Genomic DNA, 144,179 nt, shown 5'->3' on the forward strand with positions numbered 1-144,179 from the left:
AAATAAGCAAGAAAATGCAAAACTACCATAATAAAAGTATGGAGAAAATGCTTGAAATGTTTTAAACTCCACTATAGTGATGGACACTCTCTCTGATGTTCTGATTGTGGTTCTAGATGATTTTTAGGTTTTGGTCCTAAAAATCTTAGGTGTTTTGTATTTGCTTTTGGATTTTACGATTCTGGTAGGTTCTGATCTCAAACACATGGGTTTGCCCAACTCTAATGGTTACCCATTTTTCTTTCATGTAATGCTGCTTGAAATCCTACAGTTCACATATAATTATAACTATTTCTTATTTCTGTTCATCACGTGACATAGTGTAAAATATCATATTCCTTAGTTCAAAAGAATGGTTCTTTAGTTACATATTTTGACCAAAAGATAAGCCTACCTCTCCAAAACAATGCCTAATGATGCAATTGTCAGTGTAGAATTATAACATATCAGAAAACTTGCATATGATGTATTCCACCATCTTTTATGAACCCAATTCATATTATTTAAAAAACAGTTTGTTACTATGACAAAGTTACATGAAAACTCCAAGTACACAATCAGAATACAGACAGGCAATGAATGCATTGTTGAAAGGTTAGACCTGGGCTATTAGGAGGGACGAAGATAGCTTGGTTGAGGCGGGGGATGGAACCCTCAATTCCTGGGGCTTAGTAACTAAGTTATTTGAAAGTTTAAACTACGGTGGCGGCATCCATTTTGTTAAAAGTTTTCAAGTGGTTTGTTGGTTACAGTACATGTGGAAGTGGTTGTTGCCTGCTGAACTCACGGTTGTGTGGAGTTTTTTGGGGGGGAATACAGTATTTATGCCATGGAGAAGACATCCAGTAAAGCAGGCATGCGCTGGAGTCTTATTATTTATTGCATTTTATGCTATTGACAATAAAGCTGCAGCCTTTATTTTTTCCACATTCATGTGCCTTTTGTTTTATTGAGTCTTTGAACTATTGGGTCCAGGAAATAAAGTGGCACCCCCGTGCCTCATTACCAATTCACAATTGCCCTGAAAATCCCATTTACCTTTTCGTTGGTGCTTTAACTATAATAATTAAAATTCAATTTTTATGTTTGAATTATTTTATGGGTGTATTTGTTTTGCTTAAAATTACATTGCATACATATATAAAATATTTATGGTTGAGATAATCCTACAAATAGAAACATATTTTTACAATTTAGTTGCTGCATAAGTTTTCGTATTGCTCATACATTGTAGTGTTATTGGGTTAGAGTCCTGTACAGCTAGCTCCCCCTTGTGGTTACTTGATCTGTCCTCATATTGTTTATACTGTATGTACATATACTTAAACAGTATCTATTCTCATCTCTCTACACATTTACATGTATACAGATGTAGTGATGGAATTAGGTTAAATATATTTGTGTAGACAAGATGAATATATTCTATACATTCACGTAACTCAGTCCTCGTTTCCTACTCAATATGCTGTTAAAAAGGCCTTCTCTGTGCTGGAAAAGGATCAGCTCAGTTTAAAAAAAAATGGGACCAAAATCTCCTCCAGCATGGAAAAGATACCTTCCTCACACCATATTGAAAAGGGGTCTATTTATCTAAAACCACCAACTTCATTTTTTACACCAATATATCTCTCGACTGCTATAGTGTAGTATTTTCTGTAAAAAATTAACTTAGTCAAATCTACTGTTTGAAACTCACAATGTGTCTTGAGCCTCCAGAGAGATCCAGGGCAGGATCAAAGTTGTGATATCTTCATGCCTCCTCCAAGACAAAACACCTTAATCTATCTTAATATCAAATACATGTGCTTAAATAATGAATATGTGCTCACATTGATCATTTCACTCCTTTGAAGCTGTAAATGAAATAATGTTATCGGCGTCTTCACTTCTGGTTCCTCCGGAGTCTATGACACTTCCAGTGATTGGTAACTCACTACTAGCCTCTTACTACAAAGAACCCTGTGCATTTTAAAGTGGTCTCACCGGTTGCTCTGATCCCAACATTGCTGACAACAGCTAGAAATCTTTCAGCCTTTTACATTTATAAGCATAAAACCACAATATTATAGAAATCATGAATCAATGTTCTAAGTTTTCTATTTACATGCCAATGTATATCAGCAATGCTGTACAACATGAGGTTAGATATAGCGATATCCAACGTTATTTGTAACACATGCATAATTCATCCTTCATGGTTAATAAAATAAATAAAGCAAAAGCATTTTTTAGGGCTATACAGGGCTGTGTGTTTCAGAAGATTTGAGAAGCTTTGCAATTAGGTTTCTTATATAGGGTCACACGATACATCTTTAAAATGAGGGTTTCTTACTGTATGACTCGATACATAACCCTCTAACCTTAAACAATAGATTTTCTTTTAAAGAGGCAATCCAAGCAATACGTTTAATAAAAATAAAAAATAGGATTGAGTCGTCGGACCTGAACCCTATTAATTTCACCTATGGTGACCCCCTGCTTCCCGAGATACTTACCTCCATTGGGGGTTTCAGTAGCAGCTCCGTTTGTGCTAGCAGGGGTTCTTATAATGGGGGCTTCAAAGCTCTTGCATCCTGAGGGCCAATAGGAAGCCGTGACATCAGCCCTTACAGATTTCTATTGGCCTGCGTGACCAGGACCTTAAGACAGCACTGGGAATCAGGGGGGTCCACAGAGCTGAAATGAATAGGGTTCAGCTCCGGAGACCCCTTGTTTCAATCCTATTATAAAAAAAAAATAATGCTGTGGTTGGACTACTCCTTTACGTGAGTTAGAACAAAACAACAGAAGAACACTTTTAACAATTTAGCAGAATATATCTTAATTGCACCAAATGAGTACACATACAAAGTAACAACCCCTCTACCATTTGTAATATGCTTTATAATTTCTGGTACAGATGTAGCGGCCGTTATTCGAACATGTTACGCGTTGTATACCTCGGAATACCCATGTCATGGCGCGTGATTTCTTCCAACCATACCGCCTTAAGACGCGTGTTGACTCGTGTTTTTATCGAGTGCAGAAAATGGCATTTCAGTGTTGTTGTTTTTAAACACAGTAGCAAAGTACTGTACACATTACAATTAATTCATTTCTGCCACGGATACGCGAAGAATTGCACCCAAAGAAATCAGAATCCATGAAATTCAAACAAATCAACCGCGGTAAACACAGGTGTGCCTGGTGTGATTGGCGGCGTGAATGCCGCATGGAATACAGCAGAGCACACGAAAACGGCTCCGTGAAATGTTCGAATAATGTCCGCTGCATCTGTATGGTTGCCACCTTTGTAAGTGTAAGCCAGGAGGTCTAAACATTAAAAGTACAATGCTAATTATTACAGAATATATAACATCTCATTAGAGAGGTTAGTTAGGGGCTCATATCTAATTCAGCAAAGAATAAAGCAGCAAGTCAGAAAGGGAAAACTGATCAAAGGTACCCAGCAGATTTTATCCCAATTAAATAGGAAACAGAAAGAAACTTTTTAGGTCAATCAATATTTCTCCAAAACAGAAAATTACAGGAGGTGGAAAATAAAGGCAACATATAAGAAACATAAATGGCACATTCTAAGGGGAAAGAGGACTGTAAGTGTTTTCTCAGGATTATACACCTTTTCTCATTATTTTTAAAAGTTCAATAGGATTAAAACTGGTCACATTTCTGAAAATTAGAGAAGACAAGTCTAGAAAAGGCAAGGTCATAACTGCGGAGCACTTTCAATCTTGTGTTTTCTTTTAGACTAAATGTGGCAGTTGCCCAAATGTTGTGGATTTACCCATGAAAGGTGCTTTTGGTTAAAAGTTTAGTCTGCTAAAGCTATGTTCAGGTTGTTAAAAGCCACGTTTGCCTGGTTGCTTTATTCTAAAGAGTGTTCTCATTCAATCTTTTCTATCAGCAGGACAAAATGAAAGCTGATGCAATAACACTGTGTTCATTTCCATCTCTTATAAAACAATAGTTCAGATTATTTAATCTTTGTTTTATGTGGAAGAAAACAAGCATTACTTTTTGTATGAGCAAAAACTATAAATAACACATAAATCACATACAGTATGGTGTTTTCCCCAGGATCCTTTCGGCAGGAGTAATTCAAAAGTGATCCACGATATTGTGCCCGAATCAGTGATATCTGCCATTGACTTTAATGGCTGGTATTTGCCGATTTGTGATAATGCGGATCACACTTTGATGACGCCAAACCACTGTATTATCTAATCAGAAACAATAATCATACTATCAATATACATAGTTTTATGATCCAGCTTTGTAATTTTAAAAAGGCACTGTGGATAATTTGAAATACATCTGGATAAAGGTGATTATTTATCCGTGCCTACAGTATAATATACAGAATGCTACCGATCGGTCCACTATTTTAATGCCATGCAGATGAATATGAAAATATGAATTAATGGGGGATAAATCTTAAAGGTGAAATTGACCTTCAAATGCAAAAGTGACCACATTTGTGTCATTTTATAATTGTATATTTGGATAGCTCTTTTATAGCCAATTTATGGAGTTTGTGTCAAAATGATGTTATTGTGTTAATGAAAACTCTTGAAATGTGATGCCAATGTGTTTGATACATGAACACAATACTAAAATTGGACCAGTAAGTTTAATTTTTGCAGAAACAACACATGTCCTGGTACAGACTGTAAGCCCATTTATATCAACATGGCAATGAATATATGCAACTAATGAATAATCTGATTCTCATGCAAAAAGATACAAAACCAACAGGCTTTAGTGAATTCAGACAACTCATATACAGTATGGGATCAACAGTTTTTAATTGGAAACATATGATTTTAGAATTTATAGATGATCCAATAAAAAGTGCCAAAGAGGATTTACTTGACACATTTTATAATGGGGTTTATGTAAATCTATATATTTTTTTCACATTGTGCAGTATTACTAGCCTGCATCCATGTCATCATCAAACTTTTGTCCATTCCTTGAATTGTAACTTTAGTCCCAGTGCATGCTTATTTTCCTGTATCTCTATGGAACATTGTGACTTGGAAAGCCAGATCTGGATTAAAGTTTCATGATTATGGAGCCAGGTTACATATTTTGTCTCAATAAAATCAATGCGGTAATTGCTGACTTACATCAATCTTGATAACAGATTTGTACCAAATAAAAGAAATGTGATTGTCACGGGAGACCAGGCATTTACACTTTTATACCGGAATAATAACACTGAGCAAAATGAGTGGATGAAATAAATTGCAGTTTATTCACTTAAAATTGGCAAACACACAGTGAAACACAAAATACATGAGAAAGACACACTTACTGGGGGTCTGCGCTACAAAACTAGACTTTCCTAGTTGAAATAGAATGTAAACTAAAGTTGACCGGGACTTCGCACGAAATGTCCTGAAACTCAAAATTGGCTTGAAGTTCCTGATGCTACTGCTCTCTTTCTTCCGGAGGTGCTGAAATCCCTTGACTGGGAGTTAGTTCCAAACGTCCTGGAACTATTTTCGGCTTGCAATCCGAGTCGCGACCGCTACGTTCAATTCTCAGAACTTGGCCGCAAAAAGTGGGACTGCCTTGAAATTTATGAAGCCGGCTCGCTTCTATTTCTCCGAGAGCATCTTTTGGTCATTTCAAATTTGCCGCTGATGTTCTGGTGCTTAGAATCTGCTCTCCGTTTGAGGCTGAGGGTTTCTTATAGTATTTCAGAGTTCATTCATGAAATACTTCAGCCAATCCGAGTGTGTGAAATTTCCTACCAGCCAGAGCAATGCCAGTCTTCTGAAGCCAGGCAAACAGATCTTCTGCAGCAGCCAAGGGCATGCGCAAGCTTGCCACCTCAACTTGGTATGCAGAAGCCACCCACTGGTTTAGGCGCCTCACAGTCTGGGGAAGGCCGAGGACTTCCATTCATCCCAGGACGTAGGTGCTCAAGCCAAAACCTCCTGCCCACATGTTCTTCACACCTCTGTCATCCTCTGTGGCTTTCATGGCCGATGTCTGGGTAGATAGTGGCACAAGCTGGTATCCCAGTTACTCACCCAGAACATTGGTCCGCAAAGACCCAGCTCATTATACCGTACACAACCATATATGTACTTTAAAAATACTGTTTAATAAACCATACATTTTAAACTTTTCTAAGTCTTCTGGGTATGAGGAATAGAATAAGAAGTTTGCACTTTATTCCTTACTAGCCATATTCCCCACACACTATAACTAGACTTAGACTTCAAAAATCCTCACAAACTTATCTATGGTTGGAGCACCCCCAGTGCCCCTATTCCGGGTTCTGGGTGATCTGGGCATTAACTGGGCATCCCCCCTTAACCTAGGGACCCCTTTAACATTCCAGGGACACCCCAAATCATTATGCCACATTTACCTTTCTGGTCTGTGCTGAAGCAGGGAATCCTAGCGGTGAGTCACACAAGCATTTTTAAGGGGAGATTTTGACGGAGCAATGTGCCTATATGTTTCTGAGATTCCATCCCGATTCCCGGGTACATTTTTGGTGTATCCAGCAACTCTGGACCCCGACTAGCTAGGCACAATCTGACACCACTTTCTCTATAAACCCCCCCTTTGAAAAACTCATAGCCTAGCAATCTCTGTTTGCTGGCACTCCTGGAAAGGTAAAACACATACATTCTTTTTTGTCGCATAATTGCTCACAATGCATATACAATCACTGGGCTCAAGATCAGACACTCCCAAACCCCAATACAAGGATCAGAGCTAACCAAATGGGCTTAACTTTATTAGTGAGCCTGGTTACCCCTTCACCATCACAGTGATTAACAATATTCTTGCAGTACATTTTAATATCATGGACTAAGAAATCATTACTACACTGTGAGATGTATGTATGCGGGGTTATTCAAGTAACATTGTAGTTTTATTAATTATCGTTTTTTTCTAGGGAAAATATGTTTTTGTCTGTTTCCAAATATAATGAAACATTACAATCATGTTATAAGGTTGTAAGGTTGCCAACAGAAAGAAAGACAAATTCCTAGATTCACCAAATTTTGTTAAACATGAGTGATTATCACTACCGTAAACAACTAACAGTTATGCGTTAAAATGTAAGAAGGATCACTGTATTCACGAATAATTATTTATTTTTAAATGGGTTGAGAGAAGAAAAATATGTTAAATATACTGTAAATAACTTAAGCAATAAAATAAGTGTGAATGCATATAAATCTGCATTAATCAACACAAAAGCAGCAAAACAATATATGCTATTATTAACCCCTTGGTAAGCCTAATTGGCTACCTAGTAGTGGGCAACCCATGCCACCAAGTTCTACAAAGGGGTTAGTATATACCTAGCACTATAATACCAATACACTACCAATACCCCTTGCATACCAAAGAGGCTAGTAAGACATTGCTAGCAATTCCCTACTAATTTATATTGCAAACAAGGGGTTAACCCCGCTTTATTTCAATATACAATAAGGGATCATTAAGCCCATGCATTCCAATTGAGCTACCTAGCCACTCTTGGAGAGAGTCTTGTTATCCTCACTGGCACTCAGGGGGTTAATGGCCGCTTAATGTATATTGAAATGTACATTAATATAACGTTAAATATGTTATGCTTTAACAAGTTGTTTAAATCTTTTTTTAATGTCATTGTATTACCCATTATAGGTTTGTTAGTCTTAGCTTGCTTATGTCTATAGTAGTGGTCAATATAGACATAGACAAGATAGACCCAACCTCAGTCTGGGGTAGGCGATAATGAATTGTAGTTATCTTTTGACAGAAATCAAATATCTCCAGGTATCGGAGTTTAGTGAATGGCATGTTAAATGTTCATGAATAAATGAATGATCCATTACATTCTATTTCTGTGTTAAAAAGGCAGAATCTTCTCACTGCTCACACCTGTATCCCCCTCCACTTGGCTTCCTTTAAAAGCAGACCACTTCCACTTCCTGGTTGCTAGCTCAATGTGCCTTGTGCACAAAAAGAAGCACACCTAACATACAGTACCTAGGAGACATGCTAATAGCTGGATTAGCTACAGGTGTGGGCAGTAGAGCTCAAAACTTTTTTTTGTGACAGTGGGGCTACCCAGCAGCTGGTTTAGTACAGTGCTAGAGCTGATTCACTGAATAGTAAAGGTTGTAGGCTCTGATCCTGTCGTGCCTAACACATGTACCCCTTCATCACAAGGTGCCTTAGGCTGGTCAATATAGGTTTTGTGAATCATTTAAATATACTTTGCATATTTGTGACGGTGAGGGGGTAATAAAGGTATTATGCCCGGCTGGTTACCTCTGAGCCCTATTTCAGGTTTTAAAGTGTCAGCTCTTCAACCTGTGTACTGTGGCTGCAATTAATAATTGTATGACCATAAAGATGTTATGTGTATTTTACCTTTCAAGGAGTGCTAACCAGTGGTGATTCTCGGGCTATGAGTTTCAGGAGGGACTTTGCAGTACAAGTGTTGTCAGAATGTGTCTACAGTAGGTAGAAGAGGTCCAGAGTTCCTGGCCACCCCAAAAATGTATCCGGGTATCAGGTAAGATTCCCGGGGACATACAGTATAGACACATCACTCTGGTCAAAATCCTCCCTTGAAAACAGTTATGCGACTCACCGGCAGGTTTCCCTGTCTCAGCACAGACCAGAAAGGTAAAAGGGGGCATAGGGATCTGTGTATCCTGGGTACAGTCAAGGGTCCCTAGGTTGGAAAGGGTTCCCAATATATGGCCAGGTATCCCAGAATCAGTATAGAGGTTCCGGAGGGGTTTCTCCAACTGTATATTAAGTTGCGAGAGGTTTTATGAAACCCAAGTCATAGCTTCAGTAAAGGAAAGAGATACAGCCCTGGGAGTGTGCCTAAGCATTTTTTGGTTCTAAAGAAAATGAGGATTCCTTAAGGGAAGGAGCTACAGCACTGAGATTGAAGCTAAGCATTTTTTTGTTCCACTGTGGGACTTAAAAGAAAAATGGGAAATATTTTTTGTTTCATAAAATGTTTAATAGCCAACATGGCTATAACGTTTTACAGTCTTAATCAGATTTACAGTGTATGAGGGATATGGCTAGTGGGAATAAAAGCATATAGTCCCATTCTACCCCTCATGGCCCAAAAGACTTAGACAAGGTAAAAGTGTAAAAGTATATTTTTATTAAACTGAGATGTTTGTAAATGTATTATACTTATAAGGTGGGACTTTTAAAGATGGTACTCTGAGGGGGGCCAGTGGGCTTCCAATTTGTGGTGCCACTGAGTCTGCCCAAGATCCATACTTCAAAGCCATAGATGCTGCCAGAGGTGTTAAAGCCATTTGGGCAGGATGGTTAGGTGGAGTACCCACGTCCGGGAAACAATGCCGGCCATCGCGGCTAGCATTTGCCTTCCTAGACTTGGAAGTACCTAGCCCAGTGGGTGGCTTCTGAATAACAAGTGGCTAAGGTGGCAAACTCGCGCATGCCCTCGTTACATTCAGAAGAACTGCTTGCCCGGCATTGGAAGACTGGCAGCCCTTGGCTTGGCTGGTTGTAAAGTTCCCAGGCTCGGATTGGTTGTAGTATTTCATGAATGAAATTGGAAATACAGTACTAGAAGAAACCCAGCAGCCAATCCGGACCTCAGATTCACACAGATTATACGCGCCAAGACAGCAGCGGCAAATTTGAACTCACCAAAAGATGCTCTTAGATAAATAGACGCGAGACGGCTTCAGAAATTTCAAGGCACAAATTTTTTTAAGTCCCACTTTTTTGGGGCCAAGTTCCAAAAAGGGAACACAGCGGTTGCGGCTGGTACTACATGCCGAAAAGAGTACCCTGACGTTTGGTACTATCTCCCGGTCAAGGGATTTTGGCATCTCCAGGAGAGATACAGCGGTAGCGTCAGGAACCTCATGCCAATTTGAGTTCCAGGACTTTTCAGGCTATGTCCTGGTTAATCTAAAGACTTTGTTTCATGCTCTATTTCAACTAGGAAAGTTTAGTTTTGTAGCCCAGACCCCAGTAAGCGTGTTTTCTTCTGAATATTGTAATCCATTGTGTGTGTGTGTATGTCTGTTTCTAAGGAATAAATAGCCATTTGTTTTACTTCTTGGTTTTGCTCAGTGATAGGAGCACGGTATAATGGTGTAAATCACTGTTCTCCCATGACAGTATTAGGCTGAGTCCATGGTGACTCCAGCCGTGTTGAGACGCGCTGAAGCTGAGGTAAAGCGGATGCTTTCCCTGGCCTTAGTTCGCGCGCCGTCCGGGGGCGTGTCGGGAGGCGGGCAAGTGACGTCACGGAGCTGGTTCATCCTCATTGGGCGAACCGCTCACGTGACCGGCCCTGCGCTCCCGTGAGCGCCGAAACAAATTTTTTTTTTAAGTGGTACGCCCCCGCACGTCTGTGGAAGCATGCGCAAGCCCCTGCTAAAGCCACTCTCATTGTGGCTGCAGGAGCTCACTGACAAGCGTCAGTGCGCCTCAGCGCCTAAGCGTTGACCATGGACTCAGCCTTACATTAGCATATCTCCCAGGGTACCTACTGTAAGAGGTGCTCTTTTTTGAGCACAGGTGCCTCTCCATATGTTATGTGGAGGGAGGTTTGATATAGTATTTAGGACTCATGCAGAATTGGTAATCCCTCTACCCCCCTCACATCTCTAATATTTGGCAGTACTGTAGCTGAATTTGAAACATGAATTAAGCAGACATATATAATTACAACTTGACTAACATGGCTACAACAATGTTATTTAAGCTTCAATTGACATATTTCCCTCCCTTGTACTGGACATATGAAAGCAAAGTTCATGTATACATGTTAGATAGAAACAAAGAGTGAACTGCGCTCTAATAATCATGAATAAGTGCTTAATGGTGAATACTAAGTGATATACAATTGTAATAAATATAATGGTAAACCTGTTACTTTAAGGGTGAGGATATGCTGCTGGATTCGTGGAATGGCTCCACAGACCAAAACTAGAGAAATAACGACAAAAGAAACAGCGCAGAAAACCTCATAGTGTAGTATATAAAAAATTATATTGTGATAAAACAGGTGAGTATTGCACGTACATCAGTTTAAAATTTACTAGCAGTACATGTGTATGGACATGTTACCAAACAGCAACAGATGGTGGGTAACGATCACCGGATGGAATCTCCTCTCCTCTCACGTCTCCCGTGGGTACTCTCTGCACCGCTCGACTCGCCCAGATGGAAGGCAACTGCCTTACGGCGTGGACACAGCAACCAGATGGACTTCAGCTGTCCTACGGCGTACTCACAGCATCTGTTGCGAAGAAGCAGGCTCTCTATCCCTGGCTCTAAGGCGTCTATCAGCATCCACAGCATCCACTTTGAGCGCGCGTCAATGACGTCATCAAGTGGTGCTGGTAGCTATGCAGTCTCGGCCGGCCAGAGGAGCAGCGGGTGTGACGGAGATAAAACCGAATGGCAGATGGGGTAAATCCACAGCGGGTAGTGCTAGGAATGCGCCCTCTTTTATCCTGATAAAGAGGGCTCATTCCTAGCACTACCCGCTGTGGATTTACCCCATCTGCCATTCGGTTTTATCTCCGTTACACCCGCTGCTCCTCTGGCCGGCCGAGACTGCATAGCTACCAGCACCACTTGATGACGTCATTGACGCGCGCTCAAAGTGGATGCCGTGGATGCTGATAGACGCCTTAGAGCCAGGGAGAGAGAGCCTGCTTCTTCGCAACAGATGCTGTGAGTACGCCGTAGGACAGCTGAAGTCCATCTGGTTGCTGTGTCCACGCCGTAAGGCAGTTGCCTTCCATCTGGGCGAGTCGAGCGGTGCAGAGAGTACCCACGGGAGACGTGAGAGGAGAGGAGATTCCATCCGGTGATCGTTACCCACCATCTGTTGCTGTTTGGTAACATGTCCATATACATTTACTGCTAGTAAATTTTAAACTGATGTACGTGCAATACTCACCTGTTTTATCACAATATAATTTTTTATATACTACACTATGAGGTTTTCTGCGCTGTTTCTTTTGTCGTTATACATGTTAGATGAATTATGTATCCTTCACATAGGAGTTAGTATGAAGCAGCAAGCTATGAAAAACATCAGACATCCTTTCAGTTCAACTTTTTATTTAAGAAGTGCTAAAGTACTGGACATTCAGTACATCATATTTCCTTACCAAAATTATTGACAAATGTACAAAACTTAAACATTTTCTTACATCCTCTTCTTAGTCTTTTGTAATGCTGCATTTGTTTGGCTAGGTTATTAAAGTATGTAAACATTCCTTGGGTTGAACTGACATAGACTAGGAAAGCCCTCTAATCTACAGCACAGTATGTATTCATTAAATTATGTATTTGGCTTTCATTTATAGCATCTAATATTTGCATTTGGCACATGGAAATGACACATACAGTGCAAACAGATACAATGTCGTCTGTTTTCATTCTGAGAAGTGCCACGGTGATATAGCAGAGATGAAAACATTTACATTATCTAGTAAGAGAAACGAGTTAGTGTTAATATGCCCGACCCATGACTAATAAATATAGTTTTGACTACAGGAATCTGTGATCCTCTTTGTTTAGTTACCAAACTTGTTCAACGGTGGGGAAATAGAAATATTCTAAACTTTATTGTTTTTAGCTTTACAGTGGAACACATTTCTGAAGTGCATGTATAATTTATTAAGACAAATATATTTCTCTTTAGTTTACCGCAATTCCATTTCTGTGTTTTGAAGAATCTTTTGACAAAGATGTAGAGATGTCAATGCTGTATAAAAATATATGTCATATTACTCTGGGACTTAATTTTTATAACTAAGTCCTTAAAACCCAGAAAACAGATTTTTTTTCTTCAGACTATCAACATAATCAATACCATTTTTACACATGTAAATAATCTTTTTTTGACCAAATAAAGCTGATCCAGAGCAAGCTTCTTTACCCTTACATTTCCATCCATGCCTGGTGCCATAACCATTTTTAAGTCATTCTATACTGTTTCTTCAGTGAAATATCTAATGAAAATGGATCCAGATGGGGTGGGGCTCCATGCCCTGCATAAAAATACGCCATTCTCCTTTCTGTTATCACAAAGATTCATCACCGTCCTTAGCACCGTACATTTCTGCAAGTTTTTTAAACCGAGGACCCCAGTCAATAAGGTAGTCATAGCTCTGGTCTGAGTTTGTACTGAATGATTGTAAGGAACTCAGTGACTGAGCCACCGATCCCTCTCCTTCAAACATGTATGTTTGGAGGGAGTCAAAAGGAGGAGAACAGACATCTGCATCTGCTTCGTACAGCTTGGCTAACATGTAATTGTGAACATTGTTGTCCATCATACATGTCTGAGGCACATAACGGGATAGGCTCTCAATTTCAGGCTGCATGTCTTGCCTAGTCTTCCCCAAATGAGCTTCCCGGGGGTTCCACATAGCTGCAATGTCAAAAGCCTCAGTATCTTCTTCTCCTCCTCCTTCGTCATCATACCTGACAATGTTTTCGTGAACATTGTCCTCTTCATCAATGGTGTATGGTTGCTTTCTTTGTCTCCTCATGGATAAAATAAGCAGGACCAGTACTACAGAAAGGCAAAAAAAAATAATAATAATCATTTGGTTTTATTTAATTATGTATCAACTGTAGCAAAATCAAAAAAGCTAGCAATGCTCAAAGCCTAATTCAAAACTTTTCAGTACAGAATCATAACCATGGGCAATTTACAAAACAAATTTGTTACATTAAAACTATATGGCTAATGCGTTATATTTACAATATTTCAGTATAGTAATTTTTAGGGTTCACCTCATTTTAAGTTACAGTTTAAACTAGGTAAAATATGATATGTTTTTATTGTTTGCCATTTGGATATACTGGAGTTTTAATGATCAAATGTGACTTCTCTTTCTTGATCTGTGTTAGGATTCAGTGATTGATATCTATTTGCAGCAGTTTTATGGTATTGTATTGTATTGTATTGTATTGTATGTCTTTATTTATATAGCGCCATTAATGTACATAGCGCTTCACAGTAGTAATACATGTGGTAATCGAATAAATAACAGATAATATAAATAACAGATCATGGGAATAAGTGCTTTAGACAAACATAACATTAAGGAAGAGGAGTCCCTGCCCCGAGGAGCTTACAATCTAATTGGTAGGTAGGGAGAACGTACAGAGACAGTAGGAGGGAGTTCTGGTAAGTGCGTCTGCAGGGGGCCAAGCTTTATGTATCATGTGTTCAGAATGTTCACAGTGCTATTCGTATGCTTCTTTAAGCAAATGTGTCTTAAGGTGGGTCTTAAAGGTGGATAGAGAGGGTGCTAGTCGGGTACTGAGGGGAAGGGCATTCCAGAGGTGTGGGGCAGTCAGTGAAAAAGGTTTAAGGCGGGAGAGGGCTTTAGATAAAAAGGGGGTAGAAAGAAGACATCCTTGAGCAGAACGCAAGAGTCGGGGTGGTGCATAGCGAGAAATTAGGGCTGAGATGTAAGGAGGGGCAGAAGAGTGTAAAGCTTTAAAGGTGAGGAGAAGAATGGAGTGTGAGATGCGGGATTTGATTGGAAGCCAGGAGAGGGATTTCAGGAGGGGAGATGCTGAGACAGATCTAGGAAAGAGTAGAGTGATTCTGGCAGCAGCATTTAGGATAGATTGTAGGGGAGACAGGTGAGAGGCAGGAAGGCCGGACAGCAGGAGGTTACAGTAATCAAAGATATTGTGGGTCATATTTACTAAGCAGTGCTCACATAGATCTGAAGAAGCAGTCACGGTGACTTAAAAAATACTTTACAAAAATCTCAGCATATATACTGCAGCTAAGAAGGTTGCAGAGAAAAATAAAAGGATGTATTAAAGCAGCCCCATTTTATATGAAGCATATCTATAGAGGATATCTGAGAATAAAATTACCAGCTGACAACTACAGCACTTTACATGCATGTACAAAAGGATTAGAGACCGCTAATGCTACTTTATTATACAGCAGCTGTCACTGTGTTTTAATAAGACCCAGAAACGCCATTAAATGAACATGAACTATAAAGCTACTTCGCAGCTTGGTTTCTAGTGCTGGTGAAATATACATTATGTGTGTGTGGGTATGTGTGTGTGGGGAAAGTGTCTGTGTGTGTGTGTGATTGTGTGTGTGTGATGGTGTGCATGTGTGTGGAGGGGGAGGGCAGGGAGTGTGTGTGTGGGGGGCGTGGGGGTGGGGTGGGGAGTGTGTGTGTGTGTGTGGGGGGGGGAGTATTCATAAGCTCTTATAAAAGCACTGATTATCTCCTAGTAGAGATGTGTGAATGTCTTGGAAAAGAAGTTTGCAAAATGATATTCACATTTTCTGTAAAGGTCACACTGCTTGAAAATGAATACTATTTTACCAGAATGTCCCTAATAAGGCTAGAATTAGACCCAGATTCACAAAATTCCATTAGGCTATTTAATCCAGAGCTTGAAGATAGCACTTTTGAAACAGAGTGGTGCCAATTTAGCAGCCAATTGATTAATATACCTTCATTAGATTAACCTATAATCCATGAAATATTTGTTGTGAACACATCTGAGCTATCTAGGAATTATTTGGCATATTTAGGTGTAGCAGGGTACCCATGGCTACTATTCTACCCAATGGGCTGGCAGTAAACCCTGGTATTCACAGGCTTGCCAGTAATTGGTATGGGCTTTTCCCCTTCACCTTTGGTACTGCACTTGAGTGACAGCAGGGGGTGGTACATGCTGTTGTAGCTGGGACAACGGGGTGATTGACTTCTAGCTTTACTTAAGGGCAGGACCGCCCTAAATTTGGAGGTGTTCCTTCCCTCTGAGGAAGACAGGTCCCACATCTGGGAGCCTGAGATTTGGGCCTACCCATGTGCTCTTCCCTGCAGGGAGGAGTGAGTGTGATCATACCTCTGCCTCCGCTAGGGAGGTGGGGAAGAGCTAGGATGGCTGGGGGTGCCCTTGGCCTGTAGTAGCGGTCCAGGGACCATCTCCAGTGATAGCTGCGAGTAAAGAGACTGTAACCGGCTGAAGACTGCTGAGTAGCTGTGTATTACTGCAAATATTGTAGTAATAAACCATTCCTGTTTGCAATATATCTCAGGCCTGGTGTTTGATCTAACAGGGGGGAGAGTACAAGTTCTACTGTGGGAGATCATCTCCATACTGTAGTGCCGACGAGTATTCTAAAACAAATCTGGGGCAATCACCAACAAGACCAAGGTATATGCTGGGTACATTGGTGAAAAAATAAGTGTAAATAGCGCTCGTACAAACAATATACAGTGATTACAATATAAAATCTGTGATACAGAGTTGGTAAGGTAGTCCTTGAGCTGCCTGAAAGGTTGATCTCCCAACCAGATATGAAGTCTGTGTGGATAAACCTCCTATGGCGCTGAGGAAAGAATGGACGTGGATTCTTGTGCAAAAGTTCTTTTCTTGAGCTGAAAACCTCAGAAAAGGAAGACAAAAAAAGGCAAAAAACACTGCAATAGTGTATTACCCAGGGACATGCTATAGTATATAAAATGAGAGCATTTATTTAATAAAACAATTTGTATAACAATGAATATGAAACAATTAATAAAACAGTTGATCAATCAGATTAGAAGTGTAAAACTTCCAAGCGCTTGTGCTTAAGGAAGATATGCTGCTCCGCCGTGGTAAAATTGAAATCCTACTCACCGGACATGAGTAGGACATGTGCAAGGGTTTAGGGTCTTTATCTTCAGAAGACACCGCTCGCCGTGGGTTGCGTCCGTCTGTTGATGCGGGGGGACCGCCTACAATACTCGTGGACTCTAAACCCTTGCACATGTCCTACTCATGTCCGGTGAGTAGGATTTCAATTTTACCACGGCGGAGCAGCATATCTTCCTTAAGCACAAGCGCTTGGAAGTTTTACACTTCTAATCTGATTGATCAACTGTTTTATTAATTGTTTCATATTCATTGTTATACAAATTGTTTTATTAAATAAATGCTCTCATTTTATATACTATAGCATGTCCCTGGGTAATACACTATTGCAGTGTATTTTGCCTTTTTTTGTCTTCCTTTTTTGAGGTTTTCAGCTCAAGAAAAGAACTTTTGCACAAGAATCCACGTCCATTCTTTCCTCAGCGCCATAGGAGGTTTATCCACATATGCTGGGTACATGCTGGGTACATGCTACAACATTTCAGTGAGATTTCTGCAGACAGACTAATGGCCCATCGGATTAACAGCGGGGGTCCCTGGCAGTCCCATTCAAACTGAATGGGACTGCCAGGGACCCCTGCTGTGTTAATCCGATGGGCCATTAGTCTCTGCATAAATGTCACTGAAATGTTGCAGCATGTACCCAGCATGTACCTGGATCTTGTTGGTGATAGCCCCAGATTTTCCAAGGCAATTTTAAGGCAAGTTTTAGAAACTCGTCGGCGCACCTGTACATCCCTGGAGCCTATGGCAGATGGAGGCGCTGCACTGCTAAGTACTATCTGGGGTATGGACCCCAGAAGCCTGACCGTGTGTCCCAAAGTCATCGCAGACGACTCAGTCCTCTTGTTACCAGCAGGTATGCACCACATACACCATGTAGTGGCCCCTATCTGCGATTGGCGGGGGGGGGGGACACACCGTTACATAGGTAAGCTAATTTCTTAGGTATGTCAGGTGTGTTCACAGGTATCTCACACAATGAATATAGCGTAATCTCTCTTTTTTTTTCTCTACACAAAAAAGGGCTATTATTACTGTACCCCCTTGAGAAAGGTCCTATTCCAGGATCGAAACGTTGGATTGGGTGACTTATCTTTTCTATTCAGATGCCCAATACAGTTTTTCATGATTACTGAACTGAGTGCAGTCTTTCTTTACCGGACGAGAGAATGGTAATGTTGTTTTTCTATTATTTGAGACAAGCACCTGTCTATATGAACCTGTACATTGAGTGCAAGCGGTGATGTTTGTTTATATATATATATATATATATATATATATATATATATATATATATATATATATATATATATAACTAAATTAAAATAATTTAATCTTGTATTACAAAAAAGGTTTTAAATGTACAAGAAATCATTTTTATAGTTACCTAATAAGACAAAAATGCACGCAAGAATAGCAATAAGTGCTCCTCTGCTGAGGCTTATGGGTAATGTGTATGGCTCAGCACTGCAGGACATTATATCACCATCGTCATCACAGCTACACACTTGGACAGTCAGTGTACCGGTGCTGCTTAGCATTGGTCGCCCATTATCAGCAATCAGGATAGGGAGGTAAAAAGTGCTCTGTTCATGCTGTCTGAAACCAGATCTTCTGGTTAAAATCCAAGCTGTGTTATCTAGAGAGAAGGATACACACACACACACACAAAATATATTTAAAAATACATGTTTAATATAGTGTGTTGGAAGGAAAAATAGAAGCAATTATTTTAATATTTGTTTTTAAAAAGCTCTCAGGAGTACATACTGTACACATATCTCACATAGGCTTGTACAATCCTGTTCCTACAGTACAGTGTGTATCTAAACCTAAAGATAATTTAGATCCTGTGGATGTGGTCATGCACATTTTTAAATTAACCTCCCTATGCAGTATTGAGAGAAGTGACGTGACACAGTTGACAATGCATCAACCTTCATTCATGCGATGCCTTAAATTCTTACTATATTGAATGTGGATCTACAGTAGGTATGTCACATTTTTTCTTTCTGTATTCTTTCTTTTAAGAGGAATATTCTTAACACTTGTACAGTAAAGAAAGTTCTAAATAATTAATTTGCATAACCAGTCAACTCACACAAGTACAGTTGTTTCACTTTATGGACTCGTTAGTTTGAACATAGATGTTAATTATGAAGCAAGTCATAAGCAACAAACCATATGCACAATAATGTTATAAAGAGTGATAAAAACCATCATGGTCCAACTTACAGCAGAGACAGTAAACACTTGTGTCCCATATGCTAAAATACATGCATTTAAACTGCAGACATTCAGGGGTTGGGCAAGGATATGCAAAAACAAGGAATGTTACATTTCAAACTTTGAACATTTTAAGGCAGTAATCCCTCATTTTGGGGCAGGAGATTTTTTATCCTACATAAACTGAGGGGATCCACAAAAATGTTTTTATGGTTCCCCAAAATTGTTGTCATTTTTTTTGTACTAGCTTTGACACAAAAATAGTACAAATGTGGCCTACAGAGAGCCTTTCTATGTGTTGTCGAGCCAAGCCCTGACCCCAACGATTGCTCGTCGCTCCTGAAGCAAGCAGGGAGAACTGCTGCTTTAAAGACTGCTCCTAAACCTTTAAAATCCTGCTTTAAACAGCCTGTGCAGCAAAGTATTGGACATTGGTCATTGGTTTGGCATCGGTTTATCTTTTTTTTAGTATTATTTGAAAGCAGCGTTTGTGTAGGGCTTATTTTTTTTGATTAGAGACAAAAACCTTTAGGCATTGTAAGCATTTAGGAGTTTATTCATTAAACTGCAATAGTGAGAATCACATACAGATCATCGGGATCTATTGTCTCCAACACCACGCAAACTGCGTGACCGCAGCTGTCAGGCAACCGGAGGATTATCACCGGGGAAGGCAGGGGAGGTCTGAAGCAGAAGCATGGACCACCTGGAGCGATATCGCAGCAGCACTATCTCTGGAGCTGCGGCTTTTTGCTATTTCTTCTGGGGCTCCTGAGAGTGCGTCCAACTGCATCTCTACTTTCACATACTGTGATCATTTTCGATAGCAATGACAACTTTCTATCTAACTTTACTTGGCAGCCTTTCCACTTCCTTTGGGGATGTTTGTACTTCTACTAAATATATCATAGATACATTTGGAAATGGAAAAGCTTTCTGTCCATTGGGATGTAGGCAGGTCCCCCTCTTACCTCCTGGTCTGCAGGAGGGGGCCAGCTGCGGGAGCGCTTAGGTGCTGCCGGTGTGACATGCGGATCCTGTGGGGGGCTGTGGGCGGTCAGGGGGCCACCAGGTCGCCAGAGCTCTGTGGCGGATGCCGGTGCAGGGTGCCGCCGTCTTTAAATGCTCGCGCATGCTCGCAAGTAGCGGTGCACATGTGCAGAGAGCCCTGAAGTCACAGCGGTCACTGTGGATGTTGCGCATGCGCAGTGGATGCGGTGCGCATGCGCAGGGGGTAACAGTTGCAGTGGCCATATGAGGCTATGCAAGGAACTACGTATCCCAGTCTCAGGGAGATACAGGAGCACATGGGCTATTCCAGCCAATAGAGTTGCCAGCTTCATGGAGAAGATAGATACATTTTGGCGCGGTTGGGACATCACCAGTCAGAGCAGGGACTGCAAGGGAGTAGGTAGAGTCTGGGTGCAAGTGGCTCCCAGACTAGGTTAGATAACCCACCCCAGGTCCCAGCTAGGCCCCTGACCCTGTCAGCTTGTTGTGGGAAGGCCCCAAAAAGGGGCGCTGCGCGTAGCTTCATAGTGACAGGTGCAGCATCAGTAAGCGATGCCACGCGGTATGCTTGGCCTGCGGTCTAGGATCAGTTGTGTTGCAAGTTGTGAATATCAGAGACTCTAAAGGTGAGACCCTCCAGTGGGAGTTCTCCCCACGCGTGGATTGGACGTACGCGGAGCAGAAGGATTCTTAGACGCCTCACATCGTGGGATCAGACGGATCCTTTTGTTTAAAGTCAGCAGTACTTGGGTACAGGAGTGCCCAGGGAGGTAAACGTGCACCAACGGACCACAGGGGTAGCGCTACTCCCTACACTTGTGTGGGTCGGACACTGGGGAAGGACACCAGAGTATTGGTGCCACCGCACCCTAAGTACGTTGGGGAGATATTCCCTATATTATTATTATTGTTATTGTGTTGTATGGTGGTACGGTTATACTATGTTATAGTGTGTGCATTTAGTAAATATATATATATATATATATACTGTGTTCGACAAACCTATACATTTGCTCGCCCCGGGCGAGTGGATATAACATCGTGGCGAGCTCCTATTGGCCCAAGCAGCACACGTTTGGTACTAGGTGGCGAGTAGATTTTTTTGTGTGGCGAGTAGATTTGGTGATTTGTCGACCACTGTATATATATATATATTTCGGTGTGTATTTACTGACTATTGGTTCCTGTGAGGGTGTCACGGTTGTGCTCGCCACAAACCTGGGTCGGACCGCGTGGCTGAGGTGGGGTTGTAAAAGCACCGACCTTAGACCGCGCAGGCGGATCCGGATTGCGCAGTTCATAGTCGTACGTAGCAGGGTCAGGACTGGTGAAGGCAGCATCGTCAGTGGACAAGCCAGGGTCAGGATCGGAGACATCATTGTTCAAGCAGGAGTTCGGCAACAGGTAGTCAGGAGTACCCCGCTTCAGCTTAGGAGCACGGGAGTGGCCTCTGCGCGTGCGGCGACCATGGCCCATGGTACTGGTCTCAGGAAAGGATAGGCAGACCAGAGTGGGCTCACCGCCTGGCTGCACTGGTAAACCAGTGCTTCAGCGCAAGAGTCCTGAGTGGGCTGGTGAATCCTCCACTTCAGTGCAGGAACCAGGACACGGCCTCTGCAATAGAGAATGAGCAGCAGACCCCAGGAACCAGGGAGCTTAAGAAACACTGGGGAAACCTCCGCTTCAGCACAGGAGACAGGAACAGACCGCTGCGTGACAATAGCAGCCGGTCTCAGGAAACAAGGAGCTGAAGTCAACAAGGAGAGTACTCCGCTTCAGCACAGGAGACAGGAACAGACCGCTGCGTGACAATAGCAGCCGGTCTCAGGAAACAAGGAACTGAAGTCAACAAGGAGAGTACTCCGCTTCAGCACAGGAGACAGGAACAGACCGCTGCGTAACAATAGCAGCCGGTCTCAGGAAACAAGAATAACAAGCCAGGGGCTTGTGGCAGAACAGTTGGTGACATCCAGGAAGGACTATGCTCAGCAGGGAGCATTGTGGGAAGGCAGTACTTAAAGGTCAGTGAACCAATAGCAGAAGGGGCGTGTGACAGTATTGCTTTAGTGAGTGAATCCAGGCTGCAGTAAATATCAGGGGAAGTGTTCCAGGACTGCACAAGTCTGTAAGGCAAGGCAAACAGTAAACTGAGAAGTGGATTCCTTTCAGAGGGGTATTCCTGCTGTGCTAGGATCCCTCACAGGTGGAGGCGCTGTCATCCAAGAAACGAGACCACCCCAGGCTCCCAGTCCCAGCGGCAGAGACTTTGGCCTCCTGTAAGCCATGCAGGTAACGGCAGTACAGGTAGTTTCCCTTAGTCATGGGGAAAAGGGGCTACAGTGTTATAAATACAACTGTGTATATAGTTGTTTTTATGCCTATTTTGCACCATTTGCTTCAGTACATGATTTAAAGGGGTGGTTCTAAGAAGAGTTAGGGGAGGGATAGTCAGTATGATATTGTATTAATGGTAGACAGGCTAAGGATCATTAAGTCCCTCCAACCCCCCACCTGTTCACATGTAAATTGATTCCATCACTCATCATATAAATAAACGTGAGCAGATGGAGTGGACTTAATGTCCCATAGAATGCAGTGTATACCCCATATATAATATTACACTGACTATCTGCTCCCCTAATTCTTCCTACAACCATCCCCTCAAATTGTGCACTGAAGCAAACAATTGACCAAGCAGCACTGGTTCGTGAAGTGTGTGAATTGAACCCATCAATCATACATTTGAACACGCTCCAAGAAGCAGTGCTGCGTGGTCAATTGTTTGCTTTGGTGCATTATTTGAGGGGGAGTTTGTAAGATGACCCTAGAGAGCTGCATCAAATATTAGAAACAATATTGACATGTTTCATACATTGGTCACCTATGCTAATATTTGCATTTGGTCCATTTTATTGAGTCATTTTGATGCTACAGAAGAATGTAATGTTGCCTTTTATTTCCATATATCTTACTATTAATAGTGCATCCTAGTTACTCAATATCAGTATTAAACATGTTTATTTTTTATAGTACTCGTAAAATTCAAGTAATGCATAATCAACAGAGGATCTGAGTATTATGACTTAAATTAGATTACCTTGGTTGTCCCTTAGAGTGAAGTTTGGGTTATTAGCTGTCTCAGGAGCCAAGCTGTAATATATGTGTTGACCCTCTTGTGGATCATCTTGATCTATTGCACTTACAGTCTGAATGAGCTAAAAAAAAAAGACAACAAACAATCTTAATATTACCAGAGTTGAAAGAATGCAGGATATCTCTTCAAATCCTTACTGTGGAAAATTCTGAAACATGTTAAAGTATAAAAAGAAAGAGGGACATAGAAAAGAGCTATGGGCCAATTCAAAAGCAGACGACACCAAAGCAGAATTGAGGGTTTCGTGGATAAAATACCATCAATTGACTAATTTTTAATGGAAACATTCATAATCTCCCTGTACATGTTGAAGTTGCCAATCAAGGTCACTAGACTGGATTTTCTGAGCACAAGTGATAGCTTTTCCCTGTCATATGCTGTAGGTTTTTCTCCTAATAAGGCAAAGCTAAAAATGCCCAGTTCCCAATCTCTTATTGGTGCTTATTTTGTTGAATGTGTTTGTTAAACTTTTGTAAAAAGTTGTGAATTTTACACATACAACATTTAAAAAAAATATCAGCTAGCATATTTTTTCTTACACTATAAACTAAATAAATAGCCTTCAATAAAATGTTTTGTGACATTCAAAAGCCTTCAAAAAGCTTTAGGGGAATTATTGCACAGTCAACCACATCTCTAATGTTAATTTTTTAAAATAACAAGAATCAAAATTATAGGTCTCATTACATGAATATACATTGATATAGACATAGTTATTTCTTAATCATATCTCTTTATGGGATCACAATATTGATTTAACACATTTTTCTAGATCAGAATATTATGTGTCCAGTGATTTTATTCTCCACAAGATACTGTATGATAAGATCCTGTCAGTAACTGAAACCCAGACCGGTTAAAATTAGGACACCACAGCCATGATTTTTGGTAACGCTGCCTAAATCTCCCTTCCCCTCTGAAATGTAAGCATTACAGCATGAAAATGTACCACATGTTGATACACTTCAATTGTTTTGTATCCAATGTAAAAAACGAATCCACAATATTAAAACTACATTTTTAATTTGCTGAATGTGCAAGTGCTCTATCTTCATGTATGATATCTGAAAAGAAAATCACAGTGAGATATAGTAAAGTTGCATTAGTGTAAAATTATAATTTTCCACATCATAAAAATAAGTAATATACAGATCTAAAATCGGTGGCATACCAATTTAAGAAGTTTATTAAATGTATATAATGATAGATATTTGTGCATCTGCAAGTTTTCCAACATTTATTTTTTTAACATTTTGGTCATATTATAATTTACGGTCCAGAGAGATTCAGTCTCATTGAACAAATGGTGGAGTTTGTAAATGCATTTCAAATGACATTTATACACCCGAATACAAAAAAACATTCAGTATTCAAAATGCTTACCTGTCCAGCTTTAGCATTTTCACACATGAAGGTTTCATAGAATTTGGTGAACATTGGTGCATTGTCATTAACATCTAAAACTTTTACCATAACAGGCACACTTCCAATCTTCGTTGGATTATCTGAAAGGAGATAAAATAAGTTGTCACCTTTATATTTATTTGACTATAAAGATCACATGCTAAATAGTACATGTTAAATGAACAATGCCACCAATAATTAATCCTGAAATCTGATTAAAAACAATTAATTATGGTTTACAGTCACCATTTGGAATATACTGTGCACTTTGAAAACGAAAGTTATAAAACATGCATAAAAATGAAACAGTATTTTTAATTGGGGAAGACTTTGTGTGTGTGTGTGTGTCTGTGTATGGACAGGAGTAGTCTGTGAGGGTATGTGGGCTATTGAGTGTGTATGTGGCGATGTTTGTGAGTGTGCATGAGGGTTTGCATGACAGCATATTTCAATTGATGGCATGTATATTTTCTGTTAAAATATGATTATTTAAAAAAGAAAACAGAGCAGAAGGTTTATGTTGTTGGAACTGGGACTGCGCTGACTGTTTTGGCAGAAATTGAGCTGAAACTGTTCACTATCACACCGAAATGATTGCAGGTAAGCATGTTTTATATGTATATGTGTGCACTGAACACGCTCCCTGCTGGCTAAATGGTGCACCTGCGGCTGTATTGGGATTGTGTGTACACTCCCAGGGGTATGGGAGGGTTTCAGGGGGGAGGGGTCCCAAATTGGTACTTTAGTCCCAATTATGCTATTATTCCAGCTCTGCTAACCTCTAAACTTGGTTAAATAAGGTTCAACTTGCAAGCCAACTTTCTATATTTTGCACTCATTTCTATCAAATGTTCCACTAGGAAATCTTATGCTGACTTTCTTTATAACAAGAATTGAGCAACAATTCCTGTCATTCCCAACTTCATTTTTCCTTAGTGTTTACAACTTTGTTAGTTATTGCATTGAGATTCCTCTAGCCATGCATCTATCAAACAGATCTTCCAGCCTATGTCAACTATTTCCCACTTTAGAGAGGATGCCTCTGTACTGCTCTTCACCTTTAATTCGTCATACTGTACTTTACCCACTTCCATCACAACTATTCAGATAAAGGAGATATGGTTTAGAAATGATTAGATATCTTTGTAGAATGGGAAGATATTCAGGGATATTCCAAGTGAGTTACGCATAGGAATGGCGTTGACCTAGCGGGACATCTGATTTGCAGTACTGGGGTCAGAAAGGATTTGTTTTTCTCATATGAGATGTAATTGGCAAATGTTTTATTGTGATTTTTGATGTGATTTCCTTTTTGATACATAGAACTACAAATATAGTATGAACATCTCACCCAATTACAGTAGAATTCAACAAAAGTTGAACTAGATAGACATATGTATTGTTTCAACGTAATCTAATATGTAACTATGTGCTCAAATGTATCTCACCTACATTTGTCATTTTGTCATTAATTTTACATTTATGTCTATGCCCTAGCACCTCAAAACACTCTTACCTATTATTATTCTATTTTCCTCATCCAATGTGCTTTCAAGTTCTATGACACATTAAGGGCTATGTTTCCTAAGAGGTAGAGATGGACAAATTCTTCACCAACATTTGAATTCGCCACAAATATGGCATTTATTTGTGTATTCAAAGTGTGAATATTCACAGATTGATTTGGGTAGTTATACAAATATGAGTCATTTGCATATCTGATTAGCATATTTCTCAAGCATCTTAGGTTTGCTCATTTGGTGTGTTGTTTGAAGGTGTATTTATATAGCACGTGGGACGCCAATATTAATAAAAACATACTACTAACATTTTTATTAAGAGGTAAGGTGTCTTATGGCTTATCACCACTTAGTAAATATAGCCCTGGATATTCCGTTTTCTCAGTTTCAGCACTCGCTTTCCATTTGTACAATTCATTATTATTCTGCACATTTTTTTCATTTATGGCTGCACAGAGCTACGTTCTTAGCAACATACTGTATCAGAAAAAATATGCTGAATGTTTCCCAAATATTGTCTCAAATAAATGTATATGCAAATCAACCAATAGACTTTGCTCTAACACGTCTCAAATTTCTCAACATTTTTTAGATCATTTTCACAATGTGAACTGGGACAGCTTTGCACATCTCTTTTCGGGACAAGAATTCCCTTTTACCAATATTTTGCTTTTAGCATTTTTTTCTTATGTTGAGTCTTCCATCAATTTATAGTATTGGAACTATATGTTGCACAGTGAAGTAGTATAATTTGTATCCATGCACTTACTGCAAATTGATATGAATGTAAGAATACAATATAGTAATAGTATTCATGCTAATATTCCTGATTTGATCATCATTATGCAGGAATGTACAATGAATTACCGCATGAAAACTTGCACATATTTATCTAAAATAATCCAATGACATAATGTCCAATAATACACAACAGGACCAAATAATAAAAAAAAAGGTTTAAAGTTGTTCAAATGGTTAAAGAATGGGATTGTGAGAACAGCGCAACCTTTAGCTTGAACAGCCATGAAATTAATTTTTGCAAAGGCCACAAGCTCTCAAAAAACATTGTGCTTGTTTATAGTAAGAAAATGAAGCTGGGAGACATAATACATTACAGAAGCAGTGTGGTTGTTTTAAACTTATCCATTTCTTATTCTCTACTTACTGTACTATATACCGTACGTATGTGATAAAAAATACCTGTGACACCTTCAGAGTTTACACATTCACAAATATCTGTTAACTATCAATATGCTAGCTAAAAATGATTCAGTATTTATTGTGAAATACTGGGTAAAAAATACAGTAGATAGACAAACGGACTAGAGATAAAAAAAAAAATAGAACCCCAATAATGAGAGCACTCAAACCACTTTCAATAAATGAGATAGGCTAAGAAGCCACCAGTGAATCCCCTTTTGATGAATGTATCATCCCCTATAACAGTGGTCTCAATGGTATTCTATAGGATTAGAGACCTTCCGCACTTGGACTCTAATAAAGTGGGAGGATGAAGCACAGGAATTACATAACATAATGACACAAGTCCTGGAGGACTGGTCATGAAATTTATATACACCTGAAACACATTGCGACAGTTTTTGTACCTGATTATCAAGCAACACCCCATACCCAAAAATTAATATACTTATGGGTTATGAGACAAGATATGGATACTGTGAGATACTAATTTTCCATAGAGCTATCTAGACCAGTTATATTTCCTCAAAGCATACGCTTTTAACCGAGTACCAGGGTGAATAGCCTCACAGGGGCACTCTGTTCTGCCGATCTTCAATATCTTAATTCACAAGCATTAAAAGGCTTCTTCATTGCATACAAGGGATCTTGTCCCTTTTAAACCCCAACTTTTTATATGTTGGAGCACAGCTCCTGAATAAAACAATTTTATATGTGCTCATCATTCCACAATTAACCCTTCGTTATGTAATTAATTTGCTTCATCCTCCCACTCTATTAGAGTCCATGTGCGGAAGGTCTCTAATCCTATAGAATACCATTGAGACCACTATTATAGGGGATGATACATTCATCAAAAGGGGATTCACTGGTGGCTACTTATCCTATCTCATTTATTGAAAGTGGTTTGAGTGCTCTCATTATTGGGGGGGGGGTCCTCTCTAGTCGTTGGTGCTACAATCTGGGACAAATGTAATGCACAATCACTTCTTGTCGCTGTTGCGAGGGGCCCTCCTGTCTCATTCCCCCCCCCCCTCTCTCCCTGAGTATAAAAAAAGAGCTAGATTAGTTTAACAGTTTCTTAGCTGTAAATTTTAAAGGTACAGATGCAACGGCCGTTATTCGAACACATCACACGTTGTATACCTTGGAATACCGATGTCATGGCGCGTGATTTCTTCCAACCTTACCACCTTAAGACGCGAGTGCAGGAGAGTGCAGAAAATGGCATTTTAGAGTTCTGGTTTTTAAACACCTGAAATCGACACAGTAGCACAGTAGCACAGTACTGAACACATTGCAATTCATTCATTTAATTGCACACAAAGAAACAGAATCCATGAAATTCAAACAAAGTAACCGCGATACACACGGGTGCCTGGGGCAATTGGCCGCGTTAATGCCGCGTGGAGTACAGCAGCGCACACGAAAACGGCACTGTGATTTGTTCGAATAACATCTGCTGCATCTGTAAGCTCTCAATTGGTAAATAATATCGATACTGGCTACATTAATATGCAAAAAGAAAATAACTTTCTCTGAGCTTGTAGTGTAAACTAAAAAATGAATGATGCTCTTCCTTTGGAAGAATGAACGTGAAACAAATGTGAAAACAAACAACAAAATGTTATGTACAGTAAGCAAAGGTATTTTTATATTTAAACTGAGGCATCACTTTCATGTTTATTAAAAGGATTCTATTAACATGTTTTTGTTTTGCTCTGGTATTTTCTGTGAAAAAAAAACATTAGTGAATAGTTTGTAAAAATCAGTAAGAGGCTTAAATCTTTCCACATAAAAATAAGAATAGAACAGTTAATTAAGAACTCAAGATATTGCACAGCTGGCAGTTTCAATAGTGTCCTCAGACATTTGAAATAGGAAGAGTTTAAACAAATACTGTAAGTATTGAAAACACAGTAGTTGTATTTTTTATATTCAAAGTAACATGTGAACTATATTGTTTTTATATTAATAACATTTTCCCAGAAAAATCTATATATATAAGACTGAAATAATGTTTGTGTGTGTATTTGTGCCCCCTGTGATTGGCCGGGTGGTGGGCTGATGTCTCTACAGGGTGTGACAGTCACACCACCCAAACCCAGCCGTCGCGCCTAACAACCCGCCGCCCCTCACACCCTCCAACACGAGCGGCACGCCGCCTCACCTCAACCCGCCGGCCCTCACACCCTACACGCTCCCGCCTCACATTGCCGCCGGCTCCCACCTAACCACCCACCCACCCACTGCTTCCCACCCACCATGTTACTGCCAACCCAGTCACTGCATCCCACCCACCCACAAATCCAGTCACTGTCAGTCACTGCCTCCCACCCACCCAGTCACTGCCTCCCACCTACCCAGTCACTGCCTAACACCCACCCAGTCACTGCCTAACACCCACCCAGTCACTGCCACCCACCCACCCAGTGACTGACAAGTGTCACTACCACCCACCCAGTCACTGCCAAAGTCACTGCCTCGCACCCACCCAGTCACTGCCTCGCACCCACCCTGTCACTGCCTCACAAGTCAAGGGGGGAATGGAGCTGTGAAGGGGGAGGGGGGGCAAGCTGGGAAAGGGGGGAATCGGACATGTGAACGCCGGGGGGGTGGGGGGAGGGGGAACGCAGCTGTGAAGAGGAGGAGCGGAGAGAGAGGGGGAGCAGGAAAATTTAATCCTGGGCAATACCGGGTATATCAGCTAGTGTATTTATATTTAGAAAATATCAAACGTTACGTAACATGCTAGCGATAAGACAGTGCAAGTAACACAACGTTGTTACCAGAGTGTGTCTCCCCCCCCCCACACAAAAAAAGTAGCTTTACTCATTCTACTGCCCAAGTTAATATTTATAATGACAACATCAAACATAGAATGAAAGGGAACAGATTGTGACATTGCCTTTAACCAGTGATGCACACACACACACACACACACTTTCCTTTATTTTCCCCCCGAAAAAGCACCTTTACTCGCACTACTTGCCAGTTTAGAAAATGCAGACAAACGCCTATTACTAATCTATGATAATTCTTTTCTTTTTGAATGGCCATTAAACACGTTTGTATTATTTCCTCATATAAACATTTTGTATTATTAATCTATATTTCTCACTTACTCATCTCCATAGCTAAAATAGTGATGTTATGCCAAGACACTTCTTCTCTGTCCAAAGGCCTAGCTGTCATCAATGCTCCTGTGGTAATGTCAACATAAAAATATCTCCCAGGATCACTGCTTCTGTCAATGGAATACCTGCAAACAATATAGGAAAACACTCATGTCAAATCTAGGAAAGTAAAGTATACAATCTGATGGTTACCTACACGTACTGTAGGCTCTTCTTTGACACCAATGACAGCAGAGCACAGTATGTAAGATATTCTAACAACCGTTGCCTCAGGTTCACAGCTTTAGTTTTGAGCTCTTCTTTTCGTGGATTAATTCATATTGTATTATTCAACAATAACAGAGAGGTGTAAAGTGGCAGATATTTATGAAAAGGCACACAACACTCGTGTAAGCTCAAAACCCAGACCACACACACCATACTGTATATATTCAGTCAAAAAGGTGTGCAACTGGGTTTGTGAAATGTATTAACAAAAGAGAGAAAACCCCAATGCTGCATCCAACATGACTAATCATATAGTTAAATACTTATCTGTTCTTCTCTCATACAGTAAATGAGGGTCACTTAGTTAAATTCTTTGTCCAAAACATTTGTAAGCTTGCAGACATCATGAAGATGTGACCTCTTTTTCTAAAAGTCTTAACACTATCTCTGCAAACATTTTCTTTGCCTCTCTAAAGAGGAAGAAGTCTTAATAGACTGGCCATTCACAGCTGTATGCCGAAAAAATATAAAAAAGGGGGCACAACTTGACGTGGTCTGCAAGCTTAAAAAAGCTTTGGCCAAAGAATTTAACTACAGTCAGTGACCCTCACGTATGAGAAGATAAACATATAAGTATTTAACTATATTATTTATCATGTTGGATATAGCATTGGGTCTCTCTGTGTTTTACATTAGGAAAAGGCCAAAGTATTAAAAGTCAGATTTGTTTTTTGTGATTGCCTCCTGTGTACAGATTGGCCAGTAAAATAAAGCCATGCATGGCTTTACATAAAACTGAGATTTGAAAAAAGGAAGTAGTTTAAACAGGAGTAATTGAATGGTAATAAGTACAGACGAGACACAGAGTATTCTAAAGCTTGCCTTAAACTAGCCCGGTTACATGCTGGGTACATGCTGGGTGTAACCTGGCTAGTTTAAGGCAAGTTTAAGGCATTTCTGCATTGACTAATGACCCATAGGATTAACACAGCAGGTTTGAATGGGACTGCCAGGGACCCCCGCTGTTAATCTGATGGGCCATTAATCAATGCAGAAATGCTGGGTCTAGTTTAAGGCAAATTTAAGGCATGTATCCAGCATGTACCTGGGTGTACCTGGGTCTTTTTGGCGATTGCCACTGGTTTGTGTTAGAATAACCGTGGTCACTACAGTATTATGCAGAGGTAAACTTTAGAAATATGTGAATGTCTCTCAGTTTCCTCCACAAACATTTCTGCAAATTAATTTAAATTCTGCTATTAGCAAAAGAATGTGTAAAGGTTGTATGCAAAACATGTTCACCATTTTATCAAGTGTACGCAACTATGAGCATAATACATGCTGTCAGAACCAGATCAGCATCTATTTCTGTTTGTAGAGACATTGTAACAGGTAGTGCTGACCCATGTTAGCCTGTCCATGTCTGCTGCTTGCACATGGAAGCGTTGAGTTAAAAGAACTGTTGTTAAGTTTCCCATCAATCCTCTTTTCTCCTCCCCCAGTCCTCATAATGAAGTGGGTAATTGTGCACTCGGTAGAATAGCCAAGACCCAACATGGCCTGGCTGGGAGCAGGCAACCTTGTACACTTAAAGGGTTTATCAGGGTCATCCTCCTTACCTTCACTGTGTTAAGTCTGTGTCTGTGCTCTACCTATCATATTGGCAATAAATCATTTTGAGCTTATTTTGCTGAAGAGGACACTTTTTTCACAAGAGTTTACATTTAATAATGTGTTTTAAAAGCTTGTCAGTTTTGTGCAAGAGTAAAATACAAGTAAACAGTCTTGCTTCTTTCTCCTGGAGAAAAAACATATAACCCTGATTAAAAATCTGAAATAGATATACATTACTAGCACGCTTTAAAGGGAAAACTTGGCAAAGTAGATTAAATAAATACATGAAGAAAATTAATTCATTGAAGTAGTGTCAAGACAGAGTTATTGAATAGGTTTGCCACGTGGTTATTTTTGTAGTTACTGTGTATTTTTGTAGATCCTTTGCACAGACACCATGCATATAATTAAGTAATAATCCCCTCAGAACAGGGCATTACTGGCCAATAATGCCCTGGCTGGGATAAAGTCCCTCGGCTTCGCCTCGGGCCTTCAACTCTTCCAGCCAGGGCATTATTGGCCAGTAATGCCCTGTTCTGAGGCGATTATTACTATTATAAGTTAAATGTAGGCTTATTTAATAAATAATAGACACTTTTGTATAGTTAAATAGATTTTTTTATTAAAATAAAATGGTAAATATATGAAACCACCTCTATATACGCTTACATTGCTGATATTTATATTATCCACACACTGCCGGCCGCTATGTGTATACACACACACCCCCCCCCCACACACACCCACACTGGAGCTCTATACACACACACACACACACACACACACACACACACACACACACACACACACACACACTAGCTCTATACACACACACATCAGCTCTATACACACACACACACACACACACACACACACTAGCTCTATACACACACACATCAGCTCTATACACACACACATCAGCTCTACACACATACACAAACTGCTGCTACACATACAACAGCACAACACACACACACACACACACACACACACACACACACACACACACACACACACACACACACACACACACACACTAGCTCTATACACACACACATCAGCTCTACACACATACACAAACTGCTGCTACACATACAACAGCACAACACACACACACACACACACACACACACACACACACACACTGGAGCTCTATACACACACAGTAGCTCTATACACTCACACACATCAGCTCTACACACACACACAAACTGCTGCTACACATACAACAGCACAACACACACACACACACACACATTGCAGCCACAATAAAAAATGCAGCCACTTACTAAACTTTGCACTCTCTCCCCACCCAACTCTACACACAACACAGCACCTACACACACACACACACACACACACACACACACACACACACACACACACACACACACACACACACACACACACACACGGAACCTCTATACACAACACAGCACCTCTACACACACAATATACACACACACAACACTGCACCTCTATATACAGCACCTATTCACACAACACAGCACCTCTACACACAACACAGCACCTCTGCACACACACACAAACTTCTGCTACACACACATGCTACACCCATGCTACACCCATAAACACACACACACCGGAGCTCTATACACACACAGCACCTCTACACAGATATAAAACAACACACACACACAAACACACACACACACACACACACACACACACACACACACACACACACACACACACACACACACTGCTACTGATACACTCACACACAAACTGCAGCCACAAACAAACTGCAGACAGCCACTTACTTCTTTGCAGTCTCCCTCCCTCCCCTCCCCTCTCCCTCCTCTCCCCCCTCCCACAATTCAACTGAATCTGCTCAGAAAATCTCAGTCAGCTAGTGAGGGGGAGGAGTCAACACGTGGCTGATTCGTCCTGACCAATCCCCTGCCCTTTCTCAGAGCTGTTACTTCATTCGGACGAATCCCCTGCCCTGTCTCAGCTGTTCTGAAAGCTGATTGGCTGGAAATAAACACATTGAAAACTACACATTGCAAGCTGCTTAAATTCCGGGCATTACTGATTGGATAATGCCCGGAATTTTAACCAGAGAGAAGGGTTTTCAATAATGCCTGGAATTTTACTGCTTTAGCCTATAATAATCCATATTTCAGAGTACATGAATTTATTCTGGTGCTTGCAAATGTTTTGAGATACTGTGTTTTGGGATGAGAGTGGATTTATTTGCCTTTGGCTTCTAAAAATGCTTTTTTGTACTGTTTCTGATTAGAAACTTGCCGGGGCATGATTATAATTTGTGTAGCTTATACAAGTCTTTCACTTTTGAGGGTTACTTACATCCCATACACAAGCTGCTGCTTTGAGATGCACTGTGTGAGAATGTGACAATGGTTTTATCAATGTTAACATTAAACAATCCTTCTTATGCTGTCTGCAATGGATTTTTGGTTTCCTAAGCTAACATGAGATGCCATTTACTCTCAAACATCAAAATAGTACAAACGCACCTGAACTGGGCACTGTTTTTTTTTTTAGACATCTCGAGTAGATTTGACCTTCAGTGTTTAATTTGCTAGGAATTTCGTACTGTATTTTTATCAACACATTCTCATTTTTTTGACATGTGAAAGTCAGCGTTCAGTGCTTAGATTAGTAGCGTTATGTTATGTCAATCACTAATGGCAAGCAACACAGGCATTACCTTTGTTCTGAATTCTCTACATTTTTAATTAATAATCAGACTTTTAATTTATGTTGTTTCTCCTGTGCTAGTCATCGGGCAATATGTATAGTATGCTTGAGCCAAATATTAGTTGTATTTCTCAGTGTAGGAATTCAGTCAAAGTCTGAGAACATGAGGATCTAAAAGTTCTCATGTATTAAACTGTACTTTAGTCAGTTATCTTTTGCATGCCCTACTTTTTCCTGTTTAATAAAAAAATGTACCTTTAATCCGAAAGTAGTGACTGAACTGCATACTCATTTAGTGTACTGTAAAATCTATGTTTTTTTGGCATATCTTAAATCTGTCTTGGTGTTCAATAAAGCCCTTTAATATAAGCTGCAAAGCATTAATTTCCACAAAGTATCCCCTCTGTTTTTGACCTTTTATTTGACTATGTGTGATGGTGAGGAGGTAACCAGGCTCTCAAATAAAGGTTAAGCCCGTTTAGTTACCTCTGATCCATGTTTTGGCGTTCAAGAGTGTCAGCTCTTGAGCCTAACTGTTGTACTTGCATAAACTGTAAATGTGCGACTATAAAGGATTTGTGTGTTTTTGCCTTTCCAGGGATGCCGGTAAGCAGGGATTGCTAGGGTATGAGTTTCAAGGGAGTTTTTTGCGGAGAAAGTGTTGTCAGCATGTGTCTAGGTAGTCAGGGTCCAGAGTTACTGGATACCCCAAAAATGTAAACACATAAGGAGACAAAGAGTCCTCCTGAAAGATTCTCATTAACTGCACAGCAAAGCTAGGAATAATCTGCAGGGTTTAAATACCCACTATATGAGTAACTTAATTGGCTGTAAAGGTACAGGTAAGCAATCGCTCCCAGCACTGTGGGAGGGCAATTGCCACTAAAAGCCAAATGGCAAAAATAATAAATATTTTATTAATAAACCAAAGTGGCGCATAATACATAACACATACTCAAAACTATCATAAAAACAATTTAAACATATATATATATATAACGGGTGACAACCAGTACAGGGATAATCAGTGGATAAATCCGAAATAATCTTAATATAGATCCCTGAACCAGGTGAGTTGATCGTGATAAATGGGACAAAGTCAGTAAATTGATGTCAGAATTCAAATGCCAATCACGTCTCTTTAACTCAGGGTGGAGTGCAATGCAATATAAGCAGACCTATGCTATAAGGCAAACCATCAGGTCAGAGTTCTCATCGGTGTGCTCAAAGATAAATTTCAGAGCAGATACAAACAGCATACAATACACTGCGCCCAGTATATAAATATAGCAAGTGCAGTAAGCAACCAATGACTACCACCGCATAAGGAACGATCTCACCCGTTACTTCCTCCTCCACGACGTCAACGCGATGATGTCATGCCGATGTACGTTTCACGCATAGGGGGCTGGCACTTTCTCAAGGTGGGAGGTGATAGACAGAGTAGCGCTACCCTCTTATATACTCCCATGCTGTGCGATCCTTAAAGGTACCTCTACCTCTCAAGTAAAGTGGTAGACAGCTCAGTCAACCTCATAAGTACAGTAATTAAATAAATAAATAAAACGGGGGATGTAGAGACTGTGTCTTAATTCATTGGTTATTCCTAGGCTCTGGATAAATACAATCGATGACCAAATTAGACTGTGAGAACTCAACTATTCAACCGGTAGATGCACTATGGATAGTTTTGAGTATGTGTTATGTATTATGCGCCGCTTTGGTTTATTAATAAAATATTTCTTATTTTTGCCATTTGGCTTTTAGTGGCAATTGCCCTCCCACCGTGCTGGGAGCGATTGCTTACCTGTACCTTTACAGCCAATTAAGTTACTCATATAGTGGGTATTTAAACCCTGCAGATTATTCCTAGCTTTGCTGTGCAGTTAATGAGGATCTTTAAGGAGGACTCTTTGTCTCCCTATGTGTTTATGTTTGTCTGCATTATCCTCTTTGCACCAGCAGGAACTACACTGTACTTTATGATTACACCTATATTGTTGTGAGCGGTATCTCACAAGTTATATATATACCTCAAAAATGTACCTGAGAATCATGCTTGATTCCCGTATACATATAGGCACATTGTCCCGGCAATATCTCCCCTTGAAAACGCTTGCACGGCTCACTGCTAGGGTTCCCTGCTTCTGCACATCCCAGAAAGGTAAATGGTGGAAAGGGATAACAAGTGTCCCTGTAACTATAAGGGGTCCCTAGGTTATGGGGAATACCCAGTTACTGCCCAGGTCACCCAGAACCTATATAGGGGTTCATGGGTTTTCCAACCTTAGATAAGGTTGTGAGGGGATTTTTAGTCCATTATAGTCCAAGTCTATTCTATAGTGTGTGGGGAATATAGGCTAAGAAAATAAAGTGCAGCTTTAGATTCTATTCCCCATACCCAGAAACTTAGGATATATAAACTATATTTTATTAACAACTGTTTAATAGTGTATGTACTGTTGTGCACGGTACTTTGAGCTGGGACTTTCAGAACCAATGTTCTAACAGGCCACCGGGCTACCAAATTGGAACGTATATGGTTCTCAGGAGGATGAATTAATGCAACTATGTTGTACAGCTAGATGGAGAGACAGGTAGAAATAGGATTTATCATATTAATATGCTTAAGGAATATTTTCAACTGTGTGGCTGTAGTGATGGCTATCTGTAGCCCACCGATGGGGGACCCAGCGAGCAATGCCCTCCTATGGGAATCTAGGCAGGGGGCACAGTAGAGCAGGTAGAGATAGGGTCCCAGCTCAGCGCACAGCAGAGAGTGCAGGCAAAGGCTATGCTAGAGCAGCATAGGGTCTTTTCACGGATAAGCCAGGAAGGACACACATCACTGACCATCCAGTGCACACTGGTGATCAGAGACCTCTGCATAAGCATGCCTATTGGGTATCTGCATAGGTGAAAGGGAGTACAGAGAGGGAAGTGGAGAAGATGCTGGCCCTAGGGATAATTGTACCCTCTCAGAGCCCTTGGGCTTGTCCGGTAGCCTTAGTGCCTAAGAAGGACAGAACCACTTGGTTCTGTGTGGACTACCGGCAGCTCAATGCTCAGACAGTGTAAAATGCTTATCCAATGCCCCGCATGGATGAGCTCTTAGAAGAGCTTGCAGGGACAAGGTGTCTGACAAGTACGGATTTGTCAAAGATTACTGGCAAATACCTCTGACCCGGGAAGCTAGGGAGAAGTCAGCATTTATCACTCCAAGTGGCCTATATTAGTTTTCAGTTACTGTATGCCATTTGATATGAAAAATGCCCCGGCTACCTTCAACGCTTGGTCAAAAGGTTACTGGAAGGGATGCAGGGTTACGCAAGGGCATACCTGGATGTTATTGCTGTGTTCAGTAATACATGGGAAACTCACTCAGTTCAAGTAGCAGCAGTGCTAAACAGGGTTAGGGAAGCAGGACTGACACTGAAACCTGAAAAGTGTCTAGTGGGTATGGCAGAAGTGTTGTACTCAGGGCACAGAATGGGTGGTGGGCACCTGAAGCCAGCACCAGCTAAGGTGTAGTCTATAGTTCAGTGGCCAGTTCCCATGACCAAGAAACAGGTTATAGCTTTTTTGGGCACCGCTGGTTACTATAGGAAGTTTGTTCCCCAGTATAGTGCAATTGCTAAACCCCTGACTTACTTGACTCAGAAACGACTCTGGGATCTGGTAGCCTGGCCTCCTGCCTGTGAACAATTGTTTCAGGGATTGAAGACCGCACTGGCTAGTGCTCCTATCCTGGCTGCACCTGATTACACAAATAGTTTCCTTGTGTAGACCAATGCCTCTGACTATGGTATCAGTGCTGTACTCAGCCAGCTGGGCAAGGAAGGGGTAAACACCCCATTATGCACCTGAGTAGGAAACTGCTACCCAGGGAAGTGGCTTATGCCACAATTGAGAAGGAATGCCTGGCCATAGTATGGGCTTTGAAGAGCTCACAGCCCTATTTCTATGTCAGGACATTTACTGTGATTACTGATCACAACCCATTAAGTTGGCTACAGAGGGTGTCGGGGGAAAATGGCAAGCTACCTCTTTGAGTCTTGCCCTGCAAGAATTTGACATTACCATCCAGCATAAGAAAGGCAGTGAACATGGTAATGTATATGGACTCTCCTGACAGGACAACCCTAGCGAGCCAAAAGCCTCAAGAATTGCCAGGCTTGCAGAGCCACTGGACTAGGTGACTGCCACAGAGTCTTCATCTTAAGGGGGGGAGGGGGAGATGATGAGGAGGTATCCAGGCTCTTAAATAAAGGTTAAGCCAGTTTGGTTACCTCTGATCCATGTTTTGGGGTTCAAGAGTGTCAGCACTTGAGCCTAACTGCTGTACTTGCATAAACTGTAAATGTTGACAATAAAGAATTTTTGTGTTTTTGCATTTCGAGGGATGCCAGCAAGCAGGGATTGCCATTGACACCAGGTAGCCATCTACTCATATGGTTTATTGTACAGTCACTGTGCATACTATGATTACCAATGTGGTGTTAATTCACCTTATTGGTATTTATCTCTAGTTCTATCTTTGACAGGAATTGATCTGTCCTCTGCAATGATAATTTGGACATCAGGGTCAGTAGAGAACAAGGATATAGGGTACCTTCCCGGTCCCTGTTTCCCTTGCCTGTTTCTCTAACCCTCAGACTTTCCTAGCATGACCGTAGCATACTTTGAAGCCTCTGCCCAGCTCCACGAAGTATGGGCGAACCTTGCCAATAGGTGGGATGCATTGTTCCCAAGCAGGGATTGGCTGCACATTATGCCGATAGGACTTTGGTGCTTTTAAAAGTCCGTGCAGCCAATCGGGCATGTTCCATCATGTAAGGAGAATCATCTAAGATACATCGTACGGTATAAAAACTATTTCATCGTAACTAAGATTTGTACCCTGCTTCAACATTTCGTTAGATCTAAGGATTTGCGAACGAATCCTGCAAGGGCAGAACGAAAAGATCACCTTCGGCGGAGTAAGAGTGGTTGCAGGCAGCGTCACTAGCCAAAGAGTGTTTCGCGACTCTATTCTCCCACCAACCCTGCTCCTGGGAATTGGTGCCTAGAGACTTTATTTTGGTGAAGTTCATTCCGGAAACATTGTATTTTGTTTTTGCCCCTTTCCAGTAAGTGTTTATTCGTGTTATTTTGTATATCAAGCCTTGTGTGATTCTCGTGTTAATAAATCACAATTTATTTTATCTCACGTTTTGCTAAATCAAAGGATCCGGGTATTTTTGTGTTAAAAGCATTGGTCTCCCGTGACAATGATCCAGTACCATGGTCATTGAATATTAAGCAGTTGTAATCCCCATCCTATTGTATGGAGATGAGACATGGACCTCTTAAGTCGCTAGAGAAGTACCATCAATGCTTCCTGTGGAAGATCCATTGCTTGCAGTTGGAATACAGACACTCCAACATTAGGGCCCTCTTGCAAGCAAATACCACGAACATCAATGATCATCTGACATTAATTTAGCTGTCTGGCTACATCATACAGATGACTGATTCCAGAATCTTGAAACAAGTGTTATTCTTCCAGCTTAGTCATGGTGTACACTCAAGAGGAGGGCAAAGGAAGGACGGCTTCAAGGATGTTCTGAAAGTCAACATGAAAAACTGCAACACAGACACATAAAGAATATTGTCCAGAACTGCCCCAGGGGGAGGAAAGGTCTACTGCAAGGATCTCAGCACATTGGAACCCTTTGACAACAACAGCAAGGGGAAAAGAAGGTGCAAATAAATAGTGTATCACTGACAGCCCAGGAACACCCATTCGGTAACAATTTGCCCAGTCTGTGTCAGAGTTTGTTGAACCCAGATTGGCCTCATTAGCCTCCATCACACCCACGATAAAGACAAACATGAAAGACTCATCTTCAACTGTGAAGAATTGCTAAAGAAAAATAATTTTCTACCCTTGAAGTTGATCTTCCTTCAAAGCTCTCTATCCCATCAAAATCTATCCATTGGATAAATAATACAAATCCATTAGGTGATGCCAAACAAACTGGAGTTTATTATTGTCACGCTGTGCCCACCACAAACTAGACGAGACCCTCGGTACTGAGGTGGGAATAGAGTAAACACCACCGACAGGCACGGGAATCTGATCTGGAGTGTGCGTAGTTGCTCGCTCCGGGTCAGGAGCAGGGAGGGTAGAGGAGTAGTGAATACTTGCCGAGTTGAGGGTAAGGAAGTACGGAACATTGGAGGTACTAGTCGCTGGGGTCGGTGCTGGAGAAGGTAGAATAGTCGAGGTCCGAGAGCCGAGTTCAGGTTGGAGAGTTGGGGAGGGTCGAGGATAGCCAAGGTCGGGGTTCCAGAGAGGCGGTGGTCCAAAGGCAAGCCAAGGTCGGTACACGGGAGATCAAACAAGACAAGGCAGGATATCTTGGAGACAAGAGAGGTAAGCACAGGAACAGGAAGCTTATGCTCAGCCAATGTGCCAGTGGCACTGCTGAGCCTAAAATAGGTAAGACAGCCCAATAGGAGCAAGAGGCGGAACCGGGGCATGTTCGTGCGGAGCCAGTGATAGGCTATGGTAAGGAAGCCAGGTGAGAGTGCTGAGGCAATCAGTGCCTGTTGCCACGGAGCTTGGGTGCGTGGCGTGCGCGTCATGTGCGTGCGCCGTGCACAGGGAGTGTGCCCCATGATCCGGAGGTGGGAACTCCCACTGTTACCCCAGCCCACATGCGACCGCCCGAGGACGCCATCCGGCGGGAGGAGGAGCCACGCGCATGCGTGGAAGAAACGGGAGTGCGCGTGGGAGCGCGCGAGTGCTGGGCTCCATCAGCGGCCATAAGGGCAGGTAGGGGAGTAGTGCACCTGCGTGTGAAGGTGCGTGGCACCTGGAGCTGAGGATGAAGGATCTGGGAAACGGGTACTCTGAAATGCAAGGTTTGAGGAGAGATACATGGAAGACCGAGGGAATCTTCATCGCGGGTGGAAGTTGAAGGCGGAAAGCTACCGGATTGATCTTCTCCACAATGGGATAGGGCCCCAGGTATCTGGGTGCTAGCTTGAGGGTAGGCACTTTGAGTCGAATGTTCTTCGATGAAAGCCATACCTTGTCCCCAGGTTTAAATTCAGGAGTCCCACGGCGGTGGCGATCGGCCTGATGTTTCTGTCTAGAGATGGCCGTCTTAAGGTTCTCCTGGATTCCTCTCCAGGATCTTTGTAAGGACAAGATCCGTTCATCAGCCGCTGGAACATCGGAGGGTGAGGTGTCGATAGGGAGTCGGGATGGATGGGACCCAAAGTTGATGAAGAATGGTGAATTTTGAGTGGATTCATTCCGTAGGGAATTGTGAGCGAATTCAGCCCAGGGCAGGAGGTCCACCCAATCGTCCTGTGTATCCGCAATGAAACAGCGTAATTACTGCTCCAGCGTCTGGTTGGTTCTCCCCATCTGCCCATTAGAATGTGGGTGATACCTGGAGGAAAAATGAAGGGAGATGGTAAAACGCACGCCAGAATTTGGAAATAAATTGGGGACCCCAATCAGACACGATGGTTAATGGAACACCATGAAGGCGAAAGACCTCTTGGACAAAAATATCAGCAAGGGAAGAAGAGTTCGGTAAACCTTTGAGAGGAAAAAAGTGAGATTGCTTCGAAAATCGGTCGATGATTACAAGAATGGTATTCATACCGTTGGAGACGGGTAACTCTACAATAAAGTCCATAGCCAAATGGTTCCATGGGCGATCGGGAATGGGAAGGGGGTGTAGAAATCCTTGGGGTCTGTTACAGGGTGTCTTGTTGCGGGAACAAGTCAGACAAGCCTTGACGAATTCTTCAACATCTGAATTAATCCTTGGCCACCAAAACGTTCGAGTAATAAGGTCGGCTGTCCACTTGGCCCCTGGGTGTCCGGCGGATCTAACAGAGTGACCCCATTCCAGAATCCTCCTGCGGAAGCGAGGTGCATCGAAGAGGCGACCATCAGGAATCTCTAGACCCTCCGGGATGTTGGCCTGATCTTCAAGAATTTTATCCAGCACGTTGAAGGTATTAGCAGCAAGAATACATTTAGCAGGAAGGATGGTCTCCAGTTTAACCTCTGGCTTATCCTCGATACTGAACTGGCGGGAAAGTGCGTCGGCCTTCAAATTTTTAGATCCTGGTATAAACGAAATTATATAATTAAAGCGGGGGAAAAAAAGTGACCATCTAGCTTGACTTGCTCCAGACCAGTTGATGAGACGGAAATTGGGATGGAAATATGGGCGTTTTAAGTAAGTACAGTATACAGTACGTCACCCATGCCCTCTTTTTTTTATGTTAGGCTTCCTCCTAATACAGTATCATACTGTACTGTATGTCCAGCATTTTGTGGCTCTAACATTTTTCCTTGTCATTACAGAGCGTATCCTATGATAAGGGAAGCCAATAAAATAAAAAGAGTGGACCAGGAACAGGTATGGATTGAAAGTGGCGAGACTTTCAATGATGTCATGTTTACAGACGAGACAACTGTAGCGCTTGAGAGGTTTGCCCGTTTTGGATTCTACAAAAAAGGACGCCTATCTCTGATGTCGCGTCCCAAGCACCCAGGGAAGATGCATGTGTGGGGTGCCATCTCTAGACAAGGACCAGGATGCATCGTTATCTTTGAGGGTAAAATAATGCACAAATCCACATGCTGTGGCCTTACGCACTGGACAGCTGTACTGTATTCAGTATTTTGTTCCCTAATGTTACATTTTTTTCCTTGTTTCCAGAAATCATGAATAAAGCGTTCTTCCAAGATCACATAATTACACATGTTGTTGAATACATAAAGAATGATTTCCCATCTGGTCACTGATTCTTCCAGGACAATGATCCGAAACACACAGCGTCGACGGCTCACATTCTTGCCAGCGGTATCAACTGGGTTAAGACGCCAGCGGAGTAAGTTGGGTAACCTTTTCTCATTGTTCTACATAGTTTACTGTATATCTCCTTACGTAATTCACCTTTTTTCTCCCCTCCTACTGTATTACAAATCACCAGATTTTAATCCCATCGAAATGGTATGGCATGAGTTGAAGGATTATATCAGAAAAGTGTGGAAACCGTCCAAAAAGGAAGAATTGGAAAAGGGGATACTGAATTTCTGGAACAATATATTCACCGTAGCCAGATGTAATAAATATATTGATCATATTGTGACTGTGTTGCCTATTGTTCTACTTCTGGTTTGGAGTTGGAAGGGAGCGATCCACCTGTGTACACCTCATGTGAGTGAAAAACGTGAAAAAGCACTGATGCAATATGTGATCTTAAAATTGGGGGCTGCCTATTGTTCTACAACATAATGGCAAGGCCTCGGGAAAGTAATAAGGCACAGGTAAGTATGATATAGGTAAGTATGGCCCTAAAAATAACCATGTCTGCATTTATTGTTTCTTTTCATTTTCAGAACTGCCACAAGCAAGGAAGGGTGGGGGTGTGTGTAAGATAATAGTACGGTGTTCATGTACAAACCAGCCTGTATCTTACACAAACTCCCCCTCTCCCACCTCTCCCACCTCTCTTACTGTATAGAAATTCGTGTTTGCCAAAAAAAATGTATTTAAAAAAATCTTTTGAAATACTGTATTTTCAGAGCTGCAGCTCCCTCTCTCCCCATCTCGGAATGCCATAACGAAGAGAACGACAAGTGCTACTGTATTGTATTTTTGTACTGTATTATGCATTAAAAAATTAAATCTATTTTTTAAACCCCTCTTGCAGACCTGAAATTCTTATGAACAGTTCAACAAACAATACATTGCACTTCACATTAGTTTATGAAAAAATATATATAAAAACAAAAAATGCTTTATAAAAATTATTATAATTTTTATTGTTTAATCAATCATTTCTGTTAATAATGCTATAAAATGCTGTAGAAAAATACTTTTTTCCTGCATTAAGGATTATCCAACATGTCTTCTGCCCAGCTCATGATAATCACTCAACAGTACATTTACGTTAATGGCTCTGTTGGAGGGCTCTGTTGTTGTGTTGTTGATAAGCTTTGAACTTCAAGTTGACTTGTTTTGTTACAGTACTGTACAATAGCAGTTTTAGAAGGGCTTTCTTAGCTAGGACTGTATCTCACACAACATGTTAATCTTATTACTAGTGGTAATCTTATTAACAGCTCTGTGGGGGGGGTGTTGTGTTGTTGATAAGCGGTGAACTCCAAGATGACTTGGCACAGCACAATAGAAAAGCTTTGAAGGGCTTATGGCGCGCATGCGTGGCATGGTTTGTCAGAGGTGTTGATAAGAGGTTGAAATCCTTAAGCCGTGTGTGTGCGGGGGGTGGGGGGATAAGGTGCGAGCTGTGCGAGCTGTGCTAGCTGTATGAAGTTCCAAGTTGTAGTTCAAAGACATAATCTCAACAGGTCATCATAATGTTTTGCTCCCCACACCCCCAAATAAAAAAATCCAGTACTACAGTATGCCACCCACCTCTGAAAGAACGTACACGACTAGTGTGGAATTAAAAAGCAACAGTACTGTTTGATTCTCATAATATCCATAATTGCTACAGTATGTAAGCCCATGGTGATAACCCCCAAAATATATACTGCATTTGTAAAACTTGAATCTCAGAATATCCATACTTGCTATGCAAGCCATGGCGATAACCAAAAAAAATAAAAAATACACGGCATACAGTACAGTATATATTTTTAAAACTTGAACTAACTTACAAATGAATGCACATTAATAATGAAGAAGGTCCCAGGTCCCAACCAAAGAGAATTACACGCAGGCGCAGAACGGTGAGAGCAGGCTCGGGAAGATTAATGCAACCACAAAGCAAAGCATTTGAAAATGGATGCTTTGTCAGAGGTGTTGATAAGAGGTTGAAATCCTTTAGCCGTGTGTGTGCAGGGGGGGGAGGGGGTGCGAGCTGTGCTAGCTGAATGAAGTTCCAAGCTGTAGTTCAAAGACATATTCTCAACAGGTCATCTTAATGTTTTGCTCCCCACACCCCCAAATAAAAAAACCCATAGCTGCTTTGCTGTTCGCACTCGAGTGTACTGTATAAAGCCGCTGGACTATTTGCACTAAAGTGGAAATAAAATGAAAATAAAATAAAAAATAAAAAAAACATCTGAAAAAAACAAAACATCTGAGGCAAGAATCAAACCCTGGTTCACTCTGTTAATGGGCTGCAGCATTATGAATCAGCTATACAGTAATACCTGCTGACGGGATGACCGGATTTGCGAACATGTTACTGTAATACAGCACATGTTTTTTTCTTTAATCATACAGTATCTGCTGGCACCCACCCCTCAAAAAAAAATCACTTCGTACAGTAAAGTATCAAAACATACAGTATAATGGTTGGTTGGAAAGGCATTTAGAATTTTTTTTTATAAGCAGTTCACCTTAACCAAGGAAAGTCATGTAGAAAACAATAAGCGTGAAGTCTATTATTAATTATTTGATTCTACTGGACTACAGTATCGCAGACATGAATGAAATGTGACAGCTTACAGTAGAAGGGCTTTGGAATTTGCGCATGCGTGGCAGGCAGCTCAGCGATTTCAGCCAACATGTTAATCGTGACATAGAATTGCTATTGGATTTTGATGAACAACTCGCGATTGCCCACTTGAGTTTCTCGACGGTATTGCAGAACACGCTAAAATGCCATTTTATAATCCGGACAAAACGATAATCAAACTGCGTGTTTAACTCGGCACGATTAGATCAAATTGCGCGGCATCCAATGGGTATTTCCGATCTACACACCGCGTGAAGTGTTCGAATAACGGCCGCTGCATCAGTAGCAAAGAGCAAGTGATGTATTCTGCATTAGCATAATTTACAGACTACATTGAGTATGTAATATTGTAAATTGGCTCAATTTGTAACTACAAATGTTAATAAGACAGGAATAATCAATGAATGCACCAAGTGGTAGCATACCACTTTGATTACCAAATACCAAAATTCAGTTGAAGCACTTACTCACTAAATATTGAATATTTTTCTATTTGTATTATGCTAAACAGCGATACAAAACTCTTGGTAATGTTAGATTACCTGAGGATTTCACCTGAAAGGTATGAAACACATGTTCACATATATGTCCATAACTTATTACCATTTTTTCCTATAACACAATGACTACATCTGTAACCAAACCAACGAGAGTATTCATGACTATGATAACCTGCCTGACTGAGTTGTTGGTGACATCGGGGTCCTTGGCAGAAACAATCTGTATTGTGGTCCCAATGTCCACATCTTCCGAAACTTCTACAAAATAAAAACTGGACTCAAACACTGGAGGTTCATCAACATCTTCCACGCTAATGTGCACAGATGTGGTATCACGAAAGGGACCGAGATTCAGAAAGCGTACTTCTAAGTGCGGATTTGCACCCTCAATTTTCAACGTGTAGCTTTTCTTGCTCTCAAAACTTAATGGCTGAAAAGAATAAATCAGAGAAATGCATAGTTACAAGGGTTTGGTTTACATTGTACGATATCTTTCAACATTTCCAATCTAAAATATGTTCTTTTGTAGATTAAAACAATATTTATGTATATTAAAATAATAAGTAATATATAATATAACTGTTACAGATGAAACATTATATGTTTACTGCCATTCAAGTCAGTGTCAGTTAACCTGTGATTTTTGTTCCCTCAATGTGATTTAGTAAGCTGCTAGTTGACAGAAATTGTCTTATAGTTGTGACCAGTATAAAAGGCTTTAGAACATTACTCACTGGTGACTAAAGTGACCCAGTTAAACTTTCACAGCTTGTGTTTGGGAAAAGTAAAATGTTATGTACTGTACCTTTCTCAGGCCTTTTTAAATACGTTATATATTTACTGTTCAAAACATGGCTTTTCTATTTTTCATATATTAATATGAAATTTACGTAATTTTCAGATTTAATTTTTGTTAATTAATCCTGGGTGCATTTTTGTCTATACAGCAGGCTTAGCAATAGTGCTCATTGTAGGACAATATCTGCAAAGACGACCTGAATACTATCATGCATAAAAAACGGTATTGAAGGAACAGAGCATAATGTTGCTCTTGTACAAATCCTTAGTAACACTACATCCAAATATGGAGCAAAGAATTGGATACGTCTCCTTCAAAAGGCATTCGGGAACTGGATAGATATGTTTACTAATTATAACTGTATTGGTCAATACAATTAACTTTCAATGGAACTTTTCATCCCAAAGATAACACAAATGACACAGGGACATCCTATTATGATTTCACTAGCAGCAAAGGAAAGGGTTCTTTACAGTAAGGACAATTAATATGTGGAATTTACGTTCCATGGAGACTGTGGTGGCAGGAACATTTTGTATATTTATATATATATATATATATATATATATATATATACACTGTATATAAAACTGTATATATATATATATATATATATAAATGTAGATGAATCTGTACCGTGTTAGCCGAGCTTAACAATGAAAAACGAATAGACGAAACCGTTCTGTGGCTAACTAAATGCTTTTATTTGTGCGAGCTTTTGAGATACACTGATCTCTTCTTCCGGTGGTGTTACAATGAATAAAGCAAGAGCGTTTTTTACTTAAAAACAGTGGATTTTGGAAACTCCAAAGGAAAATAATGTACTGTATACTGTAGGCATATAACAATTGTATTTATCCAGAGTAGATTTTACCCCTGTGTTTTCACGAAAACATTAGGTTTTAGTTGAGCAAAGCAAGAACACAATATATATTATATGTGTACAGCTCAACCCCCTTATAACGCTGTGCTTGGGGTCCAACGAGTCACATCGCGCTATAAGCGGATCGCATTAGAAATAATGCACAATTGTATGCATTGTACAATAAAGTATTTAAGATACCAATAATCGAATTGTAAAGTACTCATAAATATAAAAATTGGGAGCCATGCTTGCATCGCGTTATAAGCGGATTCGCATTGTAACGGATCGCGTTATAACGGTGTTGAGCTGTATTTACAGTATATACTGTATAAGTCCATTTTTTTTTTAAAGGGGGAAAGTATTACTGCATTGTATATAAGACCCTATAACTTTGTCTATTGATATAAAGGTAACTACACCTTTGCCATTTTATTGTTTGTTGACTAAAATAGGCTAATATATTATCGTAAGAAATGTGTATTAGGGTGCTCAAGCAATTAGATCCTGCACGTCATTTGTACATAAACAGTGCACTCCATAATGAGGTAAATCCATAAAGACATATACATGTGCATCCAATCCTTAGAAGTTACTAGCAATAAGACAAATATCCCCTAAGGTTCAGAGAAGATGGGGTGTCCCACACTAATCAATAACCTCATCGTGGTGTCCATAACATTCTTATTCAGGATGGTACTCACTTTTCATGAATATAATATATATTATCAGCTGTGAGGTAACATCTTAAAATAAATAATACTTATTTTACATTTACTGTACATTGTGTGCACCAGCAATTTTCCATCTGCCATGTCTAAGGCAGCTTCTTCTAAGTATAATTAGCATTTATGGATCTTCAAGCGCCAATTAAAAAAAACTGCATGGGTTTTATTGGTTTATAAATAATCTAAGCTCTCTTTTATGACTGGTTATGGTACACTAGGGGGAAAAAAAGTGAAGAGTGAAATGCAAATATTGATCAAATCACTCAAACTGCAGAGCAATTAAACCACAAAGTTTCTTTAAACAGATAAATGGCAGTCTGAAAGATTTCATATGGGAAATGACATGTTTATGTCACTTTCTAATTACACTAAACCCTGGATCTTAGTTCTACTTATTGCTAGCAGAACTTTCTATTTACTCTACATGTGAATGTAGAAAGTAGGATGTGTTATAGCATACTATAAATAGCATATAAACTAGCATTCAAAAGTTTTACAAATGTGACCAGATAATATAATATTAAGGGCATCATGCAGAGAGCAGCGAATTTAAAAATTGGAGAGTTTAATAAAAAGTAGCTTTTTTGGAGAGTTTTATTCTCCATATGCAGAAATGTGCGAATTCTGCAATGTTTGGCATTAATGCGTGTGGCGAGTTAGAATTGGAGAGATGCGCGCTGCAGAAATGTGTTAAAAAAAAATCGCGCATTTTTTTTCCCCTTTCCTATAGGCGGCGAGCTCCATGTAATTGCCAACTTTTCTTGGCGAGGCAAATACTAGCAAATCGCGCCATTTTCTTGGCGCGAACAGCCGCTAGATGCCGTTCGCGGCTCTCTGCATTAGGATATTTTTAAAACTGGCGAGATGTAGGTTCTCGCCAGCCGCGCGGCTAGATTTTGAAAACGAAAAAAAAAAATGGCGCGTTTTCCGTAACTCGCCATTTTCGGCAGTTTTCTGCGCGAATTTCCCCAAAAAATGGCGAGATTTGAAATAGCGCTGCTCTCTGCATGAGGCCCTAAGGCTGAAGAATGGTTGCGTTTTTGACTATTTCTACCACAATTGTTTGTTTTTTTAGCATGTTCTTGTATAGCGCTGCTAGTTTTACGTAGCGCTTTACAGAGACATTTTGCAGGCACAAGTCCCTGCCCTGTGGAGCTTACAATCTATGTTTTTGGTACCTGAGGCACAGGGAGATAAAGTGACTTGCCCAAATGTCACAAGGAGCCGACATTGGGAATTGAACCAGGTTAACCTGCTTCAAACTCTGTGCCAGTCAATGTCTTTACTCACTGAGCCGCTCCTTCTCCCTTTTATGTGTACATTGCATAATAAAATTAGCACGGGCATGACCTTTGTTGTCCAACAAGCTAAAATTATAAAAACATGCTCCTTGCTTTCTTAAAGTAACACAGTGATATATTTTTTGAATGATAGAATGATATTGTATATTTAGTGAGGTTTTGCAGGGAAAGAGGTGATTGAACCTCAATATATATATATATATATATATATATATATATATATATATATATATATATATATATATATATATATATATATATATATATATCCGCACACTACACAGGAGGGAGGGATGGGCTCTGCTCACATTCCAAGGTGCACTATTTTTGAGTAAACCCCTTGCCTGCTTTATTCAATGTAACATCGCCGGAAGAAGAGATCACTGTATCTCAAAAGCTAGCACAAGTAAAAGCATTTCGTTAGCCACAGAACGGTATTGTCTATTCATTTTTGATTATTAAAGCTCGGCTAACACGGTACTGATACCTCTACATATATATATAAAAAAAATTTTTAAACTACAACTAATAATTAATTTTAAATAAAGAAATGTGACAGGAAAAGTTCTGTCCTCTTCCATTTAGAAAGCTGGTGAAGCATGATTAGGCGGTTCTAACCCCTCCCTCCACAGCTCACAAGGGTGACTAATTCTATGTAACGGGTATTCCCTGTGAATACAGACGCTATTAATGCTGTATTTACGTGTGTGGCCCTCAGGAGCCCAAGGCCTCGGCCATGCTCCCTGCTGGCGTGCTGAGGCGCAGGGAAAGCGGGTGCTTTCCCTGGCCTTGCGGTTGCTTACCGCACGCGCTATCAGCGGGCCGTCAGTGGGCGGGCCGGGGGCGGGCGCGTCACTGGCCGGGGGCCGGCCAGTGACTTCATGGAGCTGGTTTGCCCTCATTTGGCGAACCGCTCACGTGACCGGCCTGTCGCGCCGGCAAGCGGGGAAATTTTAAATTCCCCTAAGACCTGCGCTTCCGCAAGCGCCCGGAAGCGCAGGTGAGCCCCAACTAAAGCCGCTCTAATTGCGGCTGTAGGGGCTCAGTGCTGAGCGGGAGCGTGCCTCAGCACGCTTCCGCCAGCAAGCGGTAAACATGGCCGAGGCCTAAGCCTCTGCATGGAGAGCCTGGGGCACATATATATATCACAACATCTCGTGGTGCAATGCCTCCACCTGAGAGGGATCCCGACGGAGCGGGAGGAGTCCCTCACAGGACACAACACAATAATAGTCACTGGTATAAACAGAACGATCTTTACTGAACACATGCACATATGCATACTTATACTCTATATGGATCTTAACAATACTCGCTGTCGTTGAGAGTATTGTCCTTCCCAACCACCGTGTACCCCCACACCGTGTCCAAGTGTACTATACAGGGCCCTTGGCCACTCTACCACGTAAGTGTCCCCAAGTGATACCACCGCCCTTTAGGCATGATTTTTGCGTTGCTGTACAGTGTTGGTGCACTTGTAGAATGATACCTGCCCGGGACACCGGGCTCAGGTTCCGCAGACTACAACAGGGATTCCGTCCGGTCCTACGTCGTCCTCCATGAATTCCGGCGTGGATAATATCACCGTAAGTCTCTGTGTCTTTGGTGGCATTCTGAGCCCAGAACCCACCTTGCAGGGCTGCGCTGCGTAGCACTGTGTAACTGACTACCAAACAGATAATGGGGCAGAGTCTCTATCTAGGGCCTGTCCCTATAGCACAACAAGCTGGTAATATGGCTCAGGACCTCACTGGGGCCTAGGGGGCTGCTGGCCTAATGCAGTGGGTCACAGACCCCTGCACTCACCTCCTACCCCTACCCCTAGCTCTTCCTGGTCCTGACTCCTAGCGTGGGCTCAGCGAGCGAAATGTATCCATATCTTTGTGCAGGGGGATCGGGCCACACCATTGGCTCTTTGGCATCATGTGTGGTATGCCCCTAGGTGTCATGGGGCTTGTAGTCCCCTACGGATCCTCCTGTGCTGAATTTCACCTCGCGCGCCTCACTGCGCATGCGCACGCCTCGCGCATGCGCAACTGAAAGAAAATGGCGGCGGCCGACGGAAGAAGCCACCGGAGCCTCCGCCGAGCCGTTCCCACCTCCCTTGAAAGCGCAACTGTGCGTGAAGGTGAGGGAACAGAGGGGCACCTGGGGAACCCATGCCACATTCTCCCCCTGGTGAAATGCCAACGGCTCCACTTGGGCCGATACCACTTGAACAACTATATACATGAGTTATATAATAAAAATGCATATCAAGTTTATGCATATCAACTTAACGCATAAAATTGCTTTAAACGATGTTGCACAATTCTGTGAGCATTACAATTACTGATTTTATTTTGCTGCGAGACCACTGCTGAGCCTCATAGTGGGGTGCCCCAATTTGATCATAGGTTACCCGGTTTGGAGGGTACCTAACTCTTTGGCACCTTCAGAGCTGTTCTTCAGCAACTCCCTCTGGGGAGTAATAAGTACAGTCCTGAGGCTCAGCCTCTTCCCTTGAGGGGAGAAATATCTCTGAACAGTCTCTGTTTGGCATAAAGCACAGGCTTTGTGGATCCAAAGGCTTGCCCGAGGAAGCCACCTTAGTAGCCGTTGACCTACGGAGCTCTTTACCCGTAGCTGCTCTGGGAGATGCCCCTTCAGTGGGAGAGTCCCTTTGAGAGGGCCTTTCCATAGGATCCTCAGGAGTTTCAGCGTTTGTATGATTATGTACAGTCTCTTGACCAATCTCTGACGAATCTGGCTCACCGTTCAGCGGTGTGGCCAGTATATCTACTTCCTCGTCTCCCACTTGTGGAATGGGGAGAAGATGATTACGATGCCAGACCTTTACCCGACCTTCAGTGTCTTTGATGCGATAGACCGGGAGGCCAGGCATCTGTGACTCTACCTCATATATACCATCTCTCCAACGGTCAGCCAATTTATGTTTCCCTGGGACTCCCAGATTGCAAAGCAACACAGCGTCCCCTGGAGAAGCTCCCGATATTTTACCTTATGGTCGTATCGTCCTCTCAGCCTGTTGGTAAGCCTGTTGCAAACTGTCCTTAAGTCTTTGCACATATTTGAAATGGGTAGCATTGTGTATCCCATCCGTCGAGACTCAAAGACGTACATCCACTGGCAGTCTCGCCTCTCGTCCAAACATAAGGAAGTATGGGGAGAATCCAGTTGACTCGTGGTGTGTACAATTGTATGCGTGGACCAGGCCCTCCATGTGTTGACTCCATACAGTCTTCTGAGCACCCTTTAGAGTTCCAAGCTTGTCCAATAAGGTCCGAATCAATCGTTCTGGCAAAGAGTCTCCTTCGGGATGGTAAGGAGTCGTCTGTGATTTAGCAAAGTTCAGCATTTTGAGCAATTCCCGGATCAGAGTGCTCTCAAAATCTCGACCTTGGTCTGAGTGAAGTCGGTTCGGAAGACCGTAGTGGACAAAATACTTCTCCCATATTATTTTTGTTACTGTGATGGCTTTCTGGTCTTTTGTGGGGAAGGCGTGAGCATACCGGGTGTAATGGTCCGTGACCAGCACGTTGCATATTCCTCGGCTATTGGGCTCAATGCACAGAAAGTCCATAAACACAAGGTCCATTGGGCCAGAACTCTTCAGATGGCCCATGGGCGCTGCTCTGGAGGCAGTGTCTTGCGTTGTATAAACCGAGAACAACAGCAACAGTGGTGTTCTATGGCTTCTCACACCTTGGGCCAGAAAAAGCGGTCTCGGACCAACCCAAATGTCTTCTCCACACCGAGATGTCCATGTTCATCATGTAGGGACTTTAACACTATGTACTGCAAGTTCCTAGGTAGAACTAGTTGTCGTCTATCCGGGTGGTTGTGGTATTGCACCACCCGATTGAGTAAGCAGTTATTGATTTCAAATTTGTCTGACTCCCACATGAGAAGAGCCAACAAGTCCCTGGGAGCATACTTCAGGAGTGCTGGGTTCTTCTTTTCAATGGCTTGCCTAATAATACTAATTACGGGATCTCGTATTTGGTAGTCTACCAGATCTTTCCACCGTATTACTTTGTCGTGAGTTATGTTCATCCCCTTTGGATTGCAGTAGGCGGCTGGGATAGCATGCGACTGGCATCCTAAGGAATCTGCAACCCGTAGTTCTGAGAAGGCCACTTGATCGTTGATGATGGCGGCGGTGCTACACATAGCTCGCATCCCTGGTCCTGGGATTTCTTCGCACTCATAATCATCTGGAGTAGCACTTAGTCCTGGTCGTCAGGATAGCGCGTCAACTCCGACGTTCAAGGCCCCGGCTTGTACTTGTCACACTTGCCTCTGATCCGCGCGGAGACCGACTCAGGGAAGCACCACGGGGCAGAGTCATGCGCCCACGCACTGCCAGGGCAGTGCAGGCGCAGCGGCATGATGGCGGAGCTCAGCGAGACGCATCGCGCACGCGCACGGGTTGCTCGGCAACCAGGAAGCAGGAGAACGTGAGGGAGCTGCTGGAGCCTCCCACAGGCGGAGACTTGCTGAGTAAACCGCATGACGTCATCACGTCGCGACGCGCATCGCGCACGCGCGCGGGTTGCCCGGCAACCAGACCTAGCATCAGGAAAGCCTAATTGCAAGCTGTTTTTGATCAGTGTCTCTCTGACACCATTGGTGGACCAGTACACACCCCTGCAAGGTAATTGGACCCTTCCCACATATATACCTGCTTCTGCCTGTCCTTCATTGCTGAGCATAAACTCCTGTTTATGCATTGTGCTCACCGCTGCTGTCTAGTTTTGTCTTGTACTTTGTCTGACCTGTTTGACCCTGCCTGTTACTTGGATTTCTATACTCTCCAGCACTTTGACCCCGGCTTCGTTACTCGACTACTCTACCTTCTATTACCCAGGACCTTGACTACGAAACTCTACCTACCCGGACTCTCCAACCCTGGAACACGGCAAGTACCCTGACTACCCTGACCTCTCCAACCCTACGACGTGGTACGACTAGGACTACGCATTCCGGACAGGACTGCGTGGTTGTGGGTCGGTGCCTATCAATCCCCACCTCAGCCCCGCGGTCTTCCGTCCTGTTTGTGGTGAGCGCAGCGTGACAATATGCTCAGCCCAACAAACATGGACGCCGCTGAGGTGGCCCGACGCTTAGACACCCATGAGGAATGCTTCCGGCAACTTACCGGCTCATTTACACTAAAAGAACAACTAGTTTCCCAACTTAAACAAGACGTGGATACCCTGACTGAACAAGTTAGACGTCTAACAGTATCTACCACCAACCCCGTTCCACTCGCAGCCACTCCTGCACTTATCACACCTACCTCCGAACCACGACTACCTGCGCCCAACCGTTATGCAGGGGATCCCAGCGGTTGTCGGGGGTTTCTGAACCAGTGTTTCATACAGTTTGAACTAATGCCCTCTCGCTTTCCGGTTTCTCGTACTAAGGTCGCATACATAATCTCCCTGCTGACTGACGCCGCCCTGGCATGGGCTTCTCCTATCTGGGAGCAACGCCCAGATTTGACCTCTGACCTTACTCTCTTCATCACCGAATTTAGAAAGGTGTTTGACACCCCAGGGCGTAAGGTTACGGCTGCATCCACTCTGCTTAATATTTCTCAGGGAGACCGTACTGTGGCTCGTTATGCTCTGGACTTCCGGACGGTGGCGGCCGAGACCGGCTGGAACGATGTGGCTCTATCTGCAGTCTTCTGGCAGGGCCTGTCCGAACGGTTGAAGGATGAATTAGCAGCTCTGGATCGTCCCGCTGGACTTGAGAACCTGATAGACCTGTGCATCCGGATGGACCAACGCCTCCAAGAGAGAAGGATGGAGAGAAACAAACACCCCCGAGGTATACAATCGTCTTCTTTGTCTACCATAGGGCCTCTACTCTCCACAACTCCTGCCCTAGATGAACCCATGCAGCTGGGAGGGACTAGCCTTTCGCCTATCGAGAGGCAACGAAGAAGACGAGCGGGACTATGCCTCTACTGTGGCAATAACGGCCACCTGGTATTCAACTGTCCACTGAAGCCGGGAAACGCCAAAGCCCAGTGAGTATAAGGAGGATCACGCTGGGTACTGCAACTCTTCCCCCTCCTCAACCCTCTACGAGGTTTTATCTACCTATCTCCATATCCGGTGAGACCTTCACAGTACAGACACAGGCCTTTCTGGACTCGGGGTCAGGAGGAAACTTCGTGGACCAAAAGTTCGCCTTCAAGAATAAAATACCGTTGGTACCCAAAGATCGACCGGTAGGTCTTGAAGCCATTGACGGATGACCCTTGCAGCCCGCGATCATTTCCTTACAAACCATACCCCTTAACATCATGACTAGCGACTTTCACTCCGAGACTATAACCTTTGATGTCATTCACACCCCCTCCTCGAACATCATTCTGGGACTTCCGTGGCTCCGGATCCACAATCCTGTCATTGACTGGACAGAGGCCACACCACTTCGTTGGAGTTCTTTTTGCTTGGAACATTGCATGTCTGCTCCAAAGGCAGTGGCAGGAATGGAGGTCACGGATCCTGACAGGGTACGGCTGCCGGGGATATACGAAGATTTCCGCGATGTCTTTGACAAACGTCAAGCAGAGGTACTTCCGCCACATCGGACGTACGACTGTCCTATCGATCTTCTACCCGGGGCCATACCTCCCAGAGGAGGGTCATACCCACTATCTATTCCTGAGACCCAGGCCATGAGAACATATATTCAGGAGAATCTCCAGAGGGGGTTCATTAAGAAATCTTCATCACCTGCGGGGGCAGGATTTTTTTTCGTCAAAAAAAAGGACGGAACCCTCAGACCCTGCATTGATTACCGGGGCCTCAACAAACTCACCATAAAAAACCGCTACCCCCTTCCGTTGATAGCCGAATTGTTCGACAAACTCCAGGGAGCCAGGATCTTCACCAAACTGGACCTCAGAGGAGCCTATAATCTGGTTAGAATCAGAGAAGGAGACGAATGGAAGACAGCATTCAATACTCGCGACGGGCATTACGAGTACTTGGTCATGCCATTTGGATTGTGTAATGCTCCTGCGGTCTTCCAAGACTTTGTCAACGACATTTTCAGAGACCTTCTGGACCACCATGTTATAGTATACCTGGACGATATATTAATTTTTTCCAGATCCATGCCGGAACATATGATGCATGTCAAACAAGTCCTGCAGCGTTTAAGAGAGAACAATTTGTATGCCAAGCTCGAGAAATGCCATTTCCATCAAACATCCACCTCTTTTCTCGGCTACATCATATCGGATACCGGTCTTGCTATGGACCCTACCAAGGTCAAGGCGGTACTCGAATGGCCCTGTCCCCTCTCCCTCAAGGCCATCCAAAGGTTCCTCGGTTTCACTAACTACTACCGGAGGTTCATTCAGGGATTCTCATCGGTAGTAGCACCCATCACGGCACTCACACAGAAGGGAGCTGATCCTACAAAGTGGACTGAGAAGGCCCTCCAGGCTTTCGAGAGAATAAAGACGGCATTCGCCTCAGCACCCATCTTAACCCATCCAGATCCTTCATTACCTTTTTTTTTGGAGGTCGACGCCTCCGATGTAGGAGCAGGTGCTATACTTTCACAGAGAAAGAATCCTCAAGCTCCACTTCATCCTTGTGCATATTTTTCAAAGAAATTTTCCTCCGCCCAAAGGAATTACGATGTAGGTAACCGGGAGCTCCTCGCTATCAAGCTGGCTTTGGAAGAGTGGAGGCACTTACTGGAAGGCACAGAGTCGCCAGTCACGATACTTACGGACCATAAGAATCTTCTGTACATTGAGGGAGCACGGCGACTAGGATCTCGCCAGGCAAGATGGTCCTTATTCTTTACTCGCTTTAATTTCCTCATTTCCTACATCCCTGGTTCAAAAAACATTAAAGCCGACGCCTTGTCACGACAGTTCCTGGTAGAGGATAACAAGGTGGATCAACAGGAGACCATTCTCCCTTCCACTTGTATTTTGGCTGCAAATACTTTTAGTGCCTTAACGGACATTACTAAGGCTCAGAACAACATCCCGGCAGGACTCAACGTTCCGGAGGACCGGTTGTTCACTCCCCGTAAATTCCAGAGGAGAGTCATGGAGTGGGGACATTCATCCAAGACTGCAGGCCATCCTGGCACCAAAAGAACTACTGAGTTCATCGAACGCACATTCTGGTGGCCCTACATGCGGAGAGACATACAAGCCTTCGTAGCTACGTGCGCTACTTGTGCTCGAAGCAAGACGCCACACAACAGACCAGCAGGTCTCCTTCAACCACTACCCATCCCAGTACGTCCATGGACACATATATCGATGGACTTCATCGTTGAGTTGCCCAAATCTAGAGGCATGGACACAATACTTGTGGTGGTGGACAGATTTTCCAAACAGGCACACTTCATCCCTATGAAGGGGTTACCCACTGCACCAATGTTATCCGAAGTTTTCATCAGGGAGATCTTCAGGTTACATGGGTCCCCTCAGGTCATAGTGTCCGATAGAGGATCCCAGTTCATCTCCTGGTTCTGGAGGGCGTTTTGTAAAAATCTGGACGTTACCCTACACTTTTCATCAGGATATCACCCCCAGACCAATGGACAGACGGAACGCACCAATCAGTCTCTGGAACAGTTTTTGAGGTGCTTTATCGCTGACACTCAGGACGACTGGGCGGAACTTCTCCCATGGGCAGAATTCTCCCACAATAATCTACAGAACGAATCATCCCGACAGTCACCATTTATGGTCAACTATGGCTTCCATCCGTCGGCACTTCCTTCCCTCATCTCCAAGTCTGGAGTCCCGGCCGCAGAGGACAGGATTCGCCACTTACAAGACCTATGGCAGAAGATCCATCGGAATCTACAGCACGCTGGTATATTACACAAGAGACAAGCGGATCGTCACCGAAGAGAGGTCCCAGGGTACTCTGTAGGACAAAGGGTTTGGTTATCTACCAAAAACATTCGGCTAAAGGTAGCTTCACCCAAACTGGCACCACGTTTTATCGGCCCTTTCCGCATCACCAAAAGGATCAACCCAGTAGCCTATCGGCTTGAACTGCCAAAAAATATGAGGATTCTTTCTGTATTTCACTCATCCCTTCTCAAACCTTATCATCAAGACTCATCCTCCAAAGGACAATCTAAACCTCCGCAAACCATACTGGTAGAGGGCCAACAAGAATACGAGGTTCAGACCATTCTCAACTCCAGAATATCCAGAGGAGGATTACAATATCTTGTACACTGGAGAGGCTATGGCCCAGAGGAGAGAGAGTGGATTCCTCATCATCAGGTACATGCCAACCGCCTCATCTCTGCCTTCCACCGTAGGCATCCTGAGAAACCATCTCTGGTTCGCCCGGAGGTCTCCCCTCAAGGAGGGGATACTGTCACACTTGCCTCTGATCCGCGCGGAGACCGACTCAGGGAAGCACCACGGGGCAGAGTCATGCGCCCACGCACTGCCAGGGCAGTGCAGGCGCAGCGGCATGATGGCGGAGCTCAGCGAGACGCATCGCGCACGCGCACGGGTTGCTCGGCAACCAGGAAGCAGGAGAACGTGAGGGAGCTGCTGGAGCCTCCCACAGGTGGAGACTTGCTGAGTAAACCGCATGACGTCATCACGTCGCGACGCGCATCGCGCACGCGCGCGGGTTGCCCGGCAACCAGACCTAGCATCAGGAAAGCCTAATTGCAAGCTGTTTTTGATCAGTGTCTCTCTGACACCATTGGTGGACCAGTACACACCCCTGCAAGGTAATTGGACCCTTCCCACATATATACCTGCTTCTGCCTGTCCTTCATTGCTGAGCATAAACTCCTGTTTATGCATTGTGCTCACCGCTGCTGTCTAGTTTTGTCTTGTACTTTGTCTGACCTGTTTGACCCTGCCTGTTACTTGGATTTCTATACTCTCCAGCACTTTGACCCCGGCTTCGTTACTCGACTACTCTACCTTCTATTACCCAGGACCTTGGCTACGAAACTCTACCTACCCGGACTCTCCAACCCTGGAACACGGCAAGTACCCTGACTACCCTGACCTCTCCAACCCTACGACGCGGTACGACTAGGACTATGCATTCCGGACAGGACTGCGTGGTTGTGGGTCGGTGCCTATCAATCCCCACCTCAGCCCCGCGGTCTTCCGTCCTGTTTGTGGTGAGCGCAGCGTGACAGTATTTCAGAGAGAATTGGTAATTGTTTAGGGCTGCCAGCCATCGGTGACCTGATGCTTCCAACTTGGTGGAGGTCTGAATGTACGTGAGGGGATTGTTGTCCGTCCTTACCTCAAACGTCACACCGTAAAGGTAATCGTGGAGCTTTTCCGTGATCGCCCATTTGAGAGCCAGAAACTCTAACTTGTGCACGGGGTATTTTTGTTCACTGGGTCTCAGACTGCGGCTGATGTAGGCCACGGGCTGAAGACCCTCGGGGTGCTTCTGAGGTAAGACTGCGCCCAGTCCATTGAGACGTGCAGAACGTAGAGTTGTTCTGGATCAGCGTATGCAAGCACCGGGGCTTCCGTCAGACTTTTCTTCAAATTCAGAAAGGCCTGTTCACACTCGGGCATCCACTTATCGCAGAACGACTGACATGCCGAAGTGGCCTTTCGTCCCGTATCTTCGGGATATATCTTCAAAAGATTGTTGAGGGGTTTAACTCGACTGGAGTACCCTTCCACGAAACGACGGTAATACCCACAGAAACCCAAGAATGATCGCAGCTCCGTGACATTCTCAGGACGAGGCCAATTCACTACCGCTTCTACTTTGGCTGGATCGGTGGCAATTCCTTGGGCAGACACGATGTGCCCCACGTAAGTCACCGAGGTGTGACAGAACTGACACTTGTCGAGCGACAACTTCAACCCTTCTTTTCCAAGACGGTCTATCACCTTAAGCAGCCTCTCTTCGTGCTCCTCCAGGGTCTTCCCGAAGACAATGATGTTGTCCAGGTAGACTAGACACTCCCGAGGGTTCGTATCTCCGATAGTTTTCTCCATCAGTTGCTGGAAGTTAGCAGGGGCCACACATATACCTTGGGGCATACGCGTAAATTGGTAGAAACCCAGGGGGCAGACGAAGGCTGTCTTTTCCTGGTCCTCTGCACTCATAGGTACCTGGTAGTACCCAGATCGTAAGTCGAGAACACTGAACCATTGGCTCCCGGTTAGAGCATTCAGAATCTCTTCAATGCGAGGAAGGTTGTATTGGTCGGGTACCGTACGTTTGTTCAGGGTTCGATAATCAAAACACAGTCTTACGGATCCGTTCTTCTTCCTTACCACCACTATGAGTTAGGCGTAAGGATCAGAGACTCCGTCAAAATCCCAGCGGTCTCCATTTCTTTCAGGACGTTCCTTACATCGTCCACATCACTGGGGGCGATGCGACTAGAGTGCTCATGGAATGGCGTCACTCAATCTAATGGTGTGTTGAGCGCTGCGACTGCAATCCACATCCATCTCAATGGTGGAAAACACCATCCTTCATTCATTCAACTTGGCTGTCAGTCGACTCTTCCACACAGTTGGCAGCGTCGAATCTCCGAAGTTGAAATCCAGGTCGACTAACTGCTCATCCACTGCAGCTGCATTCACCCGTGGCACTGTTTCCACAGGGCTGACCGGATATATGCGGCCCAAACTTCGTCCTGCATCAAGGTCCATCGGGAATGGGGAGATATTCTGAACATATACGTAGGTTCGTAGAGGAATTTTAGTCGTCCACTCTCTCACTTTGGGTATTACCCTATACCCTTTCTGAACATCTTCCTCAGGGGTACTGTCCAGAGAGAAAAGATAGTCGGTCTCATCTCGATCAGGATAACAGCACCAGATGTCCATACGTTGCACTCCCCCTGGTAAAATTGTCGTCAGTCTGCGTTGACGATTGTAGAGGTCCCCGTGATGCTCTAAGGCATATACCCGGTTGCACTCCTCCCTTAGTACAGAGTCAAGGAGTGGATTGGCCATGGGTAATTCATTGGTCTCTTTCAAGTATGCTCTGATTACAGCTCGCACTATATCAGTATTCATTCCCAAGATGATTGGGTACTGGCACTGTTCTTGAGGCTCAGGACATACAATTGCTTCCACATGCATGCGGTGTTTCATGCCTGTGTTCAGTTGGAGTATCTCCAGTTGAACCCTTACAATCCCATCGATGGGGTAATCCTCGTTACTTAACCCCCTCACCTTCATATGTTCCGCCGACCGCAAGGGGTAGTGTTTGAGGTGTTGTTTGTAGAATTGTAGGTATTTTATGGTCACCTGGGACACGGTGTCCAATAAGGCAGAAGCATAGATGGGCCTACCTGACTGTAAGCATCCGATGGTGAGGCTCCAACTTGGGACGTGGTTCAGGAGGGACTTCGGAGGACTCAGAAGTCTCCGGGGAGGTCTCAGATGTCTGTACTTCGGCAATCTGTAAGCGGCAGATCATTGACCTAGCAGAGCTTCCCTTACTTGGAGGGTTTTTTTGTGGGTTGTCTTACTCGGGGCATTCCCTGGAGAAATGGCCCTTCTGTCCGCAGCCATAGCATACAATATCCGGGATGTCGAATCGTCACTTTGGTGTCACTTCTTCCTCCCTGGTGGAAGTTTTCTTACCCTTTGGGGTTGAGGCGACGGGAGCGTCGCTCTTGAGAAGTTCCTTGGTCTTTTTGGCATCATGAAAGTGCAGCTGCACCTCATGTCTTCTGATGTGCCGCAGTAATTCCATGTAGCTAGGTGGTACGGGGTATGGGGTGGCTAGGCAACAAACCTTTTAGTAGCTGTTTGAATCGGTACTGGTCCACTTCAACGACAAACAATGGATTTTGCGGACGAAGGCAGACAAGTCCTCTCCTTCTTTTTGGCGGAGAGCCTTGAACTGTGCCATCAGCTCATCCTCATCGTCTTCTCCTGTTTAGGACTGGGTGAGCATTTCCACCAGCTCCTGTGTCGTAACTTCTCCTTCCACTTCATGATGCGTCCGTACCAGTTGGGAGGCTGGGGCTCGGAGACACTCAACCAATCTCAGTCTTTTGCTGGCTTCGGAGCATGACCACTCCGCTATTACTTGGAGGGTATGTTCCCGCCATGTCCCGATCCCTTCTTCTCCTGAAGGTGTCGGTAGGATTCCGGAAAATACTTTTAGTTTCCGGTAGTTCTGTGCTTGAGATGAGATGGTTATAGCTTCCACTAGTTGGGGTATAGTCACATTCAAGGAAGGACCTCCACTTAGGGGCTGACTACTAGCTCCAGGCCCGATGCTAAACATGGGTGGGAGACTTTTGACAGTCTATCAGGAGCGGGCGATGGGGGTGGGCAGCTGGTGGCTCCTCCTAAAGCACTCGGGTGAAGGAGACCTTTGGGGGACTTGCCCTGTGAGGAGTACTGGTCAACCAGTGGGCAGTGGCTGGCCAAGTACTGGTGGACAGTTCTTCGGGAACCTGTGCGTCAGGATATATCATGAGGCAGTCCTCTGCGGAGGGCTCCGGTTGGTTTAATACATGGGGAACAGTCTCTGAGCATATGTCACGTTCGGAGGTAGGGCAGGAGGTAAGTAGTCCCCCGGACGTCAGCATCAAGTTTCAAGTCTACCAACCGGGCGGTGGCCAGTCCCGGACAATTTCTTGTCTGCGCACTGCGAATAAGTCCGTGTCATTGGATACTCCCGCCACTGCAACCACGCGCCTTGGAGACATACGGCGCGCTAAGGCCCAGTCATGCACCTCTCGCTTTGATGGCATGGACATGATGGAAATTAGATAGAACAATTTGATATTGAATAGGGCACCCCAGGTCTGATCTCAGCAGTGCCTCCAAATGTAACAGGTATTCCCTGTGAATACAGATGCTACTAATGCTGTATTTACCTGTGTGGCCCTCAGGAGCCTAAGCCTCTGCATGGAGAGTCTGGGGTACATATATATATATATCACAACATCTCGTGGTGCAATGCCTCCACCTGAGAGGGATCCCGACGGAGCAGGAGGAGTCCCTCACAGGACACAACACAGTAATACTCACTGGTATAAACAGAACGGTCTTTACTGAACACGTGCACATATGTATACTTATACTCTATATGGATCTTAACAATACTCACTCTCGTTGAGAGTATTGTCCTTCCCAACCACCGTGTACCCCACACCGTGTCCAAGTGTACTATACAGGGCCCTTGGCCACTCTACCATGTAAGTGTCCCCAAGTGATACCCCCGCCCTTTTGGCGTGCTTCTTGCATTGCTGTACAGTGTTGGTGCACTTGTAGAATGATACCTGGAGATGTGGTATGTGTGGTGCTCAGAATCAGACCGGTAACTTCTGTAACATAATTGTAATTGAGACCATAGGCTTGGTGGTCTGGCGACGACGGAGTGCCCCTCAATAAAGCAATAATGCGTAATAACTGTAGGGGAAGTGACAAGTGGAGTCAGTTGGGACAGCCACTGTGATGTACACAATAATCACCCTAACAGTATATAAAGGAAGGAACTATGTCCATTGAATAGCAGGGTTTAGATAAGGCACATTGGCACTTTACCTGCGCATCCGGGGGGGCACTCTCAGAATCAGTAGCGTGCAGTCCATCAGATAGGAAGTCCAGGAGGGTAGTTGGTGTAGATAGAGCACAGCTGCAGACGCCCTGCAATGTGAAGCAGGGAAAACAAAACCAGGCCACTCCGCAGTAGTATTATCAAAAAGTGTATTAAGCCAGCAAGCACATACAGGGAACAAAAATAGAACAGATAGAACGCACCTACGCGTTTCGTACAATAGTAGGTGCGTTCTATCTGTTCTATTTTTGTTCCCTGTATGTGCTTGCTGGCTTAATACACTTTTTGATAATACTACTGCGGAGTGGCCTGGTTTTGTTTTCCCTGCTTCACATTGCAGGGCGTCTGCAGCTGTGCTCTATCTACACCAACTACCCTCGTAGAATGATACCTGCCTGGGACTCCAGCCCTGGGTTCTGCAGACTACACCATTGGCTCCCTGGCATCATGTGTGGTATGTCCCTAGGTGTCATGGGGCTTGTAGTCCCCTACGGATCCTCCTGTGCTGAATTTCGCCTCGTGCGCCTCACTGCGCATGCACACGCCTCACTCATGCGCAACTGAAAGAAAATGGCGGTGCATGCCACATGGAGGAGTTTACCTTCCACCAGGTGTAGGAGATGAAATGCTCACTGAGCTCCTATTGGCTATTCCGCAGGGCAGGCTGGGTATTTTAAGCTGAACTGTCTGTTACTTGTACTCTTTGATAAAGCGCGGTTAGCCGTGCGAAATGCGTAAGAGAGAGTCTATGTTGCTTTTTATGCCATTAAAGCGTTTGCAGTGATTTGACTGGTCCCGGTCTGTTATCTTCCTCATCGGGCAGATGCTCCGCCTTACCTTCTCTTGTATCCTGTTACCCGCTCCGGTAGGAGCACGCCGATGCTGCCAGACATCCCCACGCAGCACACAGTGAGTTTTTCCTCGAGGATTTATGTTGGATACTCATACAAGATCTACCTCGATCAAGAGGCTATTGGGTATGGCCAGACCACTGTGATTCTTTATGACTAAATGTCTACAAGGGACATCAGGAACTGGCAGCTACAGTGATCAAGGATTTTCTTATTTGGTTAAAGACAGTTATACAATACCGGTATCATCCGAGTAGTGCCACTAGGGGGCGTGGGGCTCCCTCCTCTTCTACAATACTTATATGTATTTTACAGACATAGTCCCTGCCCCATAGATTTATAATCTTGTTTTTTGGTGCCTGAGGGAGATAAAGTGACTTATCCAAGGTCACCTGGAGCTGACACCGGGAATATGAACCAGGTTCCCCTGAATCAAACTCAGTGTCACTGTTTGTAGAGTCTGTGTCTTTAACTCACTGAGCCACTCCTCCCTTCATTGTGTTTTTATTTAATTGAAAGAGTGGGGAGTAGGGCTTTAGGACATCTAGGGCATGCATAGGTCAAGTATTTTAGCCCCATTCCTAATACATTCATAATAACTGTATGGGATTTGTTTTTAATCCCCTCAAAATTCACCCCCCAAAGGTTAACTATTTTCCCCTTAGTTCAGCAATTAAAATAGCCCTATTTGTCAATGCATGGAATTTCCCAGAAGAGAAGAGACTCGTGTAACTTTCTATCGCTGCAAGCAGATCAGTGCTATAGACCCAGTGTTTTTTTTAAATATTAGTTAAACATTTATGTATACTGTATACCTACTAGATCTCACCAACATGCTATTTATCACATTGGTGATAACAATTTATGATGAATATTTGACATTATATAGGTAAAGACATGAGTGATTACTTTTCTAACTGTGATAACTCCAGCTTGGTAAGTGGGATCTGTGGTGATATCAAAGACATCCATTCCATCACCATCCACAATGCTGTACTTAATCTCTGCATTAATTCCTTCATCCAGGTCCATAGCCTGAATTCTTCCAACAGTAGAATTTACTGGTGCTGATTCCAAAACACTCATTTGGTAGAGCTCTGAGGGAGGCAGAGGAAGAATGAAAACATTAAAACAGTATCCTTGTATGAATGAAAATAGATTGTCAACATTCAGGACAGACTAACTACACTAGCCAGGGAAGTGACATGTTAAAAGTAGTAGAACAAATGAGTTAAACTTTCTCTAAAATTATTTTTCCATTTTATACACTTTTAATGATTACACCAATGCCATATTATTCTTCATGGGTCATCAAAGCGGCTGAATATTAAAATGGTTGCCTCCAGTAAATAAGCAAACATCAGGAATGTGAAAGAGCTTTAAATGAATATGCAAGAGACAAGAGATTATATCAAATTACATTAAAAAGAATAAGTATAAGTGAATGCAGAAAAAATGTGAAGGATGTGGAAACACACAAACATGTGTGTAAATTGTCAAAATACAGTAAATGTCACAATAAAATTAGATTATTGAGCCGTGGTTGCCACTTTTTGTAGAAATGCATAATTCACTGCAAGTTTAGTTAGAAAACATGACTGGACCAATATCCAATAAAAATAATGGAGTTAGGTTGGTAAAAATGAAGATTTTTCACCCCGCTATACACTAAGGCCCTTATTTTGTAAACTGTAATTTCTGTGGGATATTATTCGATCGGTACTATCTCAGTTTACAGAGTAAGGACCTAAGAGCTGCAGCTCTCACTAGAAGAAAAGAGATTTACCACATGCTTTTTCAGTCTAAACATGTCACCACTTACATACAGGTACATACAGGTACATACAGGTACAGCCTACTGATTTGCATGGAAACTAAAGGTACATACAGTATAGTTGTAGTTCATTTGTATTGTCCCATAAATGTTAAAGCAAACCTGGAAACTCAAGTCAAAAAGCAAAGTTTGCCTGCATTTTCATAATTTATCAATGGGAAAGGATTTTTTAAAAGGAAGTTTAAATCTGAGACATCCAAGAAATTGAAAACAAACAAAACAACATATCTGTCTGGGGTGCCAGTGGATGAACCAGGAACATCTGTCCAGTTCAAGAAAAGATCTAACGTCCAAGAAGCCACAGCACACACCAAATACCTAAAAGGTTATACATTAAATACATCCAATACTACAAAGGTCAATGTGTGACGTTGCATATGCTTGACAAAGAGCCATTTAGGCTCGATGCATTGCAGATTTTAACTTTTGCAGAATTGGATGCATTAAATGTATAACTTTTTAAGTATTTGGTGAGTGCTGTGGCTTCTTGGATTAATGATATGTTGATATATGCATTTACCGATGTACTGTAGCAAGAATTACTCTACTAGTGGCCCTGGAAAAAATGTGGAAACCCACGGCCTCTCTGCAGCCACAAGGACAGCAAGGGTTGAATGGGACCCTGCAGCGGTAATCCTTCACTTGATGGGAGAGATAATATGATATTCACCTTTCAGATGAGCTCCGCAGCCGCCTGCAGGCGTGTCCTCGTCTCTGTCTTCAGCCGTGTCCCCGCAGCACAGGTATGTTGCAGGGCTGTATTTCCTTCCTCCCCAGATTACATAGATGCCCTAATACTGTATATGCGTCTCTACATCATGAGGGGGAGGCTACTGTATATGGCCATATTTGGTGATCTACTTCATCAAGGGGGTAGACAGGACACGTGTAACACTGTCCAGCAGATGGCTGCACAGCTAATCTGAAAGGTGAGTATAGGTATTTCTCTCCCTGCAGATTTCCCAACAGAATTAACGCTGTGGGGTCCCATTGAGATGCATGGAACCCCACAGCGTTAATTCTCCTGGGCAGCTTGCTGCCCTCAGGGCCGTGAGAATAGTAGCTGCACCAGAACAGTGAACATCCCGGCACCGAGAACAGTAAGACTTGCTACATCTGTATGAAAAAATATACAGGACCATTCTTTGAAATTGCTTTGCTTGGATCAGGAAGCAATATGGGTACTGTTGAGCTCGCTTCACATTGTACAGTACACACGGGAACACTTCACATTGTATGTTTGTCCTTGTTTGTTATTAGTTTGTTTGTCACACACCTCTGTTGGGCTTTACTTGCTAACTTCTGCTTGTGGACTTTTGGACATTGCTGTAATTGGAAGCAGCAAAAGCAGCACCTGGGGATATTGGCTTATTTCTTGTGAGATGTTATGGGGTAGAACCCTATCTCATACATTCATCTCAACATAGAATTGATGGACCATTAGTCCCTCTGTATTTATAATATTATAATTGTGTTAATATATGCTCTGGTGTGTCACTTACTACTAGAGTAGTGCTATGGTTAAATCCCTTTCCCCTATTCCCCACAATTGCCACATTTCACATGCAGTAAAATAATAATCTGCACGTTACCATTATTATTCTCCACTTTCAATGTGTTAATAAAACCAACAGGTATGATCTTGCACAAGTTTATTTGTCCTAAGAAATTTGCGTCTATCGTACTGAATTTTTTTCTATGGGGTAGATTCTCAGAAGTCACACATGTTCTAACATTCCGTTATCTCAATTTAATGTATCCATATGCAGAACGCATATCCCCAAAAGGTGCATAATGCTACGATATCCTGGCATTTTCCTAAAAAAAACCTGAACTTTACATTTTATCGGACCTTAGGCTTACTCATATGCAAATCATATGGAAATAAGCAGTTTACCTAACAACAGTGATCTTCAGACCTCCATTAATGTTAGCACATGATAATAAGACTATAATATTTAGCACCTTCCAAAAGCTGCCCTTACTAACATCCAGACCCTGATTATCATTGAGTTATTTTTTAGAATAGCCTAAAAGGAGTATATGATTTAACCCTTTCATTACAAAAATGTTTTTGTTTTGAGATATATATATATATATATATATATATATATATATATATATATTTATTAATTGAAAGATTCAACAGCGCCTGGGTGTGTACTAGCCCCACGTGGTTTCAAGGAGCTACGTTTGGTGGAATAGCTCGTGCGTCTGCTGCCAGGAGAGGGAGGACATTCCCTGAGCCACACACAGCATCTAATGCTGGAACAACAGACTGTATACCTGAATTTCCAGAGGGACATCTGACTGTGATGCACCGGTAGCAGTGAGGTCTGATGTACTGAAATAAACATTCGGCGAGCAGCTACTTGTTGGCGCATGGGTTTACCCATACAATGCATAATTTGCATTGACAAATTGTGAGTGTGCATTTGTCTTGTGATTTTTTATTAAAATTTTGTTACCAAATTTTACACATGGATTGGGCGCTTTTTCTCTTGTTTCTCCAGTATATATATATATATATAATGTATCATATAAATGTCTGAAACACATCATAAACTATATATTTTTTTATTGATTAAAGTGATATGTTTGTGTGAACTAATATGGTACTGTATATAATGTAGTAATAACTGTTTAAAGTATGGTGGTACAATAATATCACATTTCTATTAATGTACAAATAAAATAAATGAAGGATGGATATGCTTCATTTATTTTAATTATACATTAATATATCTGAAATATTAATTCATATTGTTGAGGAATGTATGGATATACATTATTGTACACCCACACTTTATACAGTCATTATTACATTATATATATATATATATATATATATATATATATATATATATATATATATATATATATATATATATATCATATAATTAAGGGAAAACATTAATAAGAATAAAAATGATACATTTCTAATATTATTATTGGCATTAGCTTTTGGTAACACACATGACAATCTCTGTTAATAACGCTGCCTTAATAACGCGTCTTAAAATGTGACCAATGCGCATGTGCATTGTATTGGAAAACGCAGGTAACGTAACGATGGTGGTGTTGCTAACGGAATTTATCTATGCATTTGATTAGCTTTGAGGATCCCTGTTAAATGAAGGAAAAATAATGTCCATTACCTAATTAGGTAACATACTATTATTTGCCCTCGTTTAGCTCACTTCTGAGGATCTACCCCATTAGTTCCTTATAATTACCACTGATGCTATAGATATGTCTTTTTCATTTGTGTACTGCAAACTGTTAATAGATTCTGTTTAAGAAATACATGCACAAATGCTTTAAAAATACACTCCAAATAGTTACCGATGTAGCAGACATGTACTGTATCACTCATTACGACACATTGCAGCAGACATACAGTACACACTGCTGCAGGCACGAGCAAGAAGGGTGTGCGACAAAGACAATATGAGTATGCCAGTGGGACTAATATGGTCTGCAACATCTTTGTTAATTTAATCCAGAATAGATGCTGGAAACTCATGTTGATTAGTTTACTTGGAACTTAAAATTAGATGGAGTATTTAATAAAATGGAAGCAATATATAAACTGTATATCTAATATATATTCCAGGGGTTCAATATGGTACAAATACTTACTCTGAGGAAATCTTGGAGGATTGTCATTAACATCACTGAGAGTGATATTAACAGTGGTAGTTCCAGCTAATCCTCCCAGCTGTCCACCCATATCTTTGGCCTGGATAATCACTTCATAATACTCTTTTGATTCTCTGTCCATGCTTGTTAAAGATGTTCTAATTATGCCTGTGGGATAGACATGGAATTGAGAAATAGTGCCGCAATTTGTTTAAACATTGTGCCTTTTGATTAACCCTTTGGCATGAAATGCATTGCCGTTCAGTGCATTGCTGGAACTGCCCCCTGGAAGTGAAAGGGTTATGATAAGACATACTATAGGATTTCAGTAATGCACATGAAAAGGCAAATACATTTAAAATGAAAATATACATTTTATTTATAGCAAGGTGTTTTCTTTAAACGGCCGGCATGAGCTGTAATAAAAAACATGAAAATAACACAGATCTTTATATCCTTTCATATGGCATAAGGAATATCATTTATTAAACCAGAGGTAATCATGTAGATGCTAAAATGAAAGCACTAATGCCTTTTTTTTGTACTCCATTCAACTAAGCAATCTAAAGTAGATTTAAGGCCCAGTTTCAGCAAAAAAATGTAAGTATTCTTTTAAACTAATATTATGAGTAGATTCAGCATTAGAATATGCAAAATATTGCCACTTTTTTCAATACTAACTTTACAGTACCTTTACAAAACATGATCCACATTCACTAATTTATATTTTGTGAATTGTTTTCTGTACTGTGTAGGCAATAACAGTAATAATAATAATAATAATAATCACGCACTGGAGCATTACCAAATGATGACCATAGGTGGCAGCAATACTTTTTGTAAGAGCTTTGAAACAATTTATCCCATGTACTATTATTAGAGCCAGTCAGAGTTGCTAAATTTTCAATGCAGATGCAAGACCACTTATAGAGTGTTCTCCAGCTGAAAAGACTATCACGAGTCTTACTTCTTCAAAGGATATTTCCCCAAAGATCAGTATTTTTTTGGAATGCCTACTTTGATTTTGTACAAGAGCATAAAACTGGTATTTGCATTGACATCTTGGGCTATAGAGAATTTCAATTAGATTTCTACATGATATGAGAAGAACAAAATAACAATGTTTGACTTGTGAAATGCATTTGTCTATAAAATATTGATGCATAAAGTTAAACCTAAGACCAAAGGCAAACATAACATTGTTCAATTACTGTTAAAACATGTTGAAATTTCCTAATACAATAATACATGAGTAATTTGTGAGTACAACAGATTTGATTGAAGCATGTTGTTAAAAGGGAAATGTATATATCAGTTTAAACTGAAATAGACATAAATCAGACTTCTAACATAATATGGTATTAATGTGCTACTGTATAAAAAAACCTTTGAATGTTGTTTTAACACTATACAGACTTTAAATCCTTAAAACTACAAGAACAATCATAGGAACATATATACATGTCTATATGTGTAATCTTGTAAATCCATTGGACAGTTTCAAATTATTTATTCTAGCAACACATATTAAATAATAAGTTATACATGTTGCATGTATGTTTGGGTTTGCTGTGCTGTGGGTATCTGCGTATGAATGGCTAGGTGACATAATTGAGTGGGTCATTATTTTGATGACAATGGTTTACTTGAAAAAAGAAAGCTTTGTTGCTATGGTACCAGAACCATGTTTTTGTATGCTCTGTGAAATTTGCAATAGCAAGAAACCTCAGCCATCATTGATAACACAATAATATAGGAGGGTTGGCATTCTTAGCTGTTGGTCATTTTTTTCCTGATGGTTCCAATAATTAACTCAACAGATTATATTGGAAAACTACCCACTTTAAACTTTATTTTTAATTTCTAAAATATTCAATAGATTGTAACAATCGGGGGTAGATTTGCATAATTTGAATATCAACTTAGTTGTCTTTCTTCTAAATATTCAAATAAATGTATTTTCACTGAATTCCCTCAGCTTTCTTTAAATAGCTGAAATCTGCTGTTATCTTTGGCATGGTGAGAGTGCTGCCTGTGCCAAAGGCATTGCAAATATGATGCAGCCAGTTTATCTTTTGCTTCTGCCGGGGAAAACTGTAGGATCTCAGCCATGGCTTCCTCCGTCTAAGGAGAACACTTGCTGTGTTTGGTCCCATTTGAAAGTCATAGACTGTCTGCAGTAATGCCAGGAGAAGCTGCAACCATCACTAGAGCTGCAGATTTTTGCTTTTTCGGCAGTATAAGTGAGTCTGGCTACATCAGTTAGTGCTGTTTCCGAGACTATGATAGGGCACCTGAGTTTGCTTGCTACAAAGGTGTGAGACAATGGTAAATTGTAATACATTCTTAGATTATTTTGTACCTAGGAAACAAGAGGTTTCTTTACCTCGTAAACTTTTTACTTTACCCCGTAAAATATTTTTATAAATGAAAAAACACATGACAAGCAAATAAATGTGATTATCACATGCATTTTACTCATTATAAGTAATTTGCAAGTCTCAAGAAAATAATAAATGAAGAGTGGGCACTTTTACTGGTTTCGGTTCTAAAGATTTTTAATGTTATGATTTTGGACATGGTTTAAGTTCTAAAAAAAGTGTGTTTTGGTTTTAACCAAAACTCGGTGTGTTTGGTTGTAGGTTTGGAAAAATTGAAAATAAGCAGGAAAGTGCTAAAATAGTGCATGCTAAACGCAGGAAAAATGCTTACAATAACCATAAAATAATAAAATGAAAGGAAAATAAAATAATATGACTGCAAAACTTATAATGTTTAATGAAGATGTTTAAAAAAACACCTAAACTTGGGCACATAGCCTGGTGTACTGGTTTTAGTTCTAAATCCTTTTTTGTGTTTAAAAATCTTAAGGGTTTTGCTTTTATATTTGGTTTTGGAATGGAAGGTTCTGGTAGGTTCTGATTTCACACATCCGGTGTTGCCCAACTCTATAAAACATATGTATGAAAACAAAGAGTAAACTAAGGGAGTGAAGAAGAGAGTGACTGCAAGGGAGTGCGAGATGGACTATGAGAAAAAGCAATCCAGAAATAGAGATGGCAACAACATTATAGAAATTGCCAGATTAACCAATCTGCTTGCTGTTCAATACAATGACTATACAGTATCATGAGCAAAACTGCTTGCAAGGTCAAGTGAATTTGGCTAAACTGGTTAGAAGCAGACTGTAAAAGAAGGACAGAGAGTTGAAGAGAATAAGTAAAGAGTGCAAAATAAGGAAAGAGAAAGCAAATAGGCAAGTTGGGGCAGAAAGATTGCAATACACAGAGAATAAATGCAAGGAATGGTGACTACAGAAGAGCAAGAAAATCCTAAATTAGTCAGAGCACACATGAGTGTAAATAGAGATATATTGTTATAGAGGGGTTCTCCTCCTCACCTCTTGAGAATTGGCCTCGTTGTTCGGGAGGATTCGGTGGAGTTGCGTCGGCCACCTTGCGGTTGGTGCAGCCATATAGGATGGGACTATGTATAGCGCAGTGGCCATCATGTGGTTGGCGCGGCCGGAAGAGGATGCCCTTTGTGAATCAGAATTTCCTCTGCGGACTGGAGACCGCATGAGGACAACTGAAAGAGCCAGTGGTGGAAGAAGTAGTGACCAGAGAGCAAGTCAAGCTTCCTGGACTAGGCCAGAACTATCCCCCTAGGCCCCAGACAGCCCCTTAACCTCAGAGTAGTTTGTAGGGCTGGCCAACCGTTAGGGATCTCCTGGTAGTAAGAAGCACAAGGACAAGAGCAGGGAAAGGATTTGCTCTGGTAGAGATAACATTGCGTGGCTGCCGGAAGTGAAGCCCTAGGGGCTATTGTGAGAGACCCCACTGGGTGGGACCCTACCATTGGTTCTTCTCCTTCAGGAAGCATCCCCTGGTTATCTTCACATAACAGGAAGGTAGAAGTGCACCACCACAACAAGGGGGAGGGTAGCGCTGCCCTCATACATCGGGCCAATGGGTTGCTTTGCAGGTGTTCTAGTGGGGAAAGGTTCTAGGTGCCCAGGGCACCATCAGTACTATTGGGGATAATTACCCCTAGTGTTATTATCATTGGTTAGGTATTATCATTATTGTTATTGTTGTGTCTGTGTTATTATTATTATTATTATTATTATTATTATTATTCCTACTGTGGGACTACAGTAAAGCGTTGTTGCACATGCTGTTGTAGTTGTGATTAGTCATCCTGCTACACAGTATCCTCATAGGTGGATGTGCTGCACCCAGTCACCCCAGGCTCCCCAGAAGCTGATGTTTAGGTCTTCTGTAAGCCTACAGGTAGCACCATAACACTAATTACCTACTATTTCCCTTAGAGGTAGGGGAAGGGGTTACACTGTATACAGAGAGATTGCAAGAAACAGAAAGTAAAATATCTAAGCCCATATTTACTAAGTGGTGCTATTCCATGGGACAACTTGCTGCGTGAAAGACACCTTACTGTATAGTGAATGGGCCCTCAGGTGTCTTATGAAGTAGCACTAGTTAACAAATATTATTCAGACTGTCTGCAACACACAGGCAGTTTAAAATAAATAGGGTGGAATTCTATATATTCCAAAGCAGCCGTTATCTGACAAAGGGCCTCATGCAGAGAGCAGCGCTTTTTGAAATTGGAGAGGGGAATAAGAAGTAACTGTAATGGAGAGTTTTTTTCTCCATATGCAGAAAGGGCATAAAACTGCATTTAGAATCCTTTCTGCATATGGAGAGTTTCAACCAGCGATATGAGCGCTGTTGAAACTAGTGGGGAAAAAATCGGGGGTTTTTTTTTTCCTCCCCCACCGGCCGCCGAGCGCCAGCTTCTTGCTGGCGAAGGAAAATGTTGAAAATCGCGCCATTTTTTTGCCGCAAACAGCCACTAGATGGCGTTCGCTGCTCTCTGAATACGGCCGTTTTCAACACTGGAGAGATTTATGTTCTCTCCAGCCGCGCGGCGAGTTTCAGAGAAAAAAAAAATGGCGCTTTTTTTAAAACTCGCCATTATCTGCCTTTCTAAAGGCAGATTTCGCCAATACATGCCGCTTTCCCTGTTAGCGCTGCTCTCTGCATGAGGCCCAAAATCTCTAATGGACTTCAAAAGGAGATTTTGTGCAATAAAAGCCCGAATGGCCGACCGACCATTTTGGCATTTGTATAACTACCCCCTTATTGTAAAGAAACTAAAAGTTTGTAAAGAAAGTGTCTGAGAGATACCTCACTAAAAAACAGGAAAATAGTGGGACCTATGTACTGTACTAAGCGTCGCAAATGATATTGCGCTTGTGTGCCTCGTTCTTTCCTCACTATATGCCTTGTTTTTAGTCAAGTACATTGGTGTCACGGGAGACCAATGTTTTTAACACCTTAATTACTGGATCCTTTGATTGAAGAAAGCATGAGATAAAATAAATTGTGATTTATTTACACGAGAACACACACAGCTTGATTTACAAAATAACACGAATAAACACTTACTGGAATGGGGCAAAACAAAATAAAATGTCCATAGAACGAACTTTACAGAAATAAAGTCTCCAGGCACCAATTCGCAGGAGCGGGGTTGGTGCGCAAATAGAGCCATGAGACATTCTTTGGCTAGAGGCGCCATATGCGACCCTTGTTTCTCCACCGAAAGTAATCTTTTCCTTCTGCCCTTGCAGGATTCGTTCACAAATCCTCAGTTCTAACGAACTCTTGAAGCGGGGTACAATTCTTAGTTACGATAGAATAGTCTTTGTACCGCACAATGTATCTTAGATGACTCTCCCATCCCCACTGACTGCACAGACTTTTAAAGCTATTCATGCCTATCTGTACTATGTGCAGCCAATCTCGATGTGGGAATCAAACTCCAACCCTATGGCAGAGTTGCCAACAGTTCATGCAGCCAGGCAAGGGGCTTCCTGGAATGCCAAGGGTCATGCGCTAACATCACACCTGAGTCGCTTAGCATACCTAACCAAGCCCCCTTCTCCGGCGGCAGAATGTCTTCCTCTATCCCGGACATCTGTACATCTGCTGGGCAAACTGTTTGTAATAAATCCTTCTAAAGTAACACTGTGATCTGTCACTGTCTTCGTTAAGTCTGGACTTCTGCCGACAGCCCGGCGACGCATCAGCAGGGTGCTTCAGAAGTCTGCACTTAGGGTATGCATTATTCACTCCCCGGAATTATGGGCATATATTGTACTTGTGAATCCCCAGTGTATCCGCTGCCCAACCTGTCTGAATGTTAATTTCTTTACTCTCATAACTTTAATGCACTAAAAAGAGAGGAACTTTCATTCATGACTTTGTATAAAAGTTAATAATATGGAAAACATAACTGCTTTACTGTTTGTACCCCAGCAGCACTCACACCAAATTTCATAGTTCTCGCATACTCCTAACCTAAGTTTGCTCCCTGTTTCTGTGCTGTGTGCAAAAGCGGCTGAAGTTAAAAACCTTTTTTCCTCTTTGCGGTTTGGCAGTGAAACATTGTTGCAATACTCGGAACTAATCCATAACTGTGACCGCACTCATACAATGTAACTTAGTATAATACGTGTGGTCCTCTTATGCTTAGCGGGACACACACAGACAATTCTAACACATTTACAGGCTTGCAGCCAGCAGTGGGCTGCAGAGCTGACACTTCACATTTACCCCATAGGACTGAGGGGAACTCTGTTACATGACTTATACATGTGGTCCCCTTATACCTTGCGGGACACACACAGACTGTTCTAACACAATTACAGAGTTGCAGCCATTAGTGGGCTGCAGAGCTGACACTCTACATGCCCAATATGACTCAGGGCCACCCAGCCGGGCATAATACCTTTATTTACTGGCCTGGGTACCCCATTCACCGTCACAATTCGTGCATAGAAATGGTAGATGCATGACGCACACATATTTAAATGGTATGTACTGCAAAAAGTTGTATCTGTGCTCCACAAAACAAATATTTGAACCAGTGTCAAAATCATCCACCAAATTGAACCTGGTGTAAAAAGTCTGTTTATATTAGTACAGAATTGATTGCATCTATTAACCAAATTTATTTGATGCAGCACGGGTAACCCATAGAGCTATGGGTTAGCAAAGCATGTTATTTTCACAGCATGGCAAATATAAATAATATGACACTAACAGTTTACATTTACGCATACTAGTTATAAATAAATAATACCCAGAATTCTGCTTTCATTTAAATTGTATAAATTGGGTATTCAACATGACATATTGTGTCAAACTTCATTTTAAACAATGAACCATGAAGTCACATAACGACCTATGAAGTCACATAACGACCTATGAAGTCTCATAACGACCTATGAAGTCTCATAACGACCTATGAAGTCTCATAACGACCTATGAAGTCTCATAACGACCCTTATACACACGATACACAATTAATGAAGGTTTGTATTACTTTTAAAACAAATACTTTGATGCACAAAAAAAATTGAAATATGACATTGAAAAAGGGATAGTGAAACTGTAACTGCCAGAATAAATACTCTATTGCCAGGAATGTTATTAGTGAAAAGGAGGGAGAAGAAAATACGAGTTAAAGCAGCTGTCTATTGACATGTTTTTTTTTTAATAGATTTGAAGCAGGGGGTCTCCAGAGCTGAACCATGTTGTTTCAGCCCCAGGGACCTTCTGCTTCCCGAGATACGTACCTCAGCAGGGGGTGCCGGTATCTCGCTGCAGTGTAAATGTCCTGTGTCACGTGGGCCAATAGGAAGCCACAAGGGAGGACGGCTTTCTATTAGCCTGTGCGACACTGGACATTTAAACCGCAATTTTGATATCCCAAACTAGTCCAGTCGGAGCTGCCTCCTATGGATGTAATTATCTCGGCAAGCCGGAATCCCAGAACTTAAATCAACGTGGTTCAGCTCCGGAGACAACCTGCTTCAAAGCTACTTAATAAAAAATTTACAAACAAATACAGGTAAACATGTTGCTTGAACTGTTGCTTTAGGAGGAGTTCAGAGAACAGTGAAAATTGTATGTCGAGGCTTCAATTATGATATGAGGAAGAGATAGCATGGGATGAGTGGGAAGTGGATTATATAAACAGAAAACTATATTAGAGGTTAGTTGTACAAATAAACAAGAGAAAATAAAGAGTCTAATAGATTGAAATGAAATATTAATAGGGAGAAGATCTCGGTAAGTAGAAGTGAGAAAGCAGATGCAAAGTAAAGATATGAAAGAAAACAAAGGAACTCGAAGATGTGAGAAAATTAGTATAAAAGACTGAAACAATGGTCAAGCTTACAACCTAGTCAGGGATGTCTCTGGCAGGGATTGCACTCAGGACTTTCATGCTCCCAGTCAGCAGCTGTGATCTGTCTGAAGGCTGCTGATCACCTGCACCTCACCTCCAGCCAATCCTATATAAGGTTCGGCATGAAAGCAGGATTCGCTCCCACCCGCTGTGAGGTGCTCGGCGTGGAAGCGGAGGCCACACCCTGTTATATTGTGCCTGAGCTCCTTAGGGAGGAGGCACTGTAACTATCCAAAGAGACTGTCACCTCTGTGGGAGGAGCTGAATGCGAGCTACTGCACCCTCAGTTCCTCGTGGTGAGCAAGCAGAGAAGAGCTAAGCACTATTACTGCTGAACTTTACCCTGCCAAGCTGTACACTACAATGTCTGGGTGTAAAGTATCCCAATACCGACTAGCAGGAGGTTTCCTGGTAGTAGAAGTGAATGGGGAGAGCTACCCCTGGCTGGAGCATCACTCCAGCACGACTGCAGAGGAAGCGCCTACCTGCCTGATAGAATGGGAGCAGAGTCCCGTGCAGATGACGTCGTCCTGAGCGACAGTGCATCACGAACAGCAGAGGAGCACTAATGCCGTGGCCGCTCCCGGAGAGAAGGCGTCGGACATGCCTGCTCCCGGCCGAAAGGACCATGTGACTGCCAGGATTCAGCAAAGCGGTGTGGATGAGTCTTCTTCCTTCCAGGCTCCAGCAGAGAGATCCAGCGGTGAGGTACCGGACGGTATTTCTTCTAATGCGGAGGACGACAACACCCTTCCGGTCCTAGAGGCGACTGCCAGGGCGGAGGAGGACACTGCCATGCCTGCTCCAGGGAGTGAAGCCCCAATGGACTCTTGTTACAGAGGCTCCACACGCAAGCTAAGGGCCGAGGGCGTAAGGCTCCTGGGGACACTGATAAGCAGCAGGTGCTAGGGTAACTGGTCAAGGTAGGCCTACTGTTAATACTGACCATCACATAGACATTGCCAGGCCTAAGACTGTTACCACCAGGGGCAACAAACAGAAGGTAGTCAAGACTTCTTAGGCCTGGAGAGATGGGAAGATTTCGATGATGACCACCCTGAGGGAGGGAAATGGGGAGACTATTTAATCTTTGCAGAGGCAGGGTCAGACCAGTCCACAAAATCAGAGACATCGGGAGTGTCCACTAGGACGGCTTCTGAATCTGAGTCTAATGTGTCCTCAACCGGTGCTACACGTATGAGGAGGGTGTTGCAATGGTGTGACCCCATGTTCAAGGGTTATGTTCCATACATGATCTGGACCCTTCCGATCAGTAGGGACCTAGTAGATTACTGGTGGGAGGAAGGGGAGTTCGCCGCAGAGGAGGCTGCAGAGGCAATACAACCCACCAGCCTAGTTGTAAATTTCCATGAACAACCCTCTCTGGAACCATTATTTTGGGTTCTACCAGGCCAGACCTGCAGCCTTAAATTAACAAAGCTCAGCCGGGCTGACAGGATAATAGTCCAAAGGTTCCGGAAGTGCAGTTACTCTCGGTACTATAATGAGGAGAAGATCTGCTACATAATGAACTGTTATGCATGTGTTATCAACTGTATGCTATAAATTTTTATAGTATGATTGTTATGCATTTGTTCCAGGTTGCTCCAGCTAAAGGATGGTACACAAATGTAAGTTCCAAGCGAGTACGTTGGATTCTCCACCAGGGGGAGTGTGTAGCTGGGTATTTGTTTTGTCTACTAATCTATCCTACCTAACACTTAAGCCCTGGTATCAGTGCAGGCAGTGTTAGGCCCAATCTGGGGTTTCCCCTGCAGTAAGCCGCTCCCTTGAGTGACAGGGAGAGGTGGGCCTAGGGTCTGTGTTTTGCGCAATAGGGCCTCAGACCTGGGACCCTTCCCAATGGTACTTAAGGGGCTGCACCACCACATTTAGGGTGTTCTCTCCCATGAGAGAGAGTGATTGCTGGGAGTGTGAATTCAGGGCTCTGATTACATTTCATCCCCTCCCTTAGTGGAGTGGGACAGCTACCCCTCATGACACCAGGGGGTGAGGGAAGAGAAGAGGATAGGCCTCAAGCCCCAGGGTTGATTCTAGGGACCATCTGGAGGAAGGAAGAGACAAGGGAATCAGTTCAAGACTTTATTCTGTATGCTGTTGGAAATAAAGTTCCAGTTATTTTAAATACTCCTGCCTGAGATTGAAATCTATCAGGGGGAGTATCAGAGGTTTCTCCTGCAGGGATTGTCACCGGCACTTCTGGAGCCTGCAAGAGATGGAGGCGCCGCACCATTGAGAGAGAACCATCAAAAGCCTGTCCTGTCTTCCCCACTAACAACGGCAGAACCTCAGAGCTTCTGTGAACCAGAAGGTAACCAGCACATGATGCCATGTAATAACGTGATCTCCCAGAGGGTGGGGGAAAACCTGTCACACATAATTCTGTTTTAATTATAATTGTGTATTTGTTTTATTTATAACTTATTAGTATATATAAATGACTAGTGTAATATTATTTATAATAGCCTTACTGTGAAAAGAATACATTTTGTTATAATGAAACATTCCTTGACCTTGGTGGACACTTTCAATGATGGTGGCATAGAAACATTATTTTTTAGTATATACTGTATCTTTCAAAGCTGCAGACCAAGCTCAGTCCATTTCTGTCTGTGCGAAGAAATGGAAAAAAAAATAAGTTTTGACGCGGATAGAGAAATTTGAGCTTAGTACATTGGCGCTTTGAATAGATGATTAGACAAAAGAGGAATTTTGTGGGGTGCTTAATGCATCCATAACTAGAAAATAAAGTCATCACAGCTTATTGAGCAAGAGTCAATGGGAGAACTGTAGGTAAAGATTCTGTTGTCTCATCTTTTTCTTCCCTTTGGAACAAATGTCACCTAGAGTCAGGTGTGTGTGTGAAGAAAGGGAATGACTCAACAGAGTTACATGGAGTTGTTGATACAGTATATGACTGTGTGACACAACATTATTCATTTTAAAGTCTTGTCATACTGTTATAAACCTAAAGAAAATTATACACCTATAATATGCATAACAGTATCATGCTACTGTATGTATTTCCCGCTTCAGTACATCAGTGTGAAAAGTGGCCATTATTTTAACTTAGCAGCGCGAAAAGGGATATGTACTGACGTACGCCTGCTATCTCTCAGTCAACTTAAAAAGCTATTTCTGTAACATGATTGTTTCAGCATTGTTTGTCACATAGTTTTTCTGTAATGGGGGCGTTTCCATGCTTTTCTCAGTTGAACAGATTTTTAGCATTAAGACAACAATTTAGATGCAAATATCCAGTTTGCTAGACATAGGCAAGAGCATCACAATTGGATTAAAAAAAAAACTGTCAAACTTTGAACAACACAAATACATTGACCTCAGTAAGTACCTGTTTTTGAGTCGACAGAAAAATATGGCTGTCCTTGCAAAATACTGTACACAACCCTTGCACTGTTCCCATAAGTAGGATCATCTGCATCTGTCGCTGACACCTGGATAATAGAGGCACCTGACAAAAATAGAAAACATTGACCTTTTTAAATTAAGAGCTGAGAATCTAATTTCGCCTCCTACATAAAAAAAAACTTGCAAAGTTTGCATAATAAGAGCACCACTAACTGTTTAACCACCTGTCAGTGGAAGATTAATTGCAACGCATAGCATCCATTCCACTAATGTATCCTAACAATATAATGAAGAAACCATTTTTAGAGATAAGCAGCATGAGGCTATTAATGTTTCTCTGTTCTCTTACACATTGGATTTACCATTCATAATCAATATGATGGCTGTTTTTACCCACATGTTCACTATGCTCTATAATGGCTCTAATATTTCCACCATCTTAACATACATAATTGTGAAATCAATATAAATGTTCTTTTATCATTATTTTACTGAAGCTTTGCAACTTATTACATATTTGTGACAACATTACAGCTTCATGCTCTGGACTGTTGATGGTTGTCACTTTAATCATTTTTTCATTAAATGTATCAGTTTTTATTGTAGCTATTTTGTATTGTTTCTGTGTTGTATGTTGTCAGTGATTGTTTGTTTTATCAGTTAGTTTTCCAGTGTTGCACTATGATTTGTCTCTTTTATCCCCACATGTCATGAGACATCAAGCAAGCCATTTTTGGATTTCACTTGTATTGTGAGGGCTGGACTATCAGTGGTCAATCACTCAGGTGATATAAGTTTCATCTAGGCGCCGTTATATTGTGTTTTCTGTGACTATGTTATGATCTCTGTGGGTCATTTATATCAGACAGCCTAGTCCTTTATTTAAGGTTTTTTTTAATTATTTTTAAGAATGTTTCACTAAATATATTTACGCATCAGCGCTTTACTGTATATACACATTATTCTTTTTCACCTGAGGTGTGTACAACCTCACCTGTGGACAAAGGGGTATCCACTTCAGCCAGGGGACAGCAGGATTGTCCACCCCTGGAGGAGTCGGAGGAGGACGAGGAAGGCGAGGATACCAAGAACCGAGGTGCTGAGCATGATCCAGGGAGTGCAGCCGTGGTAGCCCTAGTGGCTAACGGTCTTCCTGCTACAGGACTTTCTGCAGTTCTCACCAGCTGGGCCGCAGGGGTCACTTTTGAGCAAAGGCTACAGCTACTTGCAGCTTCTCAAGGTATGCAGCCCCCAAGACCCCAGAGGAATCCTGACGAGCCACCTCTACCTAAAATCGACCATCACAGATTCAGCAAGTTTGTGGATGGCACGGATAAAATAGACGGTTACCTGAAGATTTTTAAACTCAGTCTCTACAGTACCGTGTGCCCGACCGAGACTGTGTCTTGTGGTTGTCGCCGCTATTGTCCGGGGCTGCCCTGGAGACCCTCCAGGCCATCCTGGCAATGGACAGCAATGATTACCAGCACGTAAAGATTTTAATATTAACACAGTATGCTCTCCTGCTAGAGGCATACCTTGGCATGTTTAGGTCGTGGGAGAAGAACCACCGGGAGATCTACATGAGGTTTTCATCCAGGATGATTTTACATGGGACTCAGTGGGTGGAGGGATGTGATGCCACTAAGTATCACAGTTTGCTGTACTTGATATTCAAAGAATATTTTTGCAGCAGTGCAACCGGATTTAAGAGACTGAGTCTTTGACCAAAAACCAAAGACTTGTCTAGAGGCAGCTAACATGGTTGATGAGTTTATCACCAGTTGTGCCTTATCCCTCAAGAAAGGGACTACCCAGAGTGGAGCCAGCCCGGCTCGGGCAACCACCCATCCCCCACACTGGAAGCCAAAACCAGCTGCAGAGGGGGTGGGGGGGGGGGGGCACCCAAACCCACCGATTTCAAGCATAAGAGGAGGTGCTATCAATGTAATAAAACTGGACACATCAAACAAGATTGTCCGGACAGGCCAAAGTCCGGTAATCCCCATCAGGGGCAATGTTCTTAAGCTGTGAACTCAGTCGTCGGCATGCGACTGAAACACACAGAGGAGCAGAGTGCAGCCATCCAGCCAGCCCAGCAAGGGACTCAGATGGGGGAATCTACACCTGCAGCCAGTGGACCAGCAGCAGAGATGGGGGGACATCAGATTGCAGCAGTCAGTTTGCAGTCCAATGATGTCTGCCGAAAGCATTTGAGGAGAGTGACCATAGGAGATCGCCAAGCAGCTGGCTTGCTCAACTCCGGAGTCACTGTCACTCTGGTTTGGCCTGATATGGTAAGACCAGAGGATCTGCTCCCGGGAACAGGGATGCAGGTGACCATGCCGGAGGGGGGGCCTACTGTAGGTCAATCCAGGTCACCTGGATATTTCTGGATTGGGGTGATGGTCGAGGCATGAGGGAGGTGGGTGTTTTGCCTGGGTTGGATACTGACGTGCTCCTCAGTAACGACCTGGGCACCTTGTTTTTTCCATTGCTGAAGAAGCTGCTCCAGTTACAGCAATTACAAGGGGCAAGAGCAGGGCACTTGCCCAGGCAGGGGAGCCTTTGGTACCCCTGCCCCCAAAGGATCTTGTGGTCCCCCTACATTTTGGACCAACAGCTCCAGGGGTCTCTGAGGAGACTAGACAGGTAAGCCAGAGAGAGTCATGACATTATACTGATCTACCTACCGATGTACCTGTTCCCCTTTTGCCTGACTTAGAGATTGGCTGGGGCTAGGGCACAGTTCAGGAATTGGTGTGATCCGATCCCAGCTTAGAGGGCATGAGAATTCGGGAGTTCGAGTCTGCCTCTGAGACTGGGTTGGCTTGGTTCTTATGGCACTGAGTGCTCATATATAGAAAGCATGACTCTATTGCTCCACATAGAGTGTGTACTGGTAGAAGACAGTTATTGGTACCCAGGGAGTATAGGTAGCAGTTATTGCAGGTAGCCCACTCCATACCACAGCAGGACATCAGGGGGCAACTCGCACAAGAGCCCGGTTGTTGCAGCGTTTCTACTGGCTGGGGGCATCAAGGGCAGTGGCACAGTTTTGCCAGTCCTATGATGCCTGCCAGTGAGTAGGTAAGGCAGGTGACCATGTGAAGGCACCCCTGAACCCACTACCGGTAATAGGGGAGCACTTCCAGAGAGTAGCCATGGATATAGTGGGACCTCTGATGATCCCTATCTGGTCTGGCAAGTGCTACATTCTCACGGTGGTGGATTTTGCCACCAGGTACCATGAGCATGTGGCACTTGCCACCATTGAGGCGAGGGCAGTAGCTAAGGCATTATTAGTTTTTTTTCTAGAGTAGGATTCCTTAGCGAGATTCTGACTGACCAAGGGTCTCAATTCATGAGTGAATTTCTACAGTGTCTCTGGGATTCGTGCGGGGTAAAGCACCAGCACACGACCCTTTACCACCCCCAGACAAATGGTTTATGTCAGAGGTTCAACGGTACCCTGAAGCAGATGCTTTGGGCATTTATTGAGGCTGAAGGAAAAGACTGGGAAATTCACTTGCAGCACTTGCTGTTTGCATACCGAGAGGTACCACAAGAATCTACTGGCTTCCCTCCCTTCGAGCTTCTACATGGATGCAGGGTACGGGAACCTCTGGACCTGTTCTATGAGGGATGGGAAGGGGAGACTACCAATACTGATGCTTTTGTGCTGAAGTATGTGGTAGATCTCAGTGACTGGTTAGAAAGGCTCGTGGGGTTGGCATAATACAACCTCAGTGAGGCTCAGACCAAACTGAAGACTTGGTATTATCAGAATGCCCAATGCCGAGAATTCATCCCTGGGCAGCAAGTACTTGTTCTGAAGCCCACTCATCAGAACAAATTGATGGCTGCCTGGTCTGTACCACATACAGTACTCAGGAGGATGAATGAGTGCAATTACGTTGTACAGTTAGATGGAGAGACATGTATAAATAGGACTTATCATATTAAAATGCTTAAGGAATATTTTCAACAGAGAGTGGCATCAGTGATCTTTATCTGTAGCCCACCGATGAGGGACCCAGCGAGCAATGATCTGCCTGACCTCCTAGAGGAATCTCGGCCGGGGTGTACAGTAGAGCAGGTTGAGATAGAATTTCAGCTCTGTGCACAGCAGAGAGTGCAGGCAAAGGCTATATTAGAGCAGCATAGGGTCTTGTTCATGGATAAACAGGGCAAGACATATATTACTGACCATCCAGTGGACACTGGTGATCAGAGACCTTGGCATAAGCATGCCTATCGGGTATCTGCAGAGATGAAAGGGAGTATAGAGAGGGAAGTGGTGGAGGAGATGATGGCCCTAGGGTTTATTGTACCATCTCAGAGCCCTTTGGCTTGTTCGGTAGTTCTAGTGCCTAAGAAAGATTGAACCACTCAGTTCTGTGTGGACTACCAGCAGCTCAATGCTCAGATGGTATCAGATGTTTATCCCATGCCCTTCATGGATGAGCTCATATGACCTTGCTGGGGCAAGGTATTTGACAACTATGGATTTGTCCAAAGGTTATTGGCAAATCCCTCTGACTCAGGAGGCTAGGAAGAAGTCAGTATTTATCAATCCAAGTGGCCTATATGACTTTCTGTATATGCTATTTGGTATGAAAAATGCCCCGGCTACCTTCCAATGCCTGGTCAATAGGTTACTGGAAGGGATGCAGAGTTATGCAAGAGCATATCTGGATGATATTGCTGTGTTTAATAATACATGGGAAACTCACTCAAATCATGTAGCAGCAGTGCTAAGCAGAATTAGGGAAGCAGGGCTGACACTGAAACCTACAAAGTGTCTAGTGGGTATGGCAGAAATTTTATACCTAGGGCACAGAGTTTGTGATGGGCACCTGAAGCCAGAAACAGCGAAGGTGGAATCTATAGTTCAGTGGCCAGTTCCTAGGACCAAGAAACAGGTGATGTTTTTTTGGGCACAACTGGGTACTATAGGAAGTTTGTTCCCCAGTATAGGGCCATTGCTAAACACCTGACTAATGACTCAGAAACGACTCTTGGTTCTGATAACCTGGTCTCCTGCCTGGGAAGATTTGTTTCAGGCGTTGAAGACAGCACTGGCTTGTGCACCCATCATGGCTGCACTGAATTACACAAAGAATTTCTTGGTGCAGACCGATGCCTCTGACTATGGGATTGGTGCTGTACTCATCCAGGTGGGCAAGGAAGGGGTTGAACACCCCATTGTGTATCTGAGTCGGAAACTCCTACCCAGGGAAGTGGCTTATGTAACAATTGAAATGGAGTGCCTGGCCATCGTTTGGGTGCTGAAGAAATTGCAGCCCTATCTGTATGGCAGGTCCTTTACTGTAATAACAGATCACAATCCACTAAGCTGGCTACAAAAGGTGTTGGGGGACAATGGCAGGTTACTACGCTGGTGCCTTGCCCTTCAAGAATTTGACTTTACCATACAGCACAAGAAGGGTAGTGAGCATGGTAATGTCAATGGACTTTCCCGACAGGACATTCCTTGCAGAGCCACCAGATAAGGTGACTGCCACAGAACCTTCATCTTGAGGGGGGATGTGTGATGGTGAGGGAGTAACCAGGCTCACTAATAACGGTTTGGTTACCTCTGATCCATGTTTAAAAGTTCAGGACTGTCAGCTCTTGAACCTAACTGTAGGGAGAGAGCTTTTTTTTTTTAACTAGGGTCCCAAGTGTTATATATATATATATCCTCTAAAACTCCAATTGAAACAACTTGTGGAGACACACCAGTGCTCTAAACGGAGCCCACATGAGAAACTTGGGATACTGTATATGCTAATAGGATTTGCAAAGTATACTTTAATGATTGTTTCTCTCTCTCTCTCTCTCTCTCTCTCTCTCTCTCTCTCTCTCTCTCTCTCTCTCTCTCTCTCTCTCTCTCTCTCTATCTCTCTCTCTCTCTATCTCTCTCATTTAATGCATCTCTTTTTGATATAGATCTTTGTGTTACAACACATTTTAAATGTAACTTGTAAACCTATCTTGGGTAATTTTCAAGTCCTGTAGCCATCTTACCCACTGGTGACATTTCTGGAACAGAAGCTGCATAAGGACCATCTAGGAACTTGGGTTCATTGTCATTTATGTCTTGGATTTTGATAATGAACTCTGACTCTGGCTCCATGGGCCTGCTAGTCCTTCTGTCCAGGGCCTGTGCTCTGAGAGTATACTGAGACCGCTCTTCTCGATCCAACCTCTGAATTGCATGAATATCGCCTGTGGTGTCATCAATTGTAAACATAGTTCCGGCTCCATCGCCAGAAAGGATGTATTTGATTGACCCATCTCCTTTGTCCATATCTGAATGAAGCTGTAAAATAGCAATGAAAGTTAATGCTTTCTAAGGCAAGGATATATATTTTTTAAAGTGAAAAACGTCACTTTTTTTTTTTTTTTTGTATCCCCAGTCAATGTGCATTAAAATGCTTCAGTACATTCCTTAAAGGAGCAGTTTATCTCTGGTTCCTGAGGTACTTACTGGGGAAGATGCCACCTGTAGTATCCCCTCTAGGCATTACACGGGCCAATGGGAAGTCAATCCGCAGCGCTTTTAATAACTAGTAAATAGCCATCTTCCTGGGTAAGTATCTTGGAAACTAGTGAGTCCGTGGAGCTGAAATACACATGGTTCAACTCCAAGATCCTCCTGCTTCACACACACACACACACACACACACACACACACACACACACACACACACACACACACACACACACACACACACACACACACACACACACACACACACACACACACACACACACACACACACACACATATCAAGAGAGACTGCTGCTTTAAATAATGAAGAACATACGCCTAATACACAATACGGATACATTTCTAGTTAAGTTTAAAAAAATTATGTTTGAAAAATAGGAAAGTGTTGGATTCCCTTCAAATAATCTCTGACACTGATTGGGTTAAAATATGTCATTTTTTTCTCTCCAATAAAGTAAAACAGCAATTTGGAAACAAATAAGCACCAACCCTTCTTATTATTTTTTCATTGTTTTCCTTTCATTTGCTTTACAATTGCTACATTCTGGTCAGCAACTTGGCAATTAACACTAAATAATTTTGTCTTCAGGATGGGAGTATGTGTAACTTACGGAAGAAAGTTCCAATGAATCAGCATGGTCATGGTAGCTCTGTAAAGTCTGCTAAAGTAGGAACATTTATATTTTCAATTATTATTAAATATTATTTTACATCAGTTTTTGTTGAAACAAAAATATAAATATTGAGGAATTTTATCACAAAGTAATGTGAACAGGTATAATTTGTTTTTATAAAAATGATTTTGATCAAGAGAACTGACACATTAATACATCTTTTGCCTGCTGTAAGTATTTTCAGTACTTATTAGATAACCCCCTATTTAGGTTTCAATAGTTCTGCAAATAACATCATACAGTAGTACAGTATCTCGTGAAAATAAAATATAACGGAGTTAATATTGGGCTTTGAGTTGTCTCAAAATATACAGACTTCCCACAATTTCACAACTACTGTAAAACTGATGAAAAATATATTTGTTGTGTTTGGATAATTATTTTTCTATACAGTAGGTGTTTAGAAAACAATGTGCTCCATATACTGTAGTTAAGTGGTAAATACCCTGGTGAAATTCATAAAACCATTTAACGAAATAAAAAGGTAAGGACAGGAGTAAAAAGAGGGTCGTTCATCAAGATAAATTAGCCTGATTCTATGTGACTTTGCGGATTGTTTTTGGATTTAATTTTGTTGTGCTGCTAGTGAGTGATGATACACAGAAACCTATGCCTTCACATATAATATGCAGTATATTTAAAGCACTGTACAGTATATACAATGCAGTATGCATAAAACATTGTACTAACTGAACTACTGAGCCCAAGTACAGTAATTAATGCTGCATGCTGGGCCTGGAATCCTTTACTGATGCCATACTTACACCTGTTGGATGAGTATACCATTTTCATTCTTTCATTTACTACAAATTATTTTTTATGTCCTTCTCCCCCCAAGGTAGATGTTTTTAATGGCTACATGATTACATTAGCATTTCTCTCAAACAAGTACAAGGAATGTATTATAAGTAATCTACAGTACAGTTAGTTGGGCATAGGATTTTTTTTACACTTGAAGCTATATCATTATAACAAGACTCTCCGTTTTACTTCCCCGGTAAAAAAAAAAATCCAATAACTTATTATACCAATTGTACATCCTATTCAGATGCAGTGAATTAGATGTGCATGAAATCATTTCTAGGATTGTTAGATGAAAATGCACATGCTAAACGGAATGTATCCTGCCTCTTGCCTATTCTACTTAGATTCTCTTTTTATGCTATTTTGGGGATCTCACCTTGCCAACATAAAGAGGGTCTGTTCCTGTGTACTCTTCCAGAACAAAGAACTGATTCCATACCCAGCTTCTCTTCAGACGGTGATGTAGCAACTGTTTGTTCTGCGCGTTATCATCCAACTCTCTGATAAGTGGACTTGTAAATCCAAATGCTGCATTTGCAAGGTCTAATAGCACCATATAGTGTACATAAAAACATTGTCCATGATAGCTCTTTACATGGCTCATTCTGTTTATGTTTCTCATGAATCCTTTTTTGCTACGCTAGAAATGCAATATTACTTGATGTAAAATAAATGCAACAACTTGTAAAAGATGTTTTGAACTTGATATTGGCTTTGATGACAGTTGTGATGACAGATACAGTGCCAGTGAAGCTGAAAAAGAGCATGAAGGAAAATTATTGTTTTAGTCAAGATAATTATATTTTTCTGCTAAGAAATATGAAATCAGTCACATAGGTAACGTGATAATATAATATGAACAGTATGATTAGGAACAAAAAGGTCTGTTATCTTCCTACAGTATATACAACAAAGTACCTTTGGATGCATACACAAAGGGGGTTGTAGTTAGTAGGGAGGATTTCTTCACTTTGGTAACTTTGATTGCAACTGGGTTCCACTGTATTATTGATTTGCCAGAGTTAACAGCATGCTCTTTATTTATGATCTCGAAAGCCCTTTGAAACTGTTTGATATAAGCATTCACTTCCAGAAAAGATAATATCTACCAAGCAATTTCCAAGGATAGCTGCTTCTTCAAAAATATATTTTGTTGCCACACAACACCGCAAACCTGTTTTTTTTTTTTTAAGTGAATCTACTATATATCATTGCTGACCTTAATCATTAATTTACGCTTGCTGGGGAATTCAGATGTCACACTTGCTTGCAGTTTTACTGAAGAGCATATCGCTGCTGTTAATGTGACATATTGTGAATTTGAATGGTCAGTTAATCATTATGTAATCCACAAGAGGTCTTGAAGGTTTGCTAGTCACATGCTATTGTGTGGTATCTGTGCAAGTCAAACTAACAGATTTTCTTTCGTAAATCTGAAAGACTGGTTTAGGTAAAGGAATGCCAATCTCCAAAGGAGGAAGCTTTCTCATCTGTCAAGGGCCTTTTGTTGTCATGAAGTCAGATTAGCTGGTGACCTACTCTGTGCCATTGAATGTCGCAGCATTTTCTTTCACCGTTGTGGGGTTTAATGAGGTGGCATTTCGCTAAAGCGACTCTGTCAAAAACACTAAATTTTGCATATCTTTTATGCCATTAGCTGTTCAGTTTAAAGACCCCTATGTCTCTTTTTCACTGTCTGTTTTCTTTCTTATTCTCTCTCCATCTGTCCCAGATGAACAATTAAACCGATGTTTATTTATGCTTTGGCAACTGAATAACAATACTTTTACAACTTATTTTTAAAGTTGAATTTATTGGTAGCTGCTGAACAGCTGCACGTCTGTCAGAAAATTGTCTTGAGTACAATTTTATCTTCCTTTCCATTCCTTGAACAATCAACACAGATGTACAGTACAGGAGGCCAAATACTGAATATACTGCAAGAGCAAAGAACATTAGTATGGTATATGTAGCCTAGTGCCCCTGGCTATAGCCTTCTACTGTCCTCAACACTATAAATCCTGATAGGAATAGGCAGTGTTGGGGTTAAACTCCTGCGCATGGTCTAACCATTTGCAGCCTGGATGGGTACTATATTGCCATAACCAGGGGCAAGCCTTAACTGGCAGTTGGAGTGTCATACCTAGGGAAGGTACTGACTGGGTCACATGTATATGGTGTTATGCCTGTCAGTACCTGGACCTGCCCTATTATATATATATATATATATATGTGTATCTGTACCATGTTAGCCGAGCTTAATAATCAAAAATGAATAGACGATACCGTTCTGTGGCTAACAAAATGCTTTTATTTGTGCGAGCTTTCGATATACACTGATCTCTTCTTCCGGCGGTACTCATGGGAAGAGAGTTCACTTGTGTCACTAATGACTGATGAAACTTAGTTGCGGTTTAGGCCACCGCTAAGTGTCCCGAACAGTTGCATAAATGTGTATTCATGCAACCGTCTCCCTTTCGGTGTTCTAAGATTACCTTTGAGTATGGCCACCCTCAGATCGTTCATTTTATGGCCAAGGTCAGAGAAATGTTCGCCGACAGGACTGTCTCTTGTTCCACTTGTGATGCAGATTCATTCTCTTGTTTAGCCCCTGTCCTGTCTCACATATGTAGTAACAGCCCCATGGCCATTACTGACATAAGTGAAATCTCTTCCCATGAGTGCTAAAGGCCATGTCTATACATACTGCGCTATATGAATGCACACACACAGCTGTCTCCTGCAAATACAAATACACAATGTAATTCCATCCCTATAGACCAATAGGGACCACATAGTATCTACACACACTTATAGTAATGCAACACCTTCTTACATTTCTACACCTACCCACATCACTATATACACGTCCACTCCACAAACGCCTTTTGTAAAGTGCTGTATACTCTGTGGGCGCTTTACAAAGTTATATTTACACACACACACACACACACACACACACACACACACACACACACACACACACACACACACACACACACACACACACACACACACACACACACACACACACACACACACACACACACACACACACACACACACACACACACACTCTTACATCACTTACATTCAGGGACCATTTAACACCTCAAGTCATAAAACGCATACTGCACAGGGGGGAGGGATAAGCTTCAATCACAGATCAAATTCCAGTATGCCCTGTTTTAAAGTAAAAACCCTTTTTTGGCTTCATTCATTGTAACACCGCCGGAAGAAGAGATCAGTGTATCTCAAAAGCTCGCACAAATAAAAGCATTTTGTTAGCCACAGAACAGTATCGTCTATTCGTTTTTGATTATATATATGAGGAGAACTCTCGAAAGCTTGTCCTATGACATAAATTATTAGTCCATATAAAAAAAGGTATCACCTAATACTGATGTACTCATTTATTCTGCACTATTGCAACTGGACTAACACAGCTATTTCCGTATATATATATATTTTTATATATAAATATATATATATATATATATACTGTATTTTTTATATATATATATATATATATATATATATATATATATATATATATATATATATAGCAGAAAATAGCCGTATTAGTCCAGTTGCGATTTATTCTGCACTATATATATATATATATATATATATATATACATACATACATCAGAACAAACGAAAAATTGAAGTAGCGCCTCTATTATAACCTGACTAAAGTAAATACTAAAAGAACCAATAGCTAAACATGTAAGTGTTTTGTGGGGCGGCTAGATATTGGCTAATACACTATGATAAGACAATGAATTAATACAATATATAATGCAATACTTAACAATGGATCCCTAAAAAATATAAATATAAAAATCTGAATTTATTTAATAAAAAAATGAAAAAAAAAATTTTGTACCAAAAATTGAAAAGTAAAAATTAAAAGATGAAAAAACCTTCAATAAACAAAGTCCTTTTCCAATGGCAGTAGCACCAGGTTCTTGAAGCCCGCTTCAAAGGGATCACCAGTCCCTAATCATATCTGAAAAAAAGGAGAGAAAAAGAAACAGGCGCACACCTAGTGCATTACCATAATAAAATTGTATTAAAGGAACATAAAATCTGTAAAATGCCCACTCACAAAAGTACAGCAATCAATAACATGTATGAGATAGGCTCTCATGTGCCAACAGCTCGATCATCAGCGTCCGGCTCAGGTTAGTGGCGTCGTCACGTGACCCTCCTTCGTGCAGCAGAAACCGGAAGCGGAAAACCTCGCATTCAGTGTTCGCCGAGAAAGGTCCCTCCAGAGAGCAGTGCTTTGAAAGTCCTTTGGATAATAGTATACCGGCCGTGGAAACCACACAAGAGCCAAAGTTTGACTGTAGACAGCAACAATGTTCGTGGGCAAATGGCGGCCGCAATCTTAGCCACGCCCTACGCGTTTCGTCATCGATGATGACTTCTTCAGGGTACCATCTAAACGTCAATCCATGATAGTTATAGGGAGGTGTTTACACATAATTAACCAATATATTAATAAATTAGTCATTTGACTACACATGTGTGTTTTTGCTGCACGAAGGAGGGTCACGTGACGACGCCACTAACCTGAGCCGGACGCTGATGATCGAGCTGTTGGCACATGAGAGCCTATCTCATACATGTTATTGATTGCTGTACTTTTGTGAGTGGGCATTTTACAGATTTTATGTTCCTTTAATACAATTTTATTATGGTAATGCACTAGGTGTGCGCCTGTTTCTTTTTCTCTCCTTTTTTTCATACATACATACATGCATACATACATACATACATACATACATACATACATATACACACCCCATGAGTGGTGGAGCAAAAGAGAGCCACCCATTAACACAATACTTATTAGAGGCTGGTAAAGATAATCATTGTAAAATTGCTTTATGAAGGAATAACCTAGAAGTCCAATTTATGGTGGAGAGTGAAGGGTAGAAAAAATAGAAAGAAAAATATTTTAAGAATTATTATTACTTGTCTCAGGTTTGTAAATGCATTTATTTAATTCATCATTGATTTTTATAAGTAGTTTTCTACAATATTCAGAGTTGAAAGTCCTATAATTTTCCTGGTGTTCTCCAAAACCCCATTAGCCATGACTGTTGACAATGATTTTTACAGTAAGTGTGCCCGCACACATTGTTCAAGATACTGTAGACTGAAATAAATGCATGCCACAAGATCAAATTGGACAATCTGCCACATGAATGTACAGCATGGATCATTTTGACATTATTTTTTGTTACAAGCTGTATTTTGTTTAAATGACTTTTAATTGCATCAGAAACTATAATTTATACATCTCTTACTTTGTGCTCAAAACCAGCATGCCATTCACTGTGGAAAATAAATACCCCTTTTTTACATGCCATTGAAGGAAATGATGCAGCAAAGTGGTCTTTACTGTAGGTGTTTCTCATTAGATACACGGATTTAAAAAAATAAGCAGCAATTTAACAAACATATTAATTTAGGTGCTACTCATTAAGTAATCAGAATGTCTTGTAAGGATTTGTTGCCTTGTAACATTAATAATGTATACTGTAGCTACTTTTTCTTAAATTCTATAGTTATTCTACAACAACAGTTTATGTTGTTAAGCTACCCATCTATCTGAACAAGCTCCTCACCCCTGCCACATGCAGCACTTATCTGAGATCTGACTCCAAAAGACAGTTCATGGTCCCAAGGCTCAACAAAGTATCCGGCCGCTCCTCCTTCTCTTACCGTGCACCCAAAACTGGAACAATCTACCGGAGACTCTCACAGCCACCACCAGTCTAAGTTCTTTCAAAACTAAAGCACTCACATTTTAATCTGGTCTGTAACTGTTATATACGCCCATAATATATATTATCTCTAACTGTACATGCAATGTCTTGTATATAATTTATACGCTGTTCACTTATGTAACTGTATTTGTAACCATGTATTATTTGTTATTGTAACTCTACGCCCTGGACATACTTGAAAACGAGAGGTAACTCTCAAGGTATTACTTCCTGGTAAAACATTGTATAAATAAATAAATAAATAATTAAATAAAATGTGTACTGTATAACAGAATACACTCTAGAAGGGGTGAAAATGGGAGCATTAGTAATATTTTAGTCATTTTCAACTTTTTTTTTACAATACAGTGTTATTGTTATAGCTGTGTCATGAAATAGGTCAACATAAAATGAAGTACTGTACATTTATAAAATGGCATGTGATTACAGTTCAGATGAAGTGCATTTGTACTATTTGAGCTTGTGTCAGTAGACACAACATTATCAAGTGCATAGAATGAGGCAAACTGCTGACCAATAATGTTCTGAAACTTTTTTGGCACTTAAACAATCTTAAATTTTTTTTTCATGCTCTTGGTTGTCTGCTGACTAATACTCTCACCGAGCAGTGCGGCGCTCTCACCTAGCAGTGCAGTGCTGTCATAAGCAGTGCGGCGCTCTCACCGAGTAGTGCGACGTTCTCACCGAGCTGTGCGGCGCTCTCACCTATTGTAGCTTACTGCTGTTGCTGACTGTAGTCAAAATAATTAGTAAAGCAGAGGCTGCAATCTGGTGATCCTAGTGTCAATCTCTCCATGAAGAATTTATTTATAAAACGTTTTACCAGGAAGTAGTACATTGAGAGTTACCTCTCGTTTTCAAGTATGTCCTGGGCACAGAGTTAAGATAATATATATTATAGGCGTATGTAACAGTTACAGACCAGGTTAAAATGTGAGGCAGCTTTAGTTTTGAAAGAACATAGACTGGTGGTGGAGGAGTGGCCGGATAATTTGTTGATCCTTGGGACCATGAACAGTGTTTTGGAGTCAGATCTCAGATGATAAGTGCTGCGTGAGGAGCTGCATGTGGTAGAGAGGTAGCTTGCCCAGAAAGTATTGGGAGGCAAGATAGGAAAGATTAACTTTGCGCCTAGACTCAAGTGATGACCAATCTAGTTCTTTGAGCATTTCACAGTAATGTGTGTTGTATTTGAATTGGAGGACAGAGCGGCATATTGAATTGTAGAGGGTACCACGTTTGCTAAGGTGAGTTTGGGGTTCCATGCCATATACTATCTCCCCATAGTCCATAATTGACATTAGCATCTGCTGTGTGATGCGCTTTCTGACCAACAGACTTAGGAAGGATTTGTTCCAATAGTAGTTTTGCATAGGGTTTTGATGTCGGGTTATCTATGTGCACCCCAAATGTTAAATGGGAGTCAAACCATATGCCCACATATTTGAAACTAATAACAGGGGCTAGAATTGTATTAGAGTTGATTATGATCTGGAGCTCACTCATTGGTAGTTTTAAAATTTTTGCCTTGTTCCCAAATACCATTGTCACATTATTGTCAGTGTTTAAAAACAGTTTGTTTTGAAAAAATCCAATTTTCAAGTCTCAAAAAGTCAGATTGTAGTATGTGTTCAAGGTTGGAGAGGCTAGGGCTTATAAGTGCATATAATATTGTGTCATCCGCATACATTTGTATTGAAGCTCCCTTAAAAGCAGTAGGATGATCATTGATGAACACTGAGAAGAGTAGAGCCCCAGAACAGAGCCTTGCGAGACAGCACAGGTGATATCCAAGGGGTTGGAGTTAGTGCCCGTGATAGACACATGTTGGGATCTACCTGATAGGTAGGAATGAAACTAGTTTAACGCATGCTTCCCTATTCCAGAGCACTGGAGTTGGTTTAGCAAGATAACATGATCAAAAGTATCAAAAGCCTTTGTAAAATCTAGTTGTTCCAGTTCCGTTCCACACTGGATCTCATTGCCAACTTTTAGGAGGGTAGTTACTGTGGAGTGTTTGGGGTGAAAGCCAGATTGGAATTGGCTAGGGAAATTTGTCTTGGTATAGTAATCACTCAGTTGGGAGTGAAATTTTATTTCCATGACTTTGGATAATATTGGGAGAGATTGGCCTGTAGTTTGAGACAGTGTTTTTGTCCCCACTTTTGAAGATTGTAACAACTCTGGCAGTTTTTAAGGTCTTAGGGATATGGCCTACAGACAGGATAGAGTTGATTAGAGAGGCAAGTCGTTTGGAAATGGCTGGAGCACAAGTCTTAGGAACTTAGATTTCAGTAGGTCAGGTTCACATTTGCTGCTTAGTTATAATTTGAGGAGCACTTGTGTAATCTCCTCTTCAGATACTGGGAGAAATTGAAAATTGTGGGTTGTGTTGGAGGGGGGTGGGGTGGGGAGGGAGCTATATGGTACTCCCAGAATGAGGTTCATGTTTGTAGTTCAAGTTGCGTTTGCTAATAAATTAGTAGCACACCCCACAAAGTAATCATTGAATACAGTACATTTGCAAAGTCAGTGGGATTTGTCAGAGTAATATCCTCCTTAGTGATATTATTTGGTTGTTGGTGGCTAGAAGGCTGGAATATATTATTGATAACCTTCCAGAAGTAATCTGCGTTTGATGCATTCTGGTGAAGATTGTCATCGTAATATTCTAATTTTACGTGTCCTGTTTGCCTTGTGCACATATTCCACATGCATCTGTAGTGATTAAGATCCTTGGTAGTGCCAATTACTTTGTAGCTTTTCCACAAGGAATTCCTGAGATGGTAGAGTGATATAAGGTCGGTTGTTACCCATGGAAGGTGGACCCCATACTCTTATTCTGCATAGTAGAGCATTAGTATCACAGAGTTATAAGAACTCGGATTGGAAATAGTTTAGTGTAGAATCAGGAATTAAGTTGATTCTGTACCAAGGGCAGCTGGTAAGACCAGCCAGAAATTGTTGTGGGTTAAAGTTTCTAAATGTTCTAGTGAGAAGAATGTTAGGGCTTGATTAGGGTGGTCTGATTTTCCATACACAGTACACTATTGCATGGTCACGGACAATGTTAAGTAGGATGCCAGATGATTGGATTCTGCTGGGACTAGAGGAGAGAATCCAGTCTAGCAATGAATGGCTGTGAGATTTCAGGTTTGTCTGTGTGGGTTGGAAAATTAGGTGCATTAGGTTGTGACTTGAATTGTAGCTGGATTTTTTTGTTTTTAGGGTCAAGCCAATTGTAGTTAAAATCCCCAAGAACTAGCAGCACACTCTTCTCATTCAGAGAGGAAATTGAGCCAAGAAATTGGGTGATATCAGTTAGGGACTGTAGTGGGTCTTTAGGGGGGCGGTAGATGCCAGCAATAAGAACGGGCTTAGAAAAAGGGAGGCAGATCTTGCCAACTAGGATTTCAGAAGAAGGTGAACCTGGGGGGCAATTTAGCGGTGTAAATTGTAAGGTTTCTGCAATATAAAATAGAAATTGAGTAAACTATGAGACACACAATGCTTATCGCTCTCCTAATTATTCTAATTAAAATATTCTTATCTCATGGTGCATAGGGTAGAGTTAGCATGGACACAAAAATCCAAGTGGGGTAGAGAACCTCAATTGGACAAGAAACCCAAAATTGTACCCACAGCAGGATATACTAAACACAAAGTAACATTTAGGGTGTAAAGGAATGTATCCCTGGTTCATCCGAATCACTATGAAAAATTGTAGCATATGCAGACTAATGTAACATGCGTCAAATGGGTATGTGTATCATAACACTAAAGTAAAACAGAGGATTGGTGTTTCAGCATATAAATACATGTATACCCATCATCTCCTGAATAAAGTAGTCCCCCATTCATCAAGCTGCATATATAGTAATTCAAACTGTGTATACACAGGTCAAATCAGACGATGGCATAAGGCAAGAAAAACGGGATTTTTCAAAGTGATTCGGATGAACCAGGGATACATTTCTTTACACCATTAATGTTACTTTGTGTTTAGTATCTCCTGCTGTGGGTATAATTTTATATCGTATACTTGTCAGGACTTTGGCTGACTATACCTCATTGCCCACCACCAGGTACTCTCTGAAGGGACATACCCTATAAGCTTTAGCATTGGCTTTCCCTATATGTGAATTATACCTGATGAGTGAGAGAGAACACTCTCTATTCTGGCCACCATTTACCGTATTTTTAAACACACCCTTAATTATACCCCACACTCCCTGATATTGCTCCCTCATGTATTTAATAAATTCTTTTTTGTTTTGCATCGTGTAGCACTTTTGGCTATCAGCCTGGGATATATTGTTTAGTCCCATTAAGTGTTTTATTCTCATAGAGTGCAATTTTGGGTTTCTTGTCCAATTGAGGGTCTCTACCCCACTTGGATTTTTGTGTCCATAGAAATGGAGTAATACTGAATGGTGATAGTTGGATTGTGGGTTTTAGGAGTTCACCATGTTTCAGTGGGAATGATGACTTTAGGTTTATGCATGAGGTACAATGCCCTTAGTTCATCCAGTTTGGGGAGCAGGCTCTGGATATTTATATGGGCGACTGATAGATCTTTTTGCAATTTGAAAGGGGTATTTTCATGGTTTGGGACAGACTTGAAAAGGGAGGGCCTGGGTTAAGTTCAATATCACTTGCTAAAGAGAGTATGAGTATAAGTAGAAATTTGAGTAATAGAAGAGAGAGATGGCAGAGCACAACCGGAAATATCCAAAAAAGTTAGGAGGAAAGTGCGTTATCCATAAAAAATATTTAATGGTCAAGAAAGGACAAAATGGCATTACCCTACCAACATGTTTTGAGCTGCACAGAACACTTTATCAATGCATTTGAGTAGTTGTTTTTAAGTTCTAAATTTGTGATGTTTGCCATTATAACGAGTGGTGGTTGGTGTACTGGTTTTCAGAGTTCTCACCAACATTTAGTAGATAATGCAATGCTTTTGAGTAATCCAGGGTGTATTTTGATATTGGGTGTTGGCTAGGAGGGATGAATTTGTAGTAGATAGAGAGAGTAACATTTCCATGAGGCCACAATAAAGAACAGCGTTGAGGGAAGTATCAGGTTCATTATCACAGAGGTAGGTAACATTGCATGAAGCTGTTGTGAACCAAGTGAATGTGTGCAGAGTAAACAGCAGAGGTGTGCATTTTCCTTGCCATAATGTTTAGCTGCATCTGCAGTGCTACGTAGGTTCTGTTCAGGGTTTGCAGAGGGATTTGGGGGGAGAGGGGAGAGGCGATTGTGTGAAGCCAAGTGTTGGGATTGGCTGCAGTAAATACAGTGTACAGGGGGTTAAATGTGTTGGATAACAAGCATGGGATTATTGTCACGCTGTGCTCACCACAAACAGGACTTGACCGAGGTCAGAGGTGGGGATGTATATAACCGCCGCCCTACAACCACAGAGCGGGGTGGATTGCGTAGTCAGAGTCGTGAAGCTGGGTCAGGGTAGGAGAGTTTGGGTATGTCGTGGGTTGGAGAGAGAAGAACGGTCGATATCCGTAAGCCGTGGTCAGGGAGAGGAGAGCAGGAATCCAAATACAAGCTGAAGTTCAGGATTAGAGAAGAGACAGGTCCGGGTACAAGCAAGGGTCAAGGCACAGGTTCAGACTAGGCACTGGAACAGACAAACAGACTTCAAGCAGCGAGCATAGCACATAAACCTTAGTTTATGCTCAGCAAAGTGCAAGGGAAACAGGAAGGCATTTAAAGGGGAAGCACCAATCAGAAGGGGTAGACTGAATGACATCACCAGATAGCAGGAGACTGATAGGAGGAGCCCGGATTGGACAGGTGAGAGGCAGTCGGTGACCCTTCTCTGATTGGTTGTCACGCGGCGCGTGCATAGGTGGCGGGCAGCGCAGAGTGGGCACATCATTGATGGACGTGGATACAGCACGACCATGCCCCACATGGGGGCGCACCTCCGCGGCTGCGCTCCTCCGCACGCATGGAGGTTGAGATGCAGGTGCATCACTGACGTTGTCGTGTGATGTGTCCGAGGGGCGGGGTCTAGTGGCAATCCTCACAGTACCCACCCCCCCCCCCCTTCAGGGGAGACCTCCGCATGACCCGTGGATGGCTTCGAAGAGTGTTTGTGGTGGAAGGCTCCGATTAGCCTGGTGGCATGTACCTGTCTGTGCAGAATCTATTCCCTCTCTTCGGGGCCAAAACCCTTCCAATGGACGAGGTATTGCAGTCCACCGCTGGATAGCCTGGGGTTGAGGATAGCATGTACCTTGAACTCATGCTGGCCTTCCATGAGGACAGGTCGAGAGGGTACGCCCCGGCTGGTGGAATGGGGATCCTGCAGATAGGGTTTAAGAAGGGAGGGGATCCTCATAGTAATCGGCGGTTTCAGCCGGTAGGTTACAGGATTGATTCTCTCTGTAATCAGAAAAAGTCTGATAAACCGAGGCGCCAGTTTGGGAGACGATATCTTAAGGCAGATGTTCTTGGTAGACAACCAGACTCTTTTCCGGGGAGTAATCAGGAATCTCCCGACGGTGACAATCTGCTTGCTTTGTTTTGCAATGCGCCTGCATGTCTCAAATTCTGGGTTTTCTCCCATGCCTCCTGGAGGTGTTGGATCCTGTCCTCCGCAGCACGGACCCCGGATCTGGGAACTGGGGAGGGGAGTGCTGAAGGGTGGAACCCATAATTGACTAAAAATGGAGATTGCTGCGAGGATTCATTCCGTAGGTTATTAAGAGAAAATTCTGCCCATGGGAGGAGATCTGCCCAATTGTCTTGGGCATCGGAGATAAAGCACCGTATGAATTGCTCTAAAGATTGGTTGGTTTGTTCAGTTTGACCATTGGTCTGTGGGTGGTACCCAGATGAGAAGTGTAGTGTGATGCCCAGACTTTTGCAGAATGCCCTCCAGAACCTGAAAATGAATTGTGAGCCCCTGTCGGACCCTATGACTTGAGGAGTGCCGTGTAATCTGAAAATCTCCTTGATGAAGACCTCCGACAGTTTGGGAGCACTGGGCAAGCCTTTAAGTGGGATGAAGTGGGTCTGCTTTGAAAACCGGTCCACGACTACCAGTATGGTATCCATTCCCCTAGAGCTGGGTAGCTTGATGACAAAGTCCATCGAGAGATGTGTCCATGTGTGCTCTGGGATGGGTAGTGGTTGGAGGAGGCCTGGTGGCCTGTTGTGAGGCGTCTTATTCTTGGCGCATGTAGCACATGTAGAGACTAAACTCCTTATATCCTTGCGCATGTTAGGCCACCAGAAGGTGTGCTCCAAGAGGTTGGTCATTCTCCTTGTCCCAGGATGACTGGCTACTATGGATGCATGACCCCATTCCATCACTCTCTGTGGAATTTCAGTGGCATGAACAAGCATCCCTCGGAACCCTGAGTCCCTCTGGGATGTTTAGTTGAGCTTTGGTAATGTCTGGCAATTCGTCAAAGGTATCGGCTGCCAGGATGCAGGTTGGGGGAAGGAGAGTTTTCTGATGATCTACAGCGTTGTCCTCCACTAGAAATTGCCAGAAAAGAGCATCGGCCTTTATGTTTTTTGACCCTGGAATGTAGGAAATGATAAAATTGAAGTGGGTAAAAAATAAGGACCACCTTGCCTGCCGTGACCCAAGCCGACGTGCAACCTCAATGTACAATAAATTCTTGTGGTCGGTCAAGATAGTGACCGGAATTTCTGTACCCTCCAGAAGGTGTCTCCATTCTTCCAGTGCCAACTTGATCGCTAGGAGTTTGCAATTTCCTACGTCGTAGTTCCTTTCGGGGGAAGATCTTTTATTTTTAAATACGCACAAGGGTGAAGTCGAGCTTGAGGGTTCTTTCTCTGAGAGTGTATAGCTCCTGCTCCTACGTCGGAGGCATCGACTTTGAGCGTAAACGGTTGTGAAGGGTCTGGGTTTACCAGGATGGGTGCGGAGGGGAAGGCTCTCTTTAATTTTTCAAATGCTTTGATGGCCTCAGAAGGCCAGTGCGCCAGGTTGGCTACTTTTTGGGTTAATGCCGTAATGGGTGCCACATCTGATGAGAAGTTCTGGATGAATCTCCGGTAGTAACTGGCGTACCCAAGAAATCTTTGGATTGCTTTGAGAGATAATGGACATGGCCAATCCATAATTGCTTTGATTTTGACAGGATCCATAGCAAGACCAGTGTTGGAGATAATATAGCCCAGAAAGGAAGTAGAAGTCTGATGAAATTGGCATTTCTCTAGTTAAGCAAAAAGGTTGTTTTCCCTCAGACGCTGAAGAACTTGCCTAATGTGCCCTGGATATTCGTGGGTGGATCTGGAAAAAATTAGGTTTTCGTCTAGGTACACGATTACATGTTGGTCCAGCAGATCCCTGAAAATTTTGTTCACGAAGTCGTGGAAGAGCGCGGGTGTATTGCAGAGGCCAAAAGGCATGACCAGGTACTCGTAATGCCCATTGCGAGTGTTGAAGGCTGTCTTCCACTCATCTCCTTACCAAGTTGTAGGCACCTCTAAGATCCAACTTGGTGAAAATAGTAGCTCCTTGTAGCCTATCAAAGAGTTCAGCTATCAGTGGTAAAGGGTAGCGATTCTTGATAGTAACTTGTTGAGACCACGATAATCTATACATAGCCTGAGAGAACCATCATTCTTCTTTACAAAAAAGAAGCCTACACCAGCGGGGGATGAAGATTTTCAAATGCACCCCCTCTGGAGATTCTCCTGGATTTATTGCCTCATGACCTGGGTCTCGGGCATGGACAGGGGGTAAGACCCAGCCCTAGGAGGAATGGCGCCGGGCAGAAGGTCAATCGGACAGTCGTAAGACCGATGCAGTGAGAGTTCCCCCGCCTGCCGTTTGCCGAAGACATCACGGAAATCCTCATATACTACTGGAAGCTGTACTTTGTCTGATTCAGGCACCGACACTCCCGCCAAAGCCTTGGGAGGGGGTAAACAACGCTTCTGACATTGAGGGCTCCAGTGAATAGGCAAAGACTCCATCCAGTCGATTTGGGGGTTGTGTGTTTGGAGCCAAGGAAGCCCCGGTATGACGTCCACTGAAGGGGTATGGATGGCATCTAATTGTATAGTCTCGGAGTGGGACTCCCCGGTTAATACCTGGATGGGTACCGTCTGTATGGAGATGAAGGCGGGCTGCAGCGGCCGACCATCTATGGCATTGAGACCCATGGGACGATCCTTATGTACCAAGGGTGTTTGGTGTCTCTCAGCAAACCCTTGATCAATGAAGTTTCCCCCGACCCGGAATTCAGAAAGGCCCGTATAGTGACTCGGAAGGTCTTTCCGGATATGATGATGGGGACGCAGCTTCTAGTAGGAGGTTGAGGAGGAGGTAAGGATGTGGTGCCCAGCGTGATCCTCCCAACTCACTGGGCTGTGGCATTTCCCAACCTCAGCGAGCAGGTGGCCACCAGGTGTCCCTTGTACCAGCAGTATAGGCATAGGCCTGAGCGTCGTCTGCGCGGCCTCTCACGAAACGAAAGACTGGTCCCTCCTAGTTGCATAGGTTTGTCTAGCATTGGTGCTGCGGAACGCACAGGTCCTGCTGGGCAAACGGAAGAAGGTTGTATACCTCGTTGGCATTTGCCCCTCTCCATTCTTCTCACCTGAAGATGTTGATCCATACGAATGCAAAGAGCCACAAGGTCTTCAAGTCCTCCTGGGCGGTTCTGGGACGCCAACTCATCTTTGAGATGCTCGGACATACCCTGCCAGAATACTACCGACAGGGCCTCGTCATTCCAGCCGGTCTCAGTGGCCATTGTCTGGAATTCCAGTGCATAGTGGGCCACGGTACGGTCCCCCTGAGAAATGTTGAGAAGGGTAGAAGAGGCAATTACCTTTCGACCAGGTGTGTCGATTACACTCCGGAACTCCGCTGTGAAGTTGATATCGAAGGTCAGGTCTGGTCGTTACTCCCAGATCAGAGAAGCCCACGCCAGGGCGACGTCAGACAGAAGGGAAATGATGTATGCCACTTTCGAGCGTTGGGAAAAAAAATGAGACGGGAGCAGTTCGAACTGTATGGAACATTGGTTCAGGAATCCCCGACAGCCCAAAGGTATAGGTACAATATAACGGTTAGGGGTAGGCAACCGTGGTTCAAATGTCAGGGCCACCGGAGAGGAAATGGGTATGGACGCTGCAGGGATAGCAGAGTCTAACCCTGTCAGGGTGTCTAGGTCTTGCTTAAGTTGATTTACTTGTTTGTCCTTGTGAGCAAGGGATCCGGTCATTTGCTGGAACCACCCGTCATGTTCGTCCAGTCGTCGACCCACTCCAGCGGGGTCCATGTTTGTTTGGCTAAGAATATTGTCATGCTGCACTCGCCACAAACAGGACTAGACCACAGGGCTGAGGTGGGGATGTATATAACCGCCGCCCTACAACCACGGAACGGGTCCGGAGTGCGTAGTCAGAGTCGTGAAGCCGGGTCAGGGTAGGAGAGTTTGGGTATGTCGTGGTACTTGCCGTGGTCCGGGGTTGGAGAGAGAAGAATGGTCGATATCCATAAGCCGTGGTCAGGGAGAGGAGAGAGCAGGAATCTAAAGACAAGCTGAAGTTCAGGATTAGAGAAGAGACAGGTCCGGATACAAGCAAGGGTCAAGGCACAGGTTCAGACTAGGCACTGGAACAGACAGACTTCAAGCAGCGAGCACAGTACATACATTTTAGTTAATGCTCAGCAAAGTGCAAGAGAAACAGGAAGGCATTTAAAGGGGAAGCACCAATCAGGAGGGGTAGACAGAATGACATCACCGGATAGCAGGAGACTGATAGGAGGAGACCAGATTGGACTCAGGTGAGAGGCAGCTGATGATCATCCTCTGATTGGTTGTTGCACGCGCGTGTAGGGGGCGTACACCGTGGAGCGGGCACATCATTGATGAACGTGGATGCAGCACGACTGCGCCGGGGGCGCACCTCCGCGGCTGCGCTCCTCCTCGCGCATGGAGATTGAGTTGCGTGCGCACCGCTGACGTCGTCACGTGACGTGTCGGAGGGGCAGGGCCTAGCGGCTATCCTCACAATTATACTGTGGTCAGATAAGCTCACCATTTGCTGCTTTATGTAGAAGAGTTTGCAGAAAGATGCAGTCCACAGTCCAACTCTAGTCCAACTACTGTCTAATTGCATTATTCACTTCAAAATTCCCACTTTAAAATGCACAATTTAATACTGTATGCTGTGCTACCCTGCTAAACTGTCCTTAAACTGTGATCAGATTTATACAAGTCATGTGACCTCCCCCCAGTATGTGTCTGTTGTGTGAGGTAGTCTTTTTTATTTTGTTCAGCGTTTGATAACTATTATGACCACTTGATTGTATTGCACATTTAAATCTTTGTCTTTTAACAAAATTAATGAAGTAATAATCCCCTCAGAACAGGGCATTATTGGCCAGTAATGCCCTGTTCTGAGGGGATTATTACTTATAGGCTAAATGTAGGCTTTTTTCATAAAATAATAGACATTTTTGTAAGGATATTTAACTCGGAACTACGCTGATGCACCTGTGTAGGAAAAAGAAGTAAGGTAGCAAAAGAGAGGGGAGTGAGGTGAGGGGGGGGGGGGAGAAGAGAGAGGTGAGGGGGGAGAAGAGAGAGAGTGAGGGGGGGAGAAGAGAGAGAGGTGAGGCGTAACTACAAACTAAAAAAAAAACAGTTAAAAATTACCTTAGCAGAAGCTATATAAGTGATGGAAGAAATATTACTTTGTTGCAAGTAACAAAGTTACTATTTGGGACCCGCCAGCTTCTGACAGCACTAGCAGCTGAGAGAGCCTGCATGTGCTGTGAGAGAGAGCCTGCATGTGCTGTGAGATAGAGCCTGCATGTGCTGTGAGAGAGAGTCTGCATGTGCTGTGAGAGAAAGCCTGCATGTCTGAAAGGTGAGTTGGCAAGTTGCTAAAAATTCCGGCCATTACTGAATCAATAATGCCCAGAATTCTAACCAATCAGAGAGCAGGGATTTCAGTAATGCCCGAAATTTTACTGTTTTAGCTTATAATGTAAGTTATTCTATATAGTCGGCCACTTCAGACTATTTGGAATAAATAGTCTGAACTCAAGTATTTGATTCTTTTTAAAGATTTAACAATTGATTGATTCAAGGGATGCAGAGGTTTACCTAACTCATTGTAATATGCGTAATCTAAATAATCTGATTGCTTCATTTGTTCTTTTCATTGTATCTTGATTAGTAAAATTGAGACAAAGTACTGTTATGTTGATATACTTAATTACAAAATAGTATAATAGTATTAGATCTGAAAACTATAAGGGTAAAATGGGTAAAATGTTGCATGTGCAATATTGTTTGCCTATTTGTACGGCTACCAGCCTCAGAATTATATTTTACAATGTTACTTCTTGGTGTGCTAGAATTTTATGATATCTTCTAACTTCTTAGACTAGGGTACTTTTTCTTTTATCATCTTCATCATTCTGAGATCAAATGATGGAATTCTGAAGCTGCATTGATCAAACACAAGAAAGATCAAATGCTGAAGACAGATGATGAACTGCTGAAACTGCAAATACTATACAAAACAATACTGAAGCTGCATTGAAGTGACAAAGGCCCCGCTGCCTCAGATTACGTGCCCGCACTGCAGACAGGCGGCGCGTGGAGAGGCACTTGATCGCTATATGCGGTCTTCAAGGAGCAGGTTTTCGGCATGGGGGGGGCGTGGCCAAAACAGTAACTGCTGATCTGTATGCTTTGTGGAAATCCATCTGCCTTGTTGCTTAAGCCGCGCCCCCCCCCCCCTCCGCTTTCACTTTGAGCAGGGAGCCTGGACCCCCCCCCCCCCGCTTTCACTTTTTTGAGCCGGGAGCCGGACCCCCCCCCCCCTCCGCTTTCACTTTGAGCCGGGAGCCGGAGCCCCCCCCCCACTCCACTTTCACTTTGAGCCGGGAGCCGGGACCCCCCCCACCGCTTTCACTTTGAGCCCCCCCCCCAGCAGCAAGAGCTGGCCGCGATCTCCCCAGCACACACAGCCTGCAAAACGGGCAGGGAGGGAGCGGGGGGTGGGGGGGAATGCTGCCAAGCTGCACAGAAGACACTGCATATTTCAATTCACGCAAATGAGTCCCTGCACTCCAGACAGCTCCCCTCCTCCCCTCATTGGCTCCCTGCCGCACCACGTGACGCGTCGCCGCTTGGGATCACGATCTTTGTGTATCCCCTGCTGGCTGATGCGTCACAGTGCACAGCGAGCCTTGCAGGGAGGGGGGACTGGGGCCGGCTCAGAAGGAACTCATGTCCGGTGAGTGACGCGCACGCGCGCCGTCGGAAGCAGCAGGACCAAAGCCTTAAGCACCACGCTCTTCTAGCCTCGATCACACACAAAGTTAAAGAAGAGAACATTGTTTGTGATACATTGGAATATTACATTAAAGTGACTGGAACTAAACTATAGCATTTTGTTTGATATTCTAAGTACTGTAATTAGTAGACTTGTAGTAGATACGTCCATTATTTTATGGCAATCACTGTTTTTAATGTCAGATTCCTGCTTGCTACGTTTTAAAATACAATGCTGGTCCTGGGTACTGATATCTCTATATTATTGTTATTTTAATACTATAACTTTTTGCACTCTACCCGATATATTTACAATGAGTGCATTATTTTTGCTGCCATTTTAGACTTCAATTCAACCTACTATACTATGGAAATAATGATATTATTTCTGATAATTAATTATATATGTTGTTTTAAGAATTCAGTTATAATATCCTAACATTTGCTTAGCTGTAAATACGATGACATGGATTTAAAATTTGAGTTAAACTATCAAGGACTGCTTTTTTTGTGTGTGACAAGTAGAAAAAACAAGGTTTATGGTTATAATTGCACTTGAAAATCAGACAAAGTAAAGGCCATTCTATTGGTGTTTTTATGCATATATGTTCCTCACTTTTCATTTTTTAACATACAGTATTGGAAGTTTGAAAATAACTTGGTATCACATTAGCATATTAGTATCATAATAGGTTGAATTATTTTCAAAATTCTAACTGGGTGAGAATCTCGTATTGTAAATGATTTTATATTGATCCAGAGAAATCCAAACAAAACCTCTCAGAGCAGTGGCAGATTTCAAAATCCGCCGCCCCTAGTCACTTGCTTGAGTCAGCCACCTCCTTGCTGCCACCCTCCTGCTCCTTTGGAACCCCAGTGTCAAATGACGCCGTGGACATCACAAACGTGCATTGCCATGGAAACACAACGTCATGACATCATTTGATGTCGCGACTTTACGTTGCCATGGCAATGCGACGTCATGTGATGCCACATTCGTGATGTCTGTTGCGTAATTTGACGTTGGGATTCCAAAGGAGCAGGAGGATAGCAGAAATGAGGCGGTTGACAAAGGCAAGTACCATTAGGTCCGAATGGCCTGAGAGTGCGGGAAAAAACATATGGGTTGCCGCCCCCAAATTTTGCCGCCCTAGGTGCGTTGCATGGAAAATGCGATGACATGACGTAATTTGATGTTGAGACTTCACGTTGCCATGGCAATGAGGCGCCGTTTGATGCCACGTTTGTGATGTCCACAGCGTCATTTGATGCTGGGATTCCAAAGGAGCAGGAGGGCGGCAGAAAGGAGACAGCTGACAGGCAAATGCATTCTTATTAGTTCCAATAGGCCATTTTTCCCACACCAAAATGTGTCCATCTGCATATGATGGTGTGGCTGCTTTCCCTTCACCCCAAAAAACATAATACATTTATATACTGAAATTCTCATAGAAGATATCTAGTTGATTTGATATGATTTATGATCATAAATGCACATGGTGGGAGGGGAGGGACATTTTCTAGTTATATTGAGTAATGGTTAAACACATGGATAATATTTACTAAGCATTGGCTTTGGAGAAGACACTTGATGGTCAGTGTAGTTGAAGGGTTCCGATTGTGTCTTCAAGAGACTAAAGAGCATAACGCTACCGAGTAACTATGGCCCATAATATAACCTTACCAGTTTTTCATAATTAATAAATAATATTTTCCATGTTTTTATACTTTGTTTTATTCCGATTACTGCTATAGAAAGTTGTAATTAGGGCTTTAGATTTGTGTTACACACACAATATGAACATCATTTTATCAGGTTAATCTGACAACTACTTATAAATATGTATATAATACAGGAACTTGAAAATAGAAAGATACTTATCTCCGTAGTGCACAAAAATGTGTTATTTGCAAGTCAGCAACCTGTTACCGATTAAAATACATATTGTAACGTGAGTTACATATATCAGAACCAAGCATTTACATAAGTAAATGACAGTAGGCACGTTTATGAGATACCGGGAAGTAACAGGCGACCGCCAACATTTTACGTACATTTGTATCATCTCCTCCAGGCTGGTGTTAGGCCTTTGTTGCCTATGTATATAATTCCCAATATTTAACCAACTGGTTATCAAATTATTCCTCCCACCCCCCTCTCACACACAACATTTTATGAACAACAATGGAAACCAATTTGTCACTGTTTCAGTCTCTTTAAAATGGGACATATTTAAATCCTAAAATTGATTGATTACATTTTCCCTGTTAAAGGATAGTGGATATGATGTATTTTTATAAAAAAGTGAACAATCCGATTAAAAAGTGTCTGAATCCTTCTTTGTTACCCATAAATGGTTTCTAATAGAAATAGACAAGGCCACCATCACTGAGTCTATATCTCTGACCTAAAACATTCAACATGAAGTCCTTTCTCACAAGTGGCTTTGTGACAAATATCTGCTTTCAATTTGATTGCCTGGGCTAACTCCCACTTCTCATCTTAGCACTAAAGCTGTGCATGAAAACTTTTCAATAGTTACAAATGTGGCTTTTGGCTCTGTTAGGTGGTGTGAAGACCTTTATGAACTCAGACAGGCTGGTGGTCTCAATCCACTACAATAAGACACTCTCTATATGTACACAAATATTCTGTATGGTCATACCACACACACACTACACATTTAAGATTAAAAGTTGTATCCAACAATTTAAAAAACTAGCAGCTACAACATTAATAAAATGATCTAGAGGGAACAAAACAAAATGGATGATTGTGCTGTTAAATACATAGCAGTTGATAGAGCACAAGTAAATAACTTCTAGAGTGTTATACTGAGACCTTGCAGCAATTTAAATGACAAATTCATAGCAAAGTTATAGTTTTTGTGGTAAACAGAAATTCAAAGCAAAACATTTTTTCCTCCTTAAAGTTCTCCTTTTCATAGAAAAAAAAACCCCACAATATTTTTTATATCAGAAAATAAAAGCAAGCAAAAGAAATGATCTTTATATTGGTGCTATGCAATGAGACACCATCCAGCGCTGGCAGGCACCTTCCTGCCCACTCACTTAACAAAAAACAACTTAGTAAATATGGGCCAATATCTTCAGAAATGTAACATTTTAAACATAATCGTAGAGATGGACGTATCTGCCCAAATCCGTTGCTCGAATTTTCGCTGATGATACCCCAAAATCCATTTTGCGATGTCAAATCTGCAAATGATTTGAGCTGTTTCTATGCACGCGGATTCATCAAAATCTGCCTTTGGATGCAATCTGTGGACAGATTTGCAGCATCCAATCCGCGGATACAGCAATCCGCTAGTGGATTCTTAAGAATCTGTTAACGGATTGCTGAATCCGTAGATTGGATTCTACATATCCGTCCACGAGTTGCTAAATCCGTGGAGTATATTAGTAATAATAATAAAAAATCTGCAAAATGTGAATCGCCCTTTTTAACATTGTTCTGCTGAAATCAAAGGAACCAACCAATCTGCTGTAGCTCAAAATTCTCAAAAATAAATTGCCCATCCCTACATGATCCCCATTGAAAAGCATCAATATTTGTCTTTCTGGAAGTAAAGAGATTATGAATGACAAAACCAATTTATGTGCATTGCAATTTGTAAATTCAAAGAACTGTCAAACTGTAACATTGAAAAAAGCTTGTTTACTGTTACAATTATTGCATTTCTAAACCTCAAAAAAGTGTGCAAAATTGTTTATAATTAAGAACCTCTTCAGTGCTCAAGAATTTGAAATTGATTATAACTTTGCCAGCACAATCACATATATTATTCTACCATAGAACTAGACCTGGAAAGACACATCAATCCATCTACGTCTGTGTACTGGTTAGGGATAGGCGAAACTGTGAAAATCCATTTCCCGGTATTTCCTGGGCCTGCCATTCAAAATCCGTTACGCAGTGTAAAAAAACGTTGCGGGATTGTTCCAATTTAAATCTGTATGGATTCATCCAAAAATGCCATTGGATACAATTCAGACGGAGTTTTAAGAATCCAATTCGTAGATTCCACAATTGTTTGTTGGTATGTTTAAAATCCACACACAGATTCCAGAATCCATTGTCAGATAGTTAAAAATCCGACCATGGTTTATAAATCCGGCATGTCAGTGATAGAAAAAAAAATCCAAGAAAGGCAGGTCGCCCTTTTTTTGGAGATTTATCCATGGAAATCTGCAGAACAAAGCCAGCAGCCGACCCGAGGCAGATCCAAATCCGCAAAAAAACATTGCTCATCTCTAGGACTAATATCATTACCTTTATGTGTAAGTGACACATTGCCACAGGAACTGACATTTTTGATTAATAAAAATGTCAATACCATCCTTGGCAAAGGGGAGAGTTCAGTTTGGTGACTATATTAGAAAGTTCTGAGGAATGTCCCACCCTGGACAAAAATGTTGGCAGTTCAGGCAACACTTAAATGGGGTAAATGAGGTCAATCCTTGATGGAAATAATTTAGGAGTGCTTGTAGAAAGCAGGCTTAGCAATAATGCCCAATGTCAGGCACGGACCTGAGGAAGGTCTCTCTGTGGGACCGAAACGTTGGCTGCGGTGTATTTTTTGTTCTAATACAAGACATTTGGATTATACTACACAGTGTGCTGTCTCTTTTTGCTGGACTTTGGCCTGGTAAATATGTTCTATTGAATACCTATAGGATGAGCATCTGTTTCTGCCCTTACACCTGTGTGCTGACTGGCTTTTTGAGGAATATATATATATATATATATATATATATATATATATATATATATATATATATATATATATATATGTATGTATGTATGTATGTACTATATATATATATATATATATATATATATATATATATATATATATATATATATATATATATATACACATTTATATATATATACATGTGAATGTGCTCACAAGTGATCTTTTTATTTGCTATAAGCAATGCGGTGGAGGTTTCTTGTTGCCTTTTTCACCCACCATAACTTAAAACACACACACACACACATATATATATATATATATATATATATATATATATATATATATATATATATATATATATATAGTTATGGTGGGTAAAAAAAAGTGCCAAAAACCCTCCACAGCAAAGCATATAGCAAATGGAAATATTACTGTATGCTCATTTGCATGTCTTAGACAGGTCTGTCACTTTTTTTACCCACCATAACTTAACTAAGTATGGTAAAACCCATCCTCATTGCTTCATTTTTGCATAGCCAGTATAACCAACCCCACACTGGTGAGACCCATTAAGGTCAAAACGGCTGTCTGTGGGTGGGTTTACTCAACTGGCGATGCATCTTAACCCTGGCTGTGCTCAAAGCTGTAACCATGCAGCAAACTTAAGCCTATAGGGGAACCATGTTAAAAATGGTTTTGAAGCAAAAGGTGGCACTGTGTGCTCATTTGCATGTCATTTCCCAGAGTCCCTTGCTGCAGTGGAAGTGCTGTGTGCTGGGTGATAATGATGAAAGGTGGGGTTGCAGACATGTTTAAGACATGCAAATGAGCATACAGTAATATTTTATATATATATAGAGATAGATAGGAGATAGATAGAGATAGATAGGTTCCTTACCGATCCAGAATCCCAAGATCACGAGGCAAGAAGGAGACAGCACACTCAAAGGTACAAAACACAGCGTGTATTCAGTAGAAAAACCGGTACATGCTCACAGCTGTTTTACATCATGGTCTAGCCTATCAGGGATCTGTTTGTTAATGGATGGTGGGTATATATGTTTGTCAGGTATCACTATGTATTAGCACTCCCTTGAGAAAGGTCCTGTGTCAAGGACCGAAACGTCGGGTTTATGTGCCGGTTTTTCTACTGAGTACACGCTGTTTTTTGTACCTTTGAGTGTGCTGTCTCCTTGTTGCCTCGTGATCTTGGGATCCTGGATCTACTCGGTAAGGAACCTATCTATACATTACCTGTATGGGACAAGCACCTTTTTACCACATATGTGTGTGCCATCTGTTTATTTTTATATATATATATATATATATATATATATATATATATATATATATAAACTTGATACAATATATTTTTTTAAATAGGCAAATGACCTGAAAAAAGGTGACAGTAACTTATCATCTAAAATATCCACAATATGTCTTGAGCTTGTACAGATGTAGCCCGACTAACTTTCCCAAAGGGCAGAGATTGCTGGGAAAAATAACTGACACAATTCATGGGTGCGGCGAATTTAGGTGCACATTGTTTTAAAATGTAGCTTCTGTGGCTGCCTCTTGGTGCATCTTCCCTGGAGCCATGATACTTCCCCCCCCCCCCCCCCATGGCTCTCCAGAAAGTAAGTTGGGCTAAATCTGTATATAGTACCATAATACCAGTGTGCCAAAATACAATGGACTGGGAATGCTGCCTCTTAGTTACATAATAAAAAATAATTTACTCATCAGTTTGTTTTTATATATATTTGATTACATGACATTATAATTTAAAAAGAGGAGCACATTAAAGCAGCTGCTCATTTGAGGTACTTCAAGTTTGCACTTTTGTAAGATTGGTAATTATGTAAGACTTTGTATAAAAGTTTGCCTGTATTTCCAAAATTGGGTCATTCACAAAACTGCACAATAAACTATTGCTTAGTGAATCGAGCTCTCAATCATCTGTCTTTTTCTAAGGAGCCAAGTAGCTGCATGTTAAAATGCCACGGAGGATACTTTGGAAGAAGCATTGAATTTTGTGTGTAATTACTCTTAGGAAAGTAGTTCATTTAGTAGGCACTAATCTCTAAAAGTAAAGAAGGAAACTACATTAACAATAGATTACAGATAAGTCAGTGGTTTATTTCATTACCATGTTTGTTCTAAAATACTTGAAACAAAGCAAGTTTTAATATGGTGCGAACCCCCCCCCCCCTCCCCACCCCCCTCCATCCCCAATAGGGCAACAGGTATTCTAGTATTTTTCAAATCCTGGCAGCTCCTGTATCTTTGTTCTGTAAAAAGTGACTCTGTAGCTTGGAGTCTGAGAGTTCAGCACAGGCAGCAGTGTGTGAATGGACACTTGGCACAGAATCCTCCTTGCTCTTTCCTCCCTTTGCAGGGCAACTCTTTTGGAACATTGATTCTGCATAAAAGAAATTCTGCGACATGTGCACCCTCAACAAGTACCAAACCTCCCCTATTCACAGAACCAATAGCTTTTCTGCTGTATACTTTATTCACATTGGGACTTCTGCCTTTGCAAATGAAAAGGGACAACCTCATTGATATCATGTTAGAGTTTGTGTGGAAAATACAAAACAGATACCCATTGCAATTCACCCCCAAGCTACATGAAATTAATCCAATTCATAAACTGCATTTCTACATAGAAGTTTATTCATGAGTTTCTCATTAATTTCTGCCTTGGAGCTTGGCCACATACTCAATAGCACATATATATACACAGAACAAAATAATGAAGGGATTATTTGATTTAAGCACAGGACACACATAACAACCAATCCAGTTATTAAATATGAGAATCTGCCATGCAATGGGGTGTAATGTAAGTTGGATGTCTGTCCTCTAACACCCCCGCCAGCAAAGCGACATTTGTAATCCCAATTAGTATTTCAGGGAAAGAGTTCTCTCCTCTTTCAGCATAGTAAATCGACATTATGTGTACTTGAATGGGAACCAATCAGCCTCATTATTCAAGCTTGGTAAAGATAGCAGGAACAGCATTTTCAATCATTCTGTCACAAAAGGTGAGCAGGAAATTAAGCCCAGAAAAAAATGTGGCAAGCTGGCTCTTTAACATAAAGTAGAAAGCAGAATTGCATGTTTTTTTCGGACAGTAAGACAGCAAAAGTAGAATAACTTCTGTGAACATTTCACATTATCACTTGCCAGTATCTCACTTCTTATATTCATTGTGCAACATCATATTACAGAAATTCTATGTCTCAAGGTTTTTTTTAAAAACAGCAACTCATTTCTAATACTATTTTCATGCTATCGTTAGCAACTGTGAAACAAAAATATCAAATTGGCGTATGGTAGATTTGTTTTAGAAAACTTTGGTACCTTAAAACAAAGATACAGTGAATATGTAGTAGCATGTTTAAATATCAAGCAGAAGAACATACTGTGGCTATTATCATTTCCAGTATTGCTAGAAGAAGAATTAGAAACATATCATTTTTAAACCACTGCAAAAGATAGTCATCAGAACCAATTCATTTTAATCTACTTCTAAACAGTGTTGTGATCCAGCCATCAAAAAGAGAAGCTGTGGTAACAGATCATGTCAAATCCACTTTTCAGAAAACACACGTAACACTTTTTTATTTTATTTTAACAATTACTTTTTAAATTACGACTGCGGAACAATGCAAGTAAAAAGGATATTTTGGTTGTTATTATATACATCCATTTGGAAAGCCATTTCCATATTATTTCTATTAACTTTCAATCATTTATTTTAAAATAAATAAAAATACCATGCCCAAAAAATGTCTGTTACACATCTTAAAAACAGTTCCATCTGGTATTCCTGAAATAGCCTTGGTTCAAGGTCACCACTTAGAGATATTAAATCATCACATTTGAAAATATACACAAAATCCTGTATTTTTTTTTAAAGATATTCAAAATACCATGCATATTACTGAAATATGACTGGATCTTACCTTTTTTTCCCTCTCGATCAAAGTCTTTTTGTCCTCTGGTTTTAACGATGATGTTGAATCCACTTTGTATGCTTCTGATATAATATTGTCAGTTTCTGTAAAGTAACATGTAGCACACTTCAATACTGCAAGTATTCTAGTTCACTGAATCTCAAGACAACAAAAGTCGAATTCTCACTACTCAGGCAAGTAACTTTCAGTGAGAAGTGAAGAACACAATTTCAAAAGGACACACCAATCAGTGTTGTAGCCTTTAGTCTGATACTCTCCCCCCTCTTCCAGCCCACCCACTCCCTGTTGAATCGCTGGAGTCAGAACAAGCCCTGAGAGACTTAATGGGATATGTAAGAAATCATTCAGAAGAAAAATCCCTGAGGATACATTAGCCACGCTCTGTAATAATCAAAAAGAGGAATACATTCAATATTTGGATATATCAAAATGAATAACACATTGATCAAACAACTATGTCATATTTATTCTAGTGCAAAAGATTTGTGAAAAAATTAAAACATGCTCCTGCATAATATTTCAACATCTGTTTGTACTTCCCCGCTGCTGATAGCGTATTTCATTTATAGAAAACATGCTCATACAGTAACTGTGATACTAAGAAGGCCCTCTAACTTTAATTGGAAGCTTTCTGAACCTAATTAAAAGTACTATTCTTTTAATGTCACATAGTGTTTTATGCAAATAAACAATGCAATCCAGGCTGCCCTTTTAAATTATTGTTAATTAAGTTTTACAGTACTCCTAGAGAAATCTGTCATTGGCAGTTACTTTAGTAACAGGTTTTTTTTAGCTTGCCTTGGGCTGCCTGCAAACTAGTAACTAATTGAGGGGAAAGTATACTGCAGTGACAAAACTAGTTGTATATCTGCCATTGGAACACAAGATTTTATTTATGAAAGTGTATTTTGTCTTTAATCTTGCTGAGTTACAAGGGCAGTGGGTATACTGTATCTCTATGGTGTTGTTTTCTCAAATTCTGCCTCCAGTGGAAAGCAAGACTTGAGTTTTATTTGCTTTGCAATACTTAGTTGAACTCTGATTAATTGCATTTCTTTATTAAGAGAGAACATCTTACCTTGAGAGGGATATATTTTAAGGTGCATCTGAAGTACATAAAATCATTTGAAATATATGATGGAAACACTGCAGAGTGCCATTTCTTTTAAGGATTCAGACTCTGCCACCTGGTTTCATAATAGAATGGATGTCAGATAACTCAAATAATTGTGGTTATTTGTTATAGAGCTAGAAAATGACAAGGATTTTAGTTGAGTAATGTAGGCTGAGATAACCTCAGTCACTAAGGGTTTGCTCTAACATGAAAACATGTTAAAAAGCCACCTTTGATATGAGTGAGATAAAAGTACATTCACTGTCTGTCATTTGGCTACTATTACTTACAGTACACATTGCAAATGAATATATTGAATATACATTTTGATTGGTGCTCACAAAGTTTCACAAATACACTATGTAATTATAATCTATGTTAAAAAAAAAACTAATATTGCCGAGGGCTGGAGAATACTGAGGCATAGCAGAATGGGGACATTGTCAAAAACTATTTTGTCTTCAGCAGTTTAGCTCTATGAACAGTGCATGTCCCTCCAGCAGTAAAGAGAATACTATTGTAAAAATCAGTAGTCAATAAGTAATGACATAAACACTGCAGCTCAATCAGTGGAGTTACAGTGCAAAAATGCACAGTTTGCATGGTTCTAAATAATATCTATAGATTACATAATGTGCATAGTCTTTATCCCTTGGAAGTTGCAACAATGTACTGTGTTAGGAATTAAAATCAATATGACTGTTTTTCACCACACAAAAGTATCTTTCAAATTTAAACTATATCTAAGGTGTGGGTGTGTTTATGCTTCCTGGTCTTTTAAAAACAAACACATGTTGTTTATAGTGTTTTAAAATAAATGGTTTCATGTTGCCAAGAATGTGTACGTATGTACAGTAATAGAAGTGTATCTACTGTACTCATATGTGCAAGCCCAGAAGATTCTTTGATGAACGATTGTGACCAGGTAGTCAAAATAGTTCATCCACATCATTTGCCAGATTACATTTTATACTCAAGTCTTTCAGTTTCTATATCTCTTTGTGTCCTCCATCAGGATTGTAATGGGCTGGTACCCCAGCCAATATGTCAACACATGCTTCACTACACACAAAAGAAAAGAAGATCTCCTTTTGTTTGGGCCTAGGCCGGCTGGGTGGCTTTATGCATCAGCAAGCAGTGGCTTTCCTCTCAGTAGGAGTTTTCCCAATAATTGCCAGAACAAATTATACTGGGGCAATCTGTCCCTTTTCCCCCTTTCACACCAGTAAAAATGAATGGAACTTGAAAACAACACCAATTTTGACTTCTTACAATGCAGCGTAGAAATAGATTTGATACAGCCAGCAAAGAATCATGTTAGAGACAACAGTGGTAGGACATGCTTTTTTCATGGGTGATGATATGGTGTTGTTTTGGGCTTCTTGGCAAGTTTTATAGACTGACAGAGCATGAAAAGGATTTAAATCTGTAGATGTAACATTATGTTGTGACATTGCTTTTCAGCCTTTTGTTAATTGTAAAGGCAAAGTACCTGTAGAAGAAGCAAGCGTAAAGTAATAAATGAAAATAGTAGCAATAATGTCCTTTGTACTTTCTACACAGGACTTTTATGTTAGATTTTCTTACTTTGTACACTGCATTTGTTATTTACAGTCTTTGACATTGACAGTCTGATACAGTGTTAGCACTGAATTGAAGCGTTCCTTTATACATTTAACATTTTATCTTATTTCACCTCAACATGCAAGTTTCTCTAAGCAAATATGTTAATCGTTTGTGGCTCCTTTTAGCAGATACATAAAATGGTTTTTGATGGAAATTCGTAGCTCATAATGGTAAGTGAAATGTTTCTAGCTGTTAAATTATCTTATCATGATTAATTAATTGGTTATTCAACAAATTTATGAACGAACCATGCTAGTCATAACATGATGACAACTACACTTCCACTAGGTAAAAAAAAAGTGTTAATATCTTTTTCCTTACATCTCATGCAACTTGATATCATTATGTGTTCAATCACAGTTTAAATGAAAATTACACAATATTAGTGTAGCCCTCTTTCCCCCTAACTAAACATACTATGGTACTGCTGTTACCTGTTTGGCTACCAGAAGGCCTGAGCCTCTACTACTGGGAGCCTGGGGTAATATCTTGTTCACCTCGGTGAAGCACCTCCACCTGAGAGGGATACAAGCGTAGTGGGATGAGCCCCTAACAGGAACCCAAATAGTAAACACACACAGGTATATAATAACAACCTTTACTGAACACACTTATAATATAACAATAAGTATCACACCATATAAGGCACAACCAACCCAGTACCACCAATGAGTGCCCCCAAAGTACATGTGGTGCTAGGCACCAATACCCTGATGCCCTCATCCCAATGTCAGGGCCCACCAAATTGTGCGTATGGTAGCGCTACCCTTGAACCGTTGGTGTACTTTGATGAGGTACCTGGCGAGTACTCCAGTACTAGGTGCGGCCAACTTGGCGATGAGGATTCGCTGCTACAGCTACATCATCATCCGCAATGGCGATCCGCCTCCACGTGGGGTGAATTCCCATCGGATGAGAGTCTATTTTGCTGAGGGTGGTTTGGTCCCAGACCACAGGCCGTGAATCACTGTGCGGCGTCTGCACGGTGTCCCGGACACTAAACAGTATACTGGGGAAGCGTCCCTATCTAGGGGCCTTCCCTGAAGCAATCCCAAACTCCATTGAGTGGGGCCTATCTTGGACCTAAGGGGTTCTCTGGCCTAGTTTGAGTGCCACTGACACTCAGATCCTACCTTCCCCTTGTCTATCATGGCTCCAACTGACTCATCACACTCCAAGCACGCAAAATGTAGTAAAAACCCTCACAACCCCCACTCCTCTGTGACACTCATATGCTTATATATATGTTGTGGTCATTTTGGGGGTTCAATAGGAGCTTGTTAGGTGTCCAGTATGTTTTACAATTCTTGTCCAGCTAGTCATGGCTGATTGGAGGGTGGCAACCTCCTTCCTAATTTAAGCTCACCCCCTCCCACATTTAAATGGTTATGGGCTCACTCCATAGCATCTTCCACTCAGGGGAACTTGCCTGCTTGCAGTTTGGCTGTGACATCTCTAATACAGAGTGCTTTTCCTGGTAATGTACAGGTTAATAAAAGCTTCAGTCAGACTCAGAACTTTGCAACTAATATTGACAGATTTACTATAAATCATTCTTCCTGTTATTACACAGGTTATTAAGAATTTATATTAGCGTTAGGGACCCCTGATATGTGGTCTGCCTTGGCGTTGGCTCAGGGGCTTACAACAATTTTGGCCAAAAATGTCAAACTAAAAGACCATTTTACTTATTAGATATTTATACATATATATTTAGGCACTGTACCGTGTATGAGTCTCACTGGATGTGCTAAAAACTGAGCTTTGTCTGTGTTTTATGTTCTGTCTCTGGTTTTAAAAACCCTCACAGTACCATGCTGCAGCCCTATTGGCTAGCCTTGCCCATGTGATCGGGGCATCCCAGGGGAACCTGGGATATGCAGTTCCCCTGCGGAGTTAAGTAGAAGATGGCCACCGCTCTAGACTAGTGCTGCGCATATGCACCACTCCTGATCACCACTGGGACCCTTCTGCGCATGCCTACCTAACTGCCATGGCGGCCCCCAGAAGCTGCGTGTGCCACGGAGCCTCCTGAGCAACGGAGCACCCTCTCCTTGCACGCAAACCGCCCTGCAGATTCCCCGACACCGGCGACACCCGATCGCTCCCACAGCCATCCCCGTCAGCCTCAGTAGACTCCCCCCTCCCGCGCCCACAATGGAGGTAGGGGGGGGCAGGGGGACACGGCTACATTAGCAATTTATATAGATTTTTTTTTACAAAATATGGCCACCACTGAATATATAAAACAACCCTAAAGTGACAATGTTGTTCATCATGTACCCTATGGCAGTTTAATTTGATGTTCTGTATAATGCCTTATGGCTTTGCACCATTTAGTAACTCTGGGCATTGCCATTAGGACTATATCTTTTATCGAGGGGCCCTAATTTGCATTAACAATGTTGCTTTTTTCCTGTGTACTGTCGCTGCCCCTTTTAATCTCCAACATCCCCTAAAAAATTCGGGGATGTTTTCCGTCTCTCACGGGCCTTTTCCACGCGGCCCGAAATCAGACAATGAAAGCGCTTAGCGCTACACAATGAAAATGTCTACAGGCGTCCAAAACTGCCAAAAAACGGCCCGCATCAGCCCGCGATTTGCTCGCGATTTTTAAAATCGTGGGGAAAAGGCCGCAGGAGGCTAAAGGCGGCCGCCACTGTAATTACACTGTACATGTGGGCGGTCCTGAAAGAAGACACAGATTGCAGTACAGTTTGCTTCTCTTTAGTGCTACATATGCATTTATTTGGATTTAGATTATTTTCAGTAAACTAAAAAAATACTTTTATTGAACAATAAAATATTTACTTCCTGCATCACTCAACATTCTAGTAGTCCAGAGTATCCTCTTTGTTACATTAGAGCATTGTGCAGCAGATGATACAAAGGGAGGCTGCATTATCTGAAACTATTAGTCGGATACCACAGTGTGTTATTTCTCCACAGCTGTCCTTCAAATAAATAGGGTCAGGTCCTTTTGAGTGTGCTCTCTGACAACTACCTGACTCTGACATCTTTCAGAAGTTTTCTTACATCTAGTTAACCATGTCCCCCACATCAGCTGTGTTCCATCAGCTCTGTAGGTCATACTGTCTTCAAGCACAACTTTTACTCCATGGTGCTCTACATCTTATACCCAAGAGCCTGATAATACTTTATATAGTTTTGTGGCCAATCTCACTTCAGGTCAATGGCTGTTGACTTGAAACACAGTATATACAGTAGAATCAATCCTTGAAGTTCTGTATTGAACAAGAGAGAGAGATACAGAGAGAGCGCAAGAGACTATTCTTCTTTGGAGTCTCAAGTGCTATATACAATTGTATGAAAAAGAAAGTACACCCTCTTTGAATTCTATGGTTTTACATATCAGGACATAATAACAATCATCTGTTCCTTAGCAGGTCTAAAAATTAGGTAAATACAACCTCAGATGAACAACAACACATGACATATTACACCGTGTCATGATTTATTTAACAAAAATAAAGCCAAAATGGAGAAGCCATGTGTGAAAAACTAAGTACCACCTCTATAAAATCCGAGGTTTTAGAAGTTTGCTGGTCTGGAACATTCAGTTGTGTGTTAACACAATGCCAAGGAGGCAAGACCAGCAATGATCTTAGAGAAGCAATTGTTGCTGCCCATCAACCTGGGAAGGGTTATAAGGTCATTTCCAAACAATTTAAAGTCCATCATTCTACAGTGAGAAAGATTATGCAAAAGTGGAAAACATTCAAGACAATTGCCAATCTTCCCAGGAGTGGACGTTCCAGAAAATTCACCCCAAAGTTAGACTGTGCAATGCTCAGAGAAATTGCAAAAAATTGCATCTGAACAAACCACAAGACTTCTGGAACAATGTCCTTTGGATAGACGAGACCAAAGTGGAGATATTTGGCCATAATGCACAGCGCCACGTTTGGCGAAAACCAAACACAGCATATCAGCACAAACACCTCATACCAACTGTCAAGCATGGTGGTGGAGGGGTGATGATTTGGGCTTGTTTTTGCAGGCACAGGACGTGGGATCCTTGCAGTCATTGAGTCGACCACAAACTCCTCTGTATACCAAAGTATTATAGAATCAAATGTGAGGCCATCTGTTCGACAGCTAAAGCTTGGCCGAAATTAGGTTATGCAACAGGACAATGATCACAAGCACACCACCAAAAACACCAGAAAAAAACAGCAAAAAACAGAATGGCTGAAAAATAAAAGAATCAAGGTGTTGCAATGGCCCAGTCAAAGTCCAGACCTCAACCCAATTGAAATGCTGTGGCTGGACCTTAAGAGAGCTGGGGAGATAAAGGGGACGAGCTCCTTCCCTATCTCCCTTCCCCCCCTCCCTTCTCACCCTTTCCTCCCCCCATCTCTTCTATTCTTTTTCACCCCATTCAAGTAATAAAGCACTTAAAGACTTTGAAGGTAGCTGCCTCCCGATTGGAGGCCCAGAAGTATTTAAATGTTCTAAAGTTAAGATGGAGTTTATGTTGGCTTTAATGAAATATCTTAAGACCTTATGTCTAGAATATATATTTAAATATCAAAAAAGATAGTTCTATTGTTCGGATGTAATCTATGTACATTGTTCTTCCTCTTTCAAAGTCTTGATGTGATACCACAAAAACCAATAAAAACGTTTGAAATAAAAAAAGAGAACTGTGCATAAACAAATGTCCACAAACCTCAATGAACTGAAACAACGTTGTAAATAAAAATGTGGGCCAAAATTACTCCACAACGATGTGAGAGACTGATAAAGTCATACAGAAAACGATTACTTCAAGTTATTGCTGCTAATGGTGGTTCTACAATCTATTTAATCATAAGATATACTTAGTTTTCACACATGGTTTCTCCATTTTGGCTTTATTTTTGTTAAATAAATCATGACACGTGTAATATGTCATGTGTTGTTGTTCATCAGAGGTTGAATGTACCTAATTTTAAGACCTGCTAAGGAACAAATTATTGTTATTATGTCCTAATATGTAAAACCATAGAATTCAAAGAGGGTGTACTTTTTCTTTTCTTTTTTTTTTCTTTTCACACCACTGTATATTCCCTCAACACACACACCTTCAAATAGGAGTCATTAGCATATTTCCTTGGGTTTCTCAGGGGTGCCCATTTGTTTGTGCACAAGTGTCACTCCATGTGCTGTTTGAAGGTGTTTTTGAGGGGATATATATACAGTATAGCAGTGGGACTCTAACTAAGAATAAGCTTTCTCAGTCTCCCTCAAAACCCATATCTCACATCTGTCATGGGAGACCAGTATTTATTTATTTTTTTTATAACTTGTATTTTATTGAAATATTTTTTTTGCGTAAGAAATACAATAAAACATACATTACATAGTTACTTTGTGCATCGTAGTAAAATAAATACAATCTTTGAAACATTGTGCTGTATATAAAGTGGGTGTTCCACGACTTTTCGCGCCCTACTGAGCCGTGGAAAATGGGGTTGAACCGGGGTTGAGGGGGGGAAAAGAGGGGAAAAAAAAAAAAAAAAAAAAAAAAGGGGGGGGGGGGGAAGGGGGAGGAGGGTTAGGAAATGGCAGGGGGGATAGGGAAGGGAGGTAACTGAATACTAGATGTTGGTATCACCGGGTCACGCGAGATACTCCAGTTGTCAGTCTTAGAATGAGTAAGCTGGTGCCTGAGCGTTGAAGTATATAAGATAAAACGGGATCTTTGAGATCGCTCACTCCTACAGGAGAACGCATCTACCATTATCAATGCCAAATTGTGTTACGCTCAACCCCGGGGATGTCTGTCTGTGCTAACCATGGCAGCCAGACGTTTAGATAATTGTCACCAGTGTCGTTAACCAGACTCGTTAACTTTTCCATCTGGCAGATAAACCATAATCGATTCCAAATCTTTGGGATGTTTGGTATGTCGGGGCGTTTCCATAGTGCTGCGATCTCACACCTCGTTGCAATTGCAAAATGAGAAATTAATTTATTTTGGGATTTTGTTAGATCTTTTAGGGGTCTGTTCAGGAGGAACAGCCAAGGATCTGGGGGAATAGTGAGGTCAAAAATCCTCTGTATCCAATTTCTAATCTTGTCCCATATTTGGGCTATTCGTGGGCAAGACCACAGCATATGTAACAAGTCGGCCGTTCCTCCGCACTGCTTGGGGCATAGGGGGGAGGAACCTGGCACGAACTTAGATAATTTGAGTGGGGTGAGGTACCACCTCATGAGTACTTTATATGCGTTCTCCTTTAGTGTTGTGCAAATAGAGCTTTTGGCTGTGGCTAAAAATATGGTGTTCAAATCGTCCTCTTCTAGAATCTCTCCTAGGTCCGTCTCCCATTGGTTTCTAAAAGCAGGGGTGTGTTGGTGTGATGCTGAGAGATCAACTACTTCTTTATATATCGTTGATATTAGTCCCTTAGTGTCGGTTTCTGCCCGACAGAGCTTTTCGAATTTAGTCAGGGGGGGGGTATGGGGCCAATTTGTTGTAGAATGCTCTTATCTGGAGATATTTAAAGAATTCTGAGTGGGGGATATTTTGTTCTGATCTGATGTGTTTGAATGTTTTAATTTTAAGATCAAAACCCTCTAGGTCCTTGATCCTATTGTATCCTTTTGATCTCCATACTGAACAATTACTGCCTATTAGACCAGGTGCGAACCTCGGATTATTCCATATGGGGGACATTAGGGAATTAACTGATGTAAGAGAGTTCTTAATTTTGGAAGCTTCCCAGATCGACAACGAGTTAGTCATTGAGGTGAGCGGCAGACCTGCAGTATGTGTTTTCTTGAGTTTTTAGGTAGCCAAATTAAACTGCTAAGGTCCAATGGGGAACTAGCAGCACCTTCCAACTCCACCCATCTTTTCAATTTAGGGTCGGAGTGCCATTGTATAATATGACTTAATTGAGCCGCTTTATAATACGATAACAGGCATGGTACCGCCAAGCCTCCCGCTAACACAGATCTTTTCATATTTATTTTATTGACTCTTGGTTTTTTCCCCTTCCAGATGAATTTAGATATTTCAGACTGAAGTGAGAGTATATCCTTCAGTCTGAGTGGCACTGGTAGGGTTTGGAAGAGGTATAGGATACGGGGTAGTAGGTTCATTTTGATGCTATGTATCCTACCTATCCATGAAATTTGCTTGGAGGCCCATCTGGAGAGGTCTTTTTTTAAGGAACGAATTAGGTTGGGATAATTTGCGGAATAGATATTTTTAGCGTTTTTTGTAATTTGAATACCTAGGTATTTTATGGATTTCTTTTGCCAATTAAACTGGAAGTTGAGCTTTAACAATTTCTCGGTGTGACTAGGGAGATTAATGTTTAGAGCTTCTGATTTGGATTGGTTGATTTTGAATCCAGAGACTTTGGAGAATCTGTCAAGTAGGTCAAATAGGTTTGGGAGGGAAGTGAGGGGCTTTGAAATTATTAATAAGATATCATCTGCGTACAGGGCCGCCTTATGAGTTTGTGAATATACGTTTAACCCTGAGATATCTGGGTTGTCTCGGATGTGCGCCGCCAGAGGTTCAATACATAGGGCAAACAGGAGAGGGGATAAAGGGCACCCCTGTCTCGTGCCGCTCTGAATCTGGAATGGGAGAGAGGGGAAACCCTGATGTATAACCTTGGCTGTTGGGCCTGAGTATAGAGACATAATTGCTCTGCTCACCTGATCCCCGAATCCAAATGCTGCGAGCGTTTCCTTAAGATATGGCCAGTCAATCCTATCAAAGGCTTTTTCTGCATCCAGACTTAATAGCATACTTTGGGTGTTATTTTTATTTGCCAATTCTAGCAGATCAATAAATCGTCGGGTATTATCCGCTGCCTGCCTTCCTTTTATGAAGCCGACTTGATCTGGGTGTATTAGTCTGGGTAGGATTGTACTCAATCTGTTGGCCAGGAGTTTAGCGAATAATTTGATATCCGTATTGATTAATGATATAGGTCTATAACTTGTACAATGCAACGGATCTTTCCCAGGCTTATGTATGAGAGATATAGACGCCCGCAGCATATCTCCGGGGATTGGGGCTCCCGCTAAGATAGCGTTGAACATGTGGAGCAGCCTTGGGGCAAGTAATTCTGAGAATTTCTTATAGTAGAGCCCTGAAAAGCCATCCGGACCTGGTGCCTTTGAAGATTTGAGTTCTTTGATAGCCTGTGACACTTCTTCCAATGTGAAGTCAGTACACAGCTTGTTGCTTTCGCTCTCTGTTAATCTCTCTAGTTTTGAGCTGGCTAAGAAATCTCTTAGAGCCTTGCTCGTTTTGCTGTTATGTGCCACTTTCTTCCCATCATATAAGGAGCCATAGAAAGAGCCAAATTCTTCTACTATCTTTTGGGGGTTGGATGTGTGGATGTCAGATTTTAAGCGTAAAGCTTGGATATTAAACTTAGATTGTCTATCTTTTAGCGCACGGGCTAGCATCGTATCCGGCCTGTTAGCTTTTTCATAAAACTTCCTCTTTGACCAGCTTAGTGAGTTGTCGGCCCTGGAAGTTAATAACATGTTTAGTTCAATTTTGGTATCTTTTAATGTCTGAAGTGTTTGTTTGTTTGGGTGAGACTTATGAGATACTAGTAGAGAGTGAAGTTTGTCTTGGAGAATAATAATTTTAGCGTCTCTCTCCCGTTTTCTTTTAGCGGTGATGCTGATTAGTAGACCCCTCAGCGTAGCTTTGTGAGCTTCCCAAAGAGTAATATGGGATTCCACAGAGCCTGTGTTAAGTTTAAAGAATTGATCAATATCTTGACCTATAGCATCACAGAGCGCGGGTATCTTTAGGATTGATTCATTTAGTTTCCAGTTCGCCCCTGGTCTAAAGGCCTGAATTTTAGTGCACCTTAGCTCTATAGGTGCATGGTCGGACCATGAAATATCATGGATCTCAGAACTAGCGACCATAGGGACCAGTTGACCCGAAATGAAGAAGTAGTCGATTTTGCTATATGTTGTGTGTGGATGGGAGTAAAAAGTATAATCCTTACTCGTCGGATGTGTCTCTCTCCAAATGTCCACTAATTGGTTGTCTTTTAGGTTTTTAAGTAGGGAGGAGTGAGCTTTTTTGTTGTCTGAGTCCTTTCCCCCTGATCTATCTAGGGAAGCTTGTATTACTATATTGAAATCACCTGCGAGGATTATGCTGCCTTGGGATATTGAACGTAGAATTCGGAAAAATTTATTGAAGAATGCAGCATCTTGTACACATGGGGCATATAGGGATGCTAAGGTGATATGTTGTTCGTGTATAGTACCTACAAGGATTAGAAAACGTCCTTCCGCGTCTTTTTTCACTGTTTTGGCTACGAATGGAGTTTTATTGCTAAAGAGTATAGCTACACCGCCTTTTTTGGTGGGCGCCGAAGCTGTATAGAACTGGGAGAAGCCCTTGTCTAGGAATTTAGGTGTATTGTTTTTACTAAAGTGTGTCTCCTGGAGGAGCAATATTTCAGCCTGTTTTCGTCTATAATCAGAGAAGGCTAGTCTTCTTTTAATTGGGCTATTAAAGCCTTTAACGTTGTGTGAGATTAAGTTTAATGCCATTGTGCAATAGGGAGGAGGTACGATGTGTCGTATGATGGGTACTTACTGTTATCAATGCCCGAAGTGGTCTTAGCTTTGTCTTTTTCTGCCCGCGTCTGGAGCGTGACCCTTGGATCCCGGAGTCTTATGAGTGTGGTTGGGGGGGGGAGGGGGTGGGGAGAGGTTGAACATACTGGGAAAGCTACATGGGGGAAAGAGCAAAATAAATTAAGTAATGTGCAACATATGCAAAGTAAAAAAAGGTAGGGGAAAAAAGGGAAGACAAGAGCTCGCCTCGGGGGCCCCCGAGGACGGCTCCTGCGCCTAGAGGGAGGGACTTCAGGTCTCATCACCTGGATGAGCCTGCCTCCAAAAATGGAGTCAGATCTCCCTAGGTCTTGAGGTTGGTCCCATAAACTAGGGGACCAGGTTAGAGAAGGCATATGCCACGACGAGGCTGGGCCCGCCGGCATTCCTCTATTGGAAAAACAAATCAAACTTGCGGCAAATAGCTCGAACATATTAAACAGGTATTAAACAGATTATATACCCTAAACTGTGAACTGTAAGTACAGAATTTTGGCTCTTTCTGTAGGTGAGTGTAAAGCGTATTGCGAAAACCGCCCAGATCCCGCCAGAGTCTTTGAGCCCAGACCTCCTACAGCTATGATTAATCCTGATTGGGAGAGTAGCCTAGGTAACTGGAGTATTTATTAAAGTATATTGTCAGTCATCTGGCTCCGCCTAAGTATACATAAACCTACCGCTGGATAAACAAGCATGTGTATACATACTAAAGTATGGAGGAACGAACGTGAGGGGGGACACCTAAGGACTGAATATAGTGATAGCTGCTTATTGTGGGATCAGTACAGATAGTAAAATTTCCTGCAATAGAAAATGTAGTTATTGTGTAAGTAATGAGTTAAGAATTGGATAATATATTTTGGAAGCCTTGGAGAGTATAGTTCCTGAAGAGATTCCCAACCCATCTGCGATGCAGTCGAAGAGAGAGTGTGCCTCCTCGGATCTCTCCCTGCTAGGTAAAAGCCGGATGTTTCGGCTATATTGTGGTGATGAGCCAGAATCAAAGTATATATCTATACATATATATGTGCATAAATGCACTCTTACATGCACACATACATACGTACATACATATCCACATATATACATCACACACATCACACATATCCCCGCACATACAAACTCACACATATATACATACATCTGTACATATATATTCATACATAGGCACACCTACACATATACAGTACATATATACTCACACACACATACACATACAGACATATAAACGCATATATACGCTCATGTACATACATATATATATATACATATCCATACATGCACACATACACACATACACAGGTACATATATACTCACACATGCATATAAACACATATGTGCACATATACATACACACGCACATATATACAAATACATATACTCATATATACACATATATATACTTACGCATAAACATACACGTGCACACATACATACATACATACGCACATATATATAAACATATATACTCATACATATACATATACATACATATGTACAAATGCATACATACCCACGCACTCATACTTATATACGAACGCATATATACATACACCCATATACACTCATATGTATATAACTATGTAATGTATTAGATTATTAGTTTATTAGTTTGTTAGTGTGTGGTGTACAGTGTAGGTGTGAGTGAGGTGGATACTGGGGAGAATGCCGCTATGTTGAATTTCTTCTTCTCTCTGCTCATCTGGCATCCGGCTTCCTCCTTTCAGCTTGGGCTCTTCCTGCATCCGGGTCCTCGATGACGTCAGCGGCATCCAGCGGCAGCCATCTTGGTGGTGGCGTTGGATCACTTTAAGGGAACTCCGATCTCGCGAGACCTCGATGACGTCAGCGGCAGCCATCTTGGTGGTGGCGTCGGATCCCTCAAGGAAACTCCAATCTCGCGAGTCCTCGGTGACGTCAGCGGCATCCAGCGGCAGCCATCTTGGTGGTGGCGTCTGATCACTCAAGGGAACTCTGATCCCGCGAGAGGGAGCAGCGCGACGGCGACGTCATACCTGGCTTCGCGCCATCCTCACTGCAGCTCCCGCGCCGGACCAGGGAGGACCAGGGAAAGATGGCTGCCGCTCGAAAGTGGTGTGCGGCTCAGCTCCAGGCGGCGATCAGGATTTTGAGAGCGTAGGTAGGTCGGGACAGCGGCGGGGAGGGGTATTCTGCACCAACAGTTCAGTATTTGTATCAGGAATCAGGGAAGCTGGTTTATTCTGATCCTGATGCCTCAGGGGCAGTCATCCCCTTAGGTTTGTTGGTTCCCACTTTGGACCAGGAGGGGCTGGTAGATGTGGAAGGGGGGTTTGGTAATGGAGAACCCGGTGTGCTTCGGGTGGTTCTGGGGATGCCTAATTTGGTTAGGAAACTCTCCCCATCCTCCGGATTCTTTAGTGTATGGGCTACTCCGTTCTTGATGCTAAGAAGGGCACAGGGAAACAGCCACCTATATTTAATGTTGTTGTCTCTCATTACACGTGTGGTGGGGGCCAGGGCTTTTCTCTTCATAAGGGTAGCTGGGGCTAGGTCTTGGTATACCTGAAGCTTAACTCCTTCAAACTCCAGTGACCTGGCCTCTCGGGCAATTCTGCACACTTCTTCCTTTGTGCGGAAGTGGTGAAATCTGGTGACAATATCCCTGGGGGGGTCCCCGCTCTGCGGTTTCCCACGGAGAGCTCTGTGGCAGCGGTCTAGCCTTAACTCTGCCTCCTGTTTGTCCGGGAAGAGGTGCTCTAGCCACCTGAGGGTGAAATCTTCTGGGTTATTGATGCTTTCTGGCACTCCACGTAATCTAATGTTGCATCTCCTGTCACGATTCTCTGCGTCTTCTGCTTTATCCTCCAGGAACTTAACTTTGTCAGTCAGAGAGGATATTTGTTCTTGTGTATGGGAGATGGCAGCCATTGATTCATCAGCCTTTGTTTCAAGAGTGTCAGTTCTTTCACCCAGGGCATCAATGTCTTTCCTGAGGGCCCAAAGTTCAGATTTGAAAAACTTTTTCATATGTGAACAGAATTCTTTTAAGTCCTTTCTTAAGTCCTTTCTGCGAACCACTTCTTCATCTCCTTCATCTTCTGTGAAGGGATCTGCCTCCGGGTCATCCATAGCAGGGTGGGGGGGAGACACCATTTTATTCTGCTTATCTGCTGGGGGCACTGCTTTCCGCTTGAAATATGTAGAAACTGGCTGGCTTTTGGTGCGGGCAGTTCTGCCTGAGGCCATCTCTGCAGGTTTATAAAACTTTTGCTGTATAGTGAGCCGGGGAGTGATTGAAATTGCCGCTTTTATTATGTTTAAGAATGCCGACGGGTGAGGAGCTCTGGGATCAGGACTCCATTCACCTCGGTGTAGCTCCGCCTCGGAGACCAGTAGTTTTAACACTTTTACCTTCCGGGATCAATTCACTAAGCAAAACAAGGTAGTGGAATAAAATGAGTTTTATTCTGGTGAGACCAGCAGACACACAATGATACGCAAAATACAAGAAATACACACTTATCTGGGGGTCTGGGGGGAGTCTCTAGCCTCAACAACTGTAGGTGCATGGCGCCTGCTTCAGAAGGCTTATCCCGTCCGCTCCACGTCCAGGAACTCCATGTTACCCTTTTCGGAATAGGTACCTGGATATACCCGCTAATCGCGAGCAAGGCAAAAGCTGGAACTTGGCCGCAATCTAAGAACTTGTCCTCAGTTAAGCTAGGTGTCACGGCAGACCAGGTTATTTACACCTTTTTACCAGGATCATTCATTGAGCAAAACAATGTAATGCAATAAACTGAAGTTTATTCGCACAAATTCGCTTACACACAATGATACACAAAATACAGACAAAAAGACACACTTACTTTGGGACTGGGGTTGAAAACGAAACTTTGCTAGGTGCAGGAAACTCAGTAGATTAGTTTTACTGTGACTGGGACTTAGCCCGGAATTCCTTGGAATTCAAATCGGCATGACGTTCCACACACCGCCGGTACGTTCTCTTCTGAGAACATGGTCCCTCCTGACCGCGGGTTACTCCAAATCGGCATAAAATCCTTGCCACGTCCGCTACATTCGATTTTTAGAATGTGGGCTCAAAAGTCGGGACTTAGGGCCTCATGCAGTAAGCGTCGATTATGTGAAATCGGCAATCTTACCGATTAGTCATGTTATTGGCGTTTTTTCCTCTCCGTATGCAGTAAGTGCCGAATACATTCAAAATCAACCCGAAAACAAATCCGCCCACTCTCACGATGATTAGCCGATCACACACAGGTGTATCGGCGTGCGTGGCGGGGTGCTGTTAGGTTGCCCAATCACAAATCTTGCTGAATCAGGCGAAACAAGCATGTTTTGGATTGCGCGCCATATTTAAAGGCAACGTGTACTGCTATTCATTCTCTGTGTTGTTGGGAGTGAGAGAGAGAGAGACGCACAGAGCTGGCTGTTTGAACATTTGCATATTGACTGAGAGACTTGTTGTGTATTGGGTGAGCTTTGTCCATTGTTGTTTTGTTTACATCTTTGTCTTGTTTTATATGTGGAAGTGTTTCGTGTGATTGCCTGTACATTTCTTGTCTGTTTTTTGTGAGTGCTGGAAGTATGCCCGCAAAGCGTGGGAAGAGTGATGCTGGTGGGAGTGGGAGTGCTACTCGTGGGAGTACGCATCGGAGTGAACGTACTGTTCAGGGGAGTGATGTTGCTGAGAGTGAGAGTGGTGTTGCAGGGAGTGGGAGTGCTGGTGCTGCGAGTGGTGTTGCTGGGAGTGGGAGTGCTGTTGCTGGGAGTGGGAGTGCTGTTGCTGGGAGTGGGAGTGCTGTTGCTGGGAGTGGGAGTGCTGTTGCTGGGAGTGGGAGTGCTGGTGCTGGGAGTGGGAGTGCTGGTGCTGGGAGTGGGAGTGCTGTTGCTGGGAGTGGGAGTGCTGTTGCTGGGAGTGGGAGTGCTGTTGCTGGGAGTGGGAGTGCTGTTGCTGGGAGTGGGAGTGCTGTTGCTGGGAGTGGGAGTGCTGGTGCTGGGAGTGGGAGTGCTGGTGCTGGGAGTGGGAGTGCTGGTGCTAGGAGTGGGAGTGCTGGTGCTAGGAGTGGGAGTGCTGGTGCTAGGAGTGGGAGTGCTGGTGCTGGGAGTGCTGCTGGTGGCGCAGTTGCTGATGGGGTGGATGGTGGTGGCGTGCTTGCTGGTGGGCAGCTTTTGGAGGCTCTTCCATTGGAAGAAGGAGAGTCCAGTCAGCACCAGCCAAGCTCTGACCCTAAACCTGCTCGGAAGAAACGTGTGGAGAAGCCACGTAATCCTCGCTTCAATGACCAGGAAAATACAGCTCTTGTCACTGGCATTCTGGAGCACTATGACAGTATATATGGACATTTACTAGGTAAGTGTACATTTACATTTATTATTCAAATACATGTGATCCTAGGTCATCTGAGTTTTGTTCATATGCAAATATGGGTTCACAATATCTTTCTATGTTAATTAGTCTGGAAACACAGCTTTTTATCATGCCTTACAAGGACAACTAAACACAGGCGGTCAATTTGCCATAACTGCATACAATATGAATGCAACCTTGCTTACATGTATATGTTTAGTAGTGAATGCTCATGTGCTTCACATATTACACCTAAAACAGCATGTTTGCTATCTCTTGGACCAGCTAGCAGTGTAGGAAACTGGTGCTTATATTATTATTAATTTACCTTATATATTTTATATGTTTTTCAAGGGCGGACAAGTTCAGCAAGCAGAAAAGAAATGTGGGACACAATAGTCATTGGTGTCAATGCGTGTGGGAATCATGTGAGGGACAAGCGGAATTGTCACAAGAGATTTGATGATATTAGGTCCAAATTGAAAAAGAAAATACAACACCAACGCGTGCATGCTACTGGCACTGGAGGTGGGCCCACACCACAACGTCTCATATTAAGTCCATTGGAGGAGCTGCTTCGGGCAAAATTACTTCCCGTCGTCGTGGAAGGCTTACCTGGTGACCGTGATATAGGAATTTACCCCTCACAATTTCCACCAGGTGAGAAATATTACTGTACTAGGCGTGTCGTTGCTTACAGTTATTTTGCATAGTTACACTGCTTTTTATACTGTCTTCACAATATAAGCATACCTGCATCTATATATGTATATGTCTGATTCTGTATATATATATATCTCAAAATAGACATATATGTTGTAGTCCTACTAAAAGCAGTAACTAATATAGCACGTGCCATTGCGTGCTCATTTACATGTGAATTCCCAAAATGCATTGCTGCAGTGGAAGCAATTGATGGTGGGCGAAGATGGGGAACAACAGGGTAGTACACATGTGTAACACATGTTAATGAGAAATTATTACTAGCTACAGGTACAGAACAGAAATATGTATAATATTATTGTGTATTTTATTTATTTTACACCGACAAACATGACATTACTGCCTATTTTAAGCATGCATCAAATATATTGCATGCAACGGCCTACAAACATCACTTGCACTAACACATCTATAGTTGTTTATGAAAAGGTCCATTTTTGCTTTAAGTCATATACAGACAGCATAATGAGGCACACGTATCATATTTTATGTCATTGTTTTCATAACTTAAAAACTGCACACGACTATTTAGCTCATCTACCATTGTGTTAAAGCAGCTGCAATTAATATCTCATCACAGCATACACTTCAACAGAGGGGGTGGGGTTCAGCACACACACTAATTACAGCCTCATTTTAGGGGCAACTTAGTTCACACCATTTTCACCTGTTTCAAGTAATTGAAAGGTGTGGCTGATTAGGCTTTTTGGGGAAGGGAATACCGTTCTTACAACCTGACTAGCACAACTGAAGTTAATCACACTCATTTGAAAGCTTCACTTTAGCTACTAAATGCCCCAACAACTCATTACTTATCAAAGCGTACCTCACACATTAGTTCACTCATATCTATAGTTGAACTACTATCAACGACACATTATCACACACTGCATGTGTTGTATTGTTTAGTCACAGCCACATTCATGTGTGCCACATCTTATATTAATGTACCACACATATCCTCTACCAAAAACAACACTTTTTGCAATATGACCACCTTCATGATAACCATTGTGAATGGTCATCTCATGATAGTTATGTACATTATGATACTGATATCACTACACAACATATGATTTTTATGTACAAATTTAATCTATTTATCCTCACGCATTACTGCAGGAACATAGTATGTTTTATGTTAGGGAACTCAAAAGTTCTAAGTACACAGGCATGTACATTGTTATTACAACTATTTATGTTCACTTTCACACACACATTTTGGGTTAAGGAAATGATGCTGTTAGGTACTCATAAATACAGAACATACAATAACTGTTTGTTCAATATTTACACATGTAAATGTAAAACTTATGTTATTGTTATATATAGTTGCCCCTGAAGGACATGTGTCACCTGAGACTGAACAAGTGTCTTCACCTGGGTCAGCCAGCTCAACACACCTAGAAGGTGAGTGTATCAGTTGGTGGCCATATAATATGTGCTCTTCTATATGTTATGTTGTCATGTTCATTATTTGTTTTGCACATCTTCTTTAAATAGGATTACTTAGTGTATGTGAAAATGAAGTGTAAGGCAACTTGTATTGTGTTAGTGATGTTAACTATCATGTAGGAGTTGTGAGTTTACAGCAAGTTTTCATTCACTCATATTTCATACTGAGTCCAAACATTATTCTTAAGTCAAGGTAGTTTTTAATGTGAGGTTATAAAACGTATGGAAACATGTTAGTTGTTACTTATGACACAGTACAATTACATAGTAACACAGCAGAGATTAACATGACATTTAATAATGTGTACATTTATTTGTAGAACATGATGAAGAGGATTATGATGATGATGATGATGATGACGCCACCGCCATAGACACACAAATAGAAGCAAGTGACCATGAAGACGTTCCAATTGAAACTGTTTTACCGCCAAATCGTCCAGCAAATACGACATACGATGCAATTGTAGCTTCTGAGGGAAAAATTGTGGAAGCAGAAAATCGTCGCCATTCTGACTTCATGACAGTGCTGGAAAGGATGATTGCACTGCATGAAGAAACAGTTTCACAATTGGCACATCTCCACAGAGTCTTCATAGAAGTGCCGAAACAGTTGCAAAAAATCAACACCTCATTCGAAGCATTAGTTGTTCAGCAAACACAAGCTAATTACTGGAGAATGACTAATGTACCACAATTCAACACCTCCCAGCCAGGATCTGTTCATGCAGGTCAGTTTTCACCACATTCATCTGATATTCATTCACCAGGCCCAAATGTTACCGGTCAAGTAGCAGAGATTGCTGTGCAGGTTCCTGACGACATACTACCACTGCCATCTGTACAAAATCAGCAGCTGACACCTACAAAGGAGCCCACAAAAACAAAATACAAGCAGTTACTACTGACCAGTTTTTGGTCAAAAACAACAAAAGACACACATGAAACAGACCAACCATCACTTGTGCAGTGTCTACCAACTAGCTCACATGTGTCAGTGGGCACAAGCCCTGTCCGTGAACAGTCACTACCCAAAAGCCCTGTAGGTGAATCACTGCCCAAAAGCCCTGTAGGTGAATCACTGCCCAAAAGCCCTGTAGGTGAATCACTGCCCAAAAGCCCTGTAGGTGAATCACTGCCCAAAAGCCCTGTAGGTGAATCACTGGCCACAAGCCCTGTAGGTGAGTCACTGGCCACAAGCCCCGTAGGTGAACAGTCACTGCCCAAAAGCCCTGTAGGTGAGTCACTGCCCACAAGCCCTGCCCGTGAAGTGCCAGAGGCCACTCAAAGTGGCTCTGCTGTGCCTAAAGTTGGTGGCAAAAGAAAAAGGAAAATTCAAGAGACAACAAGCAGGCCTGTTACTCGCTCGCAAAAGGAACAAAAAAAATAAATGTTATAATTCAGAAAATATGTCTTTGGCCTTGTTTTGTTGACTTCACATTATCTAATTACTATTGTATGTATGCTGAAGACTGTGTTGTTTCCAAACTTTCAAGTATGTTCTTGTACACGTGAAGTTTTGGAAATGTTTACACTCCTAATTAATGAATAGTGTTCTAAATATTTATGTTTTAATCGTCTGTTCAGTAATGGTCCACCAGGAGCCAGTTGCTAAGTTTAGAGAAGCTGCCATTGACTTTGCAGCAAAACATTGCATTTGGGTGTGTTAATTGATGTAATCATTGCATGTGCATATTATTTTCATGCAATTATAAAAGCACCTATTTAACTGCAAACATCTTTCTTGTACGTGTACAGCAGGATTTTGTGTTACATATTACTTACCTTTGCTGCCCATTGTAATGTTGTCCTTTAATCATTTATGTGTTCTTGTTTCAAGAACATCTCTGAATTGATACTAATATATATGTAGTATGTATTGATATATGCACACACACACACAGACACACACTGTGTGTGTGTCTGTGTGTGTGTATATATATAGTGCTATCTAAACTGGTATAGATGTATTTACAAGAAACATACACTTCATGCTTCCTTGTGAAAACACAGTATTTTAATAATACAGGCCTAATGTTTGAGAAGTATACTAAGTGTGAGCCTCTAACATTATTGGGCGCAAACAAATGTTTATTACTTAATTCACTCATGTTTATCACCATTTAAATAGGTTTCATACAAGGCCTACTTACTGCCATCAATATGTTGTGTGTACTCCAGCAATATTTAAAAAAAAAAAAATTACTTTTTTATATATATATATATATAATATATAAAAAACAAAAAACAAAAAAAAATAATTTTTTTATATATAATATATATATATATATATATATATATACATACACATACACATACACATAGTACAATATACACTTTATATATATATATATATTTATGAGATAGATATATTTATATATATATATATATAGATACACACGTATTTAAACTCATGCAGACAGGGACTTAACCAGACTTTCAAATACACACAGAAATGGATGTGGGAAAAAAACATTTCATTTTGCAGGTGTGTGAATTTACTGATATGGCTGTCTAAGCACTATTTTCACACAGTGCTCTTTGTTATTTTGCAAGAAAACTCAATGTTACTGAATGAAAAGTGTACTAATTTTTTCAAAAAGGAGATAAAAAAAGGATACATGTTTGTCCCACATGCGGCTATCACAAACCACAAATCTTCAAGCAATTATAACTAGAAATCCAATTGGCGTTTGAAATAAGGAGTTACAGTTTATACTTTTGTTGACCTTGAAAAAGAAACACAGCAATTTGTTAGCCACTGAGCAGTTTCATTTTGATGAGCAAAGAACAGATACCTGCACACATCTTTTGTGCTACTCTGCAATGGCTGATGAATTGGTGACAATTATGAATCCGAATTTAGGTTATAAATACATGATATCAGAAGCTATTTTATCAAGTTGCGGATATCAAGCAAGCACACGCCAAATCTATGATTTGATTCGAGCAAAATATCCTTATTACCAAAACCGTCGGCATGCGCGCAATTTTAATTCATCAATAAGATTCACTTTATCAACAAATGACTTTTTTGAACGTGTGCAGGATAAGCTAGAACACAACTATGGTTTCTGGAAGATTGCCAAAGAAAAACATTTCACCGTGAAAGAAGGCACATATATTGTGGTTAAAGGCATATTTATTCCTAATGCCAATAGCAATGGATCCGCTACTACTGTTCCGTGTGAATCGATAGCTGCTGCAATATCTGCACCCTCCATTCCTGAAACCCACATTGTACAAGAACATAACTACTATGATTCTGTACCAAGCCTTTCAGCTGAAAAAGCATTGGAATGGGTACCCGAAGAAATGAACATACCTCCCGACCAATTGTTTGAAGAAAGCAGTGGCGATTCCTATGAGCGCTTCATGGAGGAGATGTGTGTCATACTGGATTCAGCGGGTGGGTCAAGCGTGGATGAAAAAGCCGAGGCATTTCTGGAGCGACCAGTTGCAGCCAGACAAAGAGTTAATTCTAGAAGAATGGTAAATATAACAACCGTTATGAGTTGACTCTGCGTTTAAAGTTTTTTTTTTTTTCTAACCACCATTTTCCCTTTAAATGCGTGGATACAGCGTAACATAGCAGACTGCATAACATGTAGCGATCACAAACAAATTGTTTCCCAATACAATATAGTAGAACCTGAAAGAGTAGTACACATTGCTGACGGAATAAATATACGTACTTTCCTATCACTTTAAACATAGTAGCAACATTTTACCATAACTCTAACACATACCTGTTTTGTTATCATGCTAGATCTACAACATTTAAAAGCGGGTCCACCACGTATGACGTGGGACCCTTGTCATGGGCCAAGGCGTCCTTAAAAAGGATTACGGATGTAAGTCCCGCCCCCAAGCGACGTGCGCGCCTCAAAGCCTATTGGCTGTCATGTTTTGTTATAGTAACGGTAACTGCAGTGTGTCATACAGTGGGGGCGTACACTGGGCGTTAGCCGAATGTTAATTGAGTGGGAGGAGTGTTAGCGTGCGTTTCACGCTGGTTTAACATGACGTCACACGTATTGCATTTGCGCATTGTGTTATCGGCCGTCCTTTCTGTCCAAACACGTCTGTTTAAAAAGAATACAGATGTACTCGTTTAGAACGAATGTACTTTCGTATTCATTGTATTTTAAATAAAGATTTTATGTTTAATGGTATTTTCAAGATGTATTGAACGCACAACGTACGCTTTGTTTTGCGCATGCGCTAACAGTTAGTGCAGCCAAGCGTGAAGTGCGTGCGCACACTAAGATGTGCGCGCACATTTTTCAGTATACAGGCAACGTTCACATCATATACATAGTTATGCCTGCTACAAATTTAAAGAAACATTACATACTGATGTACACTTGTACTTCTAACATATAAGTGAGTGACGTGTGTATGTACACAATCATATAGAGCTGTGTAACGCGTTGTCACGGATACATATATAGTAAGGTGCCATCTTTCACCATCATGTGTTTGCTGTATTTCAGAGATGTCGTGGAAGATACAATCAGATCAATGTATGATTTCAGAAGAGTCTACCTTTATATGAGATGATTTTGAGGAGGAGCCACCGACTACTATACTACATATGGAACTAATTTTATATTGCTTGCAGCGCTTATTAACAAACAATTAAAAATGTGATACACTTATGCCTATATTGCATAAGCACTTAATTAACATAATGATGTTGCAAAATAGTGCCTCATGATTTTTTATTGAGTGTTCTTTAATGACTACTATCATTTTATGGCATGGTGTGTTTTATATATAACAACCATTCCCACTCTGCTAACACATTTGTGTATTCTATTGTGTAATGGAACGTATGACTGTCGAAACTATGTAACAATAATAATAAGAATAATAATAATAATTATAATATGAGCATGTTCATGTATAGCGCTGCTAGTTGTACACAGCGCTTTACAGACACATTTTTCAGGCTCAGGTCCCTGTCCCGTGGAACTTACAATTTATTTTTGGCCGCCTGAGGCACAGGGAGATAAAGTGATTTGGCCAAGATCACAAGGAGCCGACACCGGGAATTGAACCAGACTCCCCTGCTTCAAACTCTCAGTGCCAGTGTGTGTCTTTACTCACTGAGCCACTCCTTCTCCCAATGTAAAGGACACTTACAACCAACTAGCCCTTTATTGTTAAAAATCTCTTGTTACATGGGTATGTTGATAAAATGGTTTGGGACTGTAGCAATTAATGTTATTGGCCAGATGTTGTGGTCCCCTACAATGCATGCTGTTCTGAATATGACATCAACATCATGTAATGAAGTACGTTTCTGTGTATATTTCATTAACCTAACTAACTATAGTTTACTGTGTTTATTAAACTTTCTAA

At 41.9% G+C, this 144,179-nt stretch overlaps 1 protein-coding gene across 1 annotated transcript; it reads right to left on the reverse strand.

Annotated features, from left to right (window-relative positions):
• Window positions 1–12,098: 12,098 nt before the first annotated feature.
• CDH20 (cadherin 20) lies at window positions 12,099–119,177 on the reverse strand. The gene is made up of 12 exons (XM_075585889.1): window positions 118,905–119,177; window positions 91,472–91,848; window positions 89,131–89,425; window positions 83,081–83,200; window positions 71,428–71,595; window positions 66,861–67,048; window positions 47,038–47,291; window positions 30,333–30,469; window positions 24,467–24,588; window positions 23,027–23,144; window positions 18,080–18,331; window positions 12,099–13,570 (listed from the first exon to the last, which is right to left on the reverse strand). The coding sequence occupies exons 2-12, from the start codon at window positions 91,715–91,717 to the stop codon at window positions 13,077–13,079; spliced, it is 2,394 nt and encodes a 797-aa protein (XP_075442004.1). The 5' UTR covers window positions 91,718–91,848; window positions 118,905–119,177; the 3' UTR covers window positions 12,099–13,076.
• Between the last annotated feature and the right edge of the window lie 25,002 nt (window positions 119,178–144,179).

This window comes from Ascaphus truei, chromosome 2, assembly GCF_040206685.1.
Source record: "Ascaphus truei isolate aAscTru1 chromosome 2, aAscTru1.hap1, whole genome shotgun sequence".
In the NCBI taxonomy this organism is placed as follows: Eukaryota; Metazoa; Chordata; class Amphibia; order Anura; family Ascaphidae; genus Ascaphus; species Ascaphus truei.

Coding starts and splice junctions, on each gene's coding strand:
- CDH20 (XM_075585889.1), bottom strand. CDS start 91,717: ATGAGAAACATAAACAGAATGAGCCATGTAAAGAGCTATCATGGACAA. Junction 47,292..66,860: donor GAGTTATCACAGTTAGAAAA/GTAATCACTCAT, acceptor TATTCTTTTCAG/CCATTAAGTTTTGAGAGCAA. Junction 24,589..30,332: donor TATTTTAGCTATGGAGATGA/GTAAGTGAGAAA, acceptor ATCTCCTTTCAG/ATAATCCAACGAAGATTGGA.